Source organism: Takifugu rubripes, unplaced genomic scaffold, assembly GCF_901000725.2.
Source record: "Takifugu rubripes unplaced genomic scaffold, fTakRub1.2, whole genome shotgun sequence".
Lineage (NCBI taxonomy): Eukaryota > Metazoa > Chordata > Actinopteri > Tetraodontiformes > Tetraodontidae > Takifugu > Takifugu rubripes.
The window spans coordinates 780,820-918,247 of record NW_021821632.1 but is presented as its reverse complement, the minus strand read 5'-3'; the positions used below and the strand labels follow the sequence as shown (position 1 = coordinate 918,247).

General features: G+C 53.2%; 8 protein-coding genes and 2 long non-coding RNA genes across 20 annotated transcripts in view; 4 read left to right on the top strand and 6 right to left on the bottom strand.

The window, feature by feature from the left end:
• LOC115248334 (uncharacterized) overlaps positions 1-3,721 on the top strand; it is an 8,883-nt gene extending 5,162 nt beyond the window's left edge. For both annotated transcript variants that reach the window (XM_029831976.1, XM_029831975.1), the window contains 2 exons: positions 3,427-3,465; positions 3,592-3,721. In XM_029831976.1, the coding sequence (XP_029687836.1) occupies positions 3,427-3,465; positions 3,592-3,624 (72 nt within the window). In that variant the 3' untranslated portion in view covers positions 3,625-3,721. The remainder of the gene's footprint in view (positions 1-3,426; positions 3,466-3,591) is intronic.
• Positions 3,722-20,912: 17,191 nt separating this feature from the next.
• Positions 20,913-24,354, bottom strand: LOC101061825 (cytochrome c-type heme lyase). Its single transcript, XM_003976844.3, has 7 exons — positions 24,191-24,354; positions 23,502-23,610; positions 23,297-23,430; positions 23,079-23,227; positions 21,946-22,065; positions 21,489-21,575; positions 20,913-21,401 (listed from the first exon to the last, which is right to left on the bottom strand). Exons 2-7 carry the CDS (start codon positions 23,602-23,604, stop codon positions 21,203-21,205), a joined length of 792 nt encoding a protein of 263 aa, XP_003976893.1. The 5' UTR covers positions 23,605-23,610; positions 24,191-24,354; the 3' UTR covers positions 20,913-21,202.
• A 4,379-nt stretch (positions 24,355-28,733) lies between these two features.
• reck (reversion-inducing-cysteine-rich protein with kazal motifs) lies at positions 28,734-51,314 on the top strand. The gene is made up of 21 exons (XM_029831936.1): positions 28,734-28,988; positions 37,554-37,612; positions 38,208-38,282; positions 38,640-38,676; positions 38,840-38,925; positions 38,988-39,035; positions 39,337-39,370; positions 39,848-40,045; positions 40,117-40,381; positions 40,458-40,631; positions 41,544-41,753; positions 41,861-41,997; positions 42,091-42,234; positions 42,327-42,512; positions 42,768-42,890; positions 44,941-45,112; positions 46,215-46,404; positions 46,567-46,774; positions 46,848-46,921; positions 48,868-49,023; positions 50,764-51,314. Exons 1-21 carry the CDS (start codon positions 28,796-28,798, stop codon positions 50,980-50,982), a joined length of 2,988 nt encoding a protein of 995 aa, XP_029687796.1. The 5' UTR covers positions 28,734-28,795; the 3' UTR covers positions 50,983-51,314.
• A 7,559-nt stretch (positions 51,315-58,873) lies between these two features.
• tgfbr1b (transforming growth factor, beta receptor 1 b) lies at positions 58,874-71,993 on the top strand. 3 transcript variants are annotated; one of them, XR_003887226.1, is made up of 10 exons: positions 59,362-60,115; positions 64,909-65,160; positions 65,367-65,633; positions 65,812-66,042; positions 66,217-66,384; positions 66,459-66,615; positions 66,709-66,833; positions 66,902-67,032; positions 67,131-68,796; positions 69,149-71,993. XR_003887226.1 is itself a non-coding variant. In XM_029831941.1 (9 exons), exons 1-9 carry the CDS (start codon positions 58,921-58,923, stop codon positions 67,254-67,256), a joined length of 1,521 nt encoding a protein of 506 aa, XP_029687801.1. In that variant the 5' UTR covers positions 58,874-58,920; the 3' UTR covers positions 67,257-71,992. The 3 variants fall into 3 exon arrangements, 2 of the variants coding, with proteins under 2 accessions (XP_029687801.1, XP_029687800.1); XM_029831941.1 differs by lacking the exon at positions 59,362-60,115 and adding an exon at positions 58,874-58,984 and having other exon boundaries at positions 67,131-71,992; XM_029831940.1 differs by having other exon boundaries at positions 59,017-60,115; positions 67,131-71,992.
• Positions 71,994-72,636: 643 nt separating this feature from the next.
• On the bottom strand, positions 72,637-75,444 carry LOC115248329 (uncharacterized). The gene is made up of 3 exons (XR_003887234.1): positions 75,165-75,444; positions 73,535-73,780; positions 72,637-73,425 (listed from the first exon to the last, which is right to left on the bottom strand). It is a non-coding gene; the product is annotated as an uncharacterized lncRNA (long non-coding RNA).
• On the top strand, positions 74,207-83,721 carry lancl2 (LanC lantibiotic synthetase component C-like 2 (bacterial)). Of its 4 annotated transcripts, none has more exons than XM_029831942.1 (10): positions 74,207-74,313; positions 78,905-79,074; positions 80,630-80,747; positions 80,817-81,024; positions 81,102-81,246; positions 81,418-81,564; positions 81,694-81,876; positions 82,105-82,281; positions 82,751-82,823; positions 82,912-83,721. In XM_029831942.1, exons 2-10 carry the CDS (start codon positions 78,916-78,918, stop codon positions 82,986-82,988), a joined length of 1,287 nt encoding a protein of 428 aa, XP_029687802.1. In that variant the 5' UTR covers positions 74,207-74,313; positions 78,905-78,915; the 3' UTR covers positions 82,989-83,721. The 4 variants fall into 4 exon arrangements, 3 of the variants coding, with proteins under 3 accessions (XP_029687802.1, XP_029687804.1, XP_029687803.1); XM_029831944.1 differs by lacking the exon at positions 74,207-74,313 and adding an exon at positions 74,620-74,659; XM_029831943.1 differs by lacking the exon at positions 74,207-74,313 and adding an exon at positions 74,842-74,969.
• Positions 83,722-85,152: 1,431 nt separating this feature from the next.
• vopp1b (VOPP1 WW domain binding protein b) lies at positions 85,153-91,608 on the bottom strand. Of its 3 annotated transcripts, XM_029831953.1 has the most exons (7): positions 90,871-91,608; positions 90,430-90,498; positions 89,313-89,371; positions 88,029-88,106; positions 87,821-87,954; positions 85,380-86,074; positions 85,153-85,291 (listed from the first exon to the last, which is right to left on the bottom strand). In XM_029831953.1, exons 1-6 carry the CDS (start codon positions 90,919-90,921, stop codon positions 85,869-85,871), a joined length of 597 nt encoding a protein of 198 aa, XP_029687813.1. In that variant the 5' UTR covers positions 90,922-91,608; the 3' UTR covers positions 85,153-85,291; positions 85,380-85,868. The 3 variants fall into 3 exon arrangements, with proteins under 3 accessions (XP_029687813.1, XP_029687815.1, XP_029687814.1); XM_029831955.1 differs by lacking the exon at positions 90,430-90,498 and having other exon boundaries at positions 90,871-91,603; XM_029831954.1 differs by lacking the exon at positions 85,153-85,291 and having other exon boundaries at positions 85,342-86,074.
• Positions 91,609-91,834: 226 nt separating this feature from the next.
• On the bottom strand, positions 91,835-114,273 carry stk17a (serine/threonine kinase 17a). Its single transcript, XM_029831945.1, has 7 exons — positions 113,669-114,273; positions 108,685-108,897; positions 94,222-94,360; positions 93,974-94,100; positions 93,851-93,899; positions 93,521-93,700; positions 91,835-93,326 (listed from the first exon to the last, which is right to left on the bottom strand). The coding sequence occupies exons 1-7, from the start codon at positions 113,854-113,856 to the stop codon at positions 92,984-92,986; spliced, it is 1,239 nt and encodes a 412-aa protein (XP_029687805.1). The 5' UTR covers positions 113,857-114,273; the 3' UTR covers positions 91,835-92,983.
• A 3,079-nt stretch (positions 114,274-117,352) lies between these two features.
• On the bottom strand, positions 117,353-119,455 carry LOC115248326 (uncharacterized). The gene is made up of 2 exons (XR_003887231.1): positions 119,312-119,455; positions 117,353-118,937 (listed from the first exon to the last, which is right to left on the bottom strand). It is a non-coding gene; the product is annotated as an uncharacterized lncRNA (long non-coding RNA).
• Positions 119,456-119,463: 8 nt separating this feature from the next.
• The window catches only part of hecw1a (HECT, C2 and WW domain containing E3 ubiquitin protein ligase 1a), a 23,134-nt gene continuing 5,169 nt past the window's right edge, over positions 119,464-137,428 (bottom strand). For 2 of the 3 annotated variants that reach the window (XM_029831934.1, XM_011617158.2), the window contains 28 exons: positions 137,154-137,428; positions 136,931-137,038; positions 136,614-136,708; positions 134,156-134,231; positions 133,682-133,851; positions 132,649-132,791; positions 132,407-132,507; positions 131,328-132,277; positions 130,577-131,141; positions 129,513-129,611; positions 127,829-127,976; positions 126,876-126,979; positions 126,671-126,777; positions 126,394-126,579; positions 126,146-126,280; positions 125,679-125,793; positions 125,498-125,594; positions 125,335-125,418; positions 125,156-125,262; positions 124,886-125,000; positions 124,660-124,773; positions 124,253-124,405; positions 124,066-124,164; positions 123,837-123,966; positions 123,619-123,765; positions 123,425-123,539; positions 122,931-123,129; positions 119,464-120,133 (listed from right to left, as the gene is read on the bottom strand). The exon at positions 137,154-137,428 is cut by the window's right edge and continues 47 nt beyond it. In XM_029831934.1, the coding sequence (XP_029687794.1) occupies positions 120,022-120,133; positions 122,931-123,129; positions 123,425-123,539; positions 123,619-123,765; positions 123,837-123,966; positions 124,066-124,164; positions 124,253-124,405; positions 124,660-124,773; positions 124,886-125,000; positions 125,156-125,262; positions 125,335-125,418; positions 125,498-125,594; positions 125,679-125,793; positions 126,146-126,280; positions 126,394-126,579; positions 126,671-126,777; positions 126,876-126,979; positions 127,829-127,976; positions 129,513-129,611; positions 130,577-131,141; positions 131,328-132,277; positions 132,407-132,507; positions 132,649-132,791; positions 133,682-133,851; positions 134,156-134,231; positions 136,614-136,708; positions 136,931-137,038; positions 137,154-137,428 (4,849 nt within the window). In that variant the 3' untranslated portion in view covers positions 119,464-120,021. The remainder of the gene's footprint in view (positions 120,134-122,930; positions 123,130-123,424; positions 123,540-123,618; positions 123,766-123,836; positions 123,967-124,065; positions 124,165-124,252; positions 124,406-124,659; positions 124,774-124,885; positions 125,001-125,155; positions 125,263-125,334; positions 125,419-125,497; positions 125,595-125,678; positions 125,794-126,145; positions 126,281-126,393; positions 126,580-126,670; positions 126,778-126,875; positions 126,980-127,828; positions 127,977-129,512; positions 129,612-130,576; positions 131,142-131,327; positions 132,278-132,406; positions 132,508-132,648; positions 132,792-133,681; positions 133,852-134,155; positions 134,232-136,613; positions 136,709-136,930; positions 137,039-137,153) is intronic. The other variant, XM_029831935.1, reaches the window with a different exon arrangement.

Here is a 137,428-nt window from a genome sequence, read left to right as displayed (position 1 = left end):
GTTATTCATGTTTCTACTTGGTGTCAGAAAAGGTCACTGTTTGAAAGAAAATGTAATTATTGCAATTTGTCCTCTTAATGTACGTTCCTGGGGGGAACTGTTAATTGTCGGCTTTGCAGCACTTTTTTTTTATCTTTGTGGTAATTAAAAATGTAAAACAGAGCTCAGAGGCGTGAGAGCAGCCTGATGTCTAATCAGTGGAGGTTCGGGGTCTGCAGAGCAAGCATCAGATGCTGCTGGACATGTCCCTCATTAGGACATCGGCGCCATGGCGACAGGCTGCTTCACCCAGGCTGCAGAACGTCCCCCAACACCAGAAAGGGAGGTGATTCTCCAGCCGAGGTCCTGCTGAGTTTCAGTGAGCAGCAGGAGGTGAGAGGACGCAGCAGGACTCGGGGACGTGTGGACGTGTGGACGTGTGTCCACATTAATGATAAATGAAGCTAATTTCTGCAACGGTAGCGTGACAGCCGATAAGCACCAGCCCTCATCCATTATGGAGGATCTAATCATTCACAATGACAGGGTTTGCTAATCAATGTTGTCATGGGCCAAGATCAAGGTGTTTGTGACTCTACTGAGCAACAAACCAGACATCAGATTCTAAAGAACATTTAGTTAGTGTCCAGCACTGACGCCCCCCCCCCCCCCGCTAACTCGCTACAGATAGCCTGACAGGAGGCAGCTCTTATCTTTGATAAGGCAACCAGGTGCCTCTGAAGGAGCAACCTGCTTCTCTCTGTAATCAGGCGGCAGAAACAGTCACAACAGTCATCATTCTGCATCTGGGGGAGGCTGGACACCAGTGGCCACAGGTGCTTTCAGGCTGGACACCTGCGCTAATGACAGATAGCACCTAGCATGACTGCTAGGGTGTGTGGATCTGGGTAACCCTAATCCCATCTGCCAGCTGACGGCTCAGTGTATGTGAAAGAATAGAACCAGAAGGGCTGACGGTCTATCAGGACCTGCTGAGTCCAGAGAGAGGCTGACCCTCTCCTTGTGCTGCCATCACACGAGTCTGTCCTGTCTTTCAGTCCAGCCTCGTCCACCCACTGGCTGGGTTCCTCATCCAGCCTCTGCTGCCTGAGGTCCTGTCTCTGGTCCTGTCTCTGGTCCTGTCTCTGGCCCTGTCTCTGGCCCTGTCTCTGGTCCTGTCTCTGGCCCTGTCTCTGGCCCTGTCTCTGGCCCTGTCTCTGGCCCTGTCTCTGGCCCTGTCTCTGGCCCTGTCTCTAACCCTGTCTCTGGCCCTGTCTCTAACCCTGTCTCTAACCCTGTCTCTGGTCCTGTCTCTGGCCCTGTCTCTGGCCCTGTCTCTGGCCCTGTCTCTGGCCCTCTCTCTGGCCCTGTCTCTGGCCCTCTCTCTGGCCCTGTCTCTGGCCCTGTCTCTGGCCCTGTCTCTAACCCTCTCTCTGGCCCTGTCTCTAACCCTGTCTCTGGCCCTGTCTCTGGCCCTGTCTCTGGCCCTGTCTCTGGCCCTGTCTCTAACCCTGTCTCTGGCCCTGTCTCTAACCCTCTCTCTGGCCCTGTCTCTAACCCTGTCTCTGGCCCTCTCTCTGGCCCTGTCTCTAACCCTCTCTCTGGCCCTGTCTCTGGCCCTGTCTCTAACCCTGTCTCTGGCCCTCTCTCTGGCCCTGTCTCTGGCCCTGTCTCTGGCCCTGTCTCTGGCCCTGTCTCTGGTCCTGTTTCTGGCCCTGTCTCTGGCCCTGTCTCTGGCCCTGTCTCTGGTCCTGTCTCTGGCCCTGTCTCTGGCCCTGTCTCTGGCCCTGTCTCTGGCCCTGTCTCTGGTCCTGTCTCTGGCCCTGTCTCTGGCCCTGTCTCTGGCCCTCTCTCTGGCCCTGTCTCTGGCCCTCTCTCTGGCCCTGTCTCTGGCCCTGTCTCTAACCCTGTCTCTGGCCCTGTCTCTAACCCTGTCTCTAACCCTCTCTCTGGCCCTGTCTCTGGCCCTGTCTCTAACCCTCTCTCTGGCCCTGTCTCTGGCCCTCTCTCTAACCCTCTCTCTGGCCCTGTCTCTGGCCCTGTCTCTAACCCTCTCTCTGGCCCTGTCTCTGGCCTTGTCTCTAACCCTCTCTCTGGCCCTGTCTCTGGCCCTGTCTCTAACCCTGTCTCTGGCCCTGTCTCTAACCCTCTCTCTGGCCCTCTCTCTAACCCTCTCTCTGGCCCTGTCTCTGGCCCTGTCTCTGGCCCTGTCTCTAACCCTGTCTCTGGCCCTCTCTCTGGCCCTGTCTCTGGCCCTGTCTCTGGCCCTGTCTCTGGTCCTGTTTCTGGCCCTGTCTCTAACCCTGTCTCTGGCCCTGTCTCTGGCCCTGTCTCTGGCCCTGTCTCTAACCCTGTCTCTGGCCCTGTCTCTGGCCCTGTCTCTGGTCCTGTCTCTGGTCCTGTCTCTGGCCCTGTCTCTGGCCCTGTCTCTGGCCCTGTCTCTGGCCCTGTCTCTAACCCTCTCTCTGGCCCTGTCTCTGGCCCTGTCTCTGGCCCTGTCTCTGGCCCTGTCTCTGGCCCTGTCTCTAACCCTGTCTCTGGCCCTGTCTCTGGCCCTGTCTCTGGTCCTGTCTCTGGTCCTGTCTCTGGTCCGCAGTTCACACGTAATGACCACGTGTCGCGGGCTGTTCATGTAACGTGGGCCGGTGTGAACAGCCCCATCGTACGTCCAACCATGGAAGACGTGTGCTGACCAGGGACTCTTCCTCCCACCTTTTTCCCCGACTTCTTTTCTTTAACCGATTTCTAAAGTGGAATGAGCGGGTGTGACAACAGAAGAGGCGTCACTTAACGACCCGCGTGGGGCAGCGAGTGTCGGACGGTCTGCTGAGGACAGCACCCTCACCCCAACGACAGCAGGTTCTTCCTGTCGGGCTCTTTCTCCGAGTCTCCGGCTGCTGCTGGACTGTCAGAACACCAGGCAGATGTGACGTGGCCCATCTGGGCCGCCCAGCGAGTCCAGAGATGAGGCTGCACAGCAGCAGGAGGACATGAAAGCAATGAGGTCATAACTGTTGTAAATAGAGAGAAAATTGGGCTCCTCAGCAGAGGCTCGGGGAGCAGGAGGCCTGCATCAATAGCTCCTGCCCACGTGGACGCAGCGGCAGCTCCGAACTGAATTCCATAGATGGGAAAATGAAAACATTAATAAACCTTTCTCATATCTATAATTTCAGTGGAATCAGTCTGTTGAGCGTGTTCTGATTGTAGCAGCTGGCTGCGGGACGCTGAGGGGCTGTTGAGTCCATGAATGGCAGCAGCAATGCTCCGCACCTCGGGAACACTCCCATCCGGGGAAAACGCTACCAACGCTCCAAGAAATAGCCGACCTGATTACAAACACACAATCACCTCTTTACATGCAATTCAAATGGGACAAAGGATGTTTCTGTCTGGCCTTACAGTGGAAAATGTGTTTCTCTTTGTTCCATAAAATGTGTTATTCAGCATCCCTTCCATCCCAGAGCGGGAGGAGGCTCCGGATCGGTGAGTAGGGCTCTTCTGGAGAGCACAGGTCAGGAGGTTATTGGACCGCCGCCTTGCTCATCTTATTGTTACCAGCTTCATTTTCAATGAAGACACAGTGATGATCCGTGTGTTTGTTTTCTCCAGAATCAACACAAAGAGCTCCGTCCCTCCTGGTGACGCCGGCGTGCTGCTGTGCTGCTGTGCTGCTAATGACATGCGGTGTAAGTGGCTCCTTTCAACACTTGCTGCTAATTGCTCTGTTCACAGATCCATCTGTCTGAATGGGAGGAAGGGAGGAGGGGAGGAAGGGAGGGAGGGAGGGAGGGAGGGAGGAAAGGAGGAAGAAAGGAAGGGAGGAAGGGAGGGAGGAGGGGAGGGAGGAGGGGAGGAAGGGGGGGAGGGAGGGAGGGAGGAGAGGAGGAAGGGAGGGAGGGAGGAAGGGAGGAGGGGGAGGGAAGGGAGGAAGGGAGGGAGGAGGGGAGGAAGGGAGGGAGGGAGGAGGGGAGGAAGGGAGGGAGGGAGGAGAGGAGGAAGGGAGGGAGGGGAGGAAGGGAGGAGGGGAGGGGAGGAAGGGAGGGAGGAGAGGAGGAAGGGAGGGAGGGAGGAAGGGAGGGAGGGGAGGAGGGGAGGGAGGGAGGGAGGGAAGGGAGGGAGGAGGGAGGGAGGAAGGGAGGAAGAGAGGGAGGGAGGAGGGGAGGAAGGGAGAGAGGGAGTAAGGAAGGAAGGAAGGAAGGAAGGAAGGAAGGAAGGAAGGAAGGAAGGAAGGAAGGAAGGGTGCAGACTTGAGCTAACCCAGCAGTAATCCTGGACGGGGGGTCTGGGGTGACCGTCTGGCCCTGTACGGCAGCAGGTATACAGCTATACATTAGGGTATGTGGTGAACGTCTGGCCCTGTACGGCAGCAGGTATACAGCTATACATTAGTGTATGCGGTGAACGTCTGGCCCTGTACGGCAGCAGGTATACAGCTATACATTAGTGTATGCGGTGAACGTCTGGCCCTGTACGGCAGCAGGTATACAGCTATACATTAGCGTATGCGGTGAACGTCTGGCCCTGTACGGCAGCAGGTATACAGCTATACATTAGCGTATGCGGTGAACGTCTGGCCCTGTACGGCAGCAGGTATACAGCTATACATTAGCGTATGCGGTGAACGTCTGGCCCTGTACGGCAGCAGGTATACAGCTATACATTAGCGTATGCGGTGACCGTCTGGCCCTGTACGGCAGCAGGTATACAGCTATACATTAGTGTATGCGGTGAACGTCTGGCCCTGTACGGCAGCAGGTATACAGCTATACATTAGCGTATGCGGTGAACGTCTGGCCCTGTACGGCAGCAGGTATACAGCTATACATTAGTGTATGCGGTGAACGTCTGGCCCTGTACGGCAGCAGGTATACAGCTATACATTAGTGTATGCGGTGAACGTCTGGCCCTGTACGGCAGCAGGTATACAGCTATACATTAGTGTATGCGGTGAACGTCTGGCCCTGTACGGCAGCAGGTATACAGCTATACATTAGTGTATGCGGTGAACGTCTGGCCCTGTACGGCAGCAGGTATACAGCTATACATTAGTGTATGCGGTGAACGTCTGGCCCTGTACGGCAGCAGGTATACAGCTATACATTAGTGTATGCGGTGAACGTCTGGCCCTGTACGGCAGCAGGTATACAGCTATACATTAGTGTATGCGGTGAACGTCTGGCCCTGTACGGCAGGAGGTATACAGCTATACATTAGTTTATGCGGTGAACGTCTGGCCCTGTACGGCAGCAGGTATACAGCTATACATTAGTGTATGCGGTGAACGTCTGGCCCTGTACGGCAGCAGGTATACAGCTATACATTAGTGTATGCGGTGAACGTCTGGCCCTGTACGGCAGCAGGTATACAGCTATACATTAGCGTATGCGGTGAACGTCTGGCCCTGTACGGCAGCAGGTATACAGCTATACATTAGCGTATGCGGTGAACGTCTGGCCCTGTACGGCAGCAGGTATACAGCTATACATTAGCGTATGCGGTGACCGTCTGGCCCTGTACGGCAGCAGGTATACAGCTATACATTAGCGTATGCGGTGAACGTCTGGCCCTGTACGGCAGCAGGTATACAGCTATACATTAGCGTATGCGGTGAACGTCTGGCCCTGTACGGCAGCAGGTATACAGCTATACATTAGTGTATGCGGTGAACGTCTGGCCCTGTACGGCAGCAGGTATACAGCTATACATTAGCGTATGCGGTGAACGTCTGGCCCTGTACGGCAGCAGGTATACAGCTATACATTAGTGTATGCGGTGAACGTCTGGCCCTGTACGGCAGCAGGTATACAGCTATACATTAGTGTATGCGGTGAACGTCTGGCCCTGTACGGCAGGAGGTATACAGCTATACATTAGTGTATGCGGTGAACGTCTGGCCCTGTACGGCAGCAGGTATACAGCTATACATTAGTGTATGCGGTGAACGTCTGGCCCTGTACGGCAGCAGGTATACAGCTATACATTAGTGTATGCGGTGAACGTCTGGCCCTGTACGGCAGCAGGTATACAGCTATACATTAGTGTATGCGGTGAACGTCTGGCCCTGTACGGCAGCAGGTATACAGCTATACATTAGTGTATGCGGTGAACGTTGATGAGAATTGTCTTTATCTTGTTGTTATGTGTTTCACCATATGTTCCTGTCTGCCCTTAGAAGTTAGGCAAGGTAGACTAAATGTAGTTAAAAACAGAGACATTTCAGTTGCAGGATTGTTGTTTGTTCTATTGTTATCTCAGGAGTCAGTCAGGCAGGGGGTGTCAAACACTCATTGTAAATGCGACATCAAGGGGGTTGATGATGATCACATTTGCATGAAGAATGGGAGCTGGCCACCTGGGAAAACAATGGAAGAGAAGAACTCTACCAACACCAAGTGGGACTGGAGGAAGAAGACGGGGACATCTCAGCGGGGGATCTGGATTGGATTGCATGGACATTGTGAATTTGCATATGTGTGACTATAAAGGACTGGGCCAAGGGATAGTTAGGTTGTCAGACTTCATGCCCTGACAATTGACTCTGTTGTTGCTAGGGTTATGAACTGGCCCGGAGCTCTGTAATATTTGTGTCTGGAATTGATTCTATTGTTAAATACATTTTGAAATTGGTACTTTACTTCTCGAAGTCTTCATTCAACGAACACGCGGATCGGCAGCTACATACAGGAGGTATTGCGATCCAACAACGTCTGGCCCTGTACGGCAGCAGGTATACAGCTATACATTAGTGTATGCGGTGAACGTCTGGCCCTGTACGGCAGCAGGTATACAGCTATACATTAGTGTATGCGGTGAACGTCTGGCCCTGTACGGCAGCAGGTATACAGCTATACATTAGTGTATGCGGTGAACGTCTGGCCCTGTACGGCAGCAGGTATACAGCCATACATTAGTGTATGCGGTGAACGTCTGGCCCTGTACGGCAGGAGGTATACAGCTATACATTAGTGTATGCGGTGAACGTCTGGCCCTGTACGGCAGCAGGTATACAGCTATACATTAGTGTATGCGGTGAACGTCTGGCCCTGTACGGCAGCAGGTATACAGCTATACATTAGTGTATGCGGTGAACGTCTGGCCCTGTACAGCAGCAGGTATACAGCTATACATTAGTTTATGTACAGCATCCTACACCTGCAGGGGGAGAACTTGAGTCCTGCTGCGGTTGGTACTCGGCAGAACTGTAAAGAGGAACTTCCAAGTCTCCCCAGTCTTCCTCCATGTCAGTGTTCTCCTCTTCTCTAACTGTCCAGAAGCTAATTGCAGTCATTAATTCGTGTGACCTACGGCTGCTTCCAGCTTCTCTCGCAGCTCCGTCTGAGCGTTGCTGGTGCGTGAAATCAATTTAGTGCTAATCGTTGATGGTGGGTGTCTGTAGGCTGGATTTGGTGAGCCGCTGGACCCCCAAGATAAAAAGACCACTTCATTTACTGCTCATTTCCATCCACACGGAAGAAGGCGGAGGAAGAACAGATAGTCCTGTGAAGCCCATCTTCTCTGAAGCTATCGTCAAACTAAACGCAGCAGCTTCTACTGCTTAAAGTCCTACAGAACCTTAAAACCATCCTGATCCAGAGCCGTCAGGACCTCAGACTGGGCTAAAGGTTCCCCTGCCACCAAGACCATGAACTCAGAGGCAAGTCTGATGTCTCACTTCACTCTGACAGAGCTGGAGAGGATCTGCAGGGAAGAACATCAGAACATCCTCAAATCCAGCTGCTGCTGGAGGCTCCAGCTGCGACTGGAGGCTCCAGCTGCTGGGACGCTGCAGCTGAGGTCTCCATCTTCATCAGTCATTCCTACTTCAGTCTTGAGTGGAGGCTGACCACAGCTGGTTTGATTCTGAAGATTCTTTATTCTGAGTGTGAAGCCACAAAAGAGCAACACATGAGGAGAGAAGAAGGTTCCCCCTGAGCCTGAGATGATGAGAATCCTCCTGCCTGCAGTCACACAGTTTAATGCTGATCAGATCTTCAGCCACTATCAAAACCCTCTGTGGCATGAAACCAGTCCCCTGGTGGACAGTGACTCGGAGGCTTTTCCACCAATCAAAAGGCTGGAGAGGTTCAAACCAGAAGGTCAGAGATGATGAGTGTGCAACACTCTAAATCACGTCTGTTCACCATCTGAGAGTACAGCCGGTCCCCTCAGCGGCGCCATTATTGAGCTGTAAAACACCGGGACAGGCGGACAGGACGGCCGGGACAAAGGTGTCCCTCAGAGCTGCTCCAGCTCAAAGGGAACCTGGTTACAAACATAGTAACGTAGCAGTAAACTGCTAGTGAGGCACAATTAGCACCTGGGTAATAAACAGTAACAGCGTGGTGGTTTAGGGCGATTCAGACGCCAGTGCTAGTTTCTTCTTCTCTGGTTCTACTGTTGCTAATTTCTTCTTCTCTGGTTCTACTGTTGCTAGTTTCTTCTTCTCTGGTTCTACTGTTGCTAGTTTCTTCTTCTCTGATTCTACTGTTGCTAATTTCTTCTTCTCTGGTTCTACTGTTGCTAGTTTCTTCTTCTCTGGTTCTACTGTGGCTAGTTTCTTCTTCTCTGGTTCTACTGTTACGGGGACCCAGTCTGGTTGGGGTCCTGGCAGATTCTCCACACTTGTAATTTCTCTCTACATCCAGGCAGATGGACACTGGTCACACATGTCCCCGTCCCATATCCTGTCCCTGCGTGTCCCCAGGTAAATCGCTAGCTTTTAAGGACCTGACACGCAGTGGGCCACGTTTATTGTTAGTGAGCCAATAAAACGCTGAAAAGCCTCAGTTCAAACAGTGAAACCCCTGTGAGTCTCAGACAGACCACAGACGGGACACACGTTGGGGACTTCATGCTTCGGTCACCCCCGATCTCACACCTCCACGGACGCACCGACCAGGAGAGAGTCCAGGTGGCGCCGCCATGACAGGCAGACCATAATTACAGGAAATAACATTAAACACCAGCCAGGGTTCGAAGAGAGATTAGGACGGGTTGAAAACACAATCAATCAGTCCTGCAGCCGGACACACTCACCCTGCTCGGGGGGGGGCAGATGGGGGAGGGGAGACAGAAGGAGGGGGGAGAAAGAGGTTGAAGAGACAGGGGAGAGACAGAGGAGGGGAGGGAGACAGAGGTGGAAGAGAGAGGGGAGAGCCGGGAGGGAGAAAGAAAGGGGAGACAGAGGGGAGGGAGACAGAGGTTGAAGAGACAGGGGAGAGACAGAGGAGGGGAGGGAGACAGAGGTGGAAGAGAGAGGGGAGAGACAGGGGGAGGGAGAAAGAAGGGGGGAGAAAGAGGTTGAAGAGACAGGGGAGAGACAGAGGAGGGGAGGGAGACAGAGGTGGAAGAGAGAGGGGAGAGATGGGGGAGGGGAGAAAGAAGGGGGAGACAGAGGGGGGGAGACAGAGGTGGAAGAGAGGGGAGAGACAGGGGGGGGAGAAAGAGGGGGAGAAAGAGGTTGAAGAGACAGGGGAGAGACAGAGGAGGGGAGGGAGACAGAGGTGGAAGAGAGAGGGGAGAGACAGGGGGAGGGAGAAAGAAGGGGGGAGAAAGAGGTTGAAGAGACAGGGGAGAGACAGAGGAGGGGAGGGAGACAGAGGTGGAAGAGAGAGGGGAGAGACGGGGGAGGGAGAAGAAGGGGGGAGGAGGGAGCAGAGGGGGAAGAGAGAGGGGAGAGAGAGAGAGAGGGGAGGGGGAGGGAGAAAGAAGGGGGAGACAGAGGGGAGGGAGACAGGGGTGGAAGAGAGAGGGAGGGAGAGGGGAGACAGGGGGAGGGAGGAGAAGAGAAAGAAAGAAGGGGGAGAAGAGGGGAGGGAGACAGGGGTGGAAGAGAGAGGGGAGAGACAGGGGGAGGGAGAAAGAAGGGGGAGACAGAGGGAGGGAGACAGAGGTGGAAGAGAGAGGGGAGAGACGGGGAGGGAGAAAGAAGGGGGAGACAGAGGGGAGGGAGACGGGTGGAAGAGAGAGGGGAGAGACAGGGGGAGGGAGAAAGAAGGGGGGAGAAAGAGGTTGAAGAGACAGGGGAGAGACAGAGGAGGGGAGGGAGACAGAGGTGGAAGAGAGAGGGGAGAGACGGGGGAGGGAGAAAGAAGGGGGAGACAGAGGGGAGGGAGACAGAGGGGAGGGAGACAGGGGTGGAAGAGAGAGGGGAGAGACAGGGGGAGGGAGAAAGAAGGGGGAGACAGAGGGGAGGGAGACAGGGGTGGAAGAGAGAGGGGCGAGACAGGGGGAGGGAGAAAGAAGGGGGGAGAAAGAGGTGAAGAGACAGGGGAGAGACAGAGGAGGGGAGGGAGACAGAGGTGGAAGAGAGAGGGGAGAGCCGGGAGGGAGAAAGAAGGGGGAGACAGAGGGGAGGGAGACAGAGGTGGAAGAGAGAGGGGAGAGACAGGGGGAGGGAGAAAGAAGGGGGGAGAAAGAGGTTGAAGAGACAGGGGAGAGACAGAGGAGGGGAGGGAGACGGAGGTGGAAGAGAGAGGGGAGAGACAGGGGGAGGGAGAAAGAAGGGGGAGACAGAGGGGAGGGAGACAGAGGTGGAAGAGAGAGGGGAGAGACAGAGGGGAGGGAGAAAGAAGGGGGAGAGATGGGGGAGGGAGAAAGAAGGGGGAGAGATGGGGGAGGGAGAAAGAAGGGGGGAGACAGAGGTTGAAGAGACCGGGGAGAGACAGAGGAGGGGAGGGAGACAGAGGTGGAAGAGAGAGGGGAGAGACAGGGGGAGAGAGAAAGAAGGGGGAGACAGAGGGGAGGGAGACAGGGGTGGAAGAGAGAGGGGAGAGACAGGGGGAGGGAGAAAGAAGGGGGAGACAGAGGGGAGGGAGACAGGGGTGGAAGAGACAGGGGAGAAGAGACAGAGGAGGGGGAGGGAGACAGAGGTGGAAGAGAGAGGGGAGAGACAGGGGGAGGGAGAAAGAAGGGGGAGACAGAGGGGAGGGAGACAGGGGTGGAAGAGAGAGGGGAGAGACAGGGGGAGGGAGAAAGAAGGGGGAGACAGAGGGGAGGGAGACAGGGGTGGAAGAGACAGGGGAGAGACAGAGGAGGGGAGGGAGACAGAGGTGGAAGAGAGAGGGGAGAGACAGGGGGAGGGAGAAAGAAGGGGGAGACAGAGGGGAGGGAGACAGGGGTGGAAGAGAGAGGGGAGAGACAGGGGGAGGGAGAAAGAAGGGGGAGACAGAGGGGAGGGAGACAGGGGTGGAAGAGAGAGGGGAGAGACACAGACAGACAGACAGATACAGAGTCCACGTGGACGAGTCAGTTTCCAACCCACAGTTGATCCCAGCGTTGGGATCCAGCCCACAGTTGATCCCAGCGCTGAGATCCAGCCCACAGCTGATCCCAGCGTTGGGATCCAGCCCACAGTTGATCCCAGCGCTGGGATCCGCTCCAGCTCAGAACCCAACTGCAGTGATCTAATGAAGATGAAGCTGGAGAAGATATTAGCGCTCCACAGCACCTCTGACAGCGCCGGCTCCTCTCGGTCGCCATGGAAACAGTGTCCACACAAACAGCTCCCACTGTGTCCCGGTCTGGTCTCCACGGCTCCCAGGTAGGAGGCCAAAGTTGCTCCTGCAGCCCTGGCTGATGTGACCCGGAGGAGACAAGCGGAACCTTGGAGGGACGCAGAGCCAGTGAGGAAGAGGAGCAGAGAGTGATGAAGGCTGACTGCTGCTGCCCAGGTCCAGGAACCACCCAGTCACACTGACGGGACTGACCTTTCCTCTGGGCCGGCTGCTGCCGCCTCCTGTTGCTCCCACAAAGGTCACGGAACACCAGCAGGGTCCAAACTTCCACCCAGAACATCTAAACACAAAACAACAGCGTGTAAATAAAAAACATCTCTAAAGTTCAACCATGTGACCTGACACCAACCGGCCTCCAGAGAAGGTCCACAGCAGAAAATATCAAAGGTTCTTCAGGTGGTATCAGTGTCCAGGGCTCCGCAGAGTCTGACAAGAGAGTGACCGCACACACACACGCACACACACACACACACACCCTCAGGCCGTGTCGTTAGCATGCAGACTGGATCTTCCTGTAAGTATCAGTTTCCCTCACAATCATGGTGGTCTGAGCCAGAACGGCTGCACCACACCTCAGCTTCCTGATCGGACCTCCGAGGAGCCCGATGGGACCTCCGAGGAGCCCGTTCGGACCTCCGAGGAGCCCGATGGGACCTCCGAGGAGCCCGTTCGGATCTTTAACTTCACAAAACAATTAGAAGAGCATTTTATTGAACTGCTTGTGTCTCCAGATCTCAAGATGAAGGTGTGTGTTTCAAGATTATGATGGACTTTATTCATCCCTGTAGGGAAATGGAACTGTAGTAGCAGCCGATACAAAGTATAGAAACAGAATAAATACATACAAATAAGATTAGAACGTTATAAGCATATACAGGTATATATACACACACACACACACACACACACACACACACACATATACATATAATAAGCATTATAAGCATATATACATAAATACAGGATAACAATAGAAATAAAATGACAACATAAACATTACCCCATTATTGTTATTGGCTGGGTTAGGATGAGTTATACAGTCTGATGGCAGGAAGGACTTCCTGTAGCGTTCCTTAGAGCAGCGAGTCTGCTGGAGCTGCTGGAGCTGCTGGAGCCGCTGGAGCTGCTGGAGATGCTGGAGCTGCTGGAGATGCTGGAGATGCTGGAGCTGCTGGAGATGCTGGAGCCGCTGAAGATGCTGGAGCTGCTGGAGCCGCTGAAGATGCTGGAGCTGCTGGAGATGCTGGAGCCGCTGAAGATGCTGGAGCTGCTGGAGATGCTGGAGCTGCTGGAGATGCTGGAGCTGCTGGAGCCGCTGAAGATGCTGGAGCTGCTGGAGATGCTGGAGCCGCTGAAGATGCTGGAGCTGCTGGAGATGCTGGAGCTGCTGGAGATGCTGGAGCCGCTGGAGCTGCTGGAGATGCTGGAGCCGCTGAAGATGCTGGAGATGCTGGAGCTGCTGAAGATGCTGGAGCTGCTGGAGATGCTGGAGCTGCTGGAGCTGCTGGAGCTGCTGGAGCCGCTGAAGCCGCTGGAGCCGCTGGAGATGCTGAAGATGCTGAAGATGCTGAAGATGCTGGAGCTGCTGAAGATGCTGGAGCTGCTGGAGCTGCTGGAGCTGCTGGAGCTGCTGGAGCCGCTGGAGCCGCTGGAGATGCTGGAGATGCTGGAGATGCTGGAGATGCTGGAACCTGTAAGATGGGACTAGTTCCACATCTGTCCCACTAATGCAGACTGGGGGGGGGGGGGGGGGGGGGGGGACTTGCTTTTTCTGAAATCCACCACCATCTCCTTGGTCTTGGTCACGTTGAGCTGCAGAAGGTTCTCCCTGCTCCACCTGACAAAACTCTCCACAAGGTCCCTGTATTCGTTCTCCTGTCCATTCTCCACACATCCGACTATGACTGTGTCATCCGAGTGGTTCTGGAGATGACGTGTCTCAGAGTGGTTCTGGAGGGGACCTGTCTCAGAGTGGTACTGGAGGGGACCTGTCTCAGAGTGGTTCTGGAGGGGACCTGTCTCAGGGTGGTTCTGGAGGGGACCTGTCTCAGAGTGGTACTGGAGGGGACGTGTCTCAGAGTGGTTCTGGAGATGACATGTCTCAGAGTGGTTCTGGAGGGGACCTGTCTCAGGGTGGTTCTGGAGGGGACCTGTCTCAGGGTGGTTCTGGAGGGGACATGTCTCAGGGTGGTTCTGGAGGGGACCTGTCTCAGAGTGGTACTGGAGGGGACGTGTCTCAGAGTGGTTCTGGAGGGGACCTGTCTCAGAGTGGTACTGGAGGGGACCTGTCTCAGAGTGGTTCTGGAGGGGACCTGTCTCAGAGTGGTTCTGGAGATGACACGTCTCAGAGTGGTACTGGAGGGGACACGTCTCAGAGTGGTTCTGGAGGGGACGTGTCTCAGAGTGGTTCTGGAGGGGACCTGTCTCAGAGTGGTACTGGAGGGGACCTGTCTCAGAGTGGTACTGGAGGGGACCTGTCTCAGAGTGGTTCTGGAGGGGACGGTTCTGGAGGGGACACGTCTCAGAGTGGTTCTGGAGGGGACGGTTCTGGAGGGGACACGTCTCAGAGTGGTTCTGGAAGTCAGCTGTGTAGGTGGTGAACAGAAGGGGGACCCACAGCTCCAGTCTCACAACCTGTTGCCGACCTGTCAGGTCGTCCTGGATCCAGGAACAAGGGGAGCATCCATCTGCATGTTCTCCAACTCAGCCCTCAGCAGTCTGGGCTGGATGGTGCTGAAGGCAGAAGAGAAGTCACAGAACACGACCCACACTGGTGTGAAGAAAGACCCGCTGGTTCTGGTGGGTGGGTTTGGCCTGGTTCCTCTTCAGGTGTCAGGTTAGTGAAGTGAGCTGCAGGTGAAAGGTTCTTCAAAAGGTTCTCCTGTAACTGGTCCCAGAAGGGACATATCTCTGGAAGACCCTCTTTTGTCCACATGTCTGCACCCATCCACCAGAGGACGCTGAGTGGACCCAGGACGGAGACAAACAGCCAGCCTCAGCAACAGGTGCATCACCTTTCATTATCGCTCTAGATCCGATGCCCTCTTCCTGCCGTTGGTCTGTGGGAGCTCCTCATGAGACGTTTGAGGCTGGCTCCATCCCTGTTGATCTGCAGGACATGGGCTCCAGCTGACCAGCAGCCTGCAGAGACAACGCCGTCCTCTCTGGACCTAATGGGAGGGAACAGGCGTGGGGGGACAGAGGTCCAGGAGCGGCGGGGGCAGAGGTCCAGGAGCGGCGAGGACAGAGGTCCAGGCGTGAGGGGACAGAGGTCCAGGCGTGGCGGGGGGACAGAGGTCCAGGCATGGGGGGACAGAGCTCCAGGCATGGGGGGACAGAGCTCCAGGCGTGGGGGGACAGAGGTCCAGGAGCGGCGGGGGCAGAGGTCCAGGAGCGGCGAGGACAGAGGTCCAGGCGTGAGGGGACAGAGGTCCAGGCGTGGCGGGGGGACAGAGGTCCAGGCGTGGCGGGGGGACAGAGGTCCAGGAACGGCGAGGACAGAGGTCCAGGAGCGGCGAGGACAGAGGTCCAGGCGTGAGGGGACAGAGGTCCAGGCATGGGGGGACAGAGCTCCAGGCATGGGGGGACAGAGCTCCAGGCGTGGGGGGACAGAGGTCCAGGAGCGGCGGGGGCAGAAGTCCAGGCATGGGGGGGACAGAGGTCCAGGCGTGAGGGGACAGAGGTCCAGGCGTGGGGGACAGAGGTCCAGGCGTGGGGGGACAGAGGTCCAGGAGCGGCGGGGGCAGAGGTCCAGGAGCGGCGAGGACAGAGGTCCAGGCATGGGGGGACAGAGGTCCAGGAGCGGCGGGGGGACAGAGGTCCAGGCGTGGGGGGACAGAAGTCCAGGAGCGGCGGGGGCAGAGGTCCAGGAGCGGCGGGGGCAGAAGTCCAGGCATGGGGGGACAGAGGTCCAGGAGCGGCAGGGGGACAGAGGTCCAGGCGTGGGGGGGCAGAGGTCCAGGCGTGGGGGGGGGCAGAGGTCCAGGAACGGCGAGGACAGAAGTCCAGGAGCGGCGGGGGCAGAGGTCCAGGAGCGGCGGGGGCAGAAGTCCAGGCATGGGGGGACAGAGGTCCAGGCGTGGGGGGACAGAGGTCCAGGAGCGGCAGGGGGACAGAGGTCCAGGCGTGGGGGGGCAGAGGTCCAGGAACGGCGAGGACAGAGGTCCAGGCGTGGGGGGGCAGAGGTCCAGGCGTGGGGGGGCAGAGGTCCAGGCGTGGGGGGGGACAGAGGTCCAGGAGCGGCGGGGGCAGAGGTCCAGGCGTGGGGGGGGACAGAGGTCCAGGCGTGGGGGGGGACAGAGGTCCAGGCGTGGGGGGACAGAGGTCCAGGCGTGGGGGGGCCACGGAGGAGAAGATGAGCTCTGATGTCTGTGAATAAACACAAAGGGTTGATGTGGGCGCAGGCTGGCTGTGATGGACAGAAGACGAGGTCCCGGGACGGGGGACAGGAAGCAGAAGATCCGTCGAGAAAAGAGGCGGAGCCAGGACAGGAGCCAGGCGCCAGGATCCGTCTTCTGTGGCGTCTCCAGGACGATGGACACTAAGACCTGAGAACGCCGCCTCTGTTGGTCTGATCAACAATCAGAGGGGAGATTAAAGGAAGTTCCAGCTAAACGCTTTGAACCGCAGCTTCTCTCAGCCACACGTACGGTAACAACCATGGGTTGGGGAAGGTGCCCCCCTCCCGCCCCAGGTGCCCCCCCCCCCCTCTGAACAGGGTCTCAGCCGACTGAAAGACGGCTAATAACCCAAATAACCCAAGATTCCATCTGTGCTCCGGCCCTGGACTCAGGAGGGCCTGAAGCCTAAACGCAGGATCAGGACCCGTTTATCAGGCTCCTTCCAGCGGTGCAGAGAAAAGGTTCCTCTTTAGCCTCGGCGGGGCACCAGGAGAACCATGTGTCGTTGAGCGTCAGCGCCGAGCTTCAATTCCAGCCTGATTGATGTCACTCGTCTGTCTTATTGTTGCTGCGGACACACAGGCGTTGCCATGGTCACTGCGTGGGCATACCAGAACGGAGGCAGCAGGTGTGTAGCCCCTCTGCATGCTAGCTGTGCTAACATCTGACCTCCCTGGACCGCTCCTGTATGGGGAATCACGCACACACACGCACACACACACACACACCAATAATTGTGTTGGACTCTTGTTCATCACGCTGATGTTTGTTCCGTTGGACTGACGGAGAAACCAAGCTGTCAGTCACAGAACGTCGAGAACGTCGAGAACAATAAAACAGAACGCTCCTCATCAGCCCCCCGGGCTGTAAACGGTGAGGCAGCGCCCTCTAGCGGTGGAGCGGGGGTTCTGCACTCTCAGGCAGGAGACGGTCCTCGACAGGTCCTGAAGTGCTCCTGGATCTGATCTAGGATCCAAACCAGCCTGGGAGGGATTCAGCTGGGACGCCACAGGATGGGGAGTGTTTTCATCTGCTGGGATGTTCAACATCTGGAACTCCTGCTCCAGTTGTGGACAGTTCCTGTCTTTAAAGCCTGCTTAATCATCAACAGTTGTTCAGAAGAGCACCTCCACAGAGCAGAGTCCACAGGTGTGACACATCCCACAGGAGTTGTTTTATAGGACACAGCTTGATGCTTCTTCTGTGGTGAACGTGCTCATGAGCTGATGCAGCTCGTTGGGGCTGTGGAGCTTAGCTTGAAATGCTAATGCAGCTGTTAGCATGCCCTCAGGTCGGGCTGATTTCCATCTTCTGCTCCGTCGTCTCCTCCGTTCTCCATCTCTTATTAATGCACGACTGTTTTCAGTTCCGTCTCCCAAAATTGGATTTTAATGAATTCCACAATGAATAACCAAGCAAGAAATTATATTCCAATATCCTCCCCTCATATCCCGGCATCCCCGCGCATTAGTGCGCCAACACCTGCAGCCAGATGCATCAGGTGACCCACCATTGGATTAAGAGTCTAAGGTTTACAGCAAATTATGGAGACACACACACACACACACACACACACACACACACACACACACTTCAGTTTTATAAATCTGTGTGATGGAATCTGTCATTATCACTCAAGCTGTCAATGATACAGCACACCTGTGTCTTCTCCCTCTCCATCAATCTAATCCAGCACACCTGTGTCTTCTCCCTCTCCATCAATCTAATCCAGCACACCTGTGTCTTCTCCCTCTTCACCAGTCTAATCCAGCACACCTGTGTCTTCTCTCTCCTCACCAGTCTAATCCAGCACACCTGTGTCTTCTCCCTCTCCATCAATCTAATCCAGCACACCTGTGTCTTCTCCCTCTCCATCAATCTAATCCAGCACACCTGTGTCTTCTCCCTCTCCATCAATCTAATCCAGCACACCTGTGTCTTCTCCCTCTTCACCAGTCTAATCCAGCACACCTGTGTCTTCTCTCTCCTCACCAGTCTAATCCAGCACACCTGTGTCTTCTCCCTCTCCATCAGTCTAATCCAGCACACCTGTGTCTTCTCCCTCTTCGCCAGTCTAATCCAGCACACCTGTGTCTTCTCCCTCTTCGCCAGTCTAATCCAGCACACCTGTGTCTTCTCCCTCTTCACCAATCTAATCCAGCACACCTGTGTCTTCTCCCTCTTCACCAGTCTAATCCAGCACACCTGTGTCTTCTCCCTCTTCAATCTAATCCAGCACACCTGTGTCTTCTCCCTCTTCAATCTAATCCAGCACACCTGTGTCTTCTCCCTCTTCGCCAGTCTAATCCAGCACACCTGTGTCTTCTCCCTCCTCGCCAGTCTAATCCAGCACACCTGTGTCTTCTCCCTCTTCACCAGTCTAATCCAGCACACCTGTGTCTTCTCCCTCCTCGCCAGTCTAATCCAGCACACCTGTGTCTTCTCCCTCTTCGCCAGTCTAATCCACCACACCTGTGTCTTCTCCCTCTTCAATCTAATCCAGCACACCTGTGTCTTCTCCCTCTTCACCAGTCTAATCCAGCACACCTGTGTCTTCTCCCTCTTCGCCAGTCTAATCCACCACACCTGTGTCTTCTCCCTCTTCAATCTAATCCAGCACACCTGTGTCTTCTCCCTCTTCGCCAGTCTAATCCAGCACACCTGTGTCTTCTCCCTCTTCACCAGTCTAATCCAGCACACCTGTGTCTTCTCCCTCTTCACCAGTCTAATCCAGCACACCTGTGTCTTCTCCCTCTTCGCCAGTCTAATCCACCACACCTGTGTCTTCTCCCTCTTCAATCTAATCCAGCACACCTGTGTCTTCTCCCTCACACACACACATCCTTATATCAACATAAATATCTCCATAAATCTACGAAGATTCTTTACTGGACTGTTCTAAATTTCCTCAGGTTTGGATCATCACGGTGCTTCGGTGTTCTGTTGCAGTGCAGATGGTCAGGGTCAGGGGTTACCTGCTTAAGGTTAGGGGTCACCTGTGTAGGGTCAGGGGTTACCTGCTTAAGGTCAGGGGTCACCTGTGTAGGGTCAGGGGTTACCTGTTTAAGGTCAGGGTCAGGGGTTACCTGCTTAAGGTCAGGGGTCACCTGTGTAGGGTCAGGGGTTACCTGTTTAAGGTCAGGGTCAGGGGTTACCTGCTTAAGGTCAGGGGTCACCTGTGTAGGGTCAGGGGTTACCTGTTTAAGGTCAGGGTCAGGGGTTACCTGCTTAAGGTCAGGGGTCACCTGTGTAGGGTCAGGGGTTACCTGTTTAAGGTCAGGGTCAGGGGTTACCTGCTTAAGGTCAGGGGTCACCTGTGTAGGGTCAGGGGTTACCTGTTTAAGGTCAGGGGTCACCTGTGTAGGCTCAGGAGTCACCTGTGTAGGCTCAGGGGTCACCTGTGTAGGGCCGAGCCGCTGCAACAGCCTCAAGACTGGACGATAAACTTCATCCGTTGGGAGAATTAGATGAACAACGTGGATTACGAAGGTGGTTCTGGCTCTGGGAAAGGCCTTTTGGGCCCAGTAGAAGCATGATGCCATCTTTGCAGTACCCAGCGGAGTTCCTGGCTCCAGACCTGGTAACCATGGAGACTGATGGTTCCACGAAGGAACTAGTATTGTGATCCAGATTTGAATCGGAATGTCCAGGTGACTCTTTGCTGTCCAGGTCCTGTCTCCCAGGTCCTTTGTTGACCGTCCCCGCGGTCCAGGTCCGGCTCTCATATGTCCCTGTCCAGGAGTGTCAAAGATCAGAGGCTAGGCTAGCTAACGTGGAAGCTAATGTCAGAACCAGTGTTCTTCAGGCAGTGCAACACATCCAAGGGAACACGTGTGGTTCTCCCCCTTCTCTGGTGGACAGGACACCCAAACCCACGGGGACTGTCAACCATTCTGACTGACGGGTCACAGGGATCTACTGCAGCGCTGTTGCTACTACAGCCCAGCAGGAGCCTGGATACAGCTGCAGAGACACAGGTGACTCCCGCTGGTCCGACGCTGCTACTGTTGCTACTACAGCCCAGCAGGAGCCTGGATACAGCTGCAGAGACACAGGTGACTCCCGCTGGTCTGACGCTGCTACTGTTGCTACTACAGCCCAGCAGGAGCCTGGATACAGCTGCAGAGAACACAGGTGACTCCCGCTGGTCCGACGCTGCTACTGTTGCTACTACAGCCCAGCAGGAGCCTGGATACAGCTGCAGAGACACAGGTGACTCCCGCTGGTCCGACGCTGCTACTGTTGCTACTACAGCCCAGCAGGAGCCTGGATACAGCTGCAGAGACACAGGTGACTCCCGCTGGTCCGACGCTGCTACTGTTGCTACTACAGCCCAGCAGGAGCCTGGATACAGCTGCAGAGACACAGGTGACTCCCGCTGGTCCGACGCTGCTACTGTTGCTACTACAGCCCAGCAGGAGCCTGGGATACAGCTGCAGAGACACAGGTGACTCCCGCTGGTCCGACGCTGCTACTGTTGCTACTACAGCCCAGCAGGAGCCTGGATACAGCTGCAGAGACACAGGTGACTCCCGCTGGTCCGACGCTGCTACTGTTGCTACTACAGCCCAGCAGGAGCCTGGATACAGCTGCAGAGACACAGGTGACTCCCGCTGGTCCGACGCTGCTACTGTTGCTACTACAGCCCAGCAGGAGCCTGGATACAGCTGCGAGGACACAGGTGACTCCCGCTGGTCCGACGCTGCTACTGTTGCTACTACAGCCCAGCAGGAGCCTGGATACAGCTGCAGAGACACAGGTGACTCCCGCTGGTCCGACGCTGCTACTGTTGCTACTACAGCCCAGCAGAGGCGCGCGCGCGCCTGGGTCATGTTGACTGAGGGTAAATCCAATGGATGGTCTCAGGTTTGGCTGAAGCTCGTTGGGACGCTGCCAGTGGCAACAGCGCCCCCGCGCGGCCCCATGTGGAATTACACCTAACGTCATCAATTTAAAACGGAGTTAATGTGTTAAGTTTGGAAACTGGGTCACAATTTAAAAACAATCTGGTTTCACTTTTAATGGTGTTGTTTTATTTTATTGATAATTTAATTTACAGGCCAACAGACACAGCGCACACAGTGCACACACACACACACACAGCGCACACACACACACACACACACACACTGGAGAGCAACGCTGGCCCACACACATCAACCCTTTTAAAGTGAGGAGGGCTTTTAATCCCTTTTATTTTAGGAGTCTTTTTCTATACAAGGTTTTTGACCCGTCCACTCAGGAAGTCCTGGTCCTCTCTGTCCTTATGTGCATGTCTCATTAACGTGCACGTCTCCTCTGTCTTCAGGAGGTCCAGCGCCACCAGGCCACCTTCATGCGGTCCCAGACGGCCCCTAAAGAATCAAAGGCGGGACGCACGTCCAGGATGGAGAAGCGGTACGTGTCCTTGTCGATCTCCCCATCGTAGTAGTCGATGACGTATCGCACCTCCGTCCCGCAGCGGTCGATGATCCAGTCGTGGCGGTCGAAAGGCAGCTCGTAACTACGGAGAGGGAGCATCACAGCAATTAGGATGGAGCTGCCAACCCACAGGTGAGTCACAGGTGCGTCCGCAGCGTGGCCAGCTCACCCCATCCAGTGGCGGACCCGAGCCCGGGGCGAGTACTCCTTAGCCTTGCCACCGAACCTCTTCAGGGTGGGACCACAGGGACATTCTCTGCAGGACCACGTGGGGAAAAGGGGTAAATAAAGACGCTAACACCCCCGAGCAGATCCGCTGGGCCCGCTAACACCCCCGAGCAGATCCGCTGGGCCCGCTAACACCCCAGAGCAGATCCGCTGGGCCCGCTAACACCCCAGAGCAGATCCGCTGGGCCCGCTAACACCCCCGAGCAGATCCGCTGGGCCCGCTAACACCCCCGAGCAGATCCGCTGGGCCCGCTAACACCCCAGAGCAGATCCGCTGGGCCCGCTAACACCCCAGAGCAGATCCGCTGGGCCCGCTAACACCCCCGAGCAGATCCGCTGGGCCCCACGGGCAGCGCCTACCTGGCGTGCATGGCCTTACCTGGCGTGCATGGCCTTACCTGGCGTGCATGGCCTCCCACTTGAGGATCTCCTGCCACGCCTGCTCGTTGTTGTTGTTGTGGATTTTAATGATGTTGGACATGTCTGGAGCGCTCAGGTCGTCGTCACGCCAGCGCCACCTGCAGCACAGAGGCACCATCGCTCAACGGGGGCAGGACCGGGGCAGCAGGCCCACCTGGGCCGTCACCTCCGTACACGGAGTCAAGTCACATTCACGCTTGTATGTTGTTCGTTTTGGTTCGTCCACAATGACCTTTGACCTTCTATCCAACCTCTAGAGGTCACTGACGGGTCACCTTTTCTACTCAGTTTGGGGCAAAACTGCAGTCAGGGCCCAGTCAGGGTCCAGTCAGGGCCCAGTCAGGGCCCAGTCAGGGCCCAGTCAGGGTCCAGTCAGGGCCCAGTCAGGGCCCAGTCAGGGTCCAGTCAGGGTCCAGTCAGGGCCCAGTCAGGGCCCAGTCAGGGTCCAGCTCAGCTCACAGATGAGGCTGTGGGTCATGTGACAGAGTCTTCGGTCTTGTTCTTGTTGTTGCGGTGCTGAACACGTTTAAGAGAAAAGATCTTTTTGTAGATATTTACAGTCGCATGTTCTTTCACATGCTGGAGCTCCGGCAGATGCTCCAGCAGATGTTCCTGCCCGGAGCTCCTGCAGATGCTCCAGCCTGGAGCTCCGGCAGATGCTCCAGCAGATGTTCCTGCCTGGAGCTCCGGCAGATGCTCCAGCAGATGTTCCTGCCTGGAGCTCCGGCAGATGCTCCAGCAGATGCTCCAGCAGATGTTCCTGCCCGGAGCTCCTGCAGATGCTCCAGCAGATGTTCCTGCCCGGAGCTCCGGCAGATGCTCCAGCAGATGTTCCTGCCCGGAGCTCCTGCAGATGCTCCAGCCTGGAGCTCCGGCAGATGCTCCAGCAGATGTTCCTGCCCGGAGCTCCTGCAGATGCTCCAGCCTGGAGCTCCGGCAGATGCTCCAGCAGATGCTCCAGCCTGGAGCTCCGGCAGATGCTCCAGCAGATGTTCCTGCCTGGAGCTCCAGCAGATGCTCCTGCAGATGCTCCAGCAGATGCTCCAGCAGATGCTCCTGCCTGGAGAAACTGCACGTTCTCACCAAGGACGCAGCAGCACTTTGGACTCACCCTTTCCTCAGCATGGCGTTCCAGAACATCTGCTCTGAAGGGTAAACCCATTTCTTGTCCTCGTTGAAGCGGGGAATATTGGACTCCTCTCTGACAACAGACAGGGGGAAAGGCTGGTCCTGAGCCGGGACCTGGTTCGGAGGAGGCATCTAGAGTCCACAGGTGAACAACAGATGAGTCAGCTGGAGCAGACACAGACAGACTCCACGTGTCGGTACCATATTGGTTGGGTCGATGTCGCTCTGCCCGTTCCTGGCAGCCTTCATGGGACACTCCACAAACTCGTAGGCTCGGTCCTGGTGGGCCGGACCTGCTGGCGCCCGGTGCATGGGACACTCTGGAGGTGGAGCCGCTGAGAAAGACAAGAGGAGAAGGTTTAGAGGAGCACCGGGCTGTCAGCACGTGCACGCCAACCAGCACTACCTTTGGGCTGTGGGTGCTGGTGCATGGGGCAGCCCTGGGGGGGGGCATCTACGGTGGCCTCCGCCCGGACGGCTGGGGCAGCAGCTGAAGAAGACGCTCCCATCCTGACCTGCAGAGAGGGAAGCACACAGCTTAGAAGAGCCCTCACAGCTCCGGACCGGCCCGACCCGGAGGCTGACCCGGACCGGACCGGCCCGGCCTGTGAAGGTCCCAGTTTGGTGTCTCCAATAAACACCTGATTCTGCTTCCTAACCCCCCCCTCGACAATAAAATACACGGCTGAAGCAGTTGGCTCCACTTACGGACCTCTTCATCACCCTCATCCCCGCCAGCAAAGGCTGACGTAAGTAAAGAACTTGTGCTAATTACTGGTGTCACGCTAATGAAGGGGTGGCTATTAGCCCGCCCAGGTTCTCGCTGATCGCCCCATCATTAGTTCTAGTCTGCGGGAGTTTAAACATCTACATAAACTTCGCGGACTTAAATAGAGGTTAGCTGCTGTGGAAGTTAGCCAGCGCTAGCAGAGCTACATCGGTGTAGCCCTGGCGCTGTGCTAATGCTAATGCTAACGTGAAGCGGCACAGCCCAGAATTCCCGTCCGCTCTCTTCCTTGGCCGCTGCACCGTTCAGGAGCCCGTTGGGACGGGAAGTCTGGGCGAACGTGGACCGGCCCGGACGCCCGCTCTTACCTCCGCTAGCAACGCTGCCAATGTCAACCTGAACGAGCGCACCTCCGCACACGTGCCGGCAACGTCACCGCAGACGTCATCGCGCTGACATGGACGAGACCATTTGGACCGTGGTTGAGGGTCCGCAGAGTCCCCGAACAACGGCCCAACCAGGACCCTATGTTGAGCGGACGTGCGTGTGTCCTCGGGTGAGAGCGCGAGCTCCAAACAACAGATTTATGACTGAAATCAGCTGATTTAAAAGCTGTAATGAATCCACTCGGAGGTGGACCCTCCCGAGCCGACCGTTTTGTAATGTGGGCGCGTCTTATTACGTCAGTCGGTTACGAAAAAGACATTTCCGGTCTGCGTCTTGTAATTGCGCCTACTGTCCACAAGAGGGGGCTAAAAGAGGACTGTTTTTGGATTATGTTGCGTATCACACGAAATGGGTTGTAAATGTTGGTGTAAATGTTTGCTAAGTACAGCTGCCATCCCAGACTGCTGTGGGTCCTGTTTGTGGGGACCAGCGGAACGACGGATTCCTCTCTGAACCACTGAGCAGATCTTCACCTCACACACTCACCACAGCGTGAACATGTGCTGGGAAGCCAACCTGAAGGGGCAGAACTCAGCGCTCAGCTCATCCGGGTCTGCTCTTGTGTCTCGTTGCAGCTAAAAGTCGAAAGCGTATTTAAACCATGACCTTCAAATCGGAAGTGATGTCATCACTGGAGGGTTGAAGCAAACCAAAGAGAAACCAGGACAAACCCAGTTGGAATCCAGTCAGGCCCAGACAGGGTTGGCAGGAAACTCCAGAGGAAACGGCCCAGTTCAAAACAGGAAGTATTTACAGCGTGTGTTTCCTGAGCATCAGCGACCCCCATCACAGGCTGAGCGCTGCTGTCCCAATGTTCAAACGTGTGGGGATCACGTTGGATTCCGACACAGACATGATGGAGGGAGGTGGACCGATGGTGTCTGGCTCTGGGTCTCCTCCAGACTCAGACCTTTGGTTTCATCCTGCAGCAGTTTCAAGAAGAAACCGAGGCAGAAGGCAGGCGGGGAAGGAATTTCCCGCCTGCCTTCTTGCTTATCAGCTCACTTATCTGGAACCATCACTAGTTACTTCTTATCTTCTCTTTCATTCCTTTTTCCAGGAACAGTTCAGTTTCACATTCTTTCTTCTGATGGATCTCTTTAATCAGCTGGTGAGGGTAATCTTTCAATCCCTGAGGTCTGCACTGTGTTGAGGAGATCTCATTCTGCGGGGAAGTGATTGATCACTTTTCAGCAGCGGCCGTGTGAGGGAACACGTCTCCCTCCTTCAGGTCTCCTCTGTGAGAACCTACAAACATCTGGTTGGTGCAGCAGAAAGAGAACAACAAGGCTGATTTATCACAGTGGCCAACAATGGAGGTCTGTGTGGAGGCTGTCTGCAGCCTCGGGGGCCAGGGCCAGGGCCAGGGCCCGGGCCCGACGCCTGGCCGGCAAACAAGAGCGTCTCTCTTCAGCGCCGCTGCCGCTCAAAGATGTGCGCTCACATCCTGCTGCCGGCGGTTTAGGAGGGCCACACATGCAGGAGCCACCGGAGCCAGGCTGAACATTGGGACGCTCAGGACACACACAACAACAGGAGGATGGGTGGGTGGATGGGTGGATGGGTGGGTGGATGGGTGGATGGGTGGGTGGGGTGGATGGGTGGATGGGTGGATGGGTGGGTGGGTGGATGGGTGGATGGATGGATGGAGGGTGGGTGGATGGATGGATGGATGGATGGATGGATGGATGGGTGGGTGGGTGGATGGGTGGGTGGATGGATGGAGGGTGGGTGGATGGATGGATGGGTGGATGGGTGGGTGGATGGGTGGGTGGGTGGATGGATGGATGGATGGGTGGGTGGATGGATGGATGGATGGATGGGTGGGTGGGTGGGTGGATGGGTGGATGGGTGGGTGGGTGGGTGGATGGATGGATGGATGGATGGATGGATGGGTGGGTGGATGGATGGATGGGTGGGTGGGTGGGTGGATGGATGGAGGGTGGATGGATGGATGGATGGATGGATGGGTGGGTGGGTGGATGGATGGGTGGGTGGATGGATGGATGGAGGGTGGATGGATGGATGGATGGATGGATGGGTGGGTGGGTGGATGGATGGGTGGGTGGGTGGATGGATGGAGGGTGGATGGATAGATGGATGGATGGATGGGTGGGTGGGTGATGGATGGGTGGGTGGATGGATGGATGGGTGGATGGGTGGGTGGATAGATGGATGGGTGGGTGGATGGATGGATGGGATGGGGTGGATGGATGGATGGATGGATGGATGGATGGAGGGTGGGTGGATGGATGGATGGATGGATGGGTGGGTGGATGGATGGATGGATGGGTGGATGGATGGGTGGGTGGATGGATGGGTGGATGGATGGATGGGTGGGTGGATGGATGGATGGAGGGTGGGTGGATGGGTGGATGGGTGGGTGGATGGATGGATGGATGGATGGAGGGTGGGTGGATGGGTGGATGGGTGGGTGGGGTGGGTGGATGGATGGATGGATGGATGGATGGATGGATGGATGGAGGGTGGGTGGATGGGTGGGTGGATGGGTGGATGGATGGATGGGTGGGTGGATGGATGGATGGGTGGATGGATGGATGGATGGATGGGTGGGTGGATGGAGGGTGGGTGGATGGATGGATGGGTGGGTGGATGGATGGAGGGTGGGTGGATGGATGGAGGGTGGGTGGATGGATGATGGGTGGATGGATGGATGGATGGATGGGTGGATGGATGGATGGATGATGGATGGATGGATGGATGATGGATGGATGGATGGATGGGTGGGTGGGTGGATGGGTGGGTGGATGGATGGGTGGGTGGGTGGATGGATGGATGGATGGATGGATGGATGGATGGATGGGTGGATGGATGGAGGGTGGTGGATGGATGGGTCGGTGGATGGATGAATGGGTGGGTGGATGGATGGGTGGGTGGATGGATGGAGGGTGGGTGGATGGATGGATGGATGGATGATGGGTGGATGATGGATGATGGATGATGGATGGATGGATGGATGGATGATGGGTGGATGATGGATGATGGATGATGGATGGATGATGGATGGATGATGGATGGATGGATGGATGGATGGATGATGGGTGGATGATGGATGGATGGATGGATGGATGGATGATGGAGAGGATGCTGGATGATGGATGGATGGATGGATGATGGATGGATGGATGGATGGATGATGGATGGATGGATGATGGAGGATGGATGATGAGAGGGGATGATGGATGGAGGATGGATGGATGATGGATGATGGATGGATGATGGATGGATGGATGGATGGATGGATGATGGATGGATGGATGGATGGATGGATGGATGGATGGATGATGATGGATTGGATGGATGGATGGATGATGGATGATGGATGATGGATGGATGGAATTGGATGGATGGATGGACTGATGGATTGATGATGGATGGATGGATGATGGATGATGGTGGATGATGGATGATGGATGATGGATGGATGGATGGATGGATGGATGGATGGATGATGGGTGGATGATGGGATGATGGATGATGGATGGATGGATGGATGGATGGATGGATGGATGGATGGATGGATGGATGGATGATGGATGAGCTGGATGGATGGATGGATGGATGGATGGATGGATGGATGGATGGATGGATGATGGGTGGATGATGGATGATGGATGATGGATGATGGATGGATGGATGGATGGATGGATGGATGGATGATGGGTGGATGATGGATGATGGATGATGGATGGATGATGGATGGATGATGGATGGATGATGGATGGATGGATGGATGGATGGATGGATGGATGGATGGATGGATGATGGGTGGATGATGGATGATGGATGATGGATGATGGATGGATGGATGGATGGATGGATGGATGATGGATGGATGGATGAGCTGGACCCCACTGCTGATGTGGGTCAACAGCGTGACGTCACTACATGGGGTCAACGTGCAGACTCCACCCCTCACAGCACCCGTGACCTTTGACCTTGCCTCCCTGCTGGACCCGGGTTAGGGTTAGTGCAGAAACCTTTAACGCGTGCCACAGAAAGCTGACGGCTGGCTGGAGGTTTCATTGTTTGCGTTGTTTTATTTATTTATTATTTGTTTATTATTTTTAATAATAATTTCCAAACGCCGCCTGTCGGACCGGTGTCCGCCGCCAGGCGTCGCTGTCCCGCCCCCGTTTGGATCAGTGGAGATGAAAACGTGCGCGCGTCGCTGCGGCTTTGTGAAGGGTTTTTATGTGTAAACGAGACAACTTTAAACATCCTTGTGAGGCCCGCTGGCCCCCGCTGGCCCCCGCTGGCCCCCGCGGCCCCCCCTGGGGGCCCTCTTCGGGACCTTTCTGTCTCCGTGATATCTTTATCCTTGATATCTGGGCCGTGCGGGTCGGTCCTGTCGGGGACTCCCTGCCGTCATTCCCGTTCCCTGACGTCATGACGTCAGCCCCGGGTGGGCCACTGTCCCGGGGAACCGGAGAGCCGCAGGATCCGGCTCCAGCGTCCCTCTGTCTGGGGAGCAGCGGTCGGCCCTCTGCTGTTGCGTTCTGCGCATGTCCCTGGTCCACGGTGGGGGGAGAGCGGGAGGGGGAGATAACGGGGATCCATGGAGCGCGTCACCTCTCCCGTGTTTCCTCTGGCTTCTTGTCCACGATGCGCGTCAGGAGTCCACTAAGATGCGTGCGTGTTGTGGGATAATCGCTCTTTTGGTGCTGCTGGTGAACTTGAAGGCTCTCGCAGCTCAGGGTGAGTTTCTGACCTGTCGCCTCGCGCGGAGCCGCTCGCGCTGCTCTGGGATCGGCTGCTGGCTCCCTTGGTTAGACCAGCTCCCGGCTCTGGGCTGACGTGCGTGGAGGTAACGCCAAGGTCCGAGTCTGCTCCCAAAGATCTGCGGCTTTTCGCTCCGCTCTCCGCGCTTAAACACTCCGAAACTACTTTCAAACTTGAAATGAAACCTTCAAACTGCGTGCGTGTGCGCGCGATAGAGTTCAGGGTTTCGTCTGTGCCCTAAAAAATGCGAGACGTGATAATTCTGTGTCCTACATGTGCTATAAGTTCTGTAAGCGTCCCTGGGGGGTCCAGGACCCGCAGGGACAAATTGGACCAGTCCTGTGCCAGTCTTGGGCCAGTCCTGGTCCAGTCCTGGTCCAGTCCTGGGCCAGTCTTGGACCAGTCCTGAGCCTGTCCTGGGCCAGTCCTGGGCCAGTCTTGGACCAGTCCTGGTCCAGTCCTGGGCCAGTCTTGGACCAGTCCTGAGCCTGTCCTGGGCCAGTCCTGGGCCAGTCTTGGACCAGTCCTGGTCCAGTCCTGGGCCAGTCCTGGGCCAGTCCTGGTCCAGTCCTGGAGCAATCTTGGACCAGTCCTGTGCCAGTCTTGGGCCAGTCCTGCTCCAGTCCTGGGCCAGTCTTGGACCAGTCCTGGCCAGTCCTGGGCCAGTCTTGGACCAGTCCTGGAGCAATCTTGGACCAGTCCTGTGCCAGTCTTGGGCCAGTCCTGGTCCAGTCTTGGACCAGTCCTGGCCAGTCCTGGGCCAGTCCTGGTCCAGTCCTGGGCCAGTCCTGGTCCAGTCCTGGGCCAGTCTTGGACCAGTCCTGGTCCAGTCCTGGGCCAGTCCTGGTCCAGTCCTGGAGCAATCTTGGACCAGTCCTGTGCCAGTCTTGGGCCAGTCCTGCTCCAGTCCTGGGCCAGTCTTGGACCAGTCCTGGCCAGTCCTGGGCCAGTCTTGGACCAGTCCTGGAGCAATCTTGGACCAGTCCTGTGCCAGTCTTGGGCCAGTCCTGGTCCAGTCTTGGACCAGTCCTGGCCAGTCCTGGGCCAGTCCTGGTCCAGTCCTGGGCCAGTCTTGGACCAGTCCTGGAGCAATCTTGGACCAGTCCTGGTCCAGTCCAGGGCCAGTCCTGGGCCAGTCTCGGACCAGTCCTGGAGCAATCTTGGACCAGTCCTGGTCCAGTCCAGGGCCAGTCCTGGGCCAGTCCAGGGCCAGTCCTGGGCCAGTCCTGGGCCAGTCCTGGACCACTTGGTCTGATGGATCCACACTGGAAATGAACCAGAATAAAGGACCAAAACGGGTCCTTCAGAGTAAAATAACATCAGTTGTTTACTTTCACTTTAGTCTTTTTTTGATTAAATGCGACGCAAACAGAAACAACAGTGATGATGAAGATGATGATGATGATGATGATGATGATGATGATGATGATGATAACAGCAACAATGATGAATAGAATCCTGTCCTTCACAACCTGAGTAGTGTGAGCCGTGTGTGTGTGAGTGTGTGTGTGTGTGAGTGTGTGTGTGTGTGTGTGAGTGTGTGTGTGTTGTCATCACCATCACTAAACTCTCCTCACATCGTGCAGCTCCCTCCTTTTTGTTGACAGTCTGACATGGATAAAACTTGCACACACACACCCACACACACACACCCACACACACACACTCACACACACCCACACACACACACTCACACACACCCACACACACACACACACACACACACACACTCACACACACCCACACACACACATGTGGAAATATGTGCAGTAACATGAGAGACCTGAGTGTGTTGATGGGCTCTTTATTGTGACTTTGCTGGTCTTGGAGGTTGTTTTGATTATTCAGCCTGGCTCAGCCTGGTCCAGATTTGGTTCAGCCTGGTCCAGACTTGTTCAGCCTGGTCCAGACTTGTTCAGCCTGGTCCAGACTTGTTCAGCCTGGTCCAGACTGGTCCAGACTTGGTCCAGACTTGGTTCAGCCTGGCTCAGCCTGGTCCAGACTTGGTTCAGCCTGGTCCAGACTTGGTTCAGCCTGGCTCAGCCTGGTCCAGACTTGTCTCAGCCTGGTCCAGACTTGTTCAGCCTGGTCCAGACTGGTTCAGCCTGGCTCAGCCTGGTCCAGACTTGGCTCAGCCTGGTCCAGACTTGGTTCAGCCTGGTCCAGACTTGGTTCAGCCTGGCTCAGCCTGGTCCAGACTTGGCTCAGCCTGGTCCAGACTTGGTCCAGACTGGTTCAGCCTGGCTCGGCCTGGCTCAGCCTGGTCCACAGTGTTTGATGTGAGCTCCACATGGGTGTAGGACGTGGTCACCCCTCCCCCCACACATCTGCCCGGGCCATGAAAGAACCACAGCTCTCAGATCCTCATTTGGAGAGCAGATTTCCTCCCAGCAGCAGCATTAGAGTGGCTCCAGAGTTCGTGGTGTGCCGGCGGACGGAGACTCTGGGTCGGCGGCGTGGCGTCGGGGCTCTCGCATGGTCCGTTTCTGTTGTTTGTGGAGGGATTCCATACATATCTTTGAGCTGTGGTGTGCTGAACGCTGTTGTGATCGGGGCTGGGAGGCTGGCCCTGAGAGGGAGCATCTGGAACCAATTTGACTCCTCAAAGCAGAAGAGGAAGAGGAGGGGAAGGAGGGGGGTCAGCTGCAGACCTTTTCTTCCCGTGTTCTGGGCGAGCAGCGCCGCCCGAGTCCCACAAACCTAATTATAGTTTGGTGAACACAAGATTAAAGTGCAGCGTATGTGGACGGATTCTGGTTTTGCCTGTTGTGGACGCCGGAGAACGGGGCCTAAATGGGTTCCATGCAGCACCCAGTACTTTGTCCAGCTAAATATAAAGAAAAGAAAAACAGCTGGAGCTCCTCCTCCTCCTCCTCCTCCTCCTCCTCCTCCTCCTCCTCCTCCTCCTCCTCCTGAGAGGAGCAAGAGCCCCAGAAGTGCCCATGAGTTGAGAAGCAGCTGAATCACAGCTGAAGCTGAGCTGCCATCAGCACAACTCTGAAGGGAGGATCTTTCTACAGTTTCTCTTCCTCAGACAGACCTTAATATACCCACCACTGAATGCTGACAGTAACCATGGCAACGGCCACACGCCTAAAAACGCCATTTCAAAGGCCACAACAACTGTTGTACCTTTAGCTGCCTTGTCACAGCAGAGGCATTGCTAAGCTAACGGTGAGTTCTGCAGCGTGTTGATCGCAGTATTTTCACGCCGATCCGCGTGTTCTTTAAGGAGAAAAATGCCAATTTCAACACCAATTCAGGATAAATATTACAGCGCTCCTGGCCAGTTCAGAACCCTCCAATAACAAAGTCAATGATCAGGGCGTGAAGTCGGACAACCTAACATCCCTCGACCCAGTCTGATAGAAACACATGGGCTAATTATTGATGCTAATCAGTCCAGTGTCCTCTGATTGGATGACCTCGTCTTCTTCCAGTTCCATTGGATGCTGTTGTTCTCCGCTGTTTTTAACTATTTCCTATGAGCAGATATCCAGGTCAAAGTTCACATTCTTCTTGCAGAGGAACTTATCAACACCAGTAAACTCTGCTGTCCAGTTTTACGATGGGGGTTTAACACTTTCAGCCCGACCGTCTCCCCTGATTCCAGTTATCTAAGCAACAGTCAGACAAGGGAGGGTCCCCTGACTGCTCATCTTCATTAACTTGCTAATTATTATATTATCGCTAACTTCTAAACGCGCTGTAACAGAAAACAGAAACTTACACAAAAAAGCAAACACAATTCTCTTCAAGCGCCTGTCGTGCTGTTGTGGTCCTGCTGTAGCGGAGCAGCACACGACCAAGGAACCTCACAAAGCCCCTCCGCTGACATCATTGCCTCTGGTCCGGTGTGGACCCCTGCAGCTACACACACGGCCGCTACACACACTGCAGCTACACACACGGCCGCTACACACACGGCCGCTACACACACTGCTGCTACACACACGGCCGCTACACACACTGCAGCTACACACACGGCCATTACACACACTGCAGCTACACACACGGCCGCTACACACACGGCCATTACACACACTGCAGCTACACACACGGCCGCTACACACACTGCAGCTACACACACGGCTGCTACACACACTGCAGCTACACACACGGCCGCTACACACACGGCCGCTACACACACTGCAGCTACACACACTGCAGCTACACACACAGCCATTACACACACGGCCGCTACACACACTGCAGCTACACACACGGCCGCTACACACACTGCAGCTACACACACGACCGCTACACACACGGCCGCTACACACACTTCAGGAGTGACTGATATTTCTCCAGAAGCACAGCAGCAGCTGGGTGTGAGGCCGATGGTGACGGGCTGCCAGCCTTCACCGAGTTCTGGAGCACAGCAGCATTTTAGCACTCTCAGCCTCTGTCTGCCAGCTGCCTCACTGTCGCGTTGCGCTGGTTTGTTGCGTTGTGTCGCTCTGTCTGGTCCTGTTGTGTTGTATCGCTGTGTCGGGTCCTGTTGTGTTGTGTCACTGTGTCGGGTCCTATTGTGTTGTGTCGCTCTGTCTGGTGCTGTTGTGTCATGTCACTGTGTCTGGTCCTGTTGTGTTGTGTCGCTCTGTCTGGTTCTGTTATGTTGTGTCACTGTGTCGGGTCCTGTTGTGTTGTGTCGCTCTGTCTGGTTCTGTTGTGTTGTGTCACTGTGTCAGGTCCTGTTGTGTTGTGTCGCTCTGTCTGGTTCTGTTGTGTTGTGTCACTGTGTCGGGTCCTGTTGTGTTGTGTCACTGTGTCGGGTCCTGTTGTGTTGTGTCGCTCTGTCGGGTCCTGTTGTGTTGTGTCGCTCTGTCTGTTTCTGTTGTGTTGTATCGCTGTGTCGGGTCCTGTTGTGTTGTGTCGCTCTGTCTGGTTCTGTTGTGTTGTGTCACTGTGTCAGGTCCTGTTGTGTTGTGTCGCTCTGTCTGGTTCTGTTATGTTGTGTCACTGTGTCGGGTCCTGTTGTGTTGTGTCGCTCTGTCTGGTTCTGTTATGTTGTGTCGCTCTGTCTGGTTCTGTTATGTTGTGTCACTGTGTCGGGTTCTGTTGTGTTGTGTCACTGTGTCAGGTCCTGTTGTGTTGTGTCGCTCTGTCTGGTTCTGTTGTGTTGTGTCACTGTGTCGGGTCCTGTTGTGTTGTGTCGCTGTGTCAGGTCCTGTTATGTTGTGTCACTCTGTCGGGTCCTGTTGTGTTGTGTCGCTCTGTCTGGTTCTGTTATGTTGTGTCACTGTGTCGGGTCCTGTTGTGTTGTGTCGCTCTATCTGGTTCTGTTATGTTGTGTCACTGTGTCGGGTCCTGTTGTGTTGTGTCGCTCTGTCTGGTTCTGTTGTGTCATGTCACTGTGTCTGGTCCTGTTGTGTTGTGTCGCTGTGTCGGGTCCTGTTGTGTCGTGTCTTGTGTTGTGTGGCTGCCTTGTGTTGTGTTGTGTTGGGGTCTGAGGTGCGTACTGTAAAGGGGCCGTTGGCCCTCAGGACCCTGGAGCCCTGGAGGTCCCATTCCTGGTGCAGCCAGTCCCACACGGAGCTCCTCAGAGGTTCTGACCGTGTTCTGAAGGCTCTGGGCGACGCTGCTGGATACGTCCAGCCGGAGGAAACCGGACCCATGAGAGGGCCCAACGTCCAGCAGCTGCTGCTGTGGGGACAGGAACTAGGAGACCTAAAGGTTCTGGTTCTGGGTGTCCCCAGGCAGGACGCCGAGAACGTTGCTCTGAAACAGAAGAACTCAAATCCTGAGCGGTTCCAGGGGCGGCCCGCCTTCCTGTCTGTTTGAATTGGGTCAAATCAGTGCCGTTGGGGGGTGGAGGGGCACTTACCAGAACCTGACCTGGAATAGACTCTAACCCGAACCTGAAGACAACAGAAGGGTGACGTGCACGCACACATGCACTCCATTTGACCAGCAGGTGCTGGAAACAACACTGTTAATGTGATTTACTGTTGGCAGAATGCAGCCACAAAGGAAAGTGTTGACCCCCCACAGCCTGACCTGCCCCCTACTGCTGGGCCACATGCTCCTCCTGGAGGGGGTCTCAGGACCCCTGCTGAGACCCCTCATTATCTGGGATGAAGGTGCTCCCAATCCAAACAGCATTTGTCTGTGAAAGTGACTTTTGGCCGTTCTGGGAACCAGTCACCACGTTCTCATCATGCTCCGCCCAACCAGTCCCCGCCTCAGTCAACCAGTTCCCCCCTCAGTCAACCAGTTCCCCCCTCAGTCAACCAGTTCCCCCCTCAGTCAACCAGTCCCCGCCTCAGTCAACCAGTTCCTGCCTCAATCAACCAGTCCCCGCCTCAGTCAACCAGTTCCTGCCTCGGTCAACCAGTGCCCGCCTCAATCAACCAGTGCCCGCCTCAATCAACCAGTTCCCCCCTCAGTCAACCAGTTCCCGCCTCGGTCAACCAGTTCCCGCCTCAGTCAACCAGTTCCTGCCTCAGTCAACCAGTTCCCGCCTCAGTCAACCAGTTCCCGCCTCAGTCAACCAGTTGGTACCAGAGCTGGAGCACTAGTGACACCATCACCAGATACTTTCAGCTGCCTCTTAAACACACCAGGTGATTTCTCAGCTGGACTTTGTGAAGACGGCGGCTCCCTGAGGGGGGACAGCTGGTGAGGTTTGTGGTCCAGGATGGGCAGCAGAGACCTCTGCTGGTGAGGAGTAGAACTGAATGATGTGTGACGAGCTAGAAAAGTCCTACTGGACCACAAAGCCCAGGCTGAAGAACTAGTTGGGGCAGAGATGTCTAGAACCTGGCCTCACAGTCTCGAACCTCTGGTGTAGAACAAGACTTTAGAACCAGCCCGGTCATTTTCAGAGCTTGGTTCCATCACTCATGAGCTGACGGTCACCTGACCAGGACACCAATGCTGAAGACAGAGAGTCCACCTCTGCTCCGTCCAACAGGTCCAACAGGTCCAACAGGCTCTGTCTGTCCCAGGACCAGCATCGGTCCTCATCAAGCTGACGGGTGTAAGGTGGTGTTTGGCTGCTCTGATCCTCTCAAATAACTCTTGTTCATGTTGTGAGGACGTTCATGCAGAATGGGGCCAGCGCTCATTAGCAGCTAGCTGGGGGCCCCGGCCCTGCCCCCCCCATTATTATGTCACCTGCCATTGTTCAGAAATGCCCTCTCTCTCCGAATGGTGAGTGTGTGTGTGTGTGTGCGTGAGTTTGTGAGTGTGTATCTGTGTGTGTGAGTGTGTGTGTATCTGTGTGTGTGTGTGTGTTTATGCGTGTGTGTGTGTGTGTGTATCTGTGTGTGTGTGTGTGTGTATCTGTGTGTGTGTGTGTATCTGTGTGTGTGTGTGTGTGTGTGTGTGTGTGGAGGTTGCCCTCACCTTCATTTAGGGCAACAAAACCAACCTCAAAAAATGGCAATAAAATGCTTTTATTTTGTCTGCTTTGAAAAAAGAAAACTATCCAACATCCCTGCCTCACCCAAACCAAGCAAACCACACACACACACACACACACACACACACACACACACACAAACACACACACACACACTCTTACATTTGAAACCTGCTTTTTGTTAGAACATCAAAGTGAAGCATAACAGAACAAATGATGAATTCCAGAACTCCAGAAGCACACACACACAGACACACACACAGACACTAACACACACACATACAGACACACAGACACTAACACACACACATACAGACACACAGACACTAACACACACACAGACACACACAGACACATACAGACACACAGACACTAACACACACACATACAGACACACAGACACTAACACAGACACATACAGACACACAGACACTAACACACACACACAGACACACACACACAGACACTAACACACACACACACACAGACACACTGATACAGACACAGACACACAGACAATCACACACAGACACACAGACACTAACACACACACACAGACAATCACACACAGACACAGTGATACAGACACTCACACACTCACACGCACACAGACACTAACACGCAGACACACAGACAATCACACACAGACACTCACACACAGACACAGTGATACAGACACTCACACACTCACATGCACACAGACACTAACACGCAGACACACACACACACACACACACAGGTGTTCTGGTTTCCATCAGCCTCCGTCAGTGCTGTGACCTGGTCAGTGGGGGGAGGGAACCTAAACAAAGAGGAGAAGCTGGTTCCTCATCCATCATCCTCTCACAGGCTGAACTCATCTTCATCATCGTCATCTTCATTCACTCTTGTTTCCACTTCAAATTAGTCCTGATTGATTTCAAAGCATTTCCTTTCAAAATAAAAGCATTTGGATTCAGTGTTTGACCTGAAAGGCCGATCCAAATTCCAATATTGTGATGAATGACGGTTCTTCTAGCCCGGTGTTGGCATGGACAGGTGAAGGGTTCTGGTTCTGTTCAGACTGAAGGTCTCTTCTTCTGATGTCGTCAGGACGTTTGGGGGTTGTTTTGGACTTGAGAATCACAGAAACGTTGTAGCTTTTTAGGATCTTTGACGTGAATCTTCATTTCTCTCAGATCCCTCCTGTTGCCACCAAGCTGCCGAGTTCACACCATGTAAGGAAGCATGTGACCAGGTATGAGCACGCACACACACACACACACACACACACACACACACACACACACACACTTCTCAGCCCTTTCGGTCAGCCTATAAAAAGCTTTCAGGGGGTGATGTGAACTTTCTCGTGCAGGAGTTCTGTGATGTTCTTCCCGTCTGTCCCGGCTCTCCATCTTCTCCCTCCCTTCCCTCACAGAGGGGTGTGCTCAAATGGTTCCAACTGCTTTCCATATGTCATAAACGTTGTACTGGCTCGCATGTGTCGATGGATTTAATTTCCACATTAAAAGAGTTCCCTTTTAAAAGAATCCAACATCATTTTGATCATTTTTTGTAGTTTTTTAGATCCACTTTCATGTTAGCAGTTGTGCAGCTACATTCATGAAGCTAGCTAAGCTAATGCTAATAGATAAACAGGAGGCGCTAACCTTTGGCGTCATTGTAGCGATGCTGCTGCGGGCTGAGGCGGCTGCTGGGAGACAAACGTGATCACTTGAAGAGGAAACAGAGTGGTTGTTCTGGCCCAGCTCGTTGGTTTCCTGCCGCTCAGCCTGGTGACAGGAAGTGGTTTTTTTTGTTTCAATTGTTGTGTTTTCTTCTGGTTTCAGCTGGCAACCATAAAGAGTGAGTCTCGTCTGAAGCATCTCCTGCAGAGGTTACCTGGTTACTGCCCTGAGTCCATGGTGAGGAGGCAAAGAAGAACCTAACACACACACACACACATGCGTGAACACATGTGTGTCCGCTGGTCCAGGAGCAGTGGACACACGTTGTTCCAGGGGGACGGTTGACCCAAGGTTCTCCGGATCTGGTGCCTTCAGTGTGTTTGGGCTGTTCTGGTCTGAAGAACGAGATCTTTGCTAGTGTCAAGAGTCGCAGAGCTTCTGACAGAAGCATCTTCATCACTGGGTTTCAGCTGCTGGAGCTTCAACGCTGGGCTGAAGGTCTCAGGGTCCCTGGAAGGGTTGTGGGGGAGGTGCACTCAATAACCTCACGTGTGCGTTACCTCTTTAATATGAAACATTGTGTTTCTCCTCCAGAATGAGCTGTGGACGTGCATCAACTCCACACTTCCAGGTAGGCCACTTTCACCGGCGTGTTGGCCTCGTTCCCCCAGCAGGCTGTGAGGGCTGCCTTCATTAGCACGTAGCCCAAACCAGCGTCACACAGGAGCACGATACATCTAAGGTGTGCAACGTGTGCGCTCACCTCTGTGGCCGTGCTGTCCACTCTTTTCCAGGTGTTTCCAGGAAGTCGGAGGGCTGGGTGGGGCTGGGCTGCTGTGAGCTGGCCATCTCTGCCGAGTGTCGCAGAGAATGCAGACAGGTCAGATGTTCACGTCTGGGTTGAGGTGTTTCAGGGTCTGAGTCCATCCTCTGTCTTCACAGGCTTCATCGGAAAATGACATCATCAAAGTCTGCAAGAAGGTCACCGAAGTAAGTAGATGATCCACAGACCATAATAGTCATGGTGTGGCTGCAGCTGCTCTCAGTCCTCATGGTGGGGAACCACCAGCTGAAGGGTCCCAGCTGATGGTGGCCACTCCCATGACAAGTGTAATAACATGGTTATAAACAGGGGGTAAACAATCACAAGTCCTCTCAGCTGCTTTGACAAGTGTAAAACATCATCATCACCATCACCACTGTCTTCATCATCATCATCATCATCTTCATCATCACCACTGTCTTCATCATCATCTTCATCATCATCACAGCTTTTTTATTCTCATTCCAGAACTCCCTCTACAGCTGCATTACCAAAAATGAAAGTAAGACTGGACACACACACACTCGCTCATACACACACTCACTCCCTCATACACACATTCACACCCAAACTCACACACACACCGGAGCCAGACAGGATATGATGTCAGGGAGTCACAGGAAGTCTGACCTTGGTCCAGTCTGTCCTGCAGGATCACATGAACCTTTATAAGTGCTTCCTCAGTTTGTATCCTGAACCTATTCTGGAACGGGGACCATCCAAGCCAGCTCAGGGACCCTCAGTGGACCCTCAGTCATTGTTACTGTCAGGGCTGCCCACAGGTGACTGACCCACAGGTGATTGACAGCGGGCCAGGGTATGTTGCAGAGGTTCCTGTTGCTGGCTTGGTGCTTCGACGCTGGGTTCTATGCCTCACCACAGTCCCTCACCTGCCCCAGGGTCTCTAACTGCATCCCCCCTGTGCGTGTGTGTGTGTGTGTGTGTGTGTGCGTGTGTGTGTGTGTGTGTGTGTCCTCAGTGGGCTCCACATGCTGCAGCTATGCAGGACGCCACACCACGTGCCGGGAGTACTGCCAGGCCATCTTCAGGACAGACTCCACGCCCACCATGTCCCAGATCAACGCCGTCAAAGAGTACTGCCAGAGTCACAGCGCTCAGCTGCTCACCTGCGTCAGCAACTTCACTAAGTCCTACCCCATACGCAGCCCTCTGGACAGTGAGTGTGTAGTCCATGCTCTTCTCCTGGTATCGGCCTTCTGACCGTCTGCTGACCTCCGTCCCCCCCAGGTCTCCACTGCTGTGACCGGGCAGAGGCCACCCACTGTCAGGTGGCCTGCCGGCGGATCCTCCGCACCATGAACACAGAGCATGAGATCATGGAGGGCTTGATTGAGGAGTGTGGGTCCCAGCCTCTGCCCCAGGACCCCATGTGGCAGTGTTTCCTCGGCAGCGCGCACCCTCCCTCCCCACCGAAGGTGGAGACCCCCCACCCTTCCAAGATGGACTGTGCCAAGCTGCACTGTTGCTCAAAGGCTAACACGTCCCTCTGCAGGTAGGATGGTAGTGAAGGCGCTCCCGAGGCGAGAGGAGCCGCCGTGTCGCTACGACCCACCGTGTCCTGTCCACAGGGACATGTGTCAGGAGATCAGCACCAACTGGGGCAGTCAGACGTGGCAGGACTTCGACCAGCTGTGTGAGTACAACCCAGTGGAAGCGGAGCTCCTCAACTGCCTGGCCGACGTGCGAGAGCCCTGCCAGCTGGGCTGCAGAGACCTCACCTACTGCACCAACTTCAACAACAGGTCGGTCGCCTGCTGCAGCCCTTCCTGTGTAACCTCTGATCCTTTCTGGTCAGGTGATCTGCCTGAGGGGGCTGCTCCCCCACAGGCCTCCTGGTATTTACGCTCTCTGGGCTCAGACCACATGTCACCTTTCACGGCTCACACCTCCAGAAAGAGCTCCAACACTTTCATTCATCCTTCAGACGATTGTCTGAACGTTTGCGTGGGGAAACGGTTGAGAAAACGCCAGAAAAGGCACCTGTGGGTGGAGCTGACAGGCAGCCTGCAGGTCTAACAAGCCGGCCGTCTGCAGATGGAGCCAAAGGTGCACCAACGCTGGAATGAGACAGCCAGCAGGTCTGGCAGCACTGCTCCGCACCGCACACAGGTCAGGGAAGCAGGAGCTCGTCTCTCAACGTGAGTCACCTGTGGAAGTGTCTTTATAGCGGATCCTCAGAGTGGCCTCCACGGTGACGTCCCAGGAAATGACTCGACACCAGTCACCTGCGGGGGTGGGGGGGGGGCTTCCCTGTGTGACTGTGTCTTCATTCTCCTCCTCTTACACAGGAGACCAGTCTTGTGAGCGGTAGACATTAACGCCGAGTGAACACCTGTATTGCTGCCCCACAGCTGCCAGGCAACATTTGATGGTCGTATTTTCTGTTTCAAATCCCTAAATAAATGCAGGTGTTACCTGAGTGTGATCCACCGCTCCTCAGCAACAAACGTTCTCTTTGGGCTTCAAGTCTTTTCCTAACATCCTGGCATCAGGGTGAGGGTGTAGTTTATCACGGGGGCTCCCAGGAGGCCTCCTCTCCAAAGAACCAGTGATGAAGCCCAGATGCTGCTGGTGGAGGGACACTGGGATGTGACTCCCGACGGGCCTGAACACATTAACCGAGTCCACTGGGGGACTCCTGCTTCTGTCCACAGGCCCACTGAGCTGTTCCGTAGCTGCAACGTCCAGTCGGACCAGGGCGCCTTGAACGACATCAAACTGTGGTCCAACGGCACCATCAAGATGCCCTTCATGAACATCCCGGTGCTGGACATCAGGAAGTGTCTGCCGGACATGTGGAAGGCGGTGGCGTGCTCTCTGCAGATCAAACCCTGCCACAAGTCCAGAGGAAGTGTGATATGCAAGTATGGGAGCTTCTGCTTGTAATTACACGTCAATAGCTGACACACGGAGAAGACGTGTTGGCGGGCGCCACGCTGACCTCCGACCCTCTGCCACCGCCCCTCCTCAGGTCAGATTGTGTGGACATCCTGACCCAGTGTGGAGACAAGAGACGCTTCCACGAAGGACAGACTCCAGAGAGGATCTGTGAGCTGCTGTCGCCGATGGATGACCCTGAACGCTGCATCCCGCTCCGCAGATACCTCAGTGAGTGTCCTGAAGACCTCCACCTTTGGTGCTCACCTCCAGACAAACGAGGAGAAAGCTCTAACCCTCACCCTATCTTCACGCCCCCTCAAGCCCCAAGCACCCTGGGCAACAACGACATTGAGGAGGTGATCCACCCCTGCAATCCCAACCCCTGCCCCAGTAACCACGTGTGCCAGGTCAACAGGAAGGGCTGCCTCGATGGCCTCAGCTGTCAGCCATACGTCTGTGTAGCAGGTACGCCTGTGGCCACACCTACAGGCTCCATACTGCAGCATGCGCTCACGCGCGTGTGTGTGTGTGTGTGTGTGTGTGTGTGTGTGTCTCAGGGTGTAAGCTGTGTGAGGCTTCAGACTTTCTGGTCCAGCTGGATGCTCGTGTCCAGGTGCCAACTCGTGCTGGTCCTGCTGGGTGCTATGAGGTGTGCAGCTGTGGTCCCAGTGGTCGGCTGGAGAACTGTGTGGAGACGCCCTGTGTGGACATCAAGCCCTGCATGGTTGGGGGGCAAAGGAGAAGTAAGGACACGTCTGAGAGCAGCTAGCTGCAGGGACTATAGGTAGAAGAGAACGGTGGTTGAATGTTGCTGTGTAGAGCTGATTTCCTGGAACTGCAGGTCTGAGGATTTAGAATGTTTACAGTGATGGTGACACCACAACAAAAGTGTCTCCTAGAAGCTCCAGGAACCACCACAGAGGAGACACGGAGGTCCTGAGTGAGTGTGGGCCCGGCAGGCAGCAGGCGCTGAAACATTGACATGTCTGTGTCACCAGGTCATGGCTCCACCTTCAGGGTGGACTGTCACAACTGCTCCTGCTACGCTGGGGACACCATCTGCCCCAGACGAGAGTGCCTCAGCCCAGAAGGCTCCAGAGTGGACCGTCGACATTCCACTGGTGCGTGTTGCTGCTTCATGGAGCCGGTTTATGGCTGCAGAACAACAGAGGCTGAACGGAACCAACCTGTTCTAAAGGTGTAGCCTGTTAGTTTAGTCGGAACCGCTGAAGACTGGATAGTCAGAGTTAGGAGGTCAGAGTTAGGAGGTCATGGCTAGGAGGTCATGGATAGGAGGTCAGAGTTAGGAGGTCACGATTCAGAGGTCAGAGTTAGGAGGTCATGGCTAGGAGGTCATGGTTAGGAGGTCAGAGTTAGGAGGTCACGGTTAGGAGGTCATGGCTAGGAGGTCAGAGTTAGGAGGTCAGAGTTAGGAGGTCACGGTTAGGAGGTCACGGTTAGAAGGTCAGAGTTAGGAGGTCATGGTTAGGAGGTCAGAGTTAGGAGGTCACGGTTAGGAGGTCATGGCTAGGAGGTCAGAGTTCGGAGGTCACGGTCTGGAGGTCAGAGTTAGGAGATCAGAGTTAGAAGGTCAGAGTTAGGAGGTCACGATTCAGAGGTCAGAGTTAGGAGGTCATGGCTAGGAGGTCATGGCTAGGAGGTCAGAGTTAGGAGGTCACGATTCAGAGGTCAGAGTTAGGAGGTCATGGCTAGGAGGTCATGGTTAGGAGGTCAGAGTTAGGAGGTCACAGTTAGGAGGTCACGGTCAGGAGGTCATGGTTAGGAAGTCACGATTCAGAGGTCAGAGTTAGGAGGTCACGGTTAGGAGGTCATGGCTAGGAGGTCATGGTTAGGAGGTCACAGTTAGGAGGTCATGGTTAGGAGGTCAGAGTTAGGAGGTCACGGTTAGGAGGTCACGATTAGGAGATCAGAGTTAGAAGGTCAGAGTTAGGAGATCACGGTTAGGAGGTCATGGCTAGGAGGTCATGGTTAGGAGGTCAGAGTTAGGAGGTCACAGTTAGGAGGTCACGGTTAGGAGGTCAGAGTTAGGAGGTCACGGTTAGGAGGTCAGAGTTAGGAGGTCACGGTTAGGAGGTCACGGTTAGGAGATCAGAGTTAGGAGGTCACGGTTAGGAGGTCACGGTTAGGAGATCAGAGTTAGAAGGTCAGAGTTAGGAGGTCACGGTTAGGAGGTCACGATTAGGAGATCAGAGTTAGGAGGTCAGAGTTAGGAGGTCACGGTTAGGAGGTCATGGCTAGGAGGTCACGGTTAGGAGGTCACGGTTAGGAGATCAGAGTTAGGAGGTCACGGTTAGGAGGTCATGGCTAGGAGGTCGTGGTTAGGAGGTCGTGGTTAGGAGGTCACGGTTAGGAGGTCACGGTTAGGAGATCAGAGTTAGGAGGTCACGGTTAGGAGGTCATGGCTAGGAGGTCGTGGTTAGGAGGTTGTGGTTAGGAGGTCACGGTTAGGAAGTCATGGTTAGGAGGTCACGATTCAGAGGTCAGAGTTAGGAGGTCGTGGTTAGGAGGTCACAGTTAGGAGGTCATGGTTAGGAGGTCACGGTTAGGAGATCAGAGTTAGGAGGTCACGGTTAGGAGGTCATGGCTAGGAGGTCATGGTTAGGAGGTCGTGGTTAGGAGGTCATGGCTAGGAGGTCACGGTTAGGAGGTCATGGTTAGGAGGTCAGAGTTAGGAGGTCATGGTTAGGAGGTCATGGCTAGGAGGTCATGGTTAGGAGGTCGTGGTTAGGAGGTCAGCGTTAGGAGGTCACGGTTAGGAGGTCAGAGTTAGGAGGTCATGGTTAGGAGGTCACGGTTAGGAGGTCATGGTTAGGAGGTCAGAGTTAGGAGGTCATGGCTAGGAGGTCACGGTTAGGAGGTCATGGTTAGGAGGTCAGAGTTAGGAGGTCATGGTTAGGAGGTCATGGCTAGGAGGTCATGGTTAGGAGGTCGTGGTTAGGAGGTCAGAGTTAGGAGGTCACGGTTAGGAGGTCAGAGTTAGGAGGTCATGGTTAGGAGGTCATGGTTAGGAGGTCAGAGTTAGGAGGTCATGGCTAGGAGGTCACGGTTAGGAGGTCATGGTTAGGAGGTCAGAGTTAGGAGGTCATGGTTAGCTAGGCAGAGTTTTAAGCAGCCCATCAGCTCATTAACCTTCTGACCCCGACCCTACAGGTCTTCCCTGTGGTTGTCCTGACCGCTTTGTGCCAGTGTGTGCCACTAACGGGAGGACCTACCCCAGCGCCTGTGTGGCCCGCTGTCTGGGATTCAAGGACCACCAGTTTGTCTTCGGCATGTGTGGCTTCAGTAACCCCTGTTCCACCAAACCCTGCCAGAGGAACCAGCGGTAACACCCGTCCCCCTCAACACCATCGTGATCTTTAACAGGATGGAACCTTTAGGGATGTGTTTGCTCTATAGAGATGGAGAAAGACTCGCCTTGTTGTTTGAGGATAGAAAATCCTGACTGGATTCATCACGCATGTGATGGTACTGAGTAGAACCACTAGAACCACTTCAGAGTTAGCAGTTATCTTCATCTACTCAGAATTTCCAGACACTTCTTTTGTTTGGTGCACGTTAGCATCGCATTTGCTGCCTTTTCTCTTTTTTCTTCATCACTTATTCAGATTAAGTAGATAGATAGATAGATAGATAGATAGATAGATAGATAGATAGATAGATAGATAGATAGATAGATAGATAGATAGATAGATAGATAGATAGATAGATAGATAGAAAGATAGATAGATAGATAGATAGATAGATAGATACTGTAGATAGATAGATAGATAGATACTGTAGATAGATAGATAGATAGATAGATAGATAGATAGATAGATAGATAGATAGATAGATAGATAGATAGATAGATAGATAGATAGATAGATAGATAGATAGATAGATAGATAGATAGATAGATAGATAGATAGATACCACAGGAAGTGAGCTGGTGGTTATTATCCTACAATAGCACAAATATTTATATTTATTTAAAATGGTTCTTTGATTAAACCCAGGCGCAGCAGTTGCTACGGCAACGGGGCAAGGTTTCTTTTTGTCTTGAAAGTTTTTCATTCCAGCTTTGACACTGTGGTGCTGAGTTCCTGTAGGTTCTGTTCTAATTTGCTTTTCAGATTTGAACTCTGTAAGATGGATCTTGTTCCGTAACAGCGTGTTTGGAGAGAGGACATTAGCGTCCTCGCTCCCATCGCTAGGCTAATCTCACAGCTAGCCAGAGTACCCTACAGATGTTTCCACATTCAAAGGTCCACACCTTTGAGGTCCAACAGGGTTCACCAGGTCCAAAGGCGCGACAGTGACGTGGTCAGCCAGCCACGTGGTCAGCCACCTCCCAACACGCGTCCCATCCTGGGAAGTGTTCCAGTAGCGTCCCAGTCCTGCGGCACCTCTCAAGCTGCCACAGTTGAAGATGTTTGTGTTTGTAGGTGCGTCCCGAAGTACCGCGTCTGTCTGAGCGACTCCTCGGACTGTCCTCAGCACCAGTGTTTGGGACGACCCGGCACCTGTGACAAGAACGGCGGCGAGCTGGCCTGCGACAGCGATGGCGTGGTTCACCCCAGTCTGTGTCACCTGCAGCAGGCTGGGAAGAGGCTGGCCTACCTGGGCCACTGCCAGGTACCAGCACCCCCCCCCCCCCCCCCCCCCCCCCCCCGCTGAAGACAGCTCAGGGATGAACCGGGTCACATTTTGCCCCCAGAGAGCCGCACCACTGAGGGTTTTCTCATGATGGCGCTAACACGCTAAGACCGATGCCTTTGTGCTGCCAACTGTCCCCAGGAGGTCTGCAGGAAGCCTCGGCAGGTGTGTGGCCACAATGGGGAGACCTACAACACCGTCTGTGATGCCTTCTCCAACCGTGTCACCGTGGACTACGAGGGCCCCTGTCACGCCGTGGGGGCCCTGACTGATGGGGCCCCTGACTCCGCATGCAGCATTGTCTCCTGCCTGCTGCCGTCTCCTGGCTGCCGGGCTGTTACTCCCCCAGGTGGGTGCAGGAGGACGGCGTAGATGTCCGGTGAGCTGATCCCACTGGGGTTTCACCTCTGACCTCTCTGCAGGCGCCTGCTGTCCCATATGTGCCAGCATGCTGCAGATCCTCTGGAACAAAGACGGGATGAACACCTTCTCTAAGGTAAGGCTCCTGTCCTTGTTTTACCGCTGACACACAGCAGCAGGAGCAGCGACGGTGACCGGGTCAGTGAGCTGACAGGAAGTCAGGGTCAAGTGCTGGCAGAGCTGGCAGAGCTGGTTGTAGTTGCCTGTGTCGGCCACTAGGGTGAGCTGTACATCTCTGCTACAGCCGCACATGTGCAGCCGTCTGAATCCACTCGGAAGGCTCCGTTCAAGCCCTTCAGCAACATGACGGACAGATTTCAATATCCGGGAACATTCTTTGTGAGCCGGAGGAGACCGCAGCACTTCCCTGTCTGGTTCCATCCAGCCACCGCCCGTCGCCGCTCGGCTGTAGAAGAGGAACACCCGTGAGGAGACGGGGGGGGGCAGGGCTGCCAACAGCAGAGAAGCAAATCACTTGATTCATGACGTTGTTCCCAGAAATCCATGGCTCCCCCGTGTCTGTGACTGCCTTCTGTGGCGCAGCAGCCGCTCACAACCTACAGCTGTGTGTGCACGTACGTGCGCAGGGCTCCGTTGTAAAGAATGTGCTCCAGACGTCACTCCTCATCCTGAAGGGCAGATGAGCCGTTCACTGTCTGGTTTAGCCGTCTGCTTGCTGTTTAAAATGCTTGTTCCTGGCGGATCCTTTAACTGCTGCCAGCTTTGAAGCTAAGGAGCTTTTAGGATGATCATGTTGTGCACAAGCAGTTCTCCAGACTTCAGAACCTCCCTCATTTAAGCTGGAGGACAGTCTAAAAGCTCACTCCAGAAGGTGGGCCCATCAGTGTTCTCACACCTTCTGGTTTAGTAGAAGAAGAGAAAAGCCGTGACCACTAGAGCTACGTGGGCTTCTTCACTCAAGAGGAGGATTTTATCCAAGACCACATTTGCTCTAAGGTCTTTGTGACTCCACACAAGCACTTGAGCAAAGAAAAAGTGTCCACGAGGGGGACATGAGAAGGACCCTCGTCCTCACCACCCAACCGATCGGTCCTAAAATGCCTCCAAGGCGGGGGGGTGATGGAGGGGTGATGAGTGATCCAGAGTCTGCTGCTGATGTCCAGCCCTGTCTCCTCAGTCCAGCCCTGTCTCCTCAGTCCTAAGATGTCCCAGACTGTCTCCTCAGTCCTAAGATGTCCCAGACTGTCTCCTCAGTCCTAAGATGTCCCAGCCCTGTCTCCTCAGTCCAGCCCTGTCTCCTCAGTCCTAAGATGTCCCAGACTGTCTCCTCAGTCCTAAGATGTTCCAGCCCCGTCTCCTCAGTCCTAAGATGTTCCAGACTGTCTCCTCAGTCCTAAGATGTCCCAGACTGTCTCCTCAGTCCTAAGATGTTCCAGCCCTGTCTCCTCAGTCCTAAGATGTTCCAGACTGTCTCCTCAGTCCTAAGATGTTCCAGACTGTCTCCTCAGTCCTAAGATGTCCCAGACTGTCTCCTCAGTCCTAACATGTTCCAGACCTGTCTCCTCAGTCCTAAGATGTTCCAGCCCTGTCTCCTCAGTCCTAAGATGTTCCAGCCCTGTCTCCTCAGTCCTAAGATGTTCCAGCCCTGTCTCCTCAGTCCTCAGATGTTCCAGCCCTGTCCCCTCAGTCCTAAGATGTTCCAGCCCTGTCTCCTCAGTCCTAAGATGTTCCAGACCTGTCTCCTCAGTCCTAAGATGTTCCAGCCCTGTCTCCTCAGTCCTAAGATGTTCCAGCCCTGTCTCCTCAGTCCTAAGATGTTCCAGCCCTGTCTCCTCAGTCCTAAGATGTTCCAGCCCTGTCTCCTCAGTCCTAAGATGTTCCAGACTGTCTCCTCAGTCCTAACATGTTCCAGACTGTCTCCTCAGTCCTAAGATGTCCCAGCCCTGTCTCCTCAGTCCAGCCCAGACTGTCTCCTCAGTCCTCAGCACCCCTAGAAGATGAGCCATTTTCTGAAGGCATCATCCAACCTTGATTGTGTTTGTTTTGCTTGTGTGTTTTCAGCTGAACAAGAACCGGCCGGTGACGGTCCAGGACGTGCTGCAGGTCCTGCGTCTGCACGTCTCAGTGCCTCAGTGTGACGTCTTTGGCTACCTGAGCATCGACCACATGCTGGTGGTCCTGGTCGTTCCGGCGGACCGGCAGCCCACACCTCTGCAGGTAACGCAGGCAAATCCTCTGTGAGGAACCTTTAGGATCATGTCCATCAGGACAATGGCCACAGCTCAGCACCCATGCTGAAGCTGAAGGCTGGGGACACATTTTACTGCAGGCTCCATTTTAGTGGAACTCGGTGAGCTGGGAATCACGACATCACAGGTGATGAGCACCACCAGATCATTGGAAGCTGCTGTGAGGAAGGTCTGAGGAACTGTCTGGAAGAACATCACCAGCAGCACCATCAGAGATGTGTGTGAGCAGCTGAGCTCATCCAGGACCTGGAACAGAGCTGCTGGTGGATGACACCAGCTCGTCCTGGACCAGCAGGTCCACAAAGCTGAATGTGCTGCCCCGCCCAGCAGTTACAGATGTGCTCCACAAATGTGCTCTTCCACTCCATAAACGGGACGTGAGCAGGAGAAGCTGGGCTCTGCAGAAGTAGCTGCTATTTTCTGGTCTTCACGGCGTCTGTAGGTAGAAGACGGCGGTATTGATTTTATGGAAATGTTTCTGAACTCCAGGTCTTCCTAAAGCGCTGATATCCCAGCAGCAGTTTTACCATCTTCACAAGTTCTGACCACTGTTTCTAACAAATGAAGGATCTTCACCTGTTTCATAAAAGGTTACTCATTTATGTGGGAAAACATCGCCTTGAAATTCAACATTTAAACTCTTTGCTGAAGATGCTTCTTTTCAAAGCTGCTGTTCTTATTTTAGATGTATGGGTTGTGATCTTCAGTGGAGGCATCATGAGGGCTCTACACCCACCACAGAGCAAGACGAGGTGGAGCCTCCAGTCTTGTTGGGTGGATGCTTCTCACAGCTGGAGTTGAGGATGTTCTGATCTTCTCTGCAGGTCCTCTCCAGCTCTTTCAGAGTGGATTGAGACCATCAGACACTCCGCAGAGATGTTTGATTGGGTTCCTGTCAGGGTTCTGCTGCTTGACTGACTTTCTTTGGGTCTTTGACCAGGAACCTTTTTTCCTGATCCCTCAGGTTATTTGGACATCCTGGTTGTTCCAAACTTCTTCTATTCCAGAGTGATGGAAGCCACTGAGCTCGAGAGAACCTTCAAGGCAGCAGAAAGGTTTCTGTAGTCTTCTTCAGAGGAACTCTGGAGTCAGCTCTTCTGACCTCATGGTTTGGTTTCTACTCTGATACCATCGGCTGTGGTGTGAATTCACCACTGCTGGACCCTAAAGAAGCTGTAGGAACATCTGAGAGATGATGGAGAGAAGTGGAAGAACCTCAAAGCTGAAGTTCGGGAGTCTGAGTGCTGTTAAGAGAATATTTACATCATAAAGCCGTGGTCAAAAATCCAGGCGGTCAGTCTGATCTCCACAGACCTGCCTGTCGTGGCCCTGAGACAGGTTGAGGATGTTCCTCCATCTCCTTTTGGGGGTCTTTTGCCCTACCAGTTGGAACCTGCAGCTCCACTCAGAAAGACAGTCAGCAAGTGCCCAACTTGGTCCAAGATCTATCCTCCATAAAGGGCCTGTGATGGTTCCGTTCTCACTTTGTCGTTCCGTCTGTCTGCTCTGGGTGTGAATCCTCTGGCTTGTCTAACATCTCCATGAAGATCATGTTGGGAGCGGGTCCAGCAGCTTTGTAGGTCGAGTGTCTCACATCAGCTCGGAACCTAAGAGGAATCTTCTTCCATACCTGGGTCACACTGACTGGCTGGTCCAGGCTGAAGTGTTGCTGGTGGCCCTCCATGACCTTCTCTGTTGTGTGTTTTAGATGGAGGCCTGCAGCAAAGAGGCTGAGAAGATAGACTCTCTCATCAACCAAGCCAGCCCCACCCTCATCTCCCATGTGCCCCTCTCTGCCTTAATGTCCTCGGAGATCAAGACCACCTCCGTCCACTCGTCTGGGGGCCGCCCACCTTCTCTGCAGCCAGGCCTGAGCTTCCTGCTGGGGCTCCTCATCAGTGCAGCCCCCGTCCTCCACCAGCTTTAACGTTCCTTCTAGTGAGCTGCTCATTCAGTGTTCCAAAGCACCCCCTCCTGACAGGAAGGGGGGGGGGGGGGTATGGTGAAGGGAGTGTGTGAATGTAGTTCTGAAGCATGAAGAAAAGCAGCTGAGACATCTTCTGACAATCATGGCCGCTGACTGCCTGCGTGGTCCACAATCAAAATGGTGGAAGAGCTATTAATAAGGACAGCTTTGTGTGTGTGTGTGTGTGTGTGTGTGTGTGTGTGTGTGTGTGTGTGTGTGTGTGCTGGGCAGGTGACTGCAAAGGTGTGTGTGTGGGTGTGTGTGTGTGTGTGTGTGTGTGTGGGTGTGTCCATCCAGCCATGTGTGTGTGTGTCTGTCTGTCCATCCACGTATGTGTGTGTCCATCCATCCATCTGTGTGTGTGTGTCCGCCCATCTGTGTGTGTGTGTTTGTCCGTCCATCCACGTATGTGTGTGTCCATCCATCCATCTGTGTGTGTGTGTCCGCCCATCTGTGTGTGTGTGCGTGTGTGTGTCCGTCCATCCACACATGTATGTGTGTGTCCATCCATCTGTGTGTGTGTCCGTCCATCTGTGTGTGTCTGTGTGTGTGTGTGTCTGTCCGTCCATCCACGTATGTATGTGTGTGTCCATCCATCTGTGTGTGTGTGCGCGTGTGTGTGTCCGTCAATCCATGTATGTAAGTGTGTGTCCATGTGTGTGTGTGTGTGTGTCCGTCCGTCCATCCACGTATGTATGTGTGTGTCCATGTGTGTGTGTGTGCGTGTCCGTCCGTCCATCCACGTATGTATGTGTGTGTCCATCCATCCATCTGTGTGTGTGTCCATTCATCCGCATATGTATGTGTGTGTCCATCCATCTGTGTGTGTGTGCGCGTGTGTGTGTCCGTCAATCCATGTATGTAAGTGTGTGTCCATGTGTGTGTGTGTGTGTGTGTCCGTCCGTCCATCCACGTATGTATGTGTGTGTCCATGTGTGTGTGTGTGCGTGTCCGTCCGTCCATCCACGTATGTATGTGTGTGTCCATGTGTGTGTGTGCGTGTCCGTCCGTCCATCCACGTATGTATGTGTGTGTCCATGTGTGTGTGTGCGTGTCCGTCCGTCCATCCACGTATGTATGTGTGTGTCCATGTGTGTGTGTGCGTGTCCGTCTGTCCATCCACGTATGTATGTGTGTGTCCATGTGTGTGTGTGCGTGTCCGTCCGTCCATCCACGTATGTATGTGTGTGTCAGTCCATCTATGTGTGTGTCCGTGTGTGTGTGCGTGTTGGTTGAGCATCAGAACACAACATGGCTGTTTGGCATCACACCAGACCGACCAAACAAAGCACATTTGGAGTTCCAGAGTCCGATGGGTGGTCTGGAGGAGTGTGAGGACCGGTCAGTGGAACCTGTCACCCAGCGCTGCCCTGCTCATGGGCCGGACTGTGGTGGCAGCTGTACCTGCTCAGCACGAAGTGAAGGTGGTTTAGTCATTAATGGGGATCGGACCTTGGCGCTGCCACCCTGTCCGACCCGACGCCACCTGACGATCCCCAGGAAGCTCCGGTTTCCTGCCTTCACTTCTTTATTCTGACCAGTTTAGATGGAACCACCGATAGTAAAGGTGCAGAAGGTGACGTGTTGAGGAACAGCTCCACAGGTGAAAAGCAGCGACGCTCGTGTTGCTTTGTGCTGACGGTCGTCACAGCAAGAGGGTCAGTCGCTACCCGGTGAACACTCAACACCTCCATTAGCAGCTGAGCAACAGCACCAGAACCGACAATCATTCACTTCCATCCGTGTTCTAAATAAGAAGGGAACCAGCAAATCAGTGTTTTCACAGCTGAAACCAACAGTAAAAGTGTGACTGACGTGAAACAGGCGTTCACCTGTGGTGCCCAGCAGGGGGTCCCAGCGTCCTGGATCAGTCCGGGGCGTCTCTGCGAAGGTGTGAATGAAACAGAAGCCATTGATCAGGACAATCAGTCCGCTGCTACCCACAATCCTCTGGGAAGTGGTGCTATGCTCCGCAAGGCCATGAAGTATTAAAGAGATGCAATAACTATATTTTTAAAGAAGTGCCTCTATATTTGATGTGTATCTGATGGACTATTGACTATGCATGTTTTGAAGTGACTGTTCCAGTCAGAATGTTTGCGATGGCGTCCGGTCCAGCCCGTCCCAACAGTGTTACTGCGCTCCGCAGCTCCCTCACGCAGCCGTTAGGCTTATTAGTGATTATTGAGTAGTTTCCTTCATGGCAGATGTTCCTAATGTCACAACTTCGGGCCTCAGGATCAGCAGATCCACCACCTTTGAGGCCTTTGGAAGGTTTACAGTTTTTCTTTGTTGGACTCTGTAAGAATATTACGAATTTAAAACATTTGAAGTCTATTTTGTAAATGTATTAAAAAAATGTATACCTCATCTGAAAATCTATTTGTGCCTTTTCTCTGACCCACTGCTGGCTCAGGTTCCTCCCATGGTTCGACCTTCAGAGTCCAGCTGGAGCCCAGAACCTCCAGATTTGGACTCTGATGTCTTGCTGGGTCACATGTGAGCTCCTATTCAGTCAGAAGGATGAACGCTCACATTTGGATAAAAATACAAATGATGCTGAATCATTTGGTTTAGAAATGATAATGAAGAAGAAAAAAGCAGCAACTCCATCCAAAAAACAGCCAGCTGGAAAGAGTCCAACATAGGGAGAACATTAGAGGAACACAGCAGGAACATGGGAGGAACACAGCAGGAACATGGGAGGAACACAGCAGGAACATGGGAGGAACACAGCAGGAACAATGGAGGAACACAGCAGGAACATGGGACGAACACAGCAGGAACATGGGAGGGACACAGCAGGAACATGGGAGGAACACATCAGGAATATGGGAGGAACACAGCAGGAACATGGGAGGAACACAGCAGGAACATTAGAGGAACACAGTAGGAACATGGGAGGGACACAGCAGGAACATGGGAGGAACACAGCAGGAACATTAGAGGAACACAGCAGGAACATGGGAGGAACACATCAGGAATATGGGAGGAACACAGCAGGAACATGGGAAGGACACAGCAGGAACATTAGAGGAACACAGTAGGAACATGGGAGGAACACAGCAGGAACATGGGAGGAACACAGCAGGAACAATGGAGGAACACAGCAGGAACATGGGACGAACACAGCAGGAACATGGGAGGGACACAGCAGGAACATGGGAGGAACACAGCAGGAACATGGGAGGAACACAGCAGGAACATGGGAGGAACACAGCAGGAACATGGGAGGAACACAGCAGGAACATTAGAGGAACACAGCAGGAACATGGGAGGAACACATCAGGAATATGGGAGGAACAGCATGAACATGGGAGGAACACAGCAGGAACATGGGAGGAACACATCAGGAATATGGGAGGAACATGGGAGGAACACAGCAGGAACATGGGAGGGACACAGCAGGAACATGGGAGGAACATGGGAGGAACAACAGGGACATGGGAGGAACACAGCAGGAACATGGGAGGAACATGGGAGGAACAACAGGGACATGGGAGGAACAACAGGAACATGGGAGGAACACAGCCCCCTCGATACGTCAGGTAGCCTGACTCACTTCCTGTTTTCAAAAGCTAGCTCCCCTCTTCTGTTCTTCGGCTCAGTAACCTGTATGAGAGACTTTGTTTTGTTCTGACTGGTTTTATTCATGTCAGTCTGTTGATGGAAAGAACCTCATGACTGCAGCTGAGTGGAGCTGAGACATAATTGGACCCTCGGCCAGGCCACCCTACGTTAGCCAGCATGGCCAATCAGCCAGGTGTGGAGCACCAACTAGTGGATCAAATGGTCCGCGAGGCCTCCCAGGTCCTGCAGCCACAGTTGCTGCCATCAAGCAGTTGTTACGGGGTTCCTGGAACAATCCCTTTGTTCTCCTCACACCTTTAAAGACCTGGAGGAGGGACTGCTGTTGGGAGAAGTGAGCCGTCAGCTGGAGATGTATGTATTTATCTATTTACTGAGTGAGCGTGCTGGAACCCTTTCTCTCTGTCAGATGTGTCCTGTATTTTGTATTTTAGACACAAATCATTCACATTTTTGGACGACAGGTGGATCTTCAGAACCAGTTTAGGCTGAGCAGTCCTGACTTCCTGGTGAAAAAGGTAAAATATTTGCTCACAACATTAATATTCCAGCAGGAGATATTAACATGTTAAGTGATGCATGTTGTGTTCTTCTCTTTAAGCAACCTGTCGCCCCAAATTGACATTTTTTCTCGCCAAAGCCAAAGCAAAACTTGAAGGTCGGCGTGTGCTGGCGGTTACATAACACGTTACAGCATAGAATTAAAACACACATGGGTCCATGATCTGCTGGAGGCTGGAGCTGAAAGGCCTTGCACACTCTGACCTTGGCTTTTCTTTCCTCCCTCTGGTTCAAGCAATCAGCCACCTTCTCTGTCATCTCTGTCTGAGGACCGGGGCTGTGAAGCTCTGAGAAGATGTTATTTCCTGTTTGCTTCCACCAGGAAACGCGGCCAAAGCATCAGCTGATCTGAGGGCTTTTCAACCCAAACTTGCCAACATTCGTGTTTCTGATCCACTTCTTTCTGGGTTTCACCTGAATAACAAAGGTGGAGCCACATTTTCCTTCTTTGAGCCTCTGAACGGTTTGGTTCAAAACATGTTGGGGGGGGGGGGGGGGGGTAATTAACACCCTGGCAGTGATCGATAAAACACCAAAGAAGAAGACGTGCAGCGCGTTCAGTAGCTCTGCATCCCAACTTTTATCACCAAGAGATAAGAAAAGTCACAGAACCAAAGGGAGTCGTGCAAACAGCCGATATCAGCTCATATCCTCACCTTCACCTTTGGACAAGTTGTGTTTATTCAGGGCTGAAAATCACGGAATTCTTACCGTTGTCATCGTTGTTGACCTGCTCTCGCCATCGACCACCACGTGTTTCTCCTCTGTGCGTCTGGTTTCAGAGGGTCGGGAAGCATCGGGATTCGACTAGGTACCAGGGACCTGCCAGTAGTCACTGTCACAGCTGTGTGTAACCATGGCAACGCTAACTAGCATAACCGTGGACTAAACTGTGCATGTGAATCCCGAGCCATTAGCAGCAGAAATTCACTGTAGCTCCAACAATGCTTTACCAGAAGAGCATGAAGGAACCATCTGAGGCTCCTCACCAGTGAAGAACCCGGGTCACCTTCACCTGTGTCCACTCAGCTAACCAAACCAGAGGTGGTTAGACCCCAGCCCCAGCAGCCAGTCAACCCACCGCCACCCAGAGCTGCTCCCTGGGGCCAGTGAGGAACCCGGGTCACCTTCACCTGTGTCCACTCAGCTAACCAAACCAGAGGTGGTCAGACCCCAGCCCCAGCAGCCAGTCAACCCACCGCCACCCAGAGCTGCTTCCTGGGGCCAGTGAGGAACCCGGGTCACCTTCACCTGTGTCCACTCAGCTAACCAAACCAGAGGTGGTCAGACCCCAGCCCCAGCAGCCAGTCAACCCACCGCCACCCAGAGCTGCTTCCTGGGGCCAGTGAAGAACCCGGGTCACCTTCACCTGTGTCCACTCAGCTAACCAAACCAGAGGTGGTCAGACCCCAGCCCAGCAGCCAGTCAACCCCACCGCCACCCAGAGCTGCTTCCTGGGGCCAGTGAAGAACCCAGGTCACCTTCACCTGTGTCCACTCAGCTAACCAAACCAGAGGTGGTCAGACCCCAGCCCCAGCAGCCAGTCAACCCACCGCCACCCAGAGCTGCTCCCTGGGGCCAGTGAGGAACCCAGGTCACCTTCACCTGTGTCCACTCAGCTAACCAAACCAGAGGTGGTCAGACCCCAGCCCCAGCAGCCAGTCAACCCACCGCCACCCAGAGCTGCTCCCTGGGGCCAGTGAGGAACCCGGGTCACCTTCACCTGTGTCCACTCAGCTAACCAAACCAGAGGTGGTCAGACCCCAGCCCCAGCAGCCAGTCAACCCACCGCCACCCAGAGCTGCTCCCTGGGGCCTTGTTGATGTTCTCTGTGGTGCTTCTCTCCTGCAACCTTCTGAGGTTTGCAGCACCTCAGTGGGCTCACAGCAGACCTTCTGTCCACACCCTCTGCAAATGTGCTGGAACCTTGGAACCAGGACTCGTCCGTGAACCCACATATAAAAGGTCTCTCCAAGTGCCTCCGTGCAGTTGTGCAATATTGCAGAGATGACTGACTCAGAGTGAGTCTGTCTTTCTGGTGAAATGAGTTTCTCCTGCCAGACTCTGAGTTTCGGTAAAGACTCCGGAGCCCGTTTGGTTGGAACAGATGGTTTGTTAATGAAGTTGTGGGTGTCTGGCTCTCTGACCCTCCTCATCTGTGATCCAAGCTGACAGGACGATAACCCTGGCTGCAGGCACGTGGTGGAGGACCTTCCTCTTATCAGCTTCCTGGACGGCTTTCCTCTGTGGGAAGCAAAACAGAACCTTGCTGCTGGATTCTCTGGTCCTCAACACTGATCCTATCAACTGGGGTTTAAAGGCTGCCAGTTTCTAAACGAACAGACTGTCCCGAACACGTTTTCCACTCGAAGATAAGAGGCATCGCTAACGTTGCACGGGGGTTTTGGCTGGAAGCTGCTGCCCACCACCAGCTAACTCTGAGCCTCCCCTCAGGGCAACAGCAGGGTCTGGGTGCAGCGCTGATGGGGCAGAGTGTGTGTTGCTGCTGTGGCGTTCCCGTGGCTCATCCCTCCACTGCTGCCACACACACCAACACACACCTCCCAACATTCCTGCAGCTCTCAACGTTCCGCTGAGTGCGACAGCAGCATCGCTCTGACAAACGTGCAGCTTTTAGATTCCCGTTTGTTTTCTATTTTTGCTCTGCCCCGTCCTCTTTTTCACAGCACTTCACGTTCTTCCTCGCCACACGCTGGCAACACCTCTCATCTATTCTTGTGCGACATTTGTTGCGGGCTGACAGCCGACGTTGTGTCAGCTGAGGCTGATTCAGCGCTCTCCTGCCTTCACACATCATCTGACCCCATCACAGGAAGCAACGCCAACACGTCTTGAGACGGTTCCCGCTAGCAACCCACATTTGTAGGTGATGGGAAGAGCTGGGTCTGCATCCTTTTAAAGGGGTTTACTTTTACTTTTAATATCACCTTAGATATTGCCTTGCTCTTCAGCTTCCCTTTTAAATGAGTTCAGCTGGGACCCGAGTGTCACTTTCTAACCATCTCACGCGTAAACGTGTGCTGATGTGGTACCAAAGTTCCCTGAATCCTTCAACCTTTTGTCCAGTAAGAAGACAGACAGAGTGTGTATCATCACCATCTGGGTGTGCTTGCGTCTGGTTCTGAGGCTCCGGGGTTTGGGTTATTATAAAATATGCTGAGCTAACCAAGGATTCTTTGCTTCTCACTATCCATTCCTGGACTTTGTGACCTCCAAAGCACGTGACTTCGTTTTTGACGATGTTTGTGACGTGCATCAAAGTTGCTCAGTCACAGAATTACTTGTGAAATCTCCCGTTATTTCCTCACACTAAGGAGGAATTTTTGTGAAGATAAATAATGATAATGAATATATTTACTTTTAAATGTATATGTCTAAATTTATTTGATGGGGTTAAAGTCTTTGATTTTTTTTTTCAAGGTGTTCATCAAACTTGTGGCGTGAATTTGCTTATTTTTTCAGAAAGTCTCGTCATTGTTGAAGTAATCAAGCGAAACTTTGTGCAGCCAGTTTATAATTATAGAGGAAAGCTGAAGCGTTTGTTTACAGCCGCGGTACAGATGCTTTAAGGGGGCGGGGTGCCGACGCGCTCTCCTCCAATCAAAAGCGAGCATCTGCCGTCCAAGCGCCGCAGAGGCGGGACTTCTGTGCGCAGCAGCCAATCAGCGGCCGCGCTCCTCCTCGCTGCTATAAGTTAGCCGTGAGCAGCCAGTCTGCTCCGTAGCCACGATGGATGCGTTACCGTTCTTTCTCTTCGTCCTGCTGTGGTGGTCCAGGATACACGAAAGCACCGGTAAGTTCCCCCGGAGTGCCCCCCACACTCTCGCCGCCTCTCTTGGGCTTTTCGCCGAAGTTTCGCCACGGCTGAGGGCTGTTTGGGCGGAAAAAGCTCTTTGTTGAAGAAGCCAGAAGAAGCGTGAGTAACTAAGATGGCGCAGGGTCTGGGGCCAGCCTTCCACTGCCTGTCTCAGGAATGTTTATTGTCTCGGCGGAACAAGGCGAGCAGGGCAGCAGGGAAGTCTGCTCGGGCTCTGACCGGTGGGCCGGGGGCCAGGGTGAACGCTGGCCTGCCCGCGGCCGCACTCCTGCCCGCGGCTCCGGGCTTGCGAAAGCCTCCTCCTGGGCAAACACAAAGTTGAGCATCACTGATTGCGTGTTTGCGTTCCGAGCGGAGCGGGTTGGTCATTGACTGCGCGGCTCAAATGTTCTCCTCCAACTTTCTTGGCTTTTTCCGGACTTGAGGAAGTTCCAGCATCTGCTGCTGATCTTTGGCTGTTTCTGCCCCTAACATCTGCACCGCTTTCTCCTCACAAACATCTGCACCGCTTTCTCCTCACAAACATCTGCACCGCTTTCTCCTCACAAACATCTGCACCGCTTCCTCCTCACAAACATCTGCACCGCTTCCTCCTCACAAACAAGAGCAGGTTCTCTGTTGAGCCGGTCGGAGAAGCAGCTCGTGTTTACCTCCTTCCTCTCTCTAAATGCACTTTTCTGCGTTTCTTTCCCCGCATTCTTCTTCTTCTTCTTCTTCTTCTTCTTCTGCCGCCGCTGCTGAGGAACCGCATTCTCTGCTCGTCCAGCTCCACGTGCAGAGATTCTGCCGTTCCTGCCCCGCTCCTCATCGCGGAGCCTCGTCTCCATGTGAGCTCGGACCGCGGTTCTGCTGGGCTCCACCGAGCCGGGCTCTTTGTGCGGTTCCCCAGGCGTTCTGCGGCGAACCGCCCCTGGAACTCGCCTCTCCTGCTTCCTCACACTCGCCGTCATCGTGCTGACATTTGTGTTTTGCTTTTGCGTGGAAACTGGGCCAGATGTTCTTTGTTCCAGCAGATCTTTCCGATGCTGGTAGCTAGCGGCAGCTGCCAAAGACGTGCCTTCCCTTTGTGTGACATTCCTTTGTGTGCAGAGGAGCAGGAGACCTTGGGTGAGCGCACGAGCGTGAGCGCACGAGCGTGAGCGCACGAGCGTGAGCGCACGAGCGTGAGCGTGCGTTCAGGCGGCCAACATAAAGAGATCTCGTCACAATCCAGCCCTGCCACACCGCCGCCGTGTCCTCATGTAGCCTCGCACGCCGCCGCCGCCGCTTCATGAATTGATATGTTGCCTCGTGGACGCGTGTGCAACGTTAGCATCCCGCCTTTCTTTGTCCAGCAATGGGATTATTATGGGGTGGCTCCACGGCCCCGTCCGTTAACATAAGAAGGGAGACGCTCACCTCCAGCTCGGGCGCTAAAGCTCGGGTGCACGCTGGCGGTGCAGCATCAGGCTGTTAGCGCCACACACGGCGATCGGAGCACGGACGCTTGGCGTGTGGCGCTCGGCGAGGTGTCTGGACCACGCCCGTGCTGCGTGGACGTGCCGTCGCACCGTTTCCCTTTATTTCACACGAGCGTGCACACGGATCCCGGCGCTGGCTAAACGAGGTGTGTCACCATTGTTCCGCTCCATCGTCCTCCCTCCTACCAGGAGCGCTCCTGGGACGGCTGTCCTCTGGGGACTGTCCACCTCAGTCCAGCCGTGTGAGTTTGGGTGTGAGGGCCGTGAAAGTTGGGTTTCAGCACCGTTTGGGCAGAACATCTGTCCCAGATGTGAGACTGAAGCCACCAGGGGGCCGACGTGAATCGTTTAGCCTTCGTGTTTGATTCCAGCCGTGATCCTTGTCCGACAGCGCCCACGTCCCCGCTGTCCCCCGCTGTCCTCTCTGTCCCCCGCTGTCCTCTCTGTCCCCGCTGTCCTCTCCGTCCCCCCGTCCTCTCTGTCCCCCGCTGTCCTCTCTGTCCCCCGCTGTCCCCTCTGTCCTCTCTGTCCCCGCTGTCCTCTCTGTCCCCGCTGTCCTCTCTGACCCCGCTGTCCTCTCTGACCCCCGCTGTCCCCTCTGTCCTCTCTGTCCCCGCTGTCCTCTCTGTCCCCCGCTGTCCCCTCTGTCCTCTCTGTCCCTGCTGTCCTCTCTGTCCCCGCTGTCCTCTCTGTCCCCGCTGTCCTCTCTGTCCCCCCGTCCTCTCTGTCCCCCGCTGTCCTCTCTGTCCCCGCTGTCCTCTCTGTCCCTGCTGTCCTCTCTGTCCCCGCTGTCCTCTCTGTCCCCGCTGTCCTCTCTGTCCCCCCCGTCCTCTCTGTCCCCGCTGTCCTCTCTGTCCCCGCTGTCCTCTCTGTCCCCGCTGTCCTCTCTGTCCCCCGCTGTCCCTCTCTGTCCTCTCTGTCCCCGCTGTCCTCTCTGACCCCGCTGTGGCTGTCCTTCTGCCATTGCCACCACCCAGGTAAGCTGGTTTTAGTGGACCCACTGTGGTGTGTGACTGGTTTTACCAGCTTCACCAGTAAGACAGGCAGGTGGGACTGGTGTCAGCCACTGGTTGAACAGCCGTGTCCATCTTCCTGGACTCTCGGGTTCTCTCCGTCCTCGCCATCATCCCCTCCGCTGGTGTTTCCCATCACACTGAGCCGGTCCAGGTTTCCGTTGGTTCCTGCGTGGCTGTTTGAGCTGTGGGACCCAGTCTGAGACCCAGAAACGGAGAATAGTCCCCATGGAGCACAGGAGCTCCTCCACTGTTTGTGTCCGCTGCTCTTCTGTCTCACGATGGTTCAGTTCTACGTTGGATGATGGTAGTATGATGGTTCTGAATGTTCCCAGTGGAACCAAGAGTGGTTCAGCCAACCAGGTCAGCGTTCTCCTCAGAACTGTCGCTCTGAGTGTCCCTTATTCTTGTTTTGCTTCTGTGTGTGTGTGTGTGTGTGTGTGTGTGTGTGTGTGTGTGTGTATCCACCTCAAATGCGGGTTTTTCCATACAGACACAGAAGAATGTGGTGTTTGGACAGAACCAGGGTGCAGCCGGGGCTCCTCTGGCATCTTACCACTTACCTCTTACCACTTACTATTTCTGTATATACTGTATATATGTCTTATTTTATTTATCTTATTCTAGTGTGGTCTTCTTTATGTTGAATGTTGCAGCGTCACACCAAGACAAATTCCTAGTTTGTGTAATACTGTGTATTACATGAACAATGGCAATAAACCTGCTTCTGCTTCTGCTTCTGATTCTGCCTCTAAATATGAACCAACAACCACTGTTTCGGCTTTACTGAGCAGCCCTCTGGTCCATGTTGGTGCTCACGGATGCTGGGCGATTGGGTCAGGACAGGGCGGCCGGTTAGGGGCTAGGGTTAGGGGTTAGGGGAAGGGGAAGGGGAAGGGGGAAGGGGGAAATCGATGTGTGCTTTTGGCTCTCATGTTGTGGCAGCCCGGGAGCTGTGGTGTGTGAAAGATCACGCCGTCTTGTACTGAGGGACAGGACGCCTTCTCAGACCCAGCAGTGATGTCAGAGCAGCGTGACATCGTCACTGCACCTTCAATTACAGGCTTTAACTACGATGGTGTCCCCGTTAGGTTGGTAAAACAGGAGTGAGTGTGGACACGTCTGCCTGCCCGAGGGTGGAGGGACCCGAGCAGCAACCAGACGGTCGTGTGGTTCAGTCTGCACATGAGTCAGCAGCTTTCAGTGTAACACCTCCAATAACATCAGTCTGACCTAAGTGTGTGTGTGTGTGTGTGTGTCTGTGTGCGGGGGAGCCGCACACTCGCGCAGCCCTCAGGTTTTATCAGCGCGCTTTAATAAAACGCACCGCGAGCAGGAGTCTGCCGGTCCAGTCGGGATTCACCAGCTTCCGTCCCCAAAGGGAACCGGCGTGGTGGTGCTTCCACCGGTCCTGTAGGAGGCCAGAGCCCGACCGTGTGTGTGTGTGTGTGTGTCGGGGCCTCGGCAGCTGGCGGGGTCAGGGGTCGGACCCTCACATAAAGCTGCTGCATATTTATCAGGCAGATGGGCGGCGGCGGCGCCGTCGTACTTGGTCTTTGTTTGGTGGGACAACACGCTGCATCAGCTTGATTTCATCAGGCCTCGTTTGGACAGGATGGGTTTGGAGCAAGTGTGTGTTTCCGTCCCACGGCTCAGCCACATCAGGCTGGGGCCACGTGGAGGACCCGGACCCTGTCAGGCTCCACTTCCTGGTGGCGTGGACGCCACCGAGACGCCTCTGCTCCACAGTCCACCGCAGCGCTGGGAGCGGTGCAGCCGGCGTGCTCCTGGGTGGGGGTGGTCCAGGCGTGGGACAGCAGGCCGCTCACACACACAGCACATCTGCCAGGGACAAAGGCCACAATGGTGCTGGGCGGGCAGGTGGGGGTGGGTAGGAGCTGGATCATGACCTATGGAAATGAGCCGGCGGCCAGGTTCCGCCAACACTCGCCGCTCCGAGCAGCCATTTAAGGGACGAAAGCTGCGAGGACGGCTGCGTGGACACGTGTCTGGGGGGACCGTCTCCTCAGATCCAGGGGTTGGTGCAGCAGCCGCGGGCTGGTTCTGCCCAGCTCCTTAGCCCCTAACCCCTCCCGACTGTGGTAACTGTCCCCGTCCTCAGGAGGTCTCAGTGTCCACCCAGCCAGAGGTCCACATTGTGATTTAGGCTGCAGTAAAAACCTGAACTCGCTCGTCATCAGTGAGTCCCACATGGCTGAACCGGGTCCACCGGGCCGACCTTTGACCCTGTGTGTCCAGTCAGGAGCCGCGCCGGGTCCAGAGGCAGAGGCAGGACCAGCAGGCGTTCCAGCCCAAGAACATTTGCCGTGGCTTTGATTTAAAGTCCTCTCGGGCCTCCTGCCACAGACGTCTCCCGCCGGCACCGGAGAACCCGCGTCCTCGCTGGAATGTTTGATTCCTTCATGGTCCAAGCGTCTGCTTTTGCTTTCCGCCTGTTCTGGCGACTGACTTTAGGATGACGGAGCGCTGCAGCGCCGGGCTGCATGGCGGGAAGATGAAGGAATGTGCTCCGAGTCTGTCTTGAATTACAGCACCGACAGAACGAGTGAGCGGACGCCGCGGTGGCTGCGGGCCAGGCTAACGCTAGCGCTAACAGCGGGCCTGGTGCCAGATGAAGTCTGTAGTCTGAAGGCTGCGTGCGCCTGTTGTTCAGCTCCTTTTGCTGCTCTGTCGGTGCTCGGGAGTTAAGTGGTCGCTGGAACACGACCACGGACGGTGCAGCGACCACGGGACACGTGTGAGAGCCCGGCGTCTCCGGGCGTTGGGCGGCGCCGCCCTGGATTATGTGTGGTCATGGTTCTACCTGCCTCAGGACAGCAGCCTTTCCTTGTCTGCTGAGTCGGTTATTGACGGCCCGGCCCGACCCGGCCCGGTCCAGCTCCAGCGGTTGGGTTTCTATTGCTATCAACCTCACAATAACTTGAACCTGCATGTGGGCGCGTGTTCCGCTGTCGTTATGGAAGCATGCGCGTACTCGGTGCCGGTGGGATAAACGGCTGCTTCCTGACTGGTGTGTACTGGTCTAGAGCTGCTGGGCCCAGACGGGCCTGTGCCTCTAAATATGAACCAACAACCACTGTTTCCTCTTTTGCTGAGGCGTTGAAGACTGGAATGAAGATTGCGAGCAGGTCGGACTGAGAACAGAAACTCCAGCAGACAGCAGAACGCAACTTCCTGTTTTGTTGATGCGTCATGTGTGGAACGTGTCTGTAGTCGTCTCGTCTAGACATCGGCATGTTTGAGGAGTGGAGTCTGGAACGACTGGTTCATCTGAATTAATCGGAGTTAAAGAGCCCTCTCACCCGCACACACACACGCACACACACACACACGATTGTGAAGCGAGTCGGGGGCGGAGCCTGCCCGGGGGTGTGGCCGTGACTCTTCTTCTCTGCTCTTCCTCCAGCTCTTCAGTGTTACTGCGACCGCTGCAGCGCCAACTCCAGCTGCGTCACCGATGGCGTCTGCTTTGTCGCCATCCGTAAGTCGGGGAGCCAGCTGACCACCGAGCGGCGCCAGTGCGTTCACGAGAAGGAGCTGATTCCCCGGGATCGCCCGTTTATCTGCGCCCCCTCGGTCAAGCACGACACGGGCATCTACCCCATGTGCTGCACCGCCGACTACTGCAACAAGGAGCCCGACCTGGACGTGTTCCCCGGTAAATAAACACGGGGGGAACAGGAAGCGCTCATTTCCTGCCCAAATATGGCAACAGCATTATTAAACTGGTGCTTTCAGAGTCGCAGCCTCTCTTGGGGGGCTGGTCCTGCACCGCTCCAGCCGTGCCCGCCGCCATGGCTGAGGGAGCTGGCGCGCACGGCGCTGGCGTGCACGTGTGTAATGCCCTCTGCTCTGTTTCCACAGTTCCCACGGTGAAGACCCAGTCCCTCGGACCCGTGGCCCTCGCTGCAGTGATTGCCGGACCCGTCTGTGTGCTCTGCCTGCTCTTGGTCTTGGCTTTCTATGTCTGCCACAACCACAGAGGTCTGGGGGCCGGGGGGGCCGGGGCCCATCATCATCACCACCGGGTGCCTAATGAGGAAGACCCGTCTATGGATCACCCCTTCATTACTGTGGGAACCACGCTGAAGGACCTGATCTACGACATGACCACGTCTGGATCTGGCTCAGGTACGGCCTGCCTCTGTAGTGACATGAGTAAAGGTCCTGGAGACGAGGGCGAGGGCGGGCCATGAGCACCAACGCCTGCTCGCACCACTCCTGACCCAGGCCCAGATGGGACTGGGAAGGTTCCCTCCAGAAGCTGAAGAAGCTTCTAGCTGAGCTGCTTTGCTTTGTTGTGCTGTAGGACTGCCGCTGCTGGTCCAGAGGACCATCGCCAGGACCATCATCCTCCAGGAGAGCATAGGGAAGGGCCGGTTCGGGGAGGTGTGGCGGGGGAAATGGCGTGGGGAGGAGGTGGCGGTGAAGATCTTCTCATCCCGTGAGGAGCGCTCCTGGTTCCGCGAGGCTGAGATTTACCAGACGGTGATGCTGAGACACGAGAACATCCTGGGCTTCATCGCCGCTGACAACAAGGGTGAGAATCGCTCACCGAGTTCTTGGAGGCCGCGCCCACCCCAGGGTCGCGTTGCTCCCCTCGGACGCCCCCTCTGGTTCCGAGGTTCTGCACCAGCACCGCGGCCCCCGCACCCGAGCGCCCGGCGGCTGGACGGCGTCCTCACCTCGTCCTTTTGCTGTGTCCTCCCTGCAGACAACGGGACGTGGACGCAGCTGTGGCTGGTGTCCGACTACCACGAGCACGGGTCGCTCTTTGACTACCTGAACCGCTACACCGTGACGGTGGAGGGCATGATCAAGCTGTCCCTGTCCACGGCCAGCGGCCTCGCCCACCTCCACATGGAGATCGTGGGCACTCAAGGTGAGACAGATGTTCCCAAAACATGCGGGACACGCAGCCGGAGGTCCGGGTCAAACGTGGTCCTCTCTCACCAGGCAAACCAGCAATAGCTCACAGGGACCTGAAGTCCAAGAACATCCTGGTGAAGAAGAACGGGACGTGTTGTATCGCAGACCTGGGTCTGGCCGTGCGCCACGACTCCGCCACCGACACCATCGACATCGCTCCCAACCACCGCGTGGGGACCAAGAGGTAGCTGCTGTCTGTGGGGGTGGGGGTGGGGGTGGGGGGGGCGTGGCTGCAGGGAGCGGCGCAGCATTGACGCGGCGCCCGTCTTCTGCTCAGGTACATGGCTCCAGAGGTCCTGGACGACTCCATAAACATGAAGCACTTTGAGTCCTTCAAGCGTGCAGACATATACGCCATGGGCCTGGTCTTCTGGGAGATCACCAACCGCTGCTCGATGGGAGGTGAGCATCGGGACGCGCTCGCCACGTCCGTGGGGGCTGGGGTGTCAACGCTTGTGCTTGTGTGTCAGGAATCCACGAGGACTACCAGCTGCCCTACTACGACCTGGTCCAGTCAGACCCCTCTGTGGAGGAGATGAGGAAGGTGGTGTGTGAGCAGAAGCTGCGACCCAACATTCCCAACCGCTGGCAGAGCTGTGAGGTAGGAGGTGGTGGCGTGTGTGGCGCCCGGCGGCGGGGGCGGGGACGGGGGGGGGCTGCAGATGTTGACACGGCTGCCTGGTCTCTGTCCTCCTGCAGGCCTTACGGGTGATGGCCAAGATCATGAGGGAGTGTTGGTACGCCAACAGCGCCGCCCGCCTCACCGCGCTCCGCATCAAAAAGACGCTGTCTCAGCTCAGCCAGCAGGAGGGCATCAAGATGTAGGCGCCCCCCCCACCTGCACCGCGTGGACTTCATCAGCGCCGCCCTCTTGGTTTTGCGTGTCTGCCCTCTGCAGTGGGGGGAGGCCACGCGCTCCCTCCTTGCTTTCCTTTGCTCTGTGGTTAGATCCCATTTTTGCTGAGTCTGCAGTGGACCTGGGTGTGTGTTGTAGTTGGCTGCACACACGCACGCACGCACGCACGCACACACACACACACAGACTGGATTTAGGGAGGTGTGGGTTTGCCTCAGGAGGGATGAAGGCACCTGCACCCATCATGGGGGTCTGGGAAGACCCTGTGACTTTGACACCACCCCCACCAGCCAGCAAAGCCAAACTCCTCACAGACACCAGGCCTGCGAGATGCCACCTCGCATCACCACTGCTTCATTGTTTCTATACCATCTGTTCCGTCAGAAATAAGCTACGCCCCCGTCTGACCTCTGTTATTGGCCAATAGCTGTGGCCCCTCCCTCCCAGCAGCCACCATTATAACCAGGAGGCAGAAGTCAGGAGGAGCTCGGAAGATGCTCCCACACTACAAACCCCCACAAATTTAGCTGCTGGAGTTAGCATTAGCATCTTCTGCAGACCCTGAGACGTTCCTCTGGAGCTGTGGACTCTCAACAGCTGTGCCCCGTCCTCCTCAGGTGTGGGCTGAGAACCTGGGCTCTGCGGCCCACCCCTGAGCCGGGCCACAGTAGCACTGGAAGGGCGGGGACGCTTCGGGCTCGGCCCTGAAGCCCCCCCGCCCGGGTGGGTGGGGAAATCTCTCTGTTCTGCAGTCGTTTTGCACCCGCTTGTGTCTCCGCGTGCTACGGGTGCAGCTTCCTGTCTCCTGGAAGCGCCGCAGCTCAGTTAATTTATTGTTGTTGCTGGTTTTGCTCGTATTGTTGCTCCTGGTGACGGGGTCTTTTTGCAAAGCTGAACTGGACACCACAACCTCATTCATTCTTGGCAACATGCTGCAACATATGCAATATAAACTAGATAAATGTGTATTTTCTATACCATGCTCTGCTGAAACCACCAATAGCAAGAACGCCACCGCCGCCACCGCCACTCGGCAGCCGCCGCCGCCGCCGCCATGCCTTTCAGCCGTTACCGGGAAGTGCCAGTGCTTTAAAACCAACCCAATGCCTCATGTTGGCTGTGGCCCAGCGTTTGCTGCGGTGTGTGTGTGGACAACCAGCAGGAGCGTGCTGAGCGTCCCATCCGTTCGTACTATGCACACCCGCGAAAAGTAGCCACAGAATCCCCGAGTGGACCATCGCAGCAAAGCGCGGCGCAGCCAAACCCTGGTGCCATTTCGTCTGAACGCCTGAACCACCTCCGTCATCCAGCTTCTCTCAGCTTCCTGAAGGTCTGGCCGAGCCCCAGCAGCTCTGGAGGACACGCAGCATCGCCCGTGTTGGTCGTGTTCTCCACGTCTGGCCGGCAGCAGCAGCAGCAGCAGCAGCAGCAGCAGCGGCGTGCATCGACCTTCGGGGGAAGAGGAGAGAAACCCCCTTTTCTTGGGAGAAGAATCAACACTAACATAAGGTGCATCCATTGAAATATAGCAAACAAATATTACTAAGCCATAGGTGTTCGGGTCGTGTTCTTTTCTAATGTACATTGACTAAAAAAGGCAAAATATGTTAAATAGTTTTATCATTTCAGCTTAGCGAGCCTTAAGGGACCAACACATCAGCGTCAGGATGTACATTCATTCATTGCTCTTGTTTTATGGAAAGTGTGTAATTAATCAGTACAATAAATTAGTGTCATTCTTTTATCGAAAGGACAAAAATATATATGTAGCACCTGATGTAGTTTCCTTTTTGCTGGTCTGTCCCGCTGCCAAAGCCGCCACACAGCTAAACCTTCCTGACTTCTCCCGACGCACTTTTAGAGCTCCCCATGAAACGACCCTGAAAGATCCCCATCCCCAGGACCTGCCCAGCTCCAGGGTCAGCAGGTTTACGCGTGTGGCGCTTTGGCTCGTCGGGGAGCCTCTGTCGTTTCCCACAACCTGTCTAGACGTGCTGCTACTTGGTGGTGAGCCGAGGTGAAGCTGTCCTTGTCCCCGTGTGAATATCCTCCCATTCCCCGACTGTTTGCGCCATGCTTGTTTCATGGGAGTTTGCCTCGTGGAGCTGCTGATGTTTGACCACAGTCCACGAAGGCGCGGGAGGCGGCGCCGCAGCTCTTTGGTGGCTCCGCCAGCGCATCTGTGCGGGTCAGAACAAAAGCTGCTGCCTTCTTGGACTGTGGCTAAAAGAAGAAAACCACAGTGCCAAATGACTGCTGAGCATCTGGGGAGGCTGGGCGCCGCTCTGATGTCCTCGGTGGACAGACCCAGTTTCCTCCAGAAGACCAGAAGTTTGAAAAGTGGATGGCTGTGCCGACACGTGGATGGCCTCCACCGGAACCTCTCGGAGGTGGGGCTGAAATTCAGGAGCTGGAGGCGCAGGAGCGGGAACGCCAGCGTGACACCAGCAACAGGTGGCCGACGCGGAGGACCCGGTCTCCCCGAGGATCCGGTCTCCCCGAGGATCCGGTCTCCCCGAGGATCCGGTCTCCCGAGGACCCGGTCTCCCCGAGGACCCGGTCTCCCCGAGGACCCGGTCTCCCCGAGGATCCCGGTCTCCCGAGGATCCGGTCTCCCGAGGATCCGGTCTCCCCGAGGATCCGGTCTCCCCGAGGATCCGGTCTCCCCGAGGACCCGGTCTCCCCGAGGATCCTTGCCTCCGCTGCAGGAACCAAACCAAACCCTTCTGTGGAGTTGGTACCTGGATTTCCCACGTTTTCTTTACGGTGGGAACATGAAGGTTCCGTTGCATCGCAGTGAGCAGGCGGTTGCTTTAGCGGGACTGGTCCCGCCGCCCGTGGGGCGCCCTCCCCTGAGGACTGAGACGGTCCCTGGACGGCGTCTTTCTCTGGGACATCCAGAAGCTCCTCTGCTCCGACATCCTTCATTTTGTCTTAAGTCACCAGCAGCCGCCTTCCTTTCAGCCCGAGACGATTCGGACCCGTTTGAGCCCCGCCGGGCGTCTCCAGCGCTCTGTCTTCAGTGCTGTCCTGCCTTTCTCTTGTCCTTCCTCTCGTTGTGTTATCAGACGGCTCCTCGCCACAAGGCCCTGGTTCTGCTCCACTCGGGACCAGATGAAAGACCCGTTCATTTAGGGTTTGTGGGGCTCCGTCGTTGGTGGAGTCAACAGTTCCTCATGAAACGAGGTCACTCTCGTCTTGGAGGACGACGGAACGGGTTCCGTTTCCTCGGCATGTGGACGACCGTTGTGTTGTCGCTCAGCTGAGGGCATTTTTAAACCAAAGTGTCTAATCAGGCATGATTTAATTGGCCTTGCTTGGTTTTTTGTCCTGTATTTAGTCTTTTTTTTTCTCCATGAATGCCTCATTCACCATCCAGCTAATGAGCCACTTAGGAAAGCGAGGAGAGTTCTGCAGAAGGTTGCTGGCCACCATTCAAAGCGGGGAGATCCAAGGTTTCACAGAACCGGTCGCAGACGTCGACCTTCCGTGGTCTTTTCACTGAGGACTCTGTTTTTGTGAGCGCTCTCTGCGTGGATGGAGGGTCGGAACAGGGAGAGACCAACTATGCCAGCAGCTCGGCGGAGACCAAGCCCCCGCCGAGTCGTCCCTGCAGCCCTGAATGTATCTGCCCTCGAATGTCTCTGACCAACTTGAGCACAGCCTGCGTTTCTTCAGCCCAAGTGTCACTGCAGCCACTCTTTAGGATGCAGCTATCCTCCACACGGGTCCGTTTCTGCCTCTTGTTATGCAACGCCTGGGCCAATCAGGTGCGCCCACCCAGTCTCTGGATCACCCGGTTCAACGAGCCTACCTATGCTAGCATGATCCACACACTGTGACGAGGAGTGTGTCAGGCATGTAGAGGAGCGCTCTCCCCTCACACTCACCCTCCATCTAGCCAGAGAGCGGACCGGCCCGGCCCGGCCCGGCTGGGAGTGGGCCTCGTGTCTGTTGAGGTCTTCGTTGAGGTCTTGGTGGTAACATGAGAAGCAGAAAGCTTTATTTCATTTAGTGCCTGAGTTTCTTTTACTTTTCACCTTGAATGACAAGACTGCATGTGATCACGTCTCTGGACTGATGTCTGCTCCACACACGGCATCGGGAGCTTCTGAAACGGTGAATTCACATTCTAAAGGTCACTTCATTGAAAAGAAGATACCTCCTGAAAAGACCAATGTGTTTTACCTCACTGTGTACATATTTACAATTTGTTTACTCCGACTCTGCGATTTCTTTCTCTCTTTGTTTCTATGAAATGCTTAAAAAAATGGAGAACAATTTCTTCTCAATGGTACTTTTTTGTCAGACGGCTTTGTGTTGTATTTGTGTTGTTGCTGAGAAGTATAGTGTTGATCTTTGCTCTGTACGTGAGCTGTTGTCCTCCGCGTGAACTGTACAGTCAAAGCGCTTTACACATGTCCGAGCCCCCGTCTGAGCTCGGGGACAAATGCCTTTTTTCTGAGACTAAAAAGAGGAGGAGGAGGAGGAGGAGGTGGAGCGACTGGGAGCGAGGGGAATGACCGCAAAGCCAAGTCCTCCACGGTGGCGCCGCCTCACCTCAAAGTGAATCATGATCTTTTTTTAATTATTATTTTCCTGTACAGTTGAAGAAGAACCCAACATAGGAAGTAGAGGAGTGACATGTTAATGCTAACATAGCTGGAGTAGAAAATGTTGTGAATAAAGACGGTTTCATTACAACATTTTGGCTCCGTCAACGTTTCCTTCTGTTGCTGTAGGAGCGCATGACTCCGTTTAAAGCTCTGCTATCACACGCGGGCAGAGGTTGTCACATGACTGGTCACCTGACCAGGTATAGCTTCAGCCTGGCTCGATCCTGCAGTCATGCCGAGGGGGCTGGGGCCGCCGTCCTCCTGTCCCCGGGGACAGGCACAAGTGCACGGTGTCCCCAGGCAGCTGCTGCCAGGCCCGACTCATCCTTCAGGTCACATGTTCGGACCTGGGATCGTTGCTGTGCACCGCTGGGATGGATGCTGGCTCAGGCTGCCAGTCTCAGAGCTGAGCTGCTCTAGGTTTATATCTCTATGGAGAACCTGCCCCCCCCCACCCTCACAGAGGCCACTCTGGCCCCAGACCCCCGCTGACATGCTGACCTAGAATCAGGGGTGGGCGTCCCATCAAGAACTGTTGATTAAGATCTGATTTATAAGACTGGTGTCAGCAGAGAAACGATGTAGGAGCATTATTATTATTATTATTATTGTTTTCACGAGAATCTGTGTGCGCGCGTATGTGCGCGCGTGTGTGTGAAACGGGGGCGTGGTAACGTCTTATTTTGGGTTGACCGGCAGCGCCCCCTCTGGTGAGGTATTGAACTGCTGAATCTTCTGATGAGTCTGTTCATCATTTCTGATGCTTTGAAGGATTTTGTGATTATTCTGTACCAAGAAAACTGTCAGGACCTTCACAGAAGGGTCCCTTCTCTCCTGGTAATTTTAAATACTTCTAGTATAAAACTCTTGTCGTATCTGTAAGATAAGAAAAGAAAATGGAAGAAAAGACAAGATTCCTTCACCTAAACGATACTGGGTGAGGAAACATGGGCTGTGACATCTAACTGAATGTAAATAAGAGTCTTCGCAGGGTCGGTGGCTCTGGGCCCTCCTGTCCACAGCTCCTGCTTGTGTCCTCCTGTCCCGGTCTCTTCTCCTTCGTCCCCAGCAGTTGGACATTTGTCCTTCAGTCTTTGCAGAATGACTTCAGATCATCTGCACTCAACTCAACCCAGTCTGGTTCGGCTCTTTGTTTCTCTGTCCTCTAAAAGTTGTCCATCTTCTCTACATCTCTCCTGGGTTCAGGACCTTTTCTGTCTAAGGCTTTTCCTCCTGACATCTTCAGATCCTGCTGAGGTTCTATTTCCAAAGATCCCTGAGACGGAGACGGAGACAGATGGAGGCACAGCAGCATCTTTCAGCTTCATATTTAAATATAGAACATTCCCATTTACACAGTTTCTTCAATAATTTCAACCAGTGAACAGGATGAAGTTAAAGAAATGTCCTCCCCTGTATCGTTGTCCTCTCGGAATAGGGGTGGGAAGTCCTGCTGGGTCATTCCCCCTGTTGCCAAGAGGGGGCGATGTTTCTGGATGACCACAGTCCTATTTACTGGCTTCTGAGGTGACAACAAAACCACAATCACAAACGAGATGGGGGGGGGGGGTCATCAGCATAGCAATGAAAATGTATTCCACGCTGCTGAATAATTGGTCCAAGTCCAGAACCTTGTGGAACTCCACGGCTGACCCTAAAGTATGAAGAGGGAGCATGTTCCAAGTCCCGGGATCAACACCAGGAGAAGCACAGCGCATCATGATGGTGAGTGAGAGCAGAGCAGCTTCAGTGGAAGCCTGGTGAGCTCTCCGATGGTGACCTGGGCCAGGCTGCTGCTGCTACAGAACTGGAACAAACCCGGTGTTTTTCTGCTGATGGAGCGGTGGTCCAGAGCTGGTTCTGGTGCCGTGCTGGAACTGAAAAACACAACAAAGCTGCAGAATTACTCTTCCTATTCAGCCAAATCTCCATTTCCATTAAACTGTGGACGCGTGCGAGCGGGGGAGGAAGTGACGGACAGAGAAGAGGGTGGATGAAAGGGAAAAGAGTAATCAGGAGGGGGGGGGGCCTGTTTTATGGTCTAATCCCGACAGCATCACACACCAACACGCCATCTGTCACTTTCCCAGTCAGCTGGACACACTGGGCTTCTCGTACTGGTACGGAGCTGCTCTGGGTTCTCTGGGGTGGGGGTGTCAGGCGGGGGTGCAGTGCATCGCTGCAGCCCTGGGTGGGTGCGGGGGGGGGGTGCAGGGGGAGGGAGGAGGGGCAGGGGGAGGGAGACACATGGCTGCTTGCTGGGACTGCGGCTTTTCTCAGAGAGGCTGAGTGAGGCTGCTGCAACAACCGACACCAGGGAACGTTGGAGACAGCAGGGAACGTTGGAGACAACAGGGAACGTTGGAGACAGCGGGGAACGTAGGAGACAACAGGGAACATTAAAGAGAAGGTAGGGAACGTTGGAGACAGCGGGGAACGTAGGAGACAGCAGGGAACGTTGGAGACACCAGGGAACATTGGAGACAACAGGGAACGTTGGAGACAGCGCTGAACGTAGGAGACAGCAGGGAACGTTGGAGACACCAGGGAACGTTGGAGACAACAGGGAATGTTAAAGAGAAGGTAGGGAACGTTGGAGACAGCGGGGAACGTTGGAGACAGCGCTGAACGTAGGAGACAGCAGGGAACGTTGGAGACAACAGGGAACGTTGGAGACAGCGCTGAACGTAGGAGACAGCAGGGAACGTTGGAGACACCAGGGAACGTAGGAGACAACAGGGAACATTAAAGAGAAGGTAGGGAACGTTGGAGACAGCGGGGAACGTTGGAGACACCAGGGAACGTTGGAGACAACAGGGAACGTTAAAGAGAAGGTAGGGAACGTTGGAGACAGCGGGGAACGTTGGAGACAGCGGGGAACGTTGGAGACAGCGCTGAACGTAGGAGACAGCAGGGAACGTTGGAGACAACAGGGAACGTTGGAGACAGCGCTGAACGTAGGAGACAGCAGGGAACGTTGGAGACACCAAGGAACGTTAAAGAGAAGGTAGGGAATGTTGGAGACGGCGGGGAACGTTGGAGACACCAGGGAACGTTAAAGAGAAGGTAGGGAACGTTGGAGACGGCGGGGAACGTTGGAGATGTGAGAAGAATTATTATCATTGCTATTATCGCCTAAATGCTGTGATGTGCAGATTTTAAGTGTTTAAGAAAGCTGTCGGGAAAGAGGAACAGGAGAATGTTTTACAGAAGTGCTGAAGCTGTCCATGTACAACGGAACTGAAACTCGCACAGACGTACCTGTGAAAAGGTGAAGGCCAGAGGAGTTGTCAGAAGTTTAGAGACCCCGTTAGTCACATATCCTGTTAGGGGTGAGAGGGCAGCAGACCAGCGGAGATGGTGGAGGAAGCTTTGAACTGCTGCCCAGCGGTTTGTCTGAGTCCATAAGAGCAAAGAACAGCGCGGGTGACTAAACATCACCCTCGCAGAGACACCAGGGAACAGTAGGAGACACCAGGGAACGTAGGAGACAGCAGGGAACGTAGGAGACAGCAGGGAACGTAGGAGACACCAGGGAACGTAGGAGACACCAGGGAACGTAGGAGACAGCAGGGAACGTAGGAGACAGCAGGGAACGTAGGAGACACCAGGGAACGTAGGAGACAGCAGGGAACGTAGGAGACAGCAGGGAACGCTGGAGACAGCAGGGAACGTTGGAGACACCAGGGAACGTAGGAGACAGCAGGGAACGTAGGAGACAGCAGGGAACGCTGGAGACAGCAGGGAACGTTGGAGACACCAGGGAACGTTGGAGACACCAGGGAACGATGGAGACAGTAGGGAACGTTGGAGGCACCAGGGAACGTTGGAGGCACCAGGGAACGTTGGAGACAGCAGGGAACGCTGGAGACAGCAGGGAACGTAGGAGACAGCAGGGAACGTAGGAGACAGCAGGAAACGTAGGAGACAGTAGGGAATGTAGGAGACAGCAGGGAACGTTGGAGACAGCAGGGAACGCTGGAGACAGCAGGGAACGTTGGAGACAGTAGGGAATGTAGGAGACACCAGGAAACGTAGGAGACAGTAGGGAATGTAGGAGACACCAGGAAACGTAGGAGACAGTAGGGAACGTAGGAGACAGTAGGGAACGTAGGAGACAGTAGGGAACGTAGGAGACAGTAGGGAATGTAGGAGACACCAGGGAACGTTGGAGACAGCAGGGAACGCTGGAGACAGCAGGGAACGTTGGAGACAGCAGGGAACGCTGGAGACAGCAGGGAACGTTGGAGACAGTAGGGAATGTAGGAGACACCAGGAAACGTAGGAGACAGTAGGGAACGTAGGAGACAGTAGGGAATGTAGGAGACAGCAGGGAACGTTGGAGACACCAGGGAACGTTGGAGACATCAGGGAACGTTGGAGACAGTAGGGAACGTTGGAGGCACCAGGGAACGTTGGAGGCACCAGGGAACGTTGGAGACAGCAGGGAACGCTGGAGACAGCAGGGAACGTAGGAGACAGCAGGGAACGTAGGAGACAGCAGGAAACGTAGGAGACAGTAGGGAATGTAGGAGACAGCAGGGAACGTTGGAGACAGCAGGGAACGCTGGAGACAGCAGGGAACGTTGGAGACAGTAGGGAATGTAGGAGACACCAGGAAACGTAGGAGACAGTAGGGAATGTGGGAGACAGTAGGGAACGTAGGAGACAGTAGGGAACGTAGGAGACAGCAGGAAACGTAGGAGACAGTAGGGAATGTAGGAGACACCAGGGAACGTTGGAGACAGCAGGGAACGTTGGAGACAGCAGGGAACGCTGGAGACAGCAGGGAACGTTGGAGACAGCAGGGAACGCTGGAGACAGCAGGGAACGTTGGAGACAGTAGGGAATGTAGGAGACACCAGGAAACGTAGGAGACAGTAGGGAATGTAGGAGACACCAGGAAACGTAGGAGACAGTAGGGAACGTAGGAGACAGTAGGGAACGTAGGAGGCACCAGGGAACGTTGGAGACAGCAGGGAACGTTGGAGACAGCAGGGAACGCTGGAGACAGCAGGGAACGCTGGAGACAGTAGGGAATGTAGGAGACACCAGGAAACGTAGGAGACAGTAGGGAATGTAGGAGACACCAGGAAACGTAGGAGACAGTAGGGAACGTAGGAGACAGTAGGGAACGTAGGAGACAGTAGGGAATGTAGGAGACAGCAGGGAACGTTGGAGACAGCAGGGAACGTTGGAGACAGCAGGGAACGCTGGAGACAGCAGGGAACGTTGGAGACAGCAGGGAACGCTGGAGACAGCAGGGAACGTTGGAGACAGTAGGGAATGTAGGAGACACCAGGAAACGTAGGAGACAGTAGGGAACGTAGGAGACAGCAGGAAACGTAGGAGACAGCAGGGAATGTAGGAGACACCAGGGAACGTTGGAGACAGCAGGGAACGTAGGAGACAGCAGGGAACGTAGGAGACAGTAGGGAACGTAGGAGACAGCAGGGAATGTAGGAGACACCAGGGAACGTTGGAGACAGCAGGGAACGTAGGAGACAGCAGGGAACGCTGGAGACAGCAGGGGACGCTGGAGACAGCAGGGAACGCTGGAGACAGTAGGGAACGTTGGAGACAGTAGGGAACGCTGGAGACAGCAGGGAACGTTGGAGACAGTAGGGAACGCTGGAGACAGCAGGGAACGTTGGAGACAGTAGGGAACGCTGGAGACAGTAGGGAACGCTGGAGACAGTAGGGAACGTTGGAGACAGTAGGGAATGCTGGAGACAGCAGGGAACGTTGGAGACAGTAGGGAACGCTGGAGACAGCAGGGAACGTAGGAGACAGTAGGGAACGCTGGAGACACCAGGGAATGTAGGAGACAGTAGGGAACGCTGGAGACAGCAGGGAACGCTGGAGACAGCAGGGAACGTAGGAGACAGTAGGGAATGCTGGAGACACCAGGGAACGTAGGAGACAGTAGGGAACGCTGGAGACAGCAGGGAACGCTGGAGACAGCAGGGAACGCTGGAGACAGTAGGGAACGCTGGAGACAGCAGGGAACGCTGGAGACAGTAGGGAACGCTGGAGACACCAGGGAACGTTGGAGACAGTAGGGAACGCTGGAGACAGCAGGGAATGCTGGAGACAGTAGGGAACGCTGGAGACAGCAGGGAACGTAGGAGACAGTAGGGAACGCTGCACTGCTGCTCAGTAAGCCCCACTCCTGCCCCACTCCTGCCCCACTCTTGCCCCACGCTTGCCCCACTTTTGCCCCACGCTTGCCCCACGCTTGCCCCACTCTTGCCCCACGCTTGCCCCACTCTTGCCCCACACTTGCCCCACGCTTGCCCCACGCTTGCCCCACTCTTGCCCCACGCTTGCCCCACTCTTGCCCCACTCTTGCCCCACTCTTGCCCCACTCTTGCCCCACTCTTGCCCCGTCTCATTGTCAACTAGGGAATATTAGAAGGATCCATTGTGCAGCAGCAAGTAACAATTGTTACTTTATTTCTTCTGAGTTGTTTTGGTTCTGATTTATTCACCTACAACTCATTTTATTTTTACTGTTAAACCCAGAAAATAGAAGGTTTGGGGTTTATTATTATTCTATAAAATGTCTCAAGGTGGCATTAATAAAGTTTTACCTCTTTAGGACAAGCTTGAGTGTTATTTTAAAGGTTTTATCTCAGAACAATCATTTCAGTCTTTCCCCAGACTTGTTAATATTAATAAATAATAATATTAACCAAAACATTTCAGCATTTAAAATATAAAGAAAATAAATGACCAATGAAATGCACGTGTTTCCCCTTCTGCAACAGGATTTTGAATACATGGGAAATCTGTGAGTGGAAAATACGATTATTTTCCTTTAGTCGCGGTTTTCTTTTAAAACAAAATGTTTTTAATCCCCGCTCACTTTAATCCTTTAGTGGTGATGTGTTTTATTAAATGAATAAAACTGGGCAGTGTTACCCTAACCCTAACCCTGCTCTCTGAGTGTGTTCCGCTGTTGAATAATGGCCGTCTGCGCCCTTTTTGTCCGCTCACAGCCACCGTAGCGATGGGAGACAACATGTCCAAGCGGCTGAAGCTGATCTCGGCTTCAGAGGCGGAGATGGAGGAGCGAGCTTTCCCCAACCTTTACCCCGACTGGGAGCAGGCAGACCCGGCCGCGGATCCCGAAGACCACCACGATGAGCCGCTGGACGCGGAAGGACAGGTACCGGGTGCTAGACCTTCGGAAATGGTCACGTCTAGCGCGAAGCTAACGCTAGCTTAGCTTTCACTTACTTCCTTTACGTACAACTTCTGTCTTTATGTTCGATTTAATCGGTCCAATTATGAGCAACATAAAAATCCTTTATTTTAAATACAGGGTGCATCATCTGCCCGGACAGAAGGGATCATCATCATTAATGATCTCCTTCAGCTGTTGATCTCCATGAACTATTGATCTCCTTGATCTCCATTAACTATTGATCTCCTTGATCTCCGTTAACTATTGATCTCATTGATCTCCGTTAACTATTGATCTCATTGATCTCCATTAACTATTGATCTAATTGATCTCCATTAACTGTTGATCTCATTGATCTCCATTAACTATTGATCTCATTGATCTCCGTTAACTATTGATCTCCTTGATCTCCATTAACTATTGATCTCCTTGATCTCCGTTAACTATTGATCTCATTGATCTCCATTAACTATTGATCTCATTGATCTCCATTAACTATTGATCTCCTTCATCTCCATTAACTGTTGATCTCATTGATCTCCATTAACTGTTGATCTCATTGATCTCCTTCAGCTGTTGATCTCCATTAACTATTGATCTCCTTCATCTCCATTAACTATTGATCTCATTGATCTCCATTAACTGTTGATCTCCTTCATCTCCATTAACTATTGATCTCATTGATCTCCATTAACTGTTGATCTCCTTCATCTCCATTAACTATTGATCTCCTTCATCTCCATTAACTATTGATCTCATTGATCTCCATTAACTGTTGATCTCCTTCATCTCCATTAACTATTGATCTCCTTCATCTCCATTAACTATTGATCTCATTGATCTCCATTAACTATTGATCTCCTTCATCTCCATTAACTATTGATCTCATTGATCTCCATTAACTGTTGATCTCCTTCATCTCCATTAACTATTGATCTCCTTCATCTCCATTAACTATTGATCTCATTGATCTCCATTAACTGTTGATCTCCTTCATCTCCATTAACTATTGATCTCCATTAACTGTTGATCTCATTGATCTCCATGAACTGTTGATCTCCTTGATCTCCATTAACTATTGATCTCATTGATCTCCATTAACTATTGATCTCCTTCATCTCAATTAACTATTGATCTCATTGATCTCCATAAACTGTTGATCTCCTCCATATTGTTGGACAGAACTGGTTTTGGTTCTGCACGTCCCAACACGCGCCAGCCATTTTTGAGCCATTTTACCTTTGCTGTGTGAACGTTAAAGCTTAATGAACTTCTAAAATCACTCCAGTCTGAAATAGGCTCTTCTGCAGTCGTGGCAAAGGTCAAAGGTCGGGTGTCCCGTTTTCCAGTGTGAGGTAAAGGGTTTTTATGGGACAGCAGCATCTGGCCCAGTCCCAGCTGTTCTGGGAGGACTGGAGGTCTTTTATCCTGAGATGTTTTGGGTGTGTTGTTAGCGAGTGGCTAACCGGTGACCAGTGACTTGTTCAGCTCGACCTGTCTCCTGAGCCTGGAGATGAAAGGCCTCTGTCCTCCTCAGGTGAGCTCAGTGTTCCAGAAGAAGGTCCAAAGCAAGATCAAAGATCTGCTCCAGCAGATGGAGGAAGGCCTGAAGACGGCCGACCCTCACGACTTCTCCACCTACACTGGGTGGACAGGTCTGTCACCAGGACGTCCCCCACTGGGGCCCACAGCCACCTGAGCCTGACCTCCTGTCTCCACTCTAGGCATCGCTCTGCTCTACCTGCGGCTGCACCAGGCGTCCCAGGAGGCCCTGCACCTGCAGAGGGCGCTGGACTATGTGAAGAGGGCCACCAGGGTGCTGAACGGTCGCAAGGTCAGCTTCCTGTGCGGCGATGCGGGGCCGCTGGCGGTGGGGGCCGTGGTCCATCACAAGCTGGGGAATGAAGCGGAGAGCAGAGACTGCCTGTCCAGGTGAGCGTCCCAAGGTGTGGGCCCAGGTGGGTGCAGGTGGAGCCAGGCGGAGCTGACGGCCCCCCGCTGTGTTCCAGGCTCCTGCAGCTGCAGCGCGCCGTGCTGAGCCCAGACTCTGATGTTCCGGACGAGCTGCTGTACGGCCGGGCCGGGTTCCTGTACGCCCTGCTGTACGTCCAGAGGGAGCTGGGGGGCGCCGTGGACGAGGCCACCGTCGCTAAGGTAGCGTCATGGCCCCCTCAGCCTCAGCACCCCCCCTCAGCATCAGCACCCCCCTCAGTGTCATCGCCCCCCCTCATTGCCCCCCTCAGCCTCAGCGCTGAAGATGGTGCTGATGAAGATGATGAAGATGATGGTGGTGTTCATAGATGCTTTCATCGTCTCCCTCTCCAGGTGGTGACGGCCATCCTGGAATCAGGGAAGACCTTCTCAGCAGAGCAGAAGAAGTCGGACCGTTGTCCTCTGCTGTACGAGTGGCACCAGAAGCAGTACGTGGGCGCCGCCCACGGCTTGGCCGGCATCTATTACCTGCTGATGCAGGTGAGGGGGGGTTGGGGGGTGAGGGGGGGCGAGCGAGCACGTGTCTGCTGACCATGGTCTCCAGGGGCTCCTCGCGGTCGCTGCTTCCTCCAGCTGTTCCCCCTCTGAACTGCGTCTCTCCTGGTCCAGCCAGGAGCAAACGTGCACGCTGATGTCCTGTCTGAGCTGGTCCGTCCCAGCATCGATTACGTCCGACACAAGAGGTTCCGCTCGGGGAACTTTCCGTCCTCGCTGAGCAACGAGAGCGATCGACTGGTCCACTGGTGCCACGGGGCCCCCGGCGTCGTGCACATGCTCCTCTTGGCTCATCAGGTGTGTGTTCCATGAACCATGAGGTGATGTCCATCAGTCCTGAATCCTTGAGCTTATATGGTTCGGACCTGGACAGGTGAGGTGTTCAGAGCCAGGCTGAGCCATCAGAGCCAGGTTGTGGTGGTTCAGAGGCTCTTCGTCGGTCTGATGATGCCATCGCTCATCTGAACTGAAGCCATCAACATTAGCATCTTTGTCCCAGCTGAGATCAGTTTGGATCCTTCTCAGGTGTTTAAAGAAGACAAGTACCTGAAGGAGGCCACAGAATGTGCTGAGGTCATCTGGCACCGAGGCCTCCTCAGAAAGGGCTACGGCATTTGCCACGGCACCGCTGGAAACGGCTACGCGTTCCTGTCGCTGTACAAGCTCACCAAGGAGAAGAAGTACCTGTATCGCTCATGCAAGGTCAGAACGCTGCACCTCAGATGGGGACGCCTCGATGGGGACGCCCCGAAGGGGACCCCTCGATGGGGACGCCTCGATGGGGACGCCCCGATGGGGACGCCCCGATGGGGACGCCTCGATGGGGACGCCTCGATGGGGACGCCTCGATGGGGACGCCTCGATGGGGACGCCCCGATGGGGACGCCCCGATGGGGACGCCTCGATGGGGACGCCCCGATGGGGACGCCCCGATGGGGACGCCCCGATGGGGACGCCTCGATGGGGACGCCTCGATGGGGACGCCTCGATGGGGACGCCCCGATGGGGACGCCTCGATGGGGACGCCCCGATGGGGACGCCCCGATGGGGACGCCCCGATGGGGACGCCTCGATGGGGACGCCCCGATGGGGACGCCCCGATGGGGACGCCTGTGCTTTGGGCCCAGTGCGAGTTCATCAGCTGTCACTCTGTGATCTTGTTGTCCTCCAGTTTGCAGACTGGTGCCTGGCCTATGGGACCCACGGCTGCCGCATCCCTGACAGACCCTACTCGCTCTTTGAAGGTACCTCAGACCAGTCCAGCTTCTTGTGCTCACTGTGTTGCTGCTCTGCTGAAGACCCTGACAGTAACCCCGAGGTTCCTCCTGTCAGGTATGGCAGGAACCATCCTCTACCTGTCCGAGCTGGCAGACCCTCAGAACTCCTGCTTTCCTGCCTTCGAACTGTGACCTGCTGGTGGTCTGGACTCGGAGAGAGGACTCCCACAGGACACGCGTGTGCTGGGGGGGCTGGCATGACTGGGTGGGGGGTGACACTGAGGGTCACACAGCAGGTGGACGGAGGACAGAGGTGTCATTGTGGACCCCTTTAATTTGGTCCTTCGCTGAACACACCTTTAATATCACAGCTGTCTGTCTGGGTGGGAGTGTGTATAGGTGTGTGTGTGTGTGTGTGTGTGTGTGTGCGCGTGCATGCTCCCTGTAATTGTCCTCTTTGTGCACGTGTGTCTGTTGTGTCCCTCCTCATCCGTGTGCGTTTCACAGCAGCTTTGTCAGTTTCTGCTGATTTGACACTTGTTCAGGGGTCAAAGGTTGAGTTGGCCTCAGGTGTCCCCAGATGCTGAGACGCTCTGGTCCAACACGTCCCCCCTCATTCATCTGTTTGACACTTGATCAGGGGTCAAAGGTTGAGTTGGCCTCAGGTGTCCCCAGATGCTGAGACGCTCTGGTCCAACACGTCCCCCCACATTCATCTGGACGCTGAAGTGAAGGGACGCCCCCTTACTTTTGTGATCTTCTGCCTGTGGACGGGTCCAGACCAGCTCCGGGGTGGAGGTGCTGCCGGGTCTCTGGGAGCTGGAGGAGCGGCGCCGTCCCCCCGCCAGCTCCGATTGTGATTGTGGATCCTGGTTTGTGTCGGTGTGATTCGTGACCTTTGAAATTAAAGCAGGATGAAAGAACATGGCTCCTGTCTGTCTGTTTTATTACGAGGAGACGCAGAAGCGTCACTCATCAGAGGCAAGACCCTGACCCTGAGCTGGGAGACACCCCGCCTCCTGTCCTGTGGTGTCCTGTCCCCCGTCTCCAGCTGTTGTCTCTCAGCAGCAGCTAAACCTGATCCTGGGTTCCTGGACAGTGACGTGAGACACTAACGTCCAGACCTGCAGGAGTGGAGCAGATTTTACCCCTGAATATGATGAAAGACAGTTTTATTGAAGGTTCTGACCCGAGTGGACCAGCCAGTAATGAGACCAGATGCCAGCTGAAATCCTAACACTGGTTTATTGACATGGTGACCACCTGGAGGTTCTGACCCGAGTGGACCAGCCAGTAATGAGACCAGATGCCAGCTGAGATCCAAACACTGGTTTATTGACATGGTGACCACCTGGAGGTTCTGACCCGAGTGGACCAGCCAGTAATGAGACCAGATGCCAGCTGAGATCCAAACACTGGTTTATTGACATGGTGACCACCTGGAGGTTCTGACCCGAGTGGACCAGCCAGTAATGAGACCAGATGCCAGCTGAAATCCTAACACTGGTTTATTGACATGGTGACCACCTGGAGGTTCTGACCCGAGTGGACCAGCCAGTAATGAGACCAGATGCCAGCTGAGATCCAAACACTGGTTTATTGACATGGTGACCACCTGGAGGTTCTGACCCGAGTGGACCAGCCAGTAATGAGACCAGATGCCAGCTGAGATCCAAACACTGGTTTATTGACATGGTGACCACCTGGAGGTTCTGACCCGAGTGGACCAGCCAGTAATGAGACCAGATGCCAGCTGAGATCCAAACACTGGTTTATTGACATGGTGACCACCTGGAGGTTCTGACCCGAGTGGACCAGCCAGTAATGAGACCAGATGCCAGCTGAGATCCAAACACTGGTTTATTGACATGGTGACCACCTGGAGGTTCTGACCCGAGTGGACCAGCCAGTAATGAGACCAGATGCCAGCTGAGATCCAAACACTGGTTTATTGACATGGTGACCACCTGGAGGTTCTGACCCGAGTGGACCAGCCAGTAATGAGACCAGATGCCAGCTGAGATCCAAACACTGGTTTATTGACATGGTGACCACCTGGAGGTTCTGACCCGAGTGGACCAGCCAGTAATGAGACCAGATGCCAGCTGAGATCCAAACACTGGTTTATTGACATGGTGACCACCTGGAGGTTCTGACCCGAGTGGACCAGCCAGTAATGAGACCAGATGCCAGCTGAGATCCAAACACTGGTTTATTGACATGGTGACCACCTGGAGGTTCTGACCCGAGTGGACCAGCCAGTAATGAGACCAGATGCCAGCTGAGATCCAAACACTGGTTTATTGACATGGTGACCACCTGGAGGTTCTGACCCGAGTGGACCAGCCAGTAATGAGACCAGATGCCAGCTGAGATCCAAACACTGGTTTATTGACATGGTGACCACCTGGAGGTTCTGACCCGAGTGGACCAGCCAGTAATGAGACCAGATGCCAGCTGAGATCCAAACACTGGTTTATTGACATGGTGACCACCTGGAGGTTCTGACCCGAGTGGACCAGCCAGTAATGAGACCAGATGCCAGCTGAGATCCAAACACTGGTTTATTGACATGGTGACCACCTGGTGACTCCTGCCTGTCAGCAGCAGCCTTGAGGAGAACATCTGATCTTCACAGCTTAAACACTGACAAACTACCAAACGGACCCTCCACCTCTGTTTTATAACAAACACCAGATCATCATGTGTCCACACACACATTTAAAGAAAGGTGTTAACATGGCTTCTGGTACCAGCCTAATGGGAACCAGAACCAGAACCGCTTCCTCACAAATTTCCCATTGTGATGAAATCTGTTAAAAACTGAATTTCATGGCAGCAGAATGATGAACAGGAACTTTGCTCTGAAGCACAGTTTGTTTAGAGAACTTTGATTTAAATCATCATTTCAACACGTGGACGTTCTTGGGAGCGTAGACCGGTTCCTGCTCCATCACACAAGTCCAGACCTGAACCAGGACTGACATGTGGCTCAGGAGAGCCTTGAATGGTGAAATGAAACCTAAAAACAGCCGTGTTTCTTCCTGGTGTCCACAGGAAGCTCCTCGTTCTTCACTTCTTCTTGTTATTCTGAAACACCTGTTCATATGATGGCGGTGGGTGGTTGCAGTAGGACGGAGGTGGGGGGCTGCAGTAGGACGGAGGGGGGGGGTAGAAGGCCATCATCTTGGGTGCAGCGCCCGGCTGTGTGCCTGGAGCTGTGGGGGCTCCACCTGGGCCACCATTCAGCTCCTGCAGACTTCCTGGCTGCTGGGAGACTGAAGAAAGGCTTCAGTAGATCTCAAGTGTTCTGGTGATCACATCGTCTCCAGAGAATGTATACCACACTATACCATACCAGTTACCACACTATACCATACCAGTTACCACACTATACCATACCAGTTACCTATACCATACCAGTTACCACACTATACCATACCAGTTACCTATACCATACCAGTTACCACACTATACCATACCAGTTACCACACTATACCATACCAGTTACCTATACCATACCAGTTACCACACTATACCATACCAGTTACCACACTATACCATACCAGTTACCATACTATACCATACCAGTTACCACACTATACCATACCAGTTACCTATACCATACCAGTTACCACACTATACCATACCAGTTACCTATACCATACCAGTTACCACACTATACCATACCAGTTACCTATACCATACCAGTTACCACACTATACCATACCAGTTACCACACTATACCATACCAGTTACCACACTATACCATACCAGTTACCTATACCATACCAGTTACCACACTATACCATACCAGTTACCACACTATACCATACCAGTTACCTATACCATACCAGTTACCACACTATACCATACCAGTTACCTATACCATACCAGTTACCACACTATACCATACCAGTTACCACACTATACCATACCAGTGACCACACTATACCATACCAGTTACCACACTATACCATACCAGTTACCACACTATACCATACCAGTGACCACACTATACCATACCAGTTACCACACTATACCATACCAGTTACCACACTATACCATACCAGTTACCTATACCATACCAGTTACCACACTATACCATACCAGTTACCACACTATACCATACCAGTTACCTATACCATACCAGTTACCACACTATACCATACCAGTTACCACACTATACCATACCAGTTACCTATACCATACCAGTTACCACACTATACCATACCAGTTACCACACTATACCATACCAGTGACCATACTATACCATACCAGTTACCATACTATACCATACCAGTTACCTATACCATACCAGTTACCACACTATACCATACCAGTTACCACACTATACCATACCAGTTACCACACTATACCATACCAGTTACCATACTATACCATACCAGTTACCACACTATACCATACCAGTTACCATACTATACCATACCAGTTACCACACTATACCATACCAGTTACCACACTATACTATACCAGTTACCACACTATACTATACCAGTTACCACACTATACCATACCAGTTACCACACTATACCATACCAGTTACCACACGATACCGTACCAGTTACCACACTATACCATACCAGTTACCACACTATACCATACCAGTGACCACACTATACCATACCAGTTACCACACTATACCATACCAGTGACCACACTATACCATACCAGTTACCACACTATACCATACCAGTGACCACACTATACCATACCAGTTACCACACTATACCATACCAGTGACCACACTATACCGTACCAGTTACCACACTATACCATACCAGTGACCACACTATACCGTACTATACCATGCTATACTATAACATAGTACAATATACAATCCTACAATATAACATGCTATACTTTATTACACTATACCATGCTATACCATGCTATACCATGCTATACCCTGCCATGCTAGTATATCCGCTCCCTTCATCTATGCACACACGTCCTGATTCTGCCGCTCCCTCTGTCTGACCTCTGGACAAAGGTCACCGTACCTGGGGTGGTAACCTGACATCGGGTAAAGGACACGTTGAAGGTGGGTTCGTCTGTCAGAGGTGAGGGGGAGATCCGTCTGCGGATAAAGAATCCAGCGCCGCAGCAGAACAGCACTCCCGCCATCAGCAGCACCCTGGAGAAACCCAGGAGACATGGCAGAAGCATCCTGACTGACCCAGTGGCCGACTGGCTGCTGACCCCACTCACCAGAAGTACCACAGCCTGTGGATGGACAGCACCCTGACGCAGCAGCGGGTCCTACAGCAGTCCTCATAGGAGCGGCAGCTGCAATCACAGGGTGGCTCATGAAACTGACGGGACATCAGCCCTAACCCTAACCCTGACCCTGACCCTAACCCTAGCCCTAGCCCTAGCCCTAACCCTAACCCTAGCCCTAGCCCTAGCCCTAACCCTAGCCCTGACCCTAACCCTAGCCCTGACCCTAGCCCTAAACCTAACCCTGACCCTAACCCTAGCCCTAACCCTAGCCCTAACCCTAGCCCTAAACCTAACCCTAACCCTGACCCTAACCCTAGCCCTAGCCCTAACCCTAGCCCTAACCCTAGCCCTGACCCTAGCCCTAACCCTAGCCCTGACCCTAACCCTAGCCCTAACCCTAGCCCTAACCCTAGCCCTAGCCCTGACCCTAACCCTAACCCTGACCCTAGCCCTAAACCTAACCCTAACCCTGACCATAATCCTAGCTCTAACCCTAACCCTATCCCTAACCAGTCCTCATAGGAGCGGCAGCTGCAGTCACAGGGTGGCTCATGAAGCTGACGGGACATCAGCCCTAACCCTAACCCTAACCCTGACCCTAACCCTAGCCCTAGCGCTAACCCTGACCCTAACCCTAACCCTAGCCCTAGCCCTAGCGCTAACCCTGACCCTAACCAGTCCTCATAGGAGCGGCAGCTGCAATCACAGGGTGGCTCATGAAACTGACGGGACATCAGCCCTAGCCCTAGCGCTAACCCTGACCCTAACCCTAGCCCTAGCGCTAACCCTAGCCCTAACCCTAGCCCTGACCCTAATCCTAGCCCTAGCGCTAACCCTAACCCTAGCCCTGACCCTAACCCTCTAACCCTAACCCTGACCCTAATCCTAGCTCTAACCCTAACCCTAACCCTAACCTTAGCCCTAGCCCTAACCCTAGCCCTAGCCCTGACCCTAGCCCTCTAACCCTAACCCTGACCGTAATGCTAGCTCTAACCCTAACCCTAACCCTGACCCTAACCAGTCCTCATAGGAGCGGCAGCTGCAATCACAGGGTGGCTCATGAAACTGACGGGACATCAGATAAACACGTTAAAATGATTGAGCATCACAAGAAGAGCCTCCAGACTGAGAGGGTGGTGCAGACGTCCCCTAGAACCCTAACCCTAACGCATGCACGTGTCACCAGAACATCCTAAACTCCAGCTGTGAGGCGCTTCAACACAAGAAGACCTGACGGGGTTTATTGGGGCTGTTGTGAGGTTGTGTACATACATGAAGTAGATGGGGTATCCACCATCAAAATACCAGCAGTACTTTTTGGCATCTACACACTGGAAGAGAAGAAGAGACAGGTCATTACCCACAATTCCAGAGTGGAGCACAGACCAGCAGCATCACCAGCCTGAAGGGTCCATTCTGATCCACGGGTGTTTGGCTCAGCCTGAGAGCCTGAAGGCCATCCGGTATGAGTGCCCACAGTACATATATGACATATATATACATCATTAGTATCATCACGTGGTAGACGTGCAGGTCACAGTGCACCGGTGATGCTCCACTACATCAAAGCCACATGACTGGCGCCCTTTCATCTGTCTGGGGTGCGGAGTCTTCTTGTTCTGTCATGTTCAGAGATGGTCACCGTTTCAGGAGAGGACCTGTGTTGGGTGTTGGTGCCGCGATCACATGACACGGGGGTGCGGTCTGGGAGCAGGAAGTGAATCAGTTCACCTGTTCACTGGTTCACCTGTTCACTGGGATGATGGGGTGAGGAGGGAGGCTGTGGTTTTGTGGACAGTGGTCATAACTGATCTGGATCCTTCCTCAATCAAATAAAAGGCACTCCTGTTTCTGAACATCAATTAATCAATTAACAAATCAATAATCAATGAATGGAGGACGTGCAGGTGCAGGGCCGGAGGCAGTTGGAGCCTCAGAAGAAGAGATCGTGGTTGTCACGTCAACACCAGCTGAAGTGGCAACATCTAAGAACTTGGGTTCTTTAGGGTTTTTATGCTCTGAGACTGTTCCCATGAAAAAGAACATAATTCATGTTTTAGGGTGTTCTGAGGACCAGAGGGATCCAACCTGCTGACGAGCTCTGGGAACGTTGGATTCCAAAAGAATGAACTTGATCCTAGTTGATCACTTGTATTTTCCAGTTCATTCTTGTGGAATCCGAAGTTTCCCGAGCTCGTTAGCAGCTTGGTTCATTGTGTTTGTCTAATGAGAGCTCAGAGGGTTGCACAACCAGTGTTCTGTGTGTGTGTGTGTGTGTGTGTGTGTGTGTGTGTGTGTGTGTGTGTGTGTGTGTGAGAGAGAGAGAGATCACAGGTGAAATTTAGATCCGACTATGGAATAATACTATTTTTAAAAGACTGGATATTACCATAATATCAGAGTTTGAAACCATCGGAATCATTTGGAGCTTTAAACTCGCTCTTCTCACGACGTTGAGCTGGATGAAATAATAATGATAAAGAGATAAATAATACATGAGTGTGGAGATAAAGGAGTGGCAGGACGAGTCCAAAAATAAAACCACAGACAGTAATCGGATTCCTCGAACTGTAGTCTGTAGTAATCTGATTACTTCTACAAACAAGTACAAAAGGTGGCACCAACCTGGCTACTTCAGTCGGACTTTATTTGTTTCAGACTGTTCTAATTTTAGTCCCACATTCGTGTCATTATTTTTTGATGAATTAACGTAGAATCGGATCAGACCTGACCCAGATGTTCCGAGTCCGACATCCTCCCAGTAGAACCAGACAGCGGGTTAAAGGGCTCCAGGTTCCTGTGAGGGAACAAAGATCTGGACGAGACTCACCTCCAGGAGCAGCAGCGAGGCCAGGACCAGCTGAGCCGCGGGGTTCCTCATGCCTGCGCCGGCAGGAGGGAGCGACACGAACGGGCGCGTTGGTCACGGTGTCGGCTTCATCCCGCGAACCGGAGAGACGAACCGACACCCGGAGTCAACAGAACAGGCCCGGTCCCTGCAGCTCCGCCAGACGGGGCTGGGGTGGTGTTACCGTGACAACAGGAAGGTTTATTCTGTTCAGATTTGGAACGCTCCTCCGTACCCACTGAGCTTTGTGCGCTCTCTAGCGGCGTTATTAATTATGGTTCTAACGGCTGAACTACATTACCCAGCGTGCACTAGCACGCGAGACCTTCACTCGCGAGGACGTGTGGAACGTTGAAAACAAATTTCCTTTGAAAAATCAGTCTTCTGTGCCAGTATGTGAACCTGCCGCTTAGTTCCGCGCCTAATTCACCTGGCAACGGTAGAATACCACCACGCTTTCCCGCTTAAAGCCGTGCGAGAGTCTAGAAGTTCTGCGCCTAATTCACCTGGCAACAGCAGAATACCGCCACGCTTTCCCGCTTAAAGCCGTGTGAGTCTAGAAGTTCTGCGCCTAATTCACCTGGCAACAGCAGAATACCGCCACGCTTTCCCGCTTAAAGCCGTGTGAGTCTAGAAGTTCTGCGCCTAATTCACCTGGCAACAGCAGAATACCGCCGCGCTTTCCCGCTTAAAGCCGTGTGAGAGACTAGCGGTTCCGCGCCCGGCCGCCAGGGGGCAGCAGCGACGCTTTGACTGCCCTCAGAAGGCTGCCGTCACCTCCAAGCGTCTCTGATCCAAAACGTTCAGACCAGAATTCTCCAGAGATTATAATTTCCCTTTTTTGCGCACATCTGTCCATTAATTAGAGTGTGAAGTAACTACACGCTCAAAAAAAGAGAAAATAAACTCAGGGAAGGTCAATATTGATGTGATCGCAACCATTAACAACATTATGACAGTTCTGGCCAGGCCAGAACCAAAACAACCTCTTTTCAGAGTATTTATTTACAGAAAGAGGCAAAGTACAAACCTGTTCCTCATATAACAGCTGATCTCCACAGACAGAAATGTGAGGTTCAGAGCATCTTCTCTAACACAGAAGGTTTATAAAAGAAAAGAACTCATGAGGAGAGCAGTGAAGAAGACAGGACAGGGCTGTGGAATATGGGAGAACCAGGAACTAATGGGAAATGTTGCTGAAACACATGGAAACATACAGATCTTCACCTGAATTTGACCTTTTTTAAGTTTTGATGGCATCTGGAGTCCAAAATGCTCAAAGGGCTGATGAGAAACATCCAGTCCAGATGAGTGCTGACGATGAGGCCACTTTATGAGGAACAGGATCTGCTGACCACAGAGGCCAGTTCAGTGAGCTCTGAAGTGGCAGCGGCCACCAGGAGAAGAGCAGACTGGTCAAGAAGGGGAGAACATGGTCCTTAGGTTAGGACCTTAGGACACCAGGCAGGATGGACCCACTAAACCTGGACTCGTGGTTTCCATGCTCCTGGGGGAACTGTAGCCTCAGTTACTCTACCAACTCAGCAGGAACCTCTGAGCTTGTGCTTTTGGCCGGTGGCCACTCCTGCTGGTGCTTGTGGTCCAAACATGGTTCTCAGTCCCTGTCTTCTGTCCACAGGACATGTCAAATGCTGATCCCAAGACATCAGATCTTATGAAGGAGCCGTTGATGTTACCAGCTGACTAGGGCTAGTTCTTTAAATGACTTTGTGTTAAAGGAGCAGCTTTTGCTCTCCCAGTGGTGAACTGGTACCACACACTCAAAAGGAGCAGCTATGAGTTCATTACAGATGCTCACCAGTACGCTCCACCCAGACCAGTATGGGTCAGGCAGCTTGACTGAGGAGCATCTTAGCTTCAGACCTGTGTTTTAACTTAATCAACATATGTTCAATAAATACGGATTTCATCAATTCCAAACAGCAGCAGATGTGAGATGATGAAGATGAAGAAAGATGTTAGTCATTCAAACTGTACTTGAACCCAACTGCTGAAACATAAACATACAGAGAACGCATAGAGGGCGGGTGGAGAAGGGACACGGGTTCATCTTCACAGTCCGTCAGGATTGTGGTCAGTAGATGAACTCTCCGGGGATCTCCTGCAGTTTGCTGAAAGGCTCCTCAAACTTGAAGCATTTAGAGATGGGCTTCTTCTTTCCATCCAGAACCTCCGTCTCCAGGCTGGAGGAAGACGACTGGCGACACTTGCCCAGGGTGTAGGCCGCCATGACTATTAGTTCCTCCACAACCGGACCTTCTGGCTCCTCTTGCTCCTCGTCACCAGCAGCAGTTGTACTGCTCTGAGGCTCAGAGGTGCTGATGGAGGTGGACGCTTCCTGGTCCTTCACTGGGAGGATCTTCTCAGGAGCCTGGAGCCAGGGGTGCTGGAGACACTGCTCTGCTGTGGCTCGATCCCTAAGGAGACACACACACACACACACACACACACACACTGACCAGATGGTCCATTGTCTCATGCTGTAGAAGGGAGGTGTTTCATGAACGCCAGCAGAAATGTGAGAGGGTCTGGGGACATGACTATATTCATATGAATGTCAGCATGCATGAGAAGGTCATGATGTTCTTCAATCACTTCTGGTTTCACCTACTGAGGACGCTTGCAGAGCAACATCTGGATAAAGGACAGGGCTGCTGGGTCCAGCTGCTGCAGCTCCTCCTCCTGGTAGCTCACGTTGAGCTGAGAAATGTTGAGGAACGTTTCCTGCTTGTCCTCCCCCAGGAACGGTGACAGTCCCGTGAGCATCACGTACGCTAACACACCCATGCTCCTAAACACAGAAGATGGAGCTTTAATGGAGAACAAAGAACACACTCAGATCAGAGAGGAGTCCTAAATCACCAAGCTGCTCATGGTGGATTTGTTACACGTTGGCAATATTAGCTAAAACCACCATGAAGGAAAGCTAAAGGTTTCCTACCACATATCTGTTGCTGTGCTGATGGGCTCATAACTCAGAATCTCAGGAGCTAAAAACAAGAGGACACTTTTATTCAGAGGGACGTGGAGCTGCCGCCTCAGAAGGATGCTGACGCTGACCCACCAACATATTCTGGAGTGCCCATGATCTCTCTGAGCTCCTGCTGACTGCTGACCATCCTGGACAGACCAAAGTCTACGATCTTAATGTCGCCCAGAGGAGAGCTGCTGGTGAGCAGGATGTTCTGAGGCTGTCAGCAAACACAGGAAGTTAGCATCAGGAAAGCTCTGTGCCCCAAAGCTGTTGTTCTCTGAAGACATTTGCCTGTCTTCTGCAACTACAACTGAAATGAATAAAACTGGACTACTGACCTTGAGATCCAGGTGGACCACGTTGTTCTGGTGGAGGAAGGAGACGCCCTCCAGGATCTGTCTCATCAACCTCTTCACGTCCTCCTCGCTGAAGGCCTCGTCCGACACACACTGATTAAAGATCTCGCCTCCGGCCGCACTGAAACACAACCGATCACACAAGTTCAGGTCAGAATGTGAGCTTTCTCCTTCACACACAGGTTCCACCAGAACCATGATGGAATAACAGAGCACCAGAGGAAGGAGAACACTGATAGTCACACAAAACCTGGCGGACTGCTGCCCTGATTCAAGGGTTTCATGTCCTCGGGCCTGAGTGGATCAGCTCAGTTAGACAGAGAAGAAAGAGCAGCAAGAAGGAGGAGAGGGCAGTCAAGAATAGCCCAGGAAGCCCTGAAGGTTCTGCTGAATTAGGCTTCATCTCAGAGGAAAGTGGAGGAGGAGGAGGAGGATTAAAAAAAGACCAACACGAGGAACCAAAGTCACTGAGCCGGCGCCCTGAAGGCCATGAAAGCAGCTGATGCCTTCAGAGACGCTTCACACACAGGCGGAAGAGCTGAGCTGCAAGCACTCATCACAAACCTAATCTGTGGTGTCTGAACTGCTGAAGGAGTCCACGCCACCTTCTGCCCACGTTCCCTGGCTGGACCATAAAGGATCTGGACCAAAGTCCGGACTGCAGGGCTGCCAGAAGCCACACAAACGTGGGAAAGAATTCCACCTACACGTGAACATTAAATGTCTGTGTGGGTTCAGTTCAAGATAAAGTGGGAGGCGCTCTCTCTCTCTCTCTCTCACACACACACACACACACACACACACACACACACACACACACGGAATCAGAGCTGATTCCTCAGTAGATCAGACATGTTTCTCCAGGAACTCCACTGAAGAAACGTGTGTGTGTGTGTGTGTGTGTGTGAGAAAGAGACAGACACTGTTCTGATCATTTGCTATTATTTGTTACTGCAAACAGGTGAAACTGCTACCTTGACCTTTGACCTTTGGCACGCTGCCTGTGGAGCCCTGAAGCCCCTGCAGGGGCCTCACAGCTTGATTGACGAGTGGCTCATGTAATTAATGGAACAGTGCTGTGAGAATGGATCAATTCAGCTTTGATCGGCTGACCTACAAACCTGCTTCCTGTCTGACAGCAGCCCCCAACACAGAGGAGCATGATGGGAGCAGGTCACCTGTCTGAGACCACGTCCACGTGCCCACGTTCGTGCACAAGCACCTTTACGAAGAAGATAACTGGTTCATAATGAGGCTGTTACGATGCTGTTTGTGCCAGTCAAAGGAAAGGCCTAAGGACTTAATGTGCACGTGGTCGTCATCATCTTATCAGAATAAATCAGTGATTTAGGTTGAAGGGCTTGTTCCAGCAGCGTGCACAGGCAGCGGCGTGCACATGCCGCGTCGTGCACAGGCTGCGGCGTGCACAGGCAGCGGCGTGCACAGGCAGCGGCGTGCACAGGCAGCGGCGTGCACAGGCTGGGTCTTCCCCACTGTTGTTCTCGCCCCAGGACCGCCCCCCTCCCGTGCGTGACCATGCCATGACCGCGTCACGTGCACTGGTGCATCCAAACTCTGGAGCTCAGCCAGAGCTCGATACGGCTGTGTCATTATCTCTCCCCTCTTCTGTCATCCCTCTCTCATCTCCACCACTCTTCCTCTGCCACGCTCTCTTCTTTGGCCTCCTTTTCACTCTCTTTTTCCCACCATAGCATGAATAGATTTCTGTTGACCTTCATCTGTAACACCACCTCCCCCCTCCTCCTCTACCTCCCTCCTCCTCCTCTCCCCCCCTCCTCCTCTCCCCCCTCCCGTCCCTCAATCAGCTGTTGCCCCACTGCCCGAAATATCTGTCAGCTGATCAGAGCTGTTCTGCCCCAGTTCCCTAAGATACAAGACAGAAAGAGAAAGGACATGAGGAGACAGGAGAGAAGGAGACGGGACAGGAGACAGGAGAGGAGGAGAAAGGACAGGAGGAGACAGGACAGGAGACAGGAGAGGAGGAGAAAGGACATGAGGAGACAGGACATGAGAGAGGACAGGAGGAGAAGGGACATGAGGAGACAGGAGAGAAGGATACAGGACAGGAGACAGGAGAGGAGGAGAAAGGACAGGAGGAGACAGGACAGGAGACAGGAGAGGAGGAGAAAGGACAGGAGACAGGAGAGGAGGAGAAAGGACATGAGGAGACAGGATATGAGAGAGGACATGAGGAGAAAGGACATGAGACAGGAATGTGGAATAATCAATAATCATTTGATCCAGATGTGATCATCTGAAAGAAACTGACCCATTTAGCTCCTGTCTGAACAGGGTGCATGATGGGAAATGGAGTTCAACTGAAGGAGCAAAGAGACAGATGTATTAACACAAAAGATAATAAAACCCAGAGGTAAACAACAGCAACCCAGAGGTAAACAACAACAACAACCCAGAGGTAAACAACAGCCAAAAACACAGTCAGGTTAAACTGATAATTCATGATTTTTAAAAGGAAGGTCTGATGTGTGTGTGTGTGTTCCATCCTCATTCATGGTAGTAATTAATCCTGGGATTATGTGTGTTTGGGTGGGGACGGGGCCTGATGAGGGGGTGGATCAGGAGCAGCATTAACGGGTCCTTCAGGAATCCCCTTAACTGCGCAGATTAGGGAGTGTAAACAGGATCCGCTCAGACAGGCTTTCTGTCAGCAAACTGATACCAGATCCAGCTAAAGTTAGCATGAGGACGTAGAGAAATCGACCACCCTGTCCAATAACAGGGATTTAACCACCGCTGTAGACACCAGTAACACCAGGACTACCAGTAACACCTGGACCACCAGTAACACCAGAACCACCTGGACCCCAACACACCTGTTGAAGGATGTTCTACCAATGATAGGCAGTTCTATCCTGGACCAGATCAATGGTTCTTTAGTGTCAGGTTATGTACCCCGGTCCTACAAGGTGGCAGTGATTAAGCCGTTGCTTAAAAAACCATCACTGGATCCTGATGTGTTAGCAAATTATAGGCCGATATCCAACCTTCCTTTGATCTCTAAAGTTCTAGAGAAGGTGGTGGTGACTCAGTTACTGGAGCACCTGCAGAGAAACAGCCTGTTTGAGATGTTTCAGTCAGGCTTTAGAGCTCATCACAGCACAGAAACAGCACTTCTTAAAGTCACTAATGATCTTCTCATAGCTTCCGATCATGGACTGGTCTCTATGCTGGTTCTGCTGGACCTCAGTGCTGCTTTTGATCCAGTTGATCACAGCATCCTGTTACAGAGACTGGAACATGTGATTGGGATTAAAGGGACAGCACTAGACTGGTTTAGATCATATTTATCTGATAGATACCAGTTTGCCCATGTCCATGGTGTTCCCTCCTCATACAGTAGGGTTAGCCATGGGGTTCCTCAAGGTTCTGGACTTGGACCAATCCTCTTCACATTGTACATGCTTCCCTTAGGGAACATTATTCGGCAGCATGGGATAAATGTTCATTGTTATGCTGATGACACTGAGCTTTATTTATCCATGAAACCAGAGGAGACAGAGAAGTTAGTGAAGCTCCAGACCTGTCTTAAAGACATAAAGTCCTGGATGTATTCAAATTTCCTCCTCCTTAACTGAGGAAAAAACTGAGGTCATGGTGTTTGGTCCTGAACCTCTCAGGGATAGATTAGATCACATGATCACTCTAGATGGTATCTCATTAACATCTAGTCTCTCTGTAAGACAAGTATTAGATGGTGAAGCTAAGATGTGCCCTGACACTGTTGTCAATACCTTTGTACTTGTTATAAAGGCATTTCTTTTTGGGTTCCATCAGTACCCTAACCCCTGACCCTAATGAATTTACACATGTGATTTTCCCCTTATACTAAAGGGAATGTAATACTGGCAATCCACCTGGCAATCCACCTACAAATGGAAATAGTGTGATTCTTTCTATTTTGGAAATGTATTCACTAATTGTATTCATTCGATTTATTATTTCAGTATGACTGCAAAACAATTAGGCTGGTTGAGGACCATTATTGCATTATCAATGTTGATTTCCATCCACATTGATGACAAATATGGAAATCTTGATCTATAGTATGGTGTTAGTTGTTACAGTGAACAGTTCAAGACAAGACTCATTTTCAGGTATGTAAATGTTTTATTAATAGGGTTAAGGGGTAAGGGGGTTAGGGGGTTAGGGTAAGGTCTTCTCCAGAATTAATCACCTTAGCCTCTCTTAGCCTTTTTTCAGTATTCACTGAAATAGTCCATGTTATGAATGCATTTGCATACAATTCCCTCAAAAATCCTTTGATAACTTTTCACGTTATTGTTTCCACAGACCATAAAAGCCAACTTTTATCATTGGTATATGATAAAAATGTGGGGAAAAAGCTAATTCCATTTTTGAATTCAAAGCTCACATTAAGCTAGTATATTGGCAATAAAGTGAATGTTTTTCTCTTTCACAGATCAGAATCAGAAAATGCAAAAAATGCAGTTGTCACTGAACGCAAACATCTTCCCCACAAAATTGTGGCGCTTGGTCAATGACAGTGATATTCATCAAACACACAAACATCATCAAAAAGGATCTAATGGAGAAGGGGTTTTTGTCTTTGAATGGCTTCAAAGACTCCAGGTTCTCGAGTTTTGGACGCCAGCTGAAATTGTATGGCTTTAAGAGATCCAGGCCTTTCAATGGAGACAAGCCCAACATCCTTCAATATTTCCACCCACACTTCCAAAGGAGACGACCTGAACTTCTTCCCCTTCTGAGGAGATGTGATCAAAAATGTGGATTCGGAATGAAGAATTTTAGCAAGAATCATCTGACAGAGAGGTGGAGGGACCATCGAAATCTCTATGACACAGATGATTCCATAGATGTCAATCTGAACAATGGTGAGTCTCTCAATGTTCACTCTAAAGAAATATAGCACAGAAGTATATTTGGTCTTGTAACCATATATATAACCCAGGTCATGGTCTGGGGGTCCCCTTAGCGTGGCACCCAATCTGTGGGTGCAGTAATGTACAACCCAGTGCTCCTACGCTCAGTTTGTGTGTTTGCTCCGAGTGTATGAATGAGAAGGTGAATGGAGGTCAAATGTGTAAATATTTTGGCTTCTAATTTTCGCCACCCTATGGAACTAACTGTGGTGCACAGGAACAATGGAAACATTTCTCACATTATATTTTGCTTTTTCCACAGAAAAATGAACAAATGAACAAAAGGAACCCACCCCCCTTTTGACACAGTTGTCTGAACCCACAGTCCCTCCAGAAGTCCCTGGTTCCAGTAATGGTGCAGAATCTCCTTTTGAGTCCATCATGCCCCAGTCATCCCTCCCTGAATCAGGTGAGCTGCTTATCAATCACATTTCACGTACATTGTTGACGTCATTATAAGCCAATGTTGAAAAATGATGGCAGCGTGACAATTTGTTTCTCTGAACTTTGCATATTCCCTAGCAAAGATGTAGTTCTCTAGAAAGAAAGAATTTGTTTCAAGAAATGTGAGGAAGAGCAATATCGTTTATGGTATTATTATATTTAATGGTTTTCTTAAATTAATAACAAGCAGATTTTTCCCATTTATTGTAATTTACACCCAAAACAACATTGAGCACAACCATGTAGGGGGAGCAGGACAAAGTGTCCAACTTCTCCTTTAATGGAGGTTGTTCAAGTTAAAAATAACTGTACAAGATAACCAGTACCAGTAGTAGAGTATATGCAATATATTGGCAGTCGTAATACGTTACATGCCATCTTGTTACTTTATGATCAAAGCCATTTATGATAAAAATGTCTAGAGATCTACAACAGCCATTTCCATTATCACTCGTTTTCTGGATTAAATAAATGTGATGACTAGTTTCCTCACATGAGAGGCTCACAACAGACTGAAAGTAAATGTGACCATTTACAATAGTCCAACAGCACCCTATGAAATAATGCTCCCAGCAACACAGTGCACAATTAAGTAATTATGCAATCTTTACATTGAAGAGCACAGCCAATATGTAGCCTAAAAGGCTCAGTATTAACGTCCCACATGTGGATGGTACAGACATTTAATAGATAACATTTTTACCCAAACTTTATGAATTAAATTCTTTTTTCCATGATATTGTAACTGCTGCAAAGAGATGCTGCCGAGCAAAATTGTCTTATGTTCTTGTTGGATGTAAATAAAGCTCAATCTTAAATTAAGGCCTCTAATATGTAGTCATTCTAAATATTAATTTGATGAACAATAAGGTAAATAAACGAGCAAAAATCAGAAGCACTGTATAATAATAATAATAAAGGGCAAACCTTGTAAACTAATCATAAGCTAGCAGAGTTATATCCAAGGTAGTTTTCTCTGTCAACTGGACTGGGTTTCTTCTCTTGAAGACGTTTCGCCTTCTATCCAGAAGGCTTCTTCAGTTCTGAAATCGCTGGGGAGAGAGCTTGAGAATATATAGCCCCTGGACCATTTGCATGCTAATGATCTGGGTGGTCACCTGAGAGTCGTTAGCAGGGTCGTTGGTCGGGTCGTTGACCTAGTTTCTGTTGAGATGTCTCCCCTTTGTCTGCTGGGTCACATGGTGATGAGTCACTGGGTCTCTTGGAATGGTGTGAATGTTTGTTTTGCTGTTGGAAGGAGTGGAGGACTGCATTGTATGTGGGTGATAGGAAGTGCCTCAGGCCACCACCCCTGTTTAAGGATGGTTTCTCCAATTTAACATGGATAGCTTCCTTGACCCCCCTTTCGAACCAGCGGTCTTCTCTGGCCAGTATCCGTACTTGGCTGTCCTCGAAGGAGTGCCCACTCTCCTTTAAGTGTAAGTGGACTGCTGAATCCTGACCCGAAGAGGTGGCACGTCTGTGTTGTGCCATTCTTCTGTGTAGAGGTTGTTTGGTTTCCCCAATGTACAGTTCCTTGCATTTCTCCTGGCACTGTACAGCATAAACAACATTACTTTGTTTGGGTCTTGGTGTCTTGTCCTTTGGGTGTACTAACCATCTTACCAGCTGACAAAGGTAGGTGCACGGTCGTACTCAATACCACTGACTATGACACCAAAATACTCAGTCTTCTGACAGATACCGCCACGTATGAGAAACTCAAACGGGACCCCACCAGCTCATACAAGAAGAAGGTGGTAGACTTACTACAGAAACTGGAAAAGGATAAAGCCATTGACAGACCACAATACTACCGTCTATATCCAGGAGAAACCATCCCTTGCATTTATGGATTGCCCAAGATCCACAAACCAGGGACCCCTCTCAGACCCATAGTAAGCAGCATCAATTCGGTAACCTACAACATTTCCAAATACTTGGCCTCCATCTTGTCGCCCATGGTTGGCAACACCCCACACCACATCAAAAACTCCCAAGACTTTGCTCAAAAAGTCATTGGACTCACACTACTTCCAGAAGAGACTATGGTATCTTATGATGTCACGTCACTCTTCACGTGCATCCCCACTGCCAGCGCCATAGACACCATCCACAAGCACCTTCTATTGGACAAGAATCTTACAGAAAGAACAACCTTAACACCGGCCCAAATCTGCACCATGCTGGACCTGTGTTTGAACACCACCTATTTCCAGTACAGAGAAGGCTTCTACAGGCAGAAACATGGCTGTGCCATGGGCTCACCAGTATCCCCTATAGTTGCCAATCTATACATGGAGAAGGTGGAATCCCAGGCCCTGACATCCTTCACAGGAACTGCGCCAAGCCACTGGTTCAGGTATGTGGATGACACCTGGGTCAAAATTCAAATACAAGAATTGGAAGCGTTCTCCGATCACCTCAACAAAACAGACGAGCATGTAAAATTCACCCGGGAAGAGGTAAAAGGAAACAGTCTGGCCTTTCTGGACTGCGCAGTCAAGATCACTGAGGACAGAAATCTCACCATCGAAGTCTACAGAAAACCTACACATACCGACCAGTACCTCCAGTTTGACTCTCACCACCCACTGGAACACAAGTTGGGAGTGATCAGAACTCTCCAACACCGGGCCAGGGAAATACCCACCACATCCCAAGGCAGAAAGAAGGAACAGAACCACATTAAGACAGCTCTCAAAACATGTGGCTACCCAGACTGGGCCTTCACCAAAACCTCAAGAAAGCAAGACCTCAGCAAAGGAGAGGAGGAGAGAAACAAACGCCGCAGCGTTTCCATCCCCTACCTGTCTGGAGTCTCGGAGAAGTTTAGGAGGATCCTCCAGAAACACGACATACCGGTTCATTTCAAACCCAGCAACACCCTCAGACAGAGGTTAGTACACCCAAAGGACAAGACACCAAGACCCAAACAAAGTAATGTTGTTTATGCTGTACAGTGCCAGGAGAAATGCAAGGAACTGTACATTGGGGAAACCAAACAACCTCTACACAGAAGAATGGCACAACACAGACGTGCCACCTCTTCGGGTCAGGATTCAGCAGTCCACTTACACTTAAAGGAGAGTGGGCACTCCTTCGAGGACAGCCAAGTACGGATACTGGCCAGTGAAGACCGCTGGTTCGAAAGGGGGGTCAAGGAAGCTATCCATGTTAAATTGGAGAAACCATCCTTAAACAGGGGTGGTGGCCTGAGGCACTTCCTATCACCCACATACAATGCAGTCCTCCACTCCTTCCAACAGCAAAACAAACATTCACACCATTCCAAGAGACCCAGTGACTCATCACCATGTGACCCAGCAGACAAAGGGGAGACATCTCAACAGAAACTAGGTCAACGACCCGACCAACGACCCTGCTAACGACTCTCAGGTGACCACCCAGATCATTAGCATGCAAATGGTCCAGGGGCTATATATTCTCAAGCTCTCTCCCCAGCGATTTCAGAACTGAAGAAGCCTTCTGGATAGAAGGCGAAACGTCTTCAAGAGAAGAAACCCAGTCCAGTTGACAGAGAAAACTACCTTGGATACAATGACCTGGATGACTGAGAATTTACACAGACATCTAGCAGAGTTATACTTTGACTCTTTTCCTCTCTTCAGATCACAAAATGCAACAAATGCAGTAGAAAATCCAGATGTGTTAGCTCCTGGCTACATGGTCCCAGGCGAGCACAATTGAACTTGTCCCATCATTGTAGTAGGGGCTGTCACACACAGCACAACAACGGCTAAGAAGTGTCTTGAACTTGTAAATTGATCTGCTACTAAATTGTGAGACATAATCTAAAAGGATTATCTGAACTGTTTCAGACTTTGGGCAGCACAAGGGCAGCTCTCTGATCACAGGCTTTGTCCCCTGCCATGATTCTAACCAGGTTGGTGAATTTTAGTGTAACAGATTCATCTTGTGAGCACTGGTGCCAGATTAACTGACCACGCAGTGGAGTACTTTGGTTTATTGTGACATCGTTGCTCAAAGCTAACAAACCTTAATAAATTGTCTCTAACCTTTATATTTTACTTTTTCAGATGGGATCCCCAATGGAGATAGACCAGATTGAAGACCAAAATTCCACAGAGGTTGCAGAATTGCACCTTCCTTCAGCAAGGGTATTCCAGACATCATTTGTCGATTATCCTTTTTAAAAGCATTCATTTTTGTTTAGAATGCCATGAAAGATAGCTGAGATTTTCTTTACAGGAGGACTTTAAAATAGTGTAATAGATGAACTAAGATCATGTTTTACTCAAGTCTCATTTATACTCTCCTTGTTCTTTTCCTGCACCTGGTAAACTTGCTTATTATAATTAGAATTCAAAGCTCTGCCTTTTCAGGAGATCATGTGAACTCTGGAACTAGTACATCTGCATCCATTTCTATTTTTTGTCTTAGATGCAAACGGAGGAATTGAACCTTTAGTGAGGTCATGAGTTTGTGTGAAGATAAAAGGTTGCAAAACTAAGAAGCGGTTTTCTCTCTTAGCAGATTGAGGAACACCTCCCATCATCTCCATCCAAACCACTGCAGGATCTTAAGCCAGGCAACTGGAACATGATAAAGACTCCGGGCAGCAAGCGAAGGAAAATTTGCCTCCTGGTGGGTCCACACCAGGAGCTGCAAACATCTGACATAGATGTCAGGACTGCTGAAGGACCAACCTGGTTGGATAGCAGCCAATTTAAGAAGCTGTCTTAATATCATGACTGTTCTTTAACAATTGCTCCATAGTATAAATAATATTTAATGTCTGTGATGGGTTCTGGGTGTGTCAGCAACAATAAACACTTTCTGCTTGCTTTGAGGCTGTCCAATTTCTTAGTAATGGTATTGATTCCTTCACCATTCGGATTTCCATCCTCTGATTTGCAGAGCAAAATTGTTAGCGGAACCAGGAACTGTAGACCATGTCCTTGTTGGTGGATGTCCAAAACTCTTTGGACAGTGAAGGCTGCTGCGCTGTTGATCACACTGGGGAAAGGAGGGGGGCAGGAAGGCAGAACGAGGTCCAACTAGGACACCGGCTTCCGCACAGACACTTGGAATGTTGGACACAGCTTGAGGGGAAAAAGGCAACTTAGAAAGGGTGCAAGGGCGATGAGTTCAACATCTGGTCGACTGCGAAAGGTCTGAGAAACTGCAGAGCCAGTTTGGACGATTCTACCCGAAAGGGGAGGTCTTGAGAGGACCACAACTGAATGTAAACATCCTCCCTACAAAATTGTGGTGCTTGTTCAAGGACGGTGACATTGACACCATCGTCTGGAACCAACAAGGAGATGGGATCATCATCAATAAGGATCTAATGGAGAAGGAGTTTTTGTCTTTGAATTACTTCGAAGCTTCCAGTTCCTCGAGTTTTGGACGACAGCTGAATTTGTATGGCTTCAAGAAATCCAGGCCTTTTATTAGAGACAAGCCCAACATCCATCATTATTTCCACCCCAACTTCAACCTGAACTTCTTCCCCTTCTGAGGAGATGTGCTCAGAAAGTTCTAGCTATCAGAGAAAAAGCTAACCAGGCCATCCCAACAACTGGACCATCACCAGATGTGCTGACTGTGGGAACATACAGGTTCTCCAATGAGCCCTTAAGCTCCTTCAGCCCTATATATTTTTCTGAGGCGTCATCGCTAATTCAGAAATCCAAGACCACCACGTGTCTTTTAGATCCCATCCCAACACACCTGTTGAAGGATGTTTTACCATTGATAGGCAGTTCTATCCTGGACCAGATCAATGGTTCTTTAGTGTCAGGTTATGGACCCCGGTCCTACAAGGTGGCAGTGATTAAGCCGTTGCTTAAAAAACCATCACTGGATCCTGACGTATTATCAAATTATAGGCCAATATCCAACCTTCCTTTTATCTCTAAAGTTCTAGAGAAGGTGGTGGTGACTCAGTTACTGGAGCACCTGCAGAGGAACAGCCTGTTTGAGATGTTTCTGTCAGGCTTTAGAGCTCATCACAGCACAGAAATGGCACTTCTTAAAGTTACTAATGATCTTCTCATAGCTTCAGATCATGGACTGGTCTCTGTGCTGGTTCTGCTGGACCTCAGTGCTGCTTTTGATACAGTTGATCACAGCATCCTGTTACAGAGACTGGAACATGTGATTGGGATTAAAGGGACAGCACTAGACTGGTTTAGATCATACTTATCTGATAGATCCCAGTTTGCTCATGTCCATGGTGTTCCCTCCTCATACAGTAGGGTTAGCCATGGGGTTCCACAAGGTTCTGTACTTGGACCAATCCTCTTGACATTGTACATGCTTCCCTTAGGGAACATTATTCGGCAGCATGGGATAAATGTTCATTGTTATGCTGATGACACTCAACTTTATTTATCCATGAAACCAGAGGAGACAGAGAAGTTAGTGAAGCTCCAGACCTGTCTTAAAGACATAAAGTCCTGGATGTCTTCAAATTTCCTCCTCCTTAACCCAGGAAAAACTGAGGTCATGGTGTTTGGTCCTGAACCTCTCAGGGATAGATTAGATCACATGATCACTCTAGATGGTATCTCATTAACATCTAGTCTCTCTGTGAGGAATCTAGGAGTAACTTTTGATCAAAATCTCTCCTTCAATTCACACATTAAAACAGTCTCTAGAAGTGCCTTTTTTCACCTGAGGAACATCACAAAGATCAGGAAGCTGCTGACCCACCATGATGCTGAAAAGTTAGTCCATGCATTTGTTCCTCCCAGGCTGGACTATTGTAATTCTTTATTATCAGGGTGTCCAAACAACTCTTTAAGAAGCCTCCAGTTGATCCAAAATGCTGCAGCCAGAGTTCTGACAGGTATTGACCACAGAGGTCACATGACTCCTGTAATGGCGTCTCTTCATTGGCTGCCCATTAAATTTAGAATAATTTTTAAAAACCTTCTTTTGACCTACCAGGTCCTCAGAGGCCTAGCTCCATCCTACCTGGAGGAGCTAGTGACACCTTACCAGCCCAATAGACCGCTCCGCTCTCAGAATGCTGGTCTACTTGTGGTTCCCAGAGTTTCTAGGAGTAGAATGGGGGGCCGAGCATTATCCTACACATAATTATCATACAAGGGGGTCGTCTAATTCAGTGGTCCCCAACCTTTTCTGTACCACGGACCAGTTTAATGTCTGACAATATTTTCACGGCCCAATCTTAAGGTGTAGCAGATAAAAACAAAATAAAATGACAAGATTGGCATTAAAAACTGTGGTATTTTCTCTATCATAATAATAATAATGAACGTAAATCCACTATGTAATCATGTGCAACTTTCTTAGCAGCGTCCTCGTAACATCACACCAACAACAGAGCAACAACCTTTCTGCCCCAACACAATACAACACACTCTGGTTGCTATGGTAAGGTTTAAACATACCTTCAAAATAAGACACAACACAAAAACAAAGTGCATGAAAATGCTCGCTGTTCACAGCAGCACTGAATCAGTGGGAGCCCTGAGACGGTCCCATCTTGGGCTTATGGGGGACAATGAAACCCGAAGTGTGCTACTTTGGTCCAGTCTGCTCCGTAACTTGGTTTTGGGTGCCATCACTGCAGAAAACCCTGCTTCCCACAGATACCATGTGGGCAATGGCACCAGGGTTTTCAGTGCTGTTGTGGCGATCTCGGGGTTTCTGCCAGGACTTTAATCCAGAACAACGGCAGAGTTGATGTCTCCAACAGACGTTTAAGGCCCCCGTCATTTGCGATCTCCAGCAGTTGATCTTCTTCACACATCGACATGCTGGATTCACCCGGTTTGGTGACGAATGGGTCGCGGATCCATTCCTTGGCAGTTCATGGATCTGTTGTGGTTGGGAAGTAGCGCTCGAACCCTTCTGACAGCAGGGACAGGTGTTCATGCACCAGCACCAGGGTGCAGGTTCCTCTTCTGTCCCTTCATTGGGCCGGTTCCCCTTCGCAAAGAAACTTTCTAAAGAAGTTTTTGCTCATTTTGCTAGCTTGGGATTTAATTTAGCGGGATGTAACACGTGACTTGTGGTTTCGCGGCCTTGAGGTGAGACGGATGTAACAGAGAGAATCCGGCCACTTAAAAATAATAAATAATAAAATAAATAATAAAATAAAACATCATTTACGAAATTTTTTTTAAAAAAATGGAAATTATTTTTTCTTTCTGTGCAGCCCGGTACCGATCACTGGTCTATTTATCAGGTTAACATCTTAGTTATGCTGCTAGAGGCCAAGGCTGTCGTGGTCCAGAAACATGATCACCTGACAGGCCTCTGTCACCCCACTGGGTCATGGTTTCCTCTCCTCTCCTCTCCTCTCCTCTCCTCTCCTCTCCTCTCCTCTCCTCTCCTCTCCTCTCCTCTCCTCTCCTCTCCTCTCCTCTCCTCTCCTCTCCTCTCCTCTCCTCTCGGTAAATTTTCCCTGCCACTGTTTCTTGTTGGGAGTCAGGCTCTGAGAATCTGGAAAGGGTCTAGAAACAATTTTACCACCAGTAACACCAGAACCACCTGGACCACCAGTAACACCAGGACCACCAGTAGCTCCAGGACCACCAGTAGCACCAGGACCACCAATAGGAACAGGACCACCAGTAACATCAGGACCACCAGTAGCACCAGTACCACCAGTAACATCAGGGCCACCAGTAGCACCAGGACCACCAGTAGCACCAGTACCACCAGTAACATCAGGACCACCAGTAGCACCTGGACCACCAGTACCACCAGTAACATCAGGACCACCAGTAACACCAGGACCACCTGGACCACCAGTAACACCTGGACCACCAGTAACACCAAGACCACCAGAAACACATCACATCACAGTTGGTTGTTTCAACTAAACATAGAAGCAAGAAGATCAACGGCTGAAGTTCATGTTCAACCCTTCACTTGTTCGTTATGGCCTTGGCTCTGAGTGGTTCCACGCAGTTCCACGCAGTTCCACGTGGTTCAGACAGAACCTCAAATGCTCAGAAGTTCATGAGGTCCCCTGCCCATGCACCATTAAATGTTCACCTGAGCAATAATCCATAAAGGAATGTTGGTTACTCACTATTCCAGGACCAGAACCATTTCAGAGGCCATCTCGTAGACCTGGTGGAGGTTGATGACCCGCGTGCTGGCTGTGGCCATCTCCAGCACTGCGATCTCATGGATGATCTCAGTCCTGCAGTCTTTGCCCTTCCTCCTCTTCCTCATGAATTTGGCAGCGTACTCGTGACCGGAGCTCTTCTCCACACACTTCCTGACCACAGCAAACTTCCCCCTGCAGAAGAGACCAGCAACGTTCACACAGTGGGTCACAGGACACAGTCTCTTACACACACACACACACGCACACACACACACACACACACACACACACACACACACACACACACACACACACACACACACACACACACAGGGTCCTCTGACACACAGTCAGTTAATGGAAATGATAACCCAGCATCCCTCCAGCTACAGCTGCTTAGTCCCTGCTCCAATAACCATCATCATCATCATCATCATCATCATCATCACTGGGGGCAAACCTGACTGATCCACAGTCCATATCCAGTTACACTCACGTTCCAGAGGAATGACTGAGCACATGTGTGTTAGCATCAACTTGTGTGTTAGCATCAACCTGTGTGTTAGCACCAGTGTGAGTTAGCACCAGTGTGTGTTAGCACCAGTGTGAGTTAGCACCAGTGTGTGTTAGCACCAGTGCGAGTTAGCACCAGTGTGTGTTAGCACCAGTGTGTGTTAGCACCAGTGTGTGTTAGCACCAGTGTGAGTTAGCACCAGTGTGAGCAGCCTGGGGCCTCAGTCATCCTCATGAGAGTCATGGGGCCGATGTCTAACGGGCTACTAAGAGCTGGTGTGACTGTGCTGCTGTTTTCAAACATCATTTTCAATAACAGCCACAGCCACACACACACACACACACACACACACACACACATACTCGGAGCCTGAGACGGTGACTGAGATCATGAGGTCCAGATTCCACCCTTCCCTGAGTTCCACTGCTGAGCTACTTTAGCCACGACTGGACACGGCTGAAGTGGTTCAGAACACAACACACCACACCAGAATAATGTCCAGGAGTTCCGCTTTGAGCCGGATCAGTTCTAGATCCTGCCTTAAAGAGTTAATGACCCGGATCAGAACACTGTGGACAGGGTGTGGTTCTGGTTGGTCCTGGTAGATGATGCTGTCAGATTTGGGAGTTTGGGCCTTTAGAAACTACAGCGGGCCGCCACAACCTCTTCTGACGCTGCGTCAGCACATTTCTGAAGCCAGCAGCCCCGCTGACAAAACCCTGATAGAAGTGTTTGTGCATGTGTGTGTGTGTGAGAGAGAGAGAGAGAGAGAGAGAGAGAGAGAGAGACAGAGAGAGAGAGAGAGAGAGACAGAGAGAGAGAGAGAGAGAGAGAGACAGAGAGAGAGAGAGAGAGAGAGAGAGAGAGAGAGAGAGAGAGAGAGAGACAACCACAAAGACTTGACCAACTTTACACCTATATTCCGTGTGTTCTTCTCCTTGCAGGTATACCGTCTCAGCGTCCCACACTCTTGTCCCTCACTGTCCCAACCTTTGTCTCACTTGAGGACAAGACCACCCAGTAAATATGCAACCGTTCCACCTCCACAGGCTCCTCTCAGGACATCACATTCATCAGAAGATGCAGTTGCACACGTGCACAGAGGGGACAGAAGCATCCAGCTGACACACCGTCAGCAGCCTGCAGGGACACTGAGCAGCAAGGTCATCACTGATCAGAGGTCACCAGAGGTCATCGGAGGTCACACATACTAACTGGCACATTTGACTGGCTGGTCCTTTCTTCTGCTGAGCTGAGGAGGCTGACCCCTGAACTCTGAGCAGGTCCTGTTCCACCTTTCGTGAGACGTCATTAAGGACAGTTACGTGTGTCCTCAGGGGGGACAAGATGGACCACCATGATGGCATCATGTCCCACCCAGACGAGCCCTTTGAGAGGACGGTTCCATATTTTTAGCCTAACAGAGATGAATGGACGACTGTCTTCATCGTCCAGCCCTTTTCTGCCTGAAGACACGTTGGACAAATGAGCTTCTGTCTCTGAATAAATTAAAAACAGAGACCTCAAAGTCAAGAACAGCTGACTGAATTTTTCCGAAGAGCTGCTGTAATTGCTGCTGAGAGCAACCTACACAGCAGAGACCCTGTGGAACATCTGCTGAAGAACATCTACCACAGAAGAGCTGGGATGGGATGGAGCTGGGAATGAGCTGGGATGGAGCTGGGAACAAGCTGGGATGGAGCTGGGAATCAGTTGGCAATGAGCTGGGATGGAGCTGGGAATCAGTTGGCAATGAGCTGGAATGGAGCTGGGAATGAACTAGGAATGAGTTGGGATGGAGCTGGGAACAAGCTGGGAATGAGCTGGGATGGAGCTGGGAACAAGCTGGGATGGAGCAGGGATGGAGCTGGGATGGAGCTGGGAACAAGCTGGGATGGAGCTGGGATGGAGCTGGGATGGAGCTGGGATGGAGCAGGGATGGAGCTGGGATGGAGCTGGGATGGAGCTGGGAATGAGCTGGGATGGAGCTGGGATGGAGCTGGGAACAAGCTGGGATGGAGCTGGGATGGAGCAGGGATGGAGCTGGGATGGAGCTGGGAACAAGCTGGGATGGAGCTGGGAATGAGCTGGGATGGAGCTGGGATGTAGCTGGGAACAAGCAGGGATGGAGCTGGGATGGAGCTGGGATGGAGCTGGGATGGAGCTGGGATGGAGCTGGGAATGAGCTGGACTCTCTGGCTGCATGTGCCGGGGACCAAGAGCAGCGATGAGCTCCTGCTGAGTTATCTGGTGGAATCAGTTGAGCCCCTCAGGAACAGATGGGCTGATGGGAGAGGGGCCACGTCTGCTGCTAAGACCCAATAAGGAGGAAAGCTTTGGCTCCAGCCATCTGGACCGGCGGACCACTCCACCATGGTCCTCCTGACTAACTGCTTGGCTGCGGTGCCATCTGGGACCTCAGTACCAGGGAATGAGCAGAACCTCAGGTCATTTCACTGATCTTCTTCCTGCTATGGAAACATGTCATGGTTGGATTCACCAGGTGGAATCTGTGAAGTGTTCTGGGCTTAAAGTCAGGGGGTTCTGTCTAATCTGGATTAGCAGCAGAAATTACAGCCTGATGACAAAGTTAGCCGATTCTCCGAGAGGAGAGCAGAACCTGTGGTTCAGAGGAGTCCTTTTCTCAGGACTGAACCTGAACCAGGTCAACGTGTCCCCCCACCAGTCACACAACAGTACCAATTCTGGATCCTGGTTTAGATCCACCACTCATGAAGGACCTCTTTCATGGTGAGGTGGTGCTAACTGGTCTGCTGAAGGTTACATGTCAGATGTTTTGTTTTTAGATCCTGCTGGAACCTTAGATGGCAACAACACCCTGGCCCACCCAGGAGACTGGGAGTGAATGGACCTCCATCAGAAGGCTCAGAACTTGGGTTGAGAGTCAGTTGCTGAGGGTCCACAGAGGGACGCCTGCTCCTCTGGGGGGGGGGGGACCTGTCCAGGTGGACAGACATGGTGACACACAAGCACTGACTGTTCCCATCAGCAGAGGCACAACCAGCTTTCAGACCCCCCCTCCAGGCACCCGTAACAAACAGGCCGTGAGTGGTCGGCATGGCAACAACACCGAACACTGTTGGAGTTTTGGGGTGTGTGTGACCCTGAGCATCAGCTGAGCACAGCTACAGCAGGACAGCAGGACGGCAGGACGGCAGGACAGGAGGACGGCAGGACAGAAGGACGGCAGGACGGGAGGACGGCAGGACAGCAGGACGGCAGGACAGCAGGATGGGAGGACGGCAGGACGGGAGGACAGCAGGACGGCAGGACAGCAGGATGGGAGGACGGCAGGACGGGAGGACAGCAGGACGGCAGGACAGCAGGATGGGAGGACGGCAGGACGGGAGGACAGCAGGACAGCAGGATGGGAGGACGGGAGGACGGCAGGACAGCAGGATGGGAGGACGGCAGGACGGGAGGACAGCAGGACAGCAGGATGGGAGGACGGCAGGACAGAAGGACGGCAGGATGGGAGGACAGGACGGCAGGACAGCAGGATGGGAGGACAGCAGAACAGGAGGACGGCAGGACAGGAGGACAGCAGGACGGGAGGACAGCAGGACGGCAGGACAGCAGGATGGGAGGACAGCAGGACGGGAGGACAGCTGGATGGCAGGACAGAAGGACGGGAGGACAGGAGGACGGCAGGACAGCAGGACGGGAGGACGGCAGGACAGCAGGACGGGAGGACGGCAGGACGGGAGGACAGCAGGACGGCAGGACAGCAGGACGGCAGGACAGCAGGATGGGAGGACAGCAGGACGGCAGGACAGCAGGACAGCTGGATGGCAGGACAGGAGGACGGCAGGACAGAAGGACGGCAGGATGGGAGGACAGCAGGATGGGAGGACAGCAGGACGGCAGGACAGCAGGACGGGAGGACAGCAGGATGGGAGGACAGCAGGACGGCAGGACAGCAGGATGGGAGGACAGCAGGATGGGAGGACAGCAGGACGGGAGGACAGCAGGACGGGAGGACAGCAGGACAGGCGGAGAACTGAAAGCGTGACCCCGCTCTACTGTCAGGACTAATCTCACTCACAATGTCAGGTCACATAAAGCAAAGCATTGACACACACACACACACACACACACACACACACACACACACACACACACACACACAGCTCTGTCACGTGTCAGCTGTGGTTCTGACAGCTGGGCTCCAGTCATGGGGCACATTAGGATGAAGAAGCTCAAAAGTGTGTGAAGTTTGAAGGAACATGTCTGATGAGGAGACCCGCATCATTAAAGCTCTGGAGTCAGACAGCAAAAGACTGTAGAGCATCAGGTTGTTCCAGTCTAATCAATGGAAACTGTGGGAAAGACTTGAAATAGGAGCAGAACATCTCATTCATCTCCGTCTCGGAGGCTTTGATGACACTCTGCTGGCTCCTGAGGTCGGAAGGGCGCTCAGGGACTCACCTCCCGAGCTCTTTCCCGGGGATGATGCTGTAGTTGTCGGTGAAAGGCTGCTGCATGATGGTGCTCTGAATATCGGACAACAGACCACCGACGCTGCGGGCCGCCGGGCTCGGTTCGGCTGCAGGATTGTGGTGGTGCTGGAAACGGCTCCGGTGTCTGGAGTCCACCCGTGGACAGTCGTGGATCATGGCGTCGATGATAATATAATAAGTAAATAAGTAAATACTGAAAGGTATTAGGGAGCAACAGCGAACCAGAAGAAAGGCGCGGAAAAAAAGCGTCCGGCTCTAAAAAGACTCGTTAAGAGCAGAATAATAGTTCCAAACATCCGAACAGCTCAAGAGTGTGTCGATAAAAGCGACTGACAGGCTCATTTTGGGCTCTTCTGCTACAGACCAGTCCAGAAGTTGCTCCGGGCTGGGATCGCGGACTGGCGCTGCGCTTATAGTTACCATGGAGCTCTATCTGATTGACACACAGTCTGTCCAATGAGAGCGCGGCATAGGCGGAGACGCTTTCGGTTCTGTCCAATGAGAGCGCGTCATGGGCGGAGACGCTTCCTGTCCTGTCCAATGAGAGCGCGTCATGGTCGGAGACGCTTCCTGTTTCTGCCCTGCAGCCACAACACTGAAACTGATTCAGAAACAGTGATCTGAGTGCGTGCACGCTGTATACACGCACCCATCACCTGTTGAAAACGAAATACTGCAAGTTATTATTGACATTCATTTAAAGGAGGAAAATAACGAAGCAAAAATAATGACTATTTTTAAAATTGCAAAAATAATTTTTAACAAATGATTTCTTCCACCACTTCAGTTGTTCTCCACTGTTTTCTTGAGTCAATCCAGAACGGATGAATCCTGGACTATAAAATAGTCCTGGTTTTTTGTTTTACCGTCTGTAGGAAGGTCAAAAAAGTCAAATCAGTATTTTATTACTCAAACATAGCCTGCCTATCCCTCCACCCATCCGTCAATCATCCCTCCATCCGTCAATCATCCCTCCCTCCCTCCCTCCATCCGTCAATCATCCATCCCTCCCTCCTTCCCTCCATCCATCCATTATCCTATATTTGGAGAGGTTGGGACATTTTAGGGAACTCCAAGCAGCAGTCACGTATCAAAGGGATCATTTTATTGAGTCCAGCCTGAGTGTTCTTCAACACGTTCTCAGACCAACCACAATGACATCGTTCTACGATATATACAGACGTGTAGAATCGACATTTCGGTGAGGAAAATCAATCAAGATGAACTTGCAGTCAGAACTGAAAGAACTGTTACCAGGTGTGACGCCAGCTGACCTGGTCCTGTGTGTGTGTGTCCAGCATGTGTGTGTGTGTGTCCAGCATGTGTGTGTCCAGCCTGTGTGTGTGTGTCCAGCATGTGTGTGTGTGTCCAGCATGTGTGTGTGTGTGTGTCCAGCATGTGTGTGTGTGTGTCCAGCATGTGTGTGTCCAGCCTGTGTGTGTGTGTCCAGCATGTGTGTGTGTGTCCAGCATGTGTGTGTGTGTCCAGCATGTGTGTGTCCAGCCTGTGTGTGTGTGTCCAGCATGTGTGTGTCCAGCCTGTGTGTGTGTGTCCAGCATGTGTGTGTGTCCAGCCTGTGTGTGTGTGTCCAGCATGTGTGTGTGTGTGTCCAGCATGTGTGTGTCCAGCCTGTGTGTGTGTGTCCAGCATGTGTGTGTCCAGCATGTGTGTGTGTCCAGCCTGTGTGTGTGTCCAGCATGTGTGTGTCCAGCATGTGTGTGTGTGTCCATCATTGGCGTGTGTCCATTTAGTCCAACATAAAGGTTCCTGGTCAACAGTGTGAGGCAGGAAAGGCCGTCCTGCCCGTCTCTGTCCTATCTGAACAGGTCAGACACGTGTGCGTCACTGTCACAAACAAACTGAATGTAAATGGCTGAAGGACGGGGGTGGAGGACAGGAAGGGGTTGTTGAGCGCCTCCATGGATGGCTGAGGAGAGCCACAGCAGCACGCAGAGGCTCCCGAACTGAAGGCAGATTCTTCTTAAAGCATGAAAATAACAAGAAGACATTCACGTGTTGATCTTCAGTGCAACATCAGAGAAAAACAGTAGAAAAAAGAGTGAAAATGCAACACAAGTCAAGGCTAAACAACAGAAAGGTCACTGGACATCTGTCCTCTCCTCATGAGGCTTGTTCCTCTGGTGTCTGTTTCTGAGAACATCTGCTCAACTGATCATCTCAGGGAGCCCAACAGCACTAATCCAACATCAATGCAGCTTCAGCTTCCTATAAAGAAGACTTCCTAAATCTTAGACTTTAACCACACTGGAAAAACAACCAAAACCATTAAGTGGTTCTTGGTTTGAGCTTGAGCTCAACGGGACCGCTGTGGCGTGATGATCCCCGCGAAGCACCTCAACAAATACGTTTCCCTTTATACAACTCTATACATGAAGGAGCTCCTTAGTAATAGATTGTCCTCCTGGCCAAGCACGGCCTCAACGCGTGGTCCTCCAGAGCAGAGCCTCACTGATGAACCAGGACCAGGGTCATCAGTGGTCCTCCAGAGCAGAGCCTCACTGATGAACCAGGACCAGGGTCATCAGTGGTCCTCCAGAGCAGAGCCTCACTGATGAACCAGGACCAGGGTCATCAGTGGTCCTTCAGAGCAGAGCCTCACTGATGAACCAGGACCAGGGTCATCAGTGGTCCTCCAGAGCAGAGCCTCACTGATGAACCAGGACCAGGGTCATCAGTGGTCCTCCAGAGCAGAGCCTCACTGATGAACCAGGACCAGGGTCATCAGTGATACTCCAGAGCAGAGCCTCACTGATGAACCAGGACCAGGGTCATCAGTGGTCCTCCAGAGCAGAGCCTCACTGATGAACCAGGACCAGGGTCATCAGTGGTCCTTCAGAGCAGAGCCTCACTGATGAACCAGGACCAGGGTCATCAGTGGTCCTCCAGAGCAGAGCCTCACTGATGAACCAGGACCAGGGTCATCAGTGGTCCTCCAGAGCAGAGCCTCACTGATGAACCAGGACCAGGGTCATCAGTGGTCCTCCAGAGCAGAGCCTCACTGATGAACCAGGACCAGGGTCATCAGTGGTCCTTCAGAGCAGAGCCTCACTGATGACCCTGGTCCTGGTTCCTCTCACCACCCTGAGCAGCCACATCTGTGCTTCTGCTTTGGCTCACCTTTAAATGTGACCCCCCCCAATCATCTCCTATCTGGACGGGTACCTGCCCTGTTCCTGTCCACCACCCTCACCTGGACGGGTACCTAACCTGTACCCGTCCACCACCCTCACCTGGACGGGTACCTGCCCACACCACCCTCACCTGGACGGGTACCTGCCCTGTACCCATCCACCACCCTCACCTGGACGGGTACCGGCCCTGTACCCATCCTGTTCCCGTCCACCACCCTCACCTGGACGGGTACCTAACCTGTACCCGTCCACCACCCTCACCTGGACGGGTACCTGCCCTGTACCCGTCCACCACCCTCACCTGGACGGGTACCTGCCCTGTACCCATCCACCACCCTCACCTGGACGGGTACCTGCCCTGTGCCCATCCTGTTCCCGTCCACCACCCTCACCTGGACGGGTACCTGCCCTGTACCCATCCTGTACCCGCCCACCACCCTCACCTGGACCATCTCTGCAGAGACTGAGAGGAGCCAGAAGGACCATCTTAAAAACAGGTCAGATCAACAGTTGTTCAGCTTTAATGTTCTGAACTCAGAAGTGTGGAACAGTTCAGCAGGTGGAATGTTAAACATGAAGGACTCTTTCAGTATCAGAGCAACATCAACGCACTCGTTTATTTTGTACAATTTTAGAGTAGAATGAGAAGTCCAGCAGATGTGAGCGCTCAGACCACTTTGACCATCTATCAGAGCTTCATTAGCCTGCTAGCACCACAGCGCCATTAGCCTGCTAGCACCACAGCGCCATTAGCCTGCTAGCATCACAGCTTGTGTATAGCCATCGTTGGTCCCCAGAACCCTCAAAGCAGCCAGTGGTTCTTGTTTACAGATATGACCTGGCTGGAAGAGTCCTCAGAGAAAAACATCTCCTGCATCCTCACCACAACACTCTGTGACAAAGAACATCCAGACAAGCCTTCTAGGGAACCATGAGGCTCTAACAGAACTCCTTGATGAAAGTTCTCATTGGAGAACAAAGACCACTGGTTTTGGTGGAAAGAACCAGCAGTCCAGCTGTTGGAGGATCCATCAGGCTCGGGGTTGTGAGGCAGCCAGTGAGGTCCAGAGAAGAGGGAGGAACAGATTCACTGAAACTCCAACACACTCGGGAAGATCATCGGTACAGATGCCGAATGATCCTAAAACACCTCCCACCCACCATGGACCACCTCCAGAAGCTCCAGCCAAAGGTGGGGAGGAGGGAGGTGAAGAGGGGCTCCTGTGATCCTGGACACTGGGGCCACGCAGCACTGGGGGACAAACCTCTGCTGAGGAGCCGGATCATTTGGAGAATGTAAAGGAGGAAGGGGACGTGTTGTCTGTGAGGACTTGAGGACTTTGGGAGGTCATTTCACCTTCCAGCTGCTGAACTCTTCCATGGCCACACATGTGGACCAGGGGGCCCAAACCTGCAGCCCTTTCTAGCTCAGATAATCCAGCTCCCGTCCCCCGTCCCCCACATAGAGACCCAGTTTCAGTGAGACAGGGAAGATGAAGACAGCTGTGAGGAACTGGAGCTGAGCTGGACGCTGGTTGCTGTGTGGACGGTCAGAGTTGACCAGACTGCTTCCAGGTCCTTCCTGTTGCATATGGTCCTCTGGTTTCTCCGCTGGTCTCGGAGGACGTTTGGAGTTTAGGGTACGGGGGCTGCATTGGCTCACAGGACACCTGTGGAAGCCAAGGTCCTGCTGCCCATCCAGGGTTGAGACGCTGACAGGAAACCTCACAGACATCACATCATGGACGTCTTATTTGTTGTCCATGTCCTTTGTCTGCTCTGAACGCACCGAGTGACAAAGTCCAGGACCTGTCCAATCAGAGAAAGTTGCGGTCCAATCAGCTGCTGTCCTCCCTGTAATGGCTCAGAGTTAGTGAGAAGCATGGACAGGTGGAACTTTCTGTCCTCGGGTCAGATTCAAGAGTTTCTGAAAACCACTGGTCTTTCTCGCATCTCTGCTGAGGACATGTCCCTGCTGAGAACCTGTCTCTGCTGAGGACCTGTCTCTGCTGAGGACATATCCCTGCTGAGAACCTGTCTCTGCTGAGGACATGCCCCTGCTGAGGACACGTCTCTGCTGAGGACCTGTCCCTCCTGAGAACCTGTCTCTGCTGAGGACATGTCCCTGCTGAGGACCTGTCTCTGCTGAGGACATGTCCCTGCTGAGAACCTGTCTCTGCTGAGGACATATCCCTGCTGAGAACCTGTCTCTGCTGAGGACATGTATCTGCTGAGGACATGTCCCTGGTGAGGACACGTCTCTGCTGAGGACATGTCCCTGCTGAGAACCTGTCTCTGCTGAGGACATGTACCTGCTGAGAACCTGTCTCTGCTGAGGACATGTCCCTGCTGAGAACCTGTCTCTGCTGAGGACACGTCTCTGCTGAGGACATGTCCCTGGTGAGGACACGTCTCTGCTGAGGACATGTCCTTGCTGAGAACCTGTCTCTTCTGAGGACATGTCCCTGCTGAGAACCTGTCTCTGCTGAGGACATGTCCCTGCTGAGGACCTGTCTCTGCTGAGGACATGTCCCTGCTGAGAACCTGTCTCTGCTGAGGACATGTCCCTGCTGAGAACCTGTCTCTGCTGAGGACATGTCCCTGCTGAGGACCTGTCTCTGCTGAGGACATGTCCCTGCTGAGAACCTGTCTCTGCTGAGGACATGTCCCTGCTGAGGACCTGTCTCTGCTGAGGACATGTCCCTGCTGAGAACCTGTCTCTGCTGAGGACATGTACCTGCTGAGGACCTTTCTCTGCTGAGGACATGTCTCTGCTGAGAACCTGTCTCTGCTGAGGACATGTCTCTGTTGAGGACACGCCGGTTACACTGTGATATAGACGTTTCTTCAAGCTTTGATTTACAAATAAAACAAATCTGTCCAAAATATCAGTGGAATGTCTCATTTCTGTCCCCTCACGGCTGACCTCCACCACCTCGTCCTTGTTCTACAGGAATTAACAGCAAACTTGGATCACGTGTTGGATCAGCCCCACTGTCCTCCAGGATTAACCTTCAGCGTTGGTCATCAGCCGCCGGCGTTGGGCATTAATGCAAATACGGTGCCGCCGCAGACGTGTGACGCGAGACCAGGACAGGACGTACGTGTCCACAGTCTTTGTCCCATTTCCACGTGCTGACTCAGCCAGAGAGGGTGATAAGCTGTCCGCTCATTCCAGGCCAAACGTGCTGGTTTCCTCCACGGCGATCAGCAGCTTCTCATAGAGCATGGTGTAAGAGGGGTATGGGGGCAGGTCCAGGCGGTTGAAGCAGGTATGAGCCCTGGCAGAGAGACAAGCAGAGTGTCAGGGACTCACAGCCCAGAGACCAGAGTCTTCCCCCTTTGACCAGCAGGTGGAGCTACTGCCACAGTGTTACAGGGGGGAGCCAGTCAGCAGATAACGTTAGCCACAGGTGAATAAGATCTAATCACCAGCACAGAACAAAACGGAAGAATTAAGGAAGAAACTGTCACAAACACCAAATATCAGTTCAAGGTTTTTGGGCTTCCTCGGTCAGTGAGACCTGCGTTCTATCATGGAGTTACTAATGAGCCGGAGGAGCGTCTCAAGGACAGAGAGGAGTTCCGCATCTATCTGAGATAAGAGGGGTCATGTGATCAACGGGTGATCGGGTAGAGCTGTGACGTATGTTTCTAATTAGAGCCTGAAAACGCTTCATGTGGGCTGTGCACTGTAGTGGAGCTGTGGGGAGGGTAATCTGCTGGGGGCCCTGCTGGGGGCCCTGCTGGGGCCCTGTTGGGGGCTCTACTGGGGGCTCTGCTGAGGGCCCTGCTGGGGCTCTGCTGGGGGCTCTGCTTGGGCCCTGTTGGGGGCTCTACTACGGGCTCTGCTGGGGGCTCTGCTGGGAGCTCTACTGGGGGCTCTACTGGGAGCTCTACTGGGAGCTGTACTGGGGCTCTACTGGGAGCTCTGCTGGGAGCTCTACTGGGAGCTGTACTGGGGGCTCTACTGGGGGCTCTACTGGGAGCTCTACTGGGGGCTCTGCTGGGAGCTCTGCTGGGAGCTCTGCTGGGGGCTCTGCTGAGGGCTCTGCTGGGGGCTCTACTGGGGGCTCTGCTGGGAGCTCTACTGGGAGCTGTACTGGGAGCTGTACTGGGGGCTCTACTGGGAGCTCTACTGGGGGCTCTGCTGGGGGCTCTGCTGAGGGCTCTGCTGGGGGCTCTGCTGAGGGCTCTGCTGGGGGCTCTACTAGGGGCTCTACTGGGGGCTCTGCTGGGAGCTCTACTGGGGGCTCTGCTGAGGGCTCTGCTGGGGGCTCTACTAGGGGCTCTACTGGGAGCTCTACTGGGGGCTCTGCTGGGAGCTCTACTGGGGGCTCTGCTGAGGGCTCTGCTGAGGGCTCTGCTGGGAGCTGTACTGGGAGCTGTACTGGGGGCTCTACTGGGAGCTCTACTGGGGGCTCTACTGAGGGCTCTGCTGGGGGCTCTACTGGGGGCTCTGCTGGGAGCTCTACTGGGAGCTGTACTGGGGGCTCTACTGGGAGCTCTGCTGGGGGCTCTGCTGGGAGCTCTACTGGGAGCTGTACTGGGAGCTGTACTGGGGGCTCTACTGGGAGCTCTACTGGGGGCTTTGCTGGGAGCTCTGCTGGGGGCTCTACTAGGGGCTCTACTGGGGGCTCTGCTGGGAGCGCTACTGGGGGCTCTGCTGAGGGCTCTGCTGGGGGCTCTACTAGGGGCTCTACTGGGGGCTCTGCTGGGAGCTCTGCTGGGAGCTCTACTGGGGGCTCTGCTGAGGGCTCTGCTGGGGGCTCTACTAGGGGCTCTACTGGGGGCTCTGCTGGGAGCTCTGCTGGGAGCTCTACTGGGGGCTCTGCTGAGGGCTCTGCTGGGGGCTCTGCTGGGGGCTCTACTGGGGGCTCTGCTGGGAGCTCTACTGGGAGCTGTACTGGGAGCTGTACTGGGGGCTCTACTGGGAGCTCTACTGGGGGCTCTGCTGGGGGCTCTGCTGAGGGCTCTGCTGGGGGCTCTGCTGGGAGCTGTACTGGGAGCTGTACTGGGGGCTCTACTGGGAGCTCTACTGGGGGCTCTGCTGGGAGCTCTACTGGGGGCTCTGCTGAGGGCTCTGCTGGGGGCTCTACTAGGGGCTCTACTGGGGGCTCTGCTGAGGGCTCTGCTGGGGGCTCTACTAGGGGCTCTACTGGGGGCTCTGCTGGGAGCTCTGCTGGGAGCTCTACTGGGGGCTCTGCTGAGGGCTCTGCTGGGGGCTCTACTGGGGGCTCTGCTGGGAGCTCTACTGGGAGCTGTACTGGGAGCTCTACTGGGGGCTCTGCTGGGAGCTCTGCTGGGAGCTCTACTGGGGGCTCTGCTGAGGGCTCTGCTGGGGGCTCTACTGGGGGCTCTGCTGGGAGCTCTACTGGGAGCTGTACTGGGAGCTGTACTGGGGGCTCTACTGGGAGCTCTACTGGGGGCTCTGCTGGGGGCTCTGCTGAGGGCTCTGCTGGGGGCTCTGCTGAGGGCTCTGCTGGGGGCTCTACTAGGGGCTCTACTGGGGGCTCTGCTGGGAGCTCTACTGGGAGCTGTACTGGGAGCTCTACTGGGGGCTCTGCTGGGAGCTCTACTGGGGGCTCTGCTGAGGGCTCTGCTGGGGGCTCTACTAGGGGCTCTACTGGGAGCTGTACTGGGAGCTCTACTGGGGGCTCTGCTGGGAGCTCTACTGGGGGCTCTGCTGAGGGCTCTGCTGGGGGCTCTACTAGGGGCTCTACTGGGGGCTCTGCTGGGGGCTCTACTAGGGGCTCTACTGGGAGCTCTGCCGGGGGCTCTACTGGGAGCTCTACAAGGGGCTCTACTGGGGGCTCTGCTGGGAGCTCTACTGGGAGCTGTACTGGGAGCTCTACTGGGGGCTCTGCTGGGAGCTCTACTGGGGGCTCTGCTGAGGGCTCTGCTGGGGGCTCTACTAGGGGCTCTACTGGGAGCTCTGCCGGGGTTTCTGCTGGCTGCAGGTTCACATCTGCCCCATGTCATGGTAAATCCTTGACATGCACTCAGTATATACAGGGGCCGCCCCCAGTTCCTGTGGCTTCACCATAAATGACCCCATAAGCAACACAAATCTCAAACCTGGGTAACGATGCCACGCGGCCCCACTTCTCGATGCAGAAGCGCCGAAGGCCGTTGGAGCCTCGCAGCGCTGCGAAGCCTTCGTAGGGAACGCTGGACGTCCCGGTGACGAACTGCAGCAGGCGGAGGCGCTGCTCATTGTTGAAGCGCTCCACAGCGGCCCAGAACCACCGCATCACGATGTGGCCGTCATGGTAACCTGGTAACCACAGTCACCATGCTGTAAATACTGCAGCTTCACTGGAGAACAACTCAACTTCTGTTCCAGGTTAATGAACAGACTCATGCACAAGAGTGATGAAGCAACTGAAGCGTTCACGAACAAACGCACGGTTTCTCTCTGAAACGGGCCAATTGGTCGGCGACTCTAATGGTTCGAGTCCCTCGGAAGAGGCTGACTGTCTGCTGAGGAGATTCGCCCTCATCTCTGTGTGATGTCCGCCTGGTCTGAGGTCTGAGCAGGCTTGAGAAGGTTGGGAAACACTGATCCTCACCTCCTCTGTACTCAGTGTTGCTCCGCCAGTCGCCCAGGTCGATCTCCACTGTGCCAGCGATCACCAGCTCCAGCTCCCGGGCGTCGAACACAGACACCAGTCTGGAGTCCACCACCTGGGGAGCACGAGGGGGCACTCACTAACCTGCAGGTTATACCACGAGTAGAGCCACTGAGAGCACCGGGAGTGTCTACCTCATAGAAGCCTCTGACCAGGGCTTCTGTCTGCTGCACCACTCCTCTCTCCACCCGCCACTTGGCCATTCGCTCTATATAGTCCTTCTTGTTCTTCTCAGTCACCTGGACGTGGGAACCTCCAGACTTGAGTTCTCGCTCCGTCACCTAGCAACACAGTAGGTGATGAGCGCATACAGGCTGATGGCACAGGTGCTTTCACACCTACAGACGCACACCTGGCCAAAAACCTCCTCGTTGACGGTGAAGGTCAGGTCCAGGATGTCGGTGATGTCATTATCCTTCATCCACTGGAGGGACTGGTGGAACTCCTCATCCAGGTACTCCAGATCAGACAGGTCTGTAGGCCTGAGGCGCACACACACACACACACACACGGTCTCTCTACCACTGAGACATGTGTCAGAGCGGCTCTTTTAATTCTCAACAAGCAACAACTGTACTGACAGCCGGAGCAGAGCCTTGTAGAAGGGTCTGGTGAAGAAGGCATCCAGCAGGTACTGATGGATCAGTGCCAGGCCCAGGATACGACCACAGAAACGAAACCTGAGCACACACACACACACACACACACTCAGGTTTAGGGGGACACAGGTGACGAGCCTGTGTGTACTGGTGTCACTGGGCAGCTTACCATTCCAGGTGGTTCTCAACAAACGCTGACATGGGACTTATTTGAACGGTGTATGTGTCATTAGCCGAGTACTCAAACAGACCATAGTACGGGTTGAACAACTCCTGAGACAAGAGGAAGAAGAACTCTCTGGATGGACCACTATAGTCCAATCTGAGGACACGGAGACATCATTTCAGTGTTGGTCAGTGGACATCAAACGGTCCTCACACTCATCTGGAGAGCCGTGTGCAGCAGCTAATGCTAACGCTTATTTACACAAATTGTAATAATTCTAGAAAACCAGAATAATTGAATTTAACGTGTCATCAATCTTCCTCACATCACTATATTTCCAGACAAAAACACCTTCAAAGCTAAATGCATTGCAAAGGTTTACATGCGGCCGTTAGCTTTAGCTCTCTTACCCTTCCTCCCCCAGGAAAGTGATGTAGAGTTTGTTTCTCTGCAGCTCTTTGCGTGAATATGCCATCACCTGGTTAAAGGTTCCTTCCAGCAGGTGTTCTCTCCTGATCAGCAGCCTACAACCAGCAGGACACCATCAGAGGAGCCTCCTGATAGCTCTGGTCCATGCCTCTGCCTTTCATGTCTTATTGCTGTACATCAGGAGTCCTTGTGTGACGTGAGCCTTACTTGATCTTGCCTGGACCCTGGCCGTATCCCTTAGCTTCCAGCTTCCTGTAAAAGTTTCTCAGTTTGGCCTCAAAGTCCCGGCGGTAAGGAGCCGGAGCCCTGGCTCTCTGCAGGCCTTCACCCACACACACGAGCAAATAGAGATACGCCATGGTTTCGTTAACAACACACAGGAGATCACACACAACCCGTTACCTGGCAACAGCACAAGGTTCTAATACGTCAGGGCTAAACACAGATTTCGATAGATAGCAGCGATGGAGGTCCTACCGGGAGAGTTCTGTGGCGACGAGGCTGGAGAGCAGCGAGGAGAGAAGTTGAAGCCAGGGTGAAGAGGTGGCGGAGGAACATAAGACATGATTTCTTCTTCGTATAAACTTGAGGAGGGAGGGATTCATTAGTTTATCACTAATGACGCAGCCTGCTGGGTTGACTGGTGCGTCTCCTACCTCAGGAGGATGACCAGGTCTGCATCACATGACAGCTTCTCCACCCCCTGAGTGCCTTCGTTGCGAATGTAGTGAATTTTCTCCCTGAACGGACAGAGAAATGACTTCATTTCCTTTCTCTTTGGTACAGATGGGACGTCACCCTGTGAAGCCTGAAGCCGACCTCAGGGCGTGGTTCCTGCTGAGGCTCGGCTGCCGCTCCTGCAGCATCTCAAATATGTTGGGCTGCCGCAGGAAGGCCACGATCTTGTCGTTGTAAGCTGGAGAGGGAAGAAGAGCAGATGTGGCCACACTCACAGCACATTTAGGCGAGCTGAACGACGCTGTGCTGTGACAGTTCCTACATGGAGCGCTCTGCTGGGAGCTGTCAGCGTGGTGCTGGCTCCGTATGGCTGCAACCAAACTGTTCCCAGGCCGAGCCATCAGAGACGCCCCCCGACTTCTGGACACATCAGAGGCCTGAGAGAGACAGAGAGAGAGAGATGAGGGACGTCGAGCGCTTCTAAGAACCCAGTCACCCACTGCTCCGGCTCTGTTATCAGTCAGCCCACAAGGACCTGAACCCAAACCAGCCAACCTGATCTGAGCACCAGACCATGATGATGATGGTGATGATGATGACAGGGTGATTATATAAACAGCTGTTCCTGGTTCCATCATGGAAGCAAGAACTTTGATGGTCGTTTGATTTTCCTCTGAACCCGGTGAGCTCTCAGATTCTTCCCTTCTTAACCAACCTTCTATGAACCAGTCAGAAAGTTCAGATCAATGGCAGCTGCCAACGTTCTGGGGCGCTAATGCTTCTCGATACCTCGCCAGCGCTGTAGCTGCGTAGTCTCTGCAGGTGCTGCCGGTGGGCCAGGTGTCCCGGCAACAGGCTGTTCTGCAGAGGGATGCGGGGGTCGATGAAGGTGGTGGCCCGACTGTTGTGGTCCACGAAGAAGGACTGAAAGACCAAATGAAACATTAGCCCTGGATGGTTCCAATCAAAAGATTCAGGTCAACAGCAGAAGCCTGAGGAGCGAACGTGCCTCTGAAAGCATCTAAAGACTCATCTACCTTTCCCTGAGGGTCGGTCTTGAGCTCCCAGCCTCGTGGCAGCTCCAGCTGAGTATCTGCAAACTTATTGAGGAAGACGACCAGGTCCCGGTTATGCTGGTAACGCTCGAAGTTCCTGGCGTCACGGCGAACCTTCAGGATCATGTGTTTGACACAGCTGCTGCTGGTGAACATCCGGTAGGCTGCCTGCATCACAGAGCCCACTCTGACAATACCTGCCTACACAATACCTGAGAGAGAGTGTGTGTGTGTGTGTGTGTGTGTGAGAGACACTCACATAGTTATTGTGTAAGACAGTGAAGAACTCTGGGTGTGTGATGAATTTTACGGCAGGCGACTGGAGGAGGTGGCTGATCTTCTGCTGACTGACGGGGGAGGCAGGACCTACACACAGGCAGCACACGTGTGACATCAGTGCGGGAGTACAAGGCTAAAGAGGAGCGCAGCTGCATTGATGGGGTGGTGTTGGATAAAGGCCTGACCTGTCTGAGCAGCTTCTGGGTCAGACTCTGTACTGTTGCTCCTCTCTAACCTCGGACTGCTGCTGTCCTCATCTGTGGCCATCGTCCTCTGGATGTTCTGATACCTGCAGGCCGGAAACAAGGAGGCAAAAAGCTCCAGCACAGTTCAGACGGAGTAAGCTAAACGTCCTCTTCAGGACACCTCCAGCTGCACGTGCACTTGTAATGAGCACAGGATGACTTTAAAACAAGAAAGCACATCTGTGGGGAGGTCATTAGGACGGTCATTAGGGAAGAGAAGCTTGTTCTACTCTGATTTGGCTGTAAAGGTATTCAGACGTGCGCTGAGGTTGATGGCTGGAGAGGCACCCGCATCAACGTTTGATTGTCCCGTGAAGCACACGTCATTATGGCGCTTTAGTTCTCTAGATGACAATAAATGTTCAATTAAAAAGACTGTGGCCAGCTCCCTGTCACTTCCTCTGCAGCTACAGAGTAGCACAGGAATCTCTGGCTCACTGGTGCCCCCTACAGTGAGACAAGGGAAGTGCCCGCCTCCTCGCCACTGCTGCAGGTTACACACACATTAAAGGCATCAGCCAGGGGCCCCATGTTAGTGTTAGTGTTAGTGTTAGGGTTACATTTGACCCGTGACCTAACATGCCAGCACAGGCTCCGCCTCCCCGCCTCGACCGTCGCTGCTTTGTTTTAGTACATTAACAGCAAATACACACATTTACTGTATTTCTCTGCTTCTATACCACGACTGTTGACGTATTTGTGATTGGATGTCAATGCGAACTCCAAACTGAACTATCTGAGAGTGGACATAATGTGGCGGACCTCTCGTGCGGTGGGCCGTGGAGGTCATCCACCATCAAAGCACGAGTCCAGCTGGTTTCACCTCCAACGCTTCAGACACACCTGGATAAACAAGGGGCCTAAATAAAAGGTCACTGGGCTCCCAGTCTGACCTTCTGTTGAGCTGCTCCATCTGCTGGGTGGACCCTGAACGGGGGATACCGTGGTGGCACATGCTGCTTGGTCTCTGCCAGGTGGTGGTCCGGTTCACGTGGTCCACGTAGAAAACTCTGCCGTGTGTGTCGACTCGAGCTTCCCAGTCTGAAGCCACAGACACAGTGAGGAGTTAAATGAAGCTGTGAAGAACAGCATCTTTACAGAAATGAGCCAAACCACCGCTTTTGTTAGACTGGTTGCTGCTGATGTCCTGAACAAGAGCTTCCACAGAAGTTTGGATATCAGCAAAAATAAAATCAAACCTACTATCATCACCCCGAAAACTGGGCTCCAGCTGTGTGGTAAAGGATAACATAAAACATGTAGGAGACGTAGCAGATGACTGTGTGAGTGCTCTCCGTCCTCCAGGAGGAGCTTCTGCGTCTCATGTTACTCTGCAGGGATGCAGCCAGTCTCTGGCTGATGTTGTTCTCAGCAGCTGGATGGCTCAGATGCAGCTGCCAGTGCTGCTGCAGGTTCTGTCCAGAGGCGGAGCTTCAGAACCTGGTGTGCTAAACTGAAGATGAATCTTGGACTATGAATTCTGGCTCCTAACTGAAATGTTGATGTGATGTTCTCCTCCGTACACGAACAACGTCACCAGAACAGTCTGTCCTCAGGTTTGATCAACCTCGTCTCCACGCTGTAGATCTGACCACAGACGCAGCTTCGGGTCTTCTGCTCCTCCCTGTTGGCAAACGTCAAATCCTGGAGTTGCTAAATTTGAGTTACGGTGCAGTCAAAGGTTTTGAGACCCGGGTTAAAGCAGCTCTGCAGCAGGTGGAGCCTCCAGTCTTGTTGGGTGGATGCTTCTCACAGCTGGAGTTGAGGATGTTCTGATCTTCTCTGCAGATGCTCTCCAGCTTTGTCAGAGTGGACTGAGACCATCAGACACTTAAGGGCTCCACAGAGATGTTTGATTGGGTTGGCTTTACAGAGGAGAAGCCCCCATCTGGCCACGCTGCCATAATCATTGGAAGATATGGTGCTGGTTCTTCTGTGACGTTCTCCCACCTGCACACAGAAGCTCTGGAGCTCAGTCACAGTGATCACTGGGGTCTCGGCTGCATCTCTGACCAGGACCCTCTTTACCCAGTTTCCTCAGTGTGGTCAGACAGCTCAGCTCCTTCTTGTTCCAACCTTCTTCTATTCCAGAGTGATGGAAGCCACTGAGCTCGAGAGAACCTTCAAGGCAGCAGAAAGGTTTCTGTAGTCTTCTTCAGAGGAAATGTCTCTGAACTCTGGAGTCAGCTCTTCTGACCTCATGGTTTGGTTGCTACTCTGATACCATCGGCTGTGGTGTGAATTCACCACTGCTGGACCCTAAACAAGCTGTAGGAACATCTGAGAGATGATGGAGAGAAGTGGAAGAACCTCAGAGCTGAAGTTCAGGCGTCACAGTAACGAATGAGTACTTGCGTCAAAGCAATACTTGACTTTTTCTCTCTGCTGAAAGGGTCTGAAAGCTTTGAGGCTGAACTGTAAGCGAGACGTGTTCATGGATGAGGTGGAGCGCGTGAAGGCGGAGGAGGTGTGAGCACATCTACGCGGCAGTGAGACCTCACAAATAACACACAGACAGAGCAAAGCGTGATGCAGGGGTGTGACTCCAGAGTAAGACTGGGAGGAAGTGGATCTTACTTGGAGGTAAGGCTTGGTCAGTGGCAGCAGGGAAATGGTTTAGGTCATGGCTGGGTCGCAGGACTGGAAGATGGCCGACAGGAGAGGACATGTCTGAGCCTACAGGACATCAGGGAGACAGCACCAGAGACGTTATCCCAAACGAGCACTGCCCCACTAATTAGATCAGAAGGACACTGAGGAGCTTCGGTCGTCATCAATACACTCACATCATGACACGATGGAAGTGGACACAGAACGAGCCCTCAACATGTCCCAGACAGACAGAGACAGCGAGAGCTTGGACTGTTTGTCTGCAGATATAGTGTGGCTGCATCAGAGAGGGCCTGAGGAGAGTTTCCCCCTCTTCCTGATCACCAACGGGCATCTGCTGCTCTTACTTAAGGAACATCCAGTTACAGCCACTTAGTGTGAGAGCACTTTACATCTGGATGAAGACCATGAGCATGAGAAACAGCTGTCTATGACCTTGGCTCCAGCGATGCTACACTCTAAACAATAAAGATGTCCCCATATTAGTGCAGTAAAGGAGCTCAGCAGCTGCCTGACTACTCACAGCCCCTCTGTCCAAATCTCTGCTGCTCATAATCGATGAGCAAAATGAAGAGTGATGATGTAAGAGCAAGTCAAGCAGCGCCGTGCACACGGTGTTCACCAGGATGTGGGAGAAAGCCTCTGCTGGATTAGGCTGTTAGCACTGCTTCAGTACACACGCCGGACTCCCGGGAATCACATGGGGGAGGGAGGTGGGGGGGCAAGCTTTCTGAAATCGGAAAAGCATGAATCCAGCGGGAGCAACCAATAAGATGGCTGGCCAGACGACGCTAGCACCGTGAACCGAGCCTGAAATGAGAGTCAGTGCAAGAACACTTCTGCCTGAGAACCTTCACCCCTGATGGAAACGTCCCCAGTTGTTCCCCTCGACTTTTACTTGAAGCCTTTTTGGGGGGATTTCTGCTTTCACGGAAGCTGCACGAGTGCAGAAGACCTGTTGTCATTTATGGGACGTGATGGGACGTTAAACAAGGCTTTTGAGAACCATCAGAAGGTGACCGTCATCTCACCGGTGTTGGTTCCTGCCCTGGGCCGTTCCCCCTCTGCTCTCTTGGCCTCCTTCCACCGTCCTGAACGCCTGTCTCCTCCTGCTCCGCCCGGCTCCTGACCCTCTGACCCGTGACCGGCATCCTGCACCGACTCAAAGGCGCTCTCCTCCTCATCCTCCTCCTCGTCCTGGGAGGAGAAGACGGTGCTTCCAGACAGTCTGTTGCTGTCCACGGAGGACAGGCGGGTGTGGCTGCAGAAGCGGTTCCTCCCTTCATAGCCAGAGTTGCTGTAGCATGACGTACTGTAGCAGGAGGTGCTGTAACAAGAAGTGCTGTAACAGGAGGCGTCGCAGAACTCACACTCACTGTCCCCCGCTGGCCTGTGGGTGCTCCCACCCACTCGCCTTCCTCCTCCCCCATTAGAGGAGTCGCCCTCCTCGCTCTCCAGACAGGAGGGTGAGATCCTCCTAACAGCCGGGGGTCCTCTTCCCTCCCCTTCCAGCAGCTGATTTAGCTCAGAGAGACGTTCAATGGAGAGGCTGCGGGGCAGAGAGCGCCGGCAGCAGGGGCCAGGACACTCGGGGACCTGCAGGGATACACGGGAATAAACATCTGGATGTGGCCCTGCAACACGATCAAAAGCCTGCTCAGAAGGAATCTGCTTATTTACGCCACATGATACGCTGCTAATATGGATCCTAAAGCGAAGCAGCAACCGGACGTTTATCGATGTCCCTGAGGCAGAGAAACGGAGCTCATTTCACTGCTGTACCTGAGAGGGCGACTGGGTCGTATCTTCATCCTCTTCCTCATCCTGCTCCTCCTCCTTGGACAGTTTCAATGTTGTGGAGGTGCTATCCTGGGTGATACTCTGGGTGTCCCCCTCCCCTGTCTGCTCATCCTCCTCCTCCTCCTGGCTCGGAGCTCTGTGCTTGGCCGATGGGAGGCTGTGTAGGAGGTGGTGAATCCGAATGTAGTGAGATCGAGGAGTCTCCGGCTCACCGCAGGCAGATGCGATCACGGTCTCCAGCTCCGACACAGGGAGCGAACAGGGCCGGTTCTTGCGACGTGAAGGTACATTTGAGTTGTAGTTGGAGAGGAGGGATTGGCAGGAACAAGGAATGCTGCTCATTTGTCCCTCTTCTGGCACCTCCTGTGGGGCCATTTCAACTGGTTTCTCAGGACACACTTGTGAGGTCAGGTGTTCCTCTGTGGAAGCCTCCTTAGTAGCAGCTTCACAGTCTGTTGCCTCCTCTGGGCTGCCAGTATCTGTCTTTGCCTGGCGTTTCTCTGGGTCTTCTCCTTCCTCCTCTGGCTGTACTGCAGACTCTGCCCTCTCCTCCTCCTCCACCTCCTCCTCCTGCGCTGCTCCACCGCTCTCCTCAGGCAGGTCAGCTGTGGTCCCCTCTTCCTGACGCCCATGGAGATGTGGAGATGAAGGACCTTCCCTCACTGTGTTGTCCTCCACACTTCCTTGCTCCTCCTGTGGCGTTTCCTCCAGTTCCTCAGTGGGGTAGACCTCCTCAGGCAGGGAGGCTTCTGGTGTTGAGGCTGGAGGCAAGGAGCTGTGTGGGTTAGGAGGTGGATCCAAGGGCAGATCAGGCATGTCCAGGCCCACACTTAATGTGTCATCATCTGGGCCAATAGACACATGGTTTTCATCTGCGGCGTTTTCCACTTCTGGACAGGCTGCTTCCATGTCCAGAGAAACCTCCTCATCATCTGGGGACGCACAAACAGACCAGACTGTCACTTTCTGCACATGTACGACAGATACCAAACAGCTCTTTATCGCCCCCCCAAACCAGCTGGACCAGATACAGCCTCGAGATCTCTGTCAGCCTGAAGTACCTGGGTGGATGGAAGAGGTCAGCTCAAAGCGAAACTGCAGCTGGCCGCAGACGTGATCTGTTGGCAGCCTGCGGCCCAGTGAGTAACTGACCACCCGATCCCTGGTCAGACACAAACACAGACAAATGTTGGAAAATAGGAAAAACAGCTCCACGCAGACGGGCCGGCAGAGGCAACCATCATCAGATGGAAACAGGAAATGTAAAGTCAGCCATGTGTGCTGTGTGGTGCTGGGCTTTTACCCAATGGCATGTTTCTCCAACAGCCTCTGAACTGGGACAGAGAGTTTTCCCAGGAAGCGCTTGATAATCGGCCGACTCTTGGCAAACTTATCCTTGACCTCAATCTCCAGGACGTCGGTGGGAAGAGACACGAAACTGAACCGCTGGTTTCATGGAAAAGAAGAAAACACAGGGCGAAAATGACCATTCGAGAATGTGTCGCCAGCAAGCGACAGCTTGTTGTGATCTTCTCTGCAGGTCCTGTCCAGGATGCTGGAGGACACCACAGGCCGAGAGCGTCACCAGAGCTGTCAGCAGACGATGGGGTTCGAGGCTGTCAGGAGACCCTGCACGGTCCCGCTCCACTAACATCTACTCAGTAAATGAGCCCAACATCACCACAACAGTCAGAGGCTAGCACTTGAGGTTCTGACCAAAATGATCCACCTGGGTCTTGATGACACAAAACTGACTGCTGCCGTCCTCTATCAGCTTGTGAAGTCATATAAATTAATCTTTTGTCACGAAGCACAATGACATCAGAAGATGACTGATGGCCTAACTCCCATTAACTTCGTTTTAGAATAAATGTGTAAATTATACAACGAAGCAGAATTGTGTGCTGGTTGTATTGATGGTAGGTGTAATGACTCGGCTGACCGGCAGGGGGCGCACCGCAGCTTCTGTGTACCCATCTGTGTACGGAGGCCCCTGAGGGACATAAACAGAAATTAAAACTGTCCTGTGGGGAAACATTTGCATCTCCCACCAAACCAAACCTGTCCACTCATAAAACAGCTTCTCTTGCTTTCTGGGTGGACAGAATAATAAAGAATAAACAGCATAATTTGGCACAAAGATGCAGGTACAGCACCGGGCTACAAATATCTGGTGTCAGCCTGATGTGAAACACTTTCTCCTCCACTGAGGATGGAGAAGGATGCTCATGGGACTAAAGCAGGTTCCTGCTGGTCTGCGCCCTCAGCCCCGACCTACATGAGAGTTACCTGTATCCCATCAACACGGCTCCGTGGTTAACCACACATGTGCGTACCTCTGTGTTCCACTGAGGGTTAACAGTGTTGCAGGCCACCCTGGAGCGCTTCTCCTGCCCGTGGTGTGGCAGAGAGGGGAAGATGCTGTGTTTTCCAGGCTGGATGGACAGCTTAAGGTAGGGGTCAGGATTGAAGAACATTCCTTTCTTTAAACCGACGGCCTGCAGATCTGGAAGAACAGACCAGTGATACAGCGTTAAAACCATGCAAATGATCGACGTTTACTGTGCGTCTCATCTGGTTTAGTTACAATAGTTCATCTCACACCCTAAAATCCTGCTTGTGCACCAAGACCGTTATCAGAGGAACGCTGGGAGGTTGGATCAGGTCTACTTTAAAATAAACACGACAGACGTCGCCCGAAGCTTCTGCTACACATCTGTAGATGGTTTCATACTTCCTGTAGGTCTTCTGTGGTATTTCACATCCATCATCTCACACACACACTCACACTCACACTCACACACACGGACCTGACAGACAGAAGTTGATGAGTCTCCTGTTGCCGTGTCCATGGTTGACCTCTGAACTGGCCACTGGTTTGTTGACCTGAAGACAGAGAGAAGAAAATGTTCAAACTCTCCTTTTATCAAAAGAGTGCAAAAACCAAACCCACCCCCCCACACACACACACCCACACACACACACACACACACACAGTAAGATCACATCCTGTCGAGCCAGCCTGAAAGGGCCATTTTGAGGATCAATACTGGGTGCTCCAGTAATGGGCTGCTGGTGCTCTCTGGTGTCAGCACTCAGCTCTGGACGGTAAAGAGACGCCTCATCGGGCTGCAGTAATCTGAGGTTCCGGCGCAACAATCGAGCTTCGGTCTGAAGAGCTGTCGGCACTTTAAAAATGACAAGTTAAAATGTCCGAAACACAGTGGCACAGCAGCATTACCACGGCAACAGTGCACCCCGATGGACAGACTGAAGGTTCTCATTCAGGATTAACTAGCCAGCGTTTCCTGTCAGCAGCAATAATGTCCCCTCGCATGAGACAACAACCCGAACCACTTCAGACTGGCTCTCGAAACACACACAAGCCATCAGAGATGCGCCTGAACCAACCGCAGGCCTCAGTTTCAGGACACACAACAACACCTGCGGAGGCTTGCCCAGGTGTTCCAGCTGTGCCTCGTCTCTGTTACACTTCCTCTCCCAGTGCGACCAGGACACCAGAGTCTCAGATGAAGACACATAACATCAAGCACACCCAGGCTGGCCCTGTCAGCCGGGCCTGATCAGGTACCGCTGCTGGGGTTCTGTCCTGCTGCAGTGTCCCTCTGTGCCCGCCTCCGTCCCTCTGTGTCCCTCTCTGTTTGTCTGTGTTCCTCTGTGTCCCTCTGTGTCCCTCTCTGTTCCTCTGTCCCTCTGTGCCCGCCTCCGTCCCTCTGTGTCCCTCTCTGTTTGTCTGTGTTCCTCTGTGTCCCTCTGTGTCCCTCTCTGTTCCTCTGTCCCTCTGTGCCCGCCTCCGTCCCTCTGTGTCCCTCTCTGTTTGTCTGTGTTCCTCTGTGTCCCTCTGTGTCCCTCTCTGTTCCTCTGTCCCTCTGTGCCCGCCTCCGTCCCTCTGTGTCCCTCTGTGTCCCTCTCTGTTTGTCTGTGTTCCTCTGTGTCCCTCTGTGTCCCTCTCTGTTTGTCTGTGTCCCTCTGTGCCTGCCTGTCTCCCTCTGTGTCCCTCTCTGTTCCTCTGTGCCTGCCTGTCTCCCTCTGTGTCCCTCTCCGTCCCTCTGTGTCCCTGTGTCCGCCTCCATCCCTCTGTGTCCCTCTGTGTCCCTCTCTGTTCCTCTGTGTTCCTCTGTGTCCCTCTCCGTCCCTCTGTGTCCCTGTGTCCGCCTCCATCCCTCTGTCTCCCTCTGTGTCCCTCTCTGTCCCTCTGTGTCCCTCTCTGTTCCTCTCTGTCCCTGCCTGTCTCCCTCTGTGTCCCTCTCTGTTCCTCTGTGTCCCTGTGTCCGCCTCCATTCCTCTGTGTCCCTCTCTGTTCCTCTGTGTCCCTCTCTGTCCCTCTGTGCCTGCCTGTCTCCCTCTGTGTCCCTCTCTGTTCCTCTGTGTCCGCCTGTGTCCCTCTGTGCCTGCCTGTCTCCCTCTGTGTCTGCCTCCGTCCCTCTGTGTCCCTCTGTGTCCGCCTCCATCCCTCTGTGTCCCTCTCTGTTCGTCTGTGTTCCTCTGTGTCCCTCTGTGCCTGCCTGTCTCCCTCTGTGTCCCTCTCTGTCCCTCTGTGCCTGCCTGTCTCCCTCTGTGTCCCTCTCTGTTCCTCTGTGTCCCTGTGTCCGCCTCCATCCCTCTGTGTCCCTCTCTGTCCCTCTCTGTTTGTCTGTGTTCCTCTGTGTCCCTCTGTGTCCCTCTCTGTTTGTCTGTGTCCCTCTGTGCCTGCCTGTCTCCCTCTGTGTCCCTCTCTGTCCCTCTGTGCCTGCCTGTCTCCCTCTGTGTCCCTCTCTGTTCCTCTGTGTCCCTGTGTCCGCCTCCATCCCTCTGTGTCCCTCTCTGTTCCTCTGTGTCCCTCTCTGTTCCTCTGTGCCCGTCTGTGTCCCTCTGTGCCCGCCTGTGTCCCTCTGTGTCTGCCTCTGTCCCTCTGTGTCCCCGCGTGTCCCTCTGTGTCTGCCTCCGTCCCTCTGTGTCTGCCTCTGTCCCTCTGTGTCCCCGCGTGTCCCTCTGCTCCTCACAGCTGTTATTTTTATTGCTTTGTCCTCAGGGAGCACAGCCAGATCAGGTTCTGAGACATCAGCCTTTCTCAGCCACCGGCAGCAGATTCAGAGAACACCTGAACATCCAGTCGGGCTCCACTGACACCTGATACCACCTGACACATTTACACAGGTGTATACACATCTGTCCGGACAGACAGGAGGGGTCCTGTTGAACTTTGACCCCCAGGAGCTCAGCGTGCCGGCTGCTGATGTCAGACTGGACTCTGGTGGAGACACTCACCGCTGCACAGCCGTTCCTGACGGTGACGCTCGGCGTGGTGGCCCTCAGAGCTCCTGAGGCTCCATGGTAGTACCTGAAGCAGACCTGGGTCTCAGCTGTCGTTGGGACAAGCAGGACAAGAGGACCATTAGCTCCCTCACAAACACAATGCTTTATAGACTCATTGTCATTTCATTCATGTGCTTCCAGATCAGGGAAGCACAATGATGCGTTCCAGTTCGGGTCAACGCTGTGGACCACTTCAGAACTTATTGAAGAAGGCAGAGAGAGAAGAATGAGGGTCTACGTAGAAGAGCCAACCAAGCAGGAACACCTACCGTCAGGGAAGTGTGAGCTGGGCTCAATCTTCCAGAGGATCTGTCCCTTCTGTGAGCCATTGATGCCGCGGTTCTTATAGTCCAGAAAGTTCTCAGACAGCAGCTCATCTGAGAGGAGACACGAAATTAGAGTTTACCTGAAAACTGAAGATAAAATGAGCAATCAAGCTGCAATAAAAGTGTAACAACAGTAATAATAACACATCCTTGCACATCTTCTTACTGAGGAGATACATTCCAATCCAGTCTCCAGCATCCACCTCCTCCTTGATGTCCCATGTGACCACCAGGTCTTCTGACTGTCCAATGACGTAGTGGGAGGAGCTGATGGCGAGGGTGGAGCGGGTGTCGGGGGAAAGCAGGTCGGTGTCACTGGTGGAGCGGGACAGGCCCAGAACGAAGGCCTCCTGGTTCAGGCCGTTCACAGCGTAGGTGTCTGGACCACAGCTGTGGCGAGCCACGTCCTTACAGCGCTGCCGCGGGTGGCTGCTGCGGGTC

Excerpts from the sequence above, each read along its gene's own strand:
- LOC101061825 (XM_003976844.3), bottom strand. The coding sequence starts at position 23,604 with ATGGGAGCGTCTTCTTCAGCTGCTGCCCCAGCCGTCCGGGCGGAGGCC. Across the intron at positions 23,228-23,296 it reads ACATCGACCCAACCAATATG|ATGCCTCCTCCGAACCAGGT; the intron begins GTACCGACACGT and ends TGTGGACTCTAG. Across the intron at positions 21,402-21,488 it reads CGGGTCCGCCACTGGATGGG|TTACGAGCTGCCTTTCGACC; the intron begins GTGAGCTGGCCA and ends CCCTCTCCGTAG.
- reck (XM_029831936.1), top strand. The coding sequence starts at position 28,796 with ATGTCCCTGGTCCACGGTGGGGGGAGAGCGGGAGGGGGAGATAACGGG. Across the intron at positions 38,283-38,639 it reads GTTACTGCCCTGAGTCCATG|AATGAGCTGTGGACGTGCAT; the intron begins GTGAGGAGGCAA and ends TTTCTCCTCCAG. Across the intron at positions 41,998-42,090 it reads CCCGCTCCGCAGATACCTCA|CCCCAAGCACCCTGGGCAAC; the intron begins GTGAGTGTCCTG and ends CGCCCCCTCAAG.
- tgfbr1b (XM_029831940.1), top strand. The coding sequence starts at position 60,031 with ATGCTGGTAGCTAGCGGCAGCTGCCAAAGACGTGCCTTCCCTTTGTGT. Across the intron at positions 66,043-66,216 it reads CATCGCCGCTGACAACAAGG|ACAACGGGACGTGGACGCAG; the intron begins GTGAGAATCGCT and ends TCCTCCCTGCAG. Across the intron at positions 66,834-66,901 it reads CAACCGCTGCTCGATGGGAG|GAATCCACGAGGACTACCAG; the intron begins GTGAGCATCGGG and ends CTTGTGTGTCAG.
- lancl2 (XM_029831942.1), top strand. The coding sequence starts at position 78,916 with ATGGGAGACAACATGTCCAAGCGGCTGAAGCTGATCTCGGCTTCAGAG. Across the intron at positions 80,748-80,816 it reads CACCTACACTGGGTGGACAG|GCATCGCTCTGCTCTACCTG; the intron begins GTCTGTCACCAG and ends TCTCCACTCTAG. Across the intron at positions 81,247-81,417 it reads ACGAGGCCACCGTCGCTAAG|GTGGTGACGGCCATCCTGGA; the intron begins GTAGCGTCATGG and ends CTCCCTCTCCAG.
- vopp1b (XM_029831953.1), bottom strand. The coding sequence starts at position 90,921 with ATGAGGAACCCCGCGGCTCAGCTGGTCCTGGCCTCGCTGCTGCTCCTG. Across the intron at positions 90,499-90,870 it reads CCTCGCTGCTGCTCCTGGAG|CTCAACGTCGTGAGAAGAGC; the intron begins GTGAGTCTCGTC and ends TATTTCATCCAG. Across the intron at positions 87,955-88,028 it reads CACAGGCTGTGGTACTTCTG|GGTGCTGCTGATGGCGGGAG; the intron begins GTGAGTGGGGTC and ends GGGTTTCTCCAG.
- stk17a (XM_029831945.1), bottom strand. The coding sequence starts at position 113,856 with ATGATCCACGACTGTCCACGGGTGGACTCCAGACACCGGAGCCGTTTC. Across the intron at positions 94,361-108,684 it reads ATGGTTCTGGTCCTGGAATA|TGCGGCCGGAGGCGAGATCT; the intron begins GTGAGTAACCAA and ends GTTGTGTTTCAG. Across the intron at positions 93,900-93,973 it reads GGGCACTCCAGAATATGTTG|CTCCTGAGATTCTGAGTTAT; the intron begins GTGGGTCAGCGT and ends TCTTGTTTTTAG.